General features: G+C 42.9%; 7 protein-coding genes and 2 non-coding genes across 16 annotated transcripts; 3 read left to right on the forward strand and 6 right to left on the reverse strand.

Annotated features, from left to right (window-relative positions):
• The first annotated feature begins 711 nt into the window (after positions 1 to 711).
• On the forward strand, positions 712 to 4,797 carry rnf224 (ring finger protein 224). The gene is made up of 3 exons (XM_020465211.2): positions 712 to 1,007; positions 1,666 to 1,942; positions 3,963 to 4,797. Exons 2-3 carry the CDS (start codon positions 1,667 to 1,669, stop codon positions 4,260 to 4,262), a joined length of 576 nt encoding a protein of 191 aa, XP_020320800.1. The 5' UTR covers positions 712 to 1,007; position 1,666; the 3' UTR covers positions 4,263 to 4,797.
• prpf4 (pre-mRNA splicing tri-snRNP complex factor PRPF4) lies at positions 4,798 to 10,846 on the reverse strand. Of its 4 annotated transcripts, none has more exons than XM_020465843.2 (14): positions 10,418 to 10,846; positions 9,894 to 10,100; positions 9,621 to 9,807; positions 9,264 to 9,351; positions 9,078 to 9,157; positions 8,878 to 8,971; positions 8,701 to 8,795; positions 8,253 to 8,311; positions 7,997 to 8,120; positions 7,645 to 7,734; positions 7,322 to 7,444; positions 6,339 to 6,446; positions 6,035 to 6,153; positions 4,798 to 5,385 (listed from the first exon to the last, which is right to left on the reverse strand). In XM_020465843.2, the coding sequence occupies exons 2-14, from the start codon at positions 10,051 to 10,053 to the stop codon at positions 5,192 to 5,194; spliced, it is 1,521 nt and encodes a 506-aa protein (XP_020321432.1). In that variant the 5' UTR covers positions 10,054 to 10,100; positions 10,418 to 10,846; the 3' UTR covers positions 4,798 to 5,191. The 4 variants fall into 4 exon arrangements, with proteins under 4 accessions (XP_020321432.1, XP_020321434.1, XP_020321430.1 ...); XM_020465845.2 differs by having other exon boundaries at positions 10,503 to 10,844; XM_020465841.2 differs by having other exon boundaries at positions 10,427 to 10,844.
• Positions 5,509 to 5,642, reverse strand: LOC116358360 (small nucleolar RNA SNORA47). The gene has a single exon (XR_004206259.1). It is a non-coding gene; the product is annotated as a small nucleolar RNA SNORA47 (small nucleolar RNA).
• Positions 6,603 to 6,738, reverse strand: LOC116358361 (small nucleolar RNA SNORA47). The gene has a single exon (XR_004206260.1). It is a non-coding gene; the product is annotated as a small nucleolar RNA SNORA47 (small nucleolar RNA).
• A 6,657-nt stretch (positions 10,847 to 17,503) lies between the features above and the next one.
• cdc26 (cell division cycle 26 homolog) lies at positions 17,504 to 20,464 on the forward strand. The gene is made up of 3 exons (XM_020465998.2): positions 17,504 to 17,942; positions 18,420 to 18,520; positions 18,688 to 20,464. Exons 2-3 carry the CDS (start codon positions 18,440 to 18,442, stop codon positions 18,871 to 18,873), a joined length of 267 nt encoding a protein of 88 aa, XP_020321587.1. The 5' UTR covers positions 17,504 to 17,942; positions 18,420 to 18,439; the 3' UTR covers positions 18,874 to 20,464.
• On the reverse strand, positions 19,233 to 32,996 carry slc31a1 (solute carrier family 31 member 1). Of its 4 annotated transcripts, none has more exons than XM_020465997.2 (6): positions 32,733 to 32,937; positions 31,433 to 31,541; positions 22,601 to 22,727; positions 22,269 to 22,341; positions 21,953 to 22,121; positions 19,239 to 21,495 (listed from the first exon to the last, which is right to left on the reverse strand). In XM_020465997.2, exons 3-6 carry the CDS (start codon positions 22,712 to 22,714, stop codon positions 21,294 to 21,296), a joined length of 558 nt encoding a protein of 185 aa, XP_020321586.1. In that variant the 5' UTR covers positions 22,715 to 22,727; positions 31,433 to 31,541; positions 32,733 to 32,937; the 3' UTR covers positions 19,239 to 21,293. The 4 variants fall into 4 exon arrangements, with proteins under 4 accessions (XP_020321583.1, XP_020321586.1, XP_020321585.1 ...); XM_020465996.2 differs by lacking the exons at positions 31,433 to 31,541; positions 32,733 to 32,937 and adding exons at positions 28,223 to 28,296; positions 28,531 to 28,694; XM_020465994.2 differs by lacking the exons at positions 31,433 to 31,541; positions 32,733 to 32,937 and adding an exon at positions 28,531 to 28,709 and having other exon boundaries at positions 19,233 to 21,495.
• A 3,982-nt stretch (positions 32,997 to 36,978) lies between these two features.
• On the reverse strand, positions 36,979 to 47,182 carry atp6v1g1 (ATPase H+ transporting V1 subunit G1). Its single transcript, XM_020465847.2, has 3 exons — positions 46,968 to 47,182; positions 38,626 to 38,726; positions 36,979 to 37,753 (listed from the first exon to the last, which is right to left on the reverse strand). The coding sequence occupies exons 1-3, from the start codon at positions 47,047 to 47,049 to the stop codon at positions 37,580 to 37,582; spliced, it is 357 nt and encodes a 118-aa protein (XP_020321436.1). The 5' UTR covers positions 47,050 to 47,182; the 3' UTR covers positions 36,979 to 37,579.
• Positions 47,183 to 50,755: 3,573 nt separating this feature from the next.
• LOC109873783 (ceramide transfer protein-like) lies at positions 50,756 to 83,021 on the reverse strand. Of its 2 annotated transcripts, XM_020465492.2 has the most exons (16): positions 82,362 to 83,021; positions 78,559 to 78,693; positions 64,854 to 64,970; positions 62,119 to 62,196; positions 57,375 to 57,482; positions 57,154 to 57,289; positions 55,998 to 56,081; positions 55,514 to 55,764; positions 55,286 to 55,372; positions 55,071 to 55,163; positions 54,467 to 54,562; positions 54,151 to 54,283; positions 53,972 to 54,042; positions 53,714 to 53,842; positions 53,348 to 53,477; positions 50,756 to 52,905 (listed from the first exon to the last, which is right to left on the reverse strand). In XM_020465492.2, the coding sequence occupies exons 1-16, from the start codon at positions 82,476 to 82,478 to the stop codon at positions 52,778 to 52,780; spliced, it is 1,893 nt and encodes a 630-aa protein (XP_020321081.1). In that variant the 5' UTR covers positions 82,479 to 83,021; the 3' UTR covers positions 50,756 to 52,777. The 2 variants fall into 2 exon arrangements, with proteins under 2 accessions (XP_020321081.1, XP_020321082.1); XM_020465493.2 differs by lacking the exon at positions 62,119 to 62,196 and having other exon boundaries at positions 82,362 to 83,001.
• A 53,147-nt stretch (positions 83,022 to 136,168) lies between these two features.
• Positions 136,169 to 140,629, forward strand: LOC109874108 (nuclear factor 7, brain-like). The gene is made up of 2 exons (XM_020465884.2): positions 136,169 to 136,328; positions 136,627 to 140,629. The coding sequence occupies exon 2, from the start codon at positions 136,629 to 136,631 to the stop codon at positions 138,264 to 138,266; it is 1,638 nt and encodes a 545-aa protein (XP_020321473.1). The 5' UTR covers positions 136,169 to 136,328; positions 136,627 to 136,628; the 3' UTR covers positions 138,267 to 140,629.
• Positions 140,630 to 144,179: the final 3,550 nt, after the last annotated feature.

The following is a 144,179-nucleotide window of genomic DNA, read 5'->3' on the forward strand; positions in this document are numbered from 1 at the left end:
CGCCATATAATTGCTTTCGCTTATCCAGTCTCTTCAGAACTGAATGTGGCTTGCTGGGAGGACAGGCTAATGGTGGCTAGGGTCATTTTCAGCCTGGACAAGGCAACGTCACATTGTAAAGGTTACTTTAGGATACCTGCAGTATTTTTGCTTTATGGCCCTGGGTGACTGGTTCTTATGGACTCAGCTGACCAACCCACTGTGCTGGCAACTGGCTCCTGTGAGTGCTGGTGGATCGAGAGTGTAGGGTTCCTGCTGGTCTATTGTTGCCAGTGTAAGCTGATCTGCTGCCTGCTCCCTCCATACAGGAATGTGAGCCTGGCTCGCCTTTCAGCTGGTCAGACTGTTGGGATACTCACAACAAGAAGTAGGAGGTGGAAAAGGGGGGAATGGAGTTGTGACACAACCAGCTCAGTGTGTGTGTATGCGTGCGTGCGCACGTGTCAGCGCGTGCACATGTTAGCGCACCTGTGTTCTCATGCTCACCTGTGCCAATGTGCGCTTGATTGCATACATGCTAGGGCAGAGAAGCAGAGGGGCCATCCCATCGGAGCCGCTCTCCCCCTGGAGAACCCCATTGTTCTCTGTGGCCTCTATAATACGTAACACGCTCCATTGACAGGCCTACGAGTGGGTGTTCACATGGAAGGGCGGCCTGAAATATTAAAGGGCCTGATGACCTGCTGCAGGCTCACATTGTTTGCCCTTCATTAGAGAGGAGAGCAGTTTCTGTGGAAGAGCAGAGCAGCAGGGGGAGATGAAGGGAGGACGTACCCCCCAGCGGGCTGTGCTCGGGATCCACGGGGACTAGGTAATAAAGGTTCTCTCTCTACTATCTGATCCTATAATGTACATCAGTAGTGCAGCATTAGTTTGTCATAGTGGGAAAGAGTAAAGGAATACTACACTGGACTAGTCCTGGGAAGGTTGCTTTGAAAACAGAAGCCATGGCAGGACTCCAGAGAACTACCAAGGACCTTCCGGGGGTTTGGAGGACAAACTAGAAGGTATGTAATGGTTTGTTATGTTACCCATGCTTTTGGGTTGAGGCCAGTTTTCTATCAGCGGGTAGTGAAGAAGATCTGAGTGAGACTGACACATTCGATGTTCCTGACACATTTTTTCCCCTCACTGAGTCGATGTCCAGATGTATTGAATACACTTCCAACAGATTGTTAGCTAGGAGTTTAAAAAATACTTGAAATAGTATGGACCATTTCAATGGAGTATTCGGTGCAGACACGGCAGAAAGGGAGAACCACCGAGCACATCAGGATAACCATCTCCCCTATTCGGTGACATAGTTTCAGCCAGTGAATAGATATCTGTGTCTCTGCTTACAACCAGCCTGTTGTGTCGTATCGTCCCACAACTGACTGAACGGACAGAGAATGTTGGAATGGGAAGTTAACAGCAAACATCTGGGTCTCAAATCCTTTCCTTGAGTCTAAATTTACTAGCAATTCAATTCCTCTGTTTTTGTATTGATCAACCGTTTACTTCAGTAATTTGGTTGCGTGTGTGTTTGATTATCTGAAATGTTAACTGTAAAGTAGTAGTAATGTCACTAAAGGGCCCTGAGTTTTTCTTGAGAATCTAACCTAACAAGGACAAACTCTGGGCCATAGCAATAAGCACCCATTCATAATCTGTTCTCCTGTACAGGATGGATGAGGAGGAAGCCCCAGTTCCTGATGCCCCAGACTTTCCTGTCCCAGAGGACCCAGCAGAGGCCCCTTACCTAGGGGCCCCAGAAGATCCCCCAGTAGAGGGTGGTGTGGAGGCCGGAGGAGTTCAGCCATCCAGAGACAGCCGTAAACTGGACTGTATCATCTGCTACTGTGCCTTCAACCTGACTGAGAGGCTGCCACGCAAGCTCTACTGCAGCCACACCTTCTGCCAGGCCTGCCTGAGACGCCTCGACACCATCCTCAATGAACAGGTGGGTCTGACTGACTGTCACGACACCGGTCCCACCATAGATCCCGCCTCTGTGTGAGTCTATCTCAATGGACTAGGCTACGCTAGTTAAACTGTAAAAGATGTTTGATAGATATTCACTATTTTTGGACCAGTTCCAGACTAGTTCAAACAGACTGGGCCTTTTCCCCAAAACACGCAGTAATTTGTCAAACTATAGCTCACCTGTTCTCTTCATGAAAAGGAACACAAATTTGTTGAAGATCAGCCAACACGCATAATCTCAAACTAATTTGAAGATGACCAAAGCTGCAGAGCAATGGATTGCATCAAGATGCAGTTGAAGTCGGAAGTTTACATACACTTAGGTTGGAGTCATTAAAACTCATTTTTCAACCACCACAAAGTTCTTGTTAACAAACTATCGTTTTGGCAAGTCTACTTTGTGTATGACACAAGTCATTTTTCCAAAGTGATCGGTTTACAGACAGGTTATTTCTCTTATCACAATTCCAGTGGGTCAGAAGTTTACATACACTAAGTTGACTGTGCCTTAAACAGCTTGGAAAATTCCAGAAAATGATGTCACGGCTTTAGAAGCTTCTGATAGGCTAATTGACATAATTTGAGTCAATTGGAGGTGTACCTGTGGATGTATTTCAAGGCCTACCTTCAAACTCAGTGCCTCTTTGCTTGACATCATGGGAAAATCTAAAGAAATCTGCCAAGACCTCAGAAAAAAATAGTAGACCTCCACAAGTCTGGTTCATCCTTGGGAGCAATTTCCAAACACCTGAAGGTACCACGTTCATCTGTACAAACAATAGTACGCAAGTATAAACACCATGGGACCACACAGCCGTCATACAGCTCAGGAAGGAGACGTGTTCTGTCTCCTAGAGATTAATGTACTTTGGTGCGAAAAGTGCAGATCAATCCCAGAACAACAGCAAAGGACCTTGTGAAGATGCTGGAGGAAACAGGTACATAAGTATCTACATCCACAGTAAAACGAGTCCTATATTGACACAACTTGAAAGGCCGATCAGCAAGGAAGAAGCCACTGCTCCAAAACAGTCATAAAAAGGCCAGACTACGGTTTTCAACTGCACATGGGGACAAAGATTCTACTTTTTGGAGAAATGTTCTCTGGTCTGATGAAACAAAAATAGAACTGTTTGGCCATAATGACCATTATGTTTGGAGGAAAAAGGGGGAGGCTTGCAAGCCGAAGAACACCATCTCAACCATGAAGCACGGGGGTGGCAGCATCATGTGGACTGGTGCACTTCACAAAATAGGTGGCATCATAAGGAGGGAAAATTTTTGATATATTGAAGCAACATCTCAAGACATCAGTTAAAGCTTGGTTTCAAATGGGTCTTCCAAATGGACAATGACCCCAAGCATACTTCCAAAGTTGTGGCAAAATAGCTTAAGGACAACAAAGTCAAGCTATTGGAGTGGCCATCACAAAGCCCTGATCTCAATCCTATAACAAATGTGTGGGCAGAACTGAAAAAGCGTGTGCGAGCAAGGAGGCCTACAAACCTGACTCCGTTACACCAGCTCTGTCAGGAGGAATGGGCCAAAATTCGCCCAACTTATTGTGGGAAGCTTGTGGAAGGCTACCTGAAACATATGACTCAAGTTGAACAATATAAAGGCAATGCTTCCAAATACTAATTGAGTGTATGTAAACTTCTGACCCCCTTGGAATGTGATGAAAGAAATAAAAGCTGAACTCACTATCCACTATTATTCTGACATTTCACATTCTTAAAATAAAGTGGTGATCCTAACTGACCTAAAACAGGGATTTTTTTTACTAGGATTAAATGTCAGGATGTGTGAAAAACTGAGTTTAAATATATTTGGCTACGGTGTATGTAAACTTCCGACTTCAACTGTACTTTTCTAAGGAGAGACCTTATTGAGCACAACAGTCAGACCACTTAGAAAACCAAAGAGTTATGTTCAGTTTGACACTGACATATCCCAAGTAACAACCCTTACCCTGCCCTCTCTTCTACTCTCAGCAGATGTGGATCCCCTGTCCACAGTGTCGGCAGAACACACCCCTCCCACGCGGGGGCGCTACAGCCCTGGACCTGGACCTAGTAGCCTTCTTGGGGGTCAAGGCAGAGATGGAAAACCAGAGGTCCTGCTCACGGCAGGAAAGAAGAGAGCTAGGCACCCAGCTGGAGCACAAGCCCTCTTTTGGGAAGCAGTCCATCATAGAGCAGCCTCAGGCCACCTGGAACCATGGTGGATTGGCTGAGCCTCGCTTCCATAGGAGCCCCTGCTGTAGGTGCTTCTTCTGCTGCTGGTGGTGCTGCTAGGTTGCTCAGGCCTGTATGAATGACAGGAGTTGGTTAAAGCATCTGGCCAAGAGTTCCCATTACAGTACCTCCTGCAGCTGATTATAGACACCTGGGCTTCCAAGGCTACAAAGTGGAAAATACCTAACACCTGTCTGCCTTGACCTGACCAGGACAGACACCAGGCCCTAGTTGTGTGTGATTACACTACTGAGAAAAACAGTGGTCAGGAGACAAAGTTGTGCAGGGGGACAACATCAAGTCTATCGTTTTACAAAGATACTTTGATTTGAAGACTCATAGAAAAATGTTTCAGCGCTCAAAAAGGGATGCTTGATAAGGACCTCAGTTTTGAGCTTGCCTACAACCCCCCAAAATCCTCTGCTGCCTCTTTTCAAATAGGCAACAGGACATATGGGCTATTGGTACCTTGTGGGACAGTCAACTGTTTAATCATTATATGCACACCTTGTTGAGTTATAGTACCATTTGTAAGTGTGTTGAATGAATATATATAACCATTTTGTAATGTGCAAGTGTAAAATAATGAAAGATATTATGGAGTTTGTTTTTATTTAAAAAAGCAAAAAAAGCAATTGGATCAACTTCTGACACCAAATGACTCGTGTTTAAAATCACCTAAAACAATGTTATTAACAGACAAAAATATCTGGGAGAAAGGACAGAAAGTATACACACAGCTTCAAAGTTATAGACATTAATAGCCTCAAATGTTGTTCAATAATAAATCAAACAATCTACTAAGTGTCAATAAGACAAATTACTAATATTTAGGATGTTCAGATTAATCCATCAATCGAGAAGTTAACATTTAGCAGATCTTGGTTCCACATTCTTCTACTTGAATGGAATGACAGTCAGGTATTGCCATAGAAATAGAATGTAACAGAATGTCATTCTATTTCTACGGGTTGTCCTCCCTCCCCTCCTCATTCTGACATCCAGAGCTTGAAGGTGCGGTCGTAAGAGCAGGTGGCGATGAGCTGTCCGTCAGGGGACATGTCCACGCCCATCACCTTTCCCTCGTGGCCCGCCAGGGTCTTCAGGGGGGACCAGCCCGGGTGGGTCCACACCTTGGCTGTGTTGTCATAGGCCCCAGTCAGGAGGAAGTGACCGTTATTGGCTAAGAGAGGGAGATTGATGGAGGGAAACGTAAGCACAGAAATATTGCAACAAACCGTTTATTTTTATAAATCCAGTTAGACTTTTTTTTAAAGGTTCAAAACAGTGGTATTACTAGTCCAAAATTATGTTCACAAACACAACATCAGTTCTTAAGTGTCTCAGAGCCGGTTGTTGCATTCGCCTTATTTTCCATTTAGGAGGTTATAACCAGTTATAACAGCACAGAACAAGCTGCTAAACCTTCTCAGTCCTCCAAAAGTGTATAAGATAGACTGAGCTGATTACAGGGGTTAACCCCACCCCCCCAAAAAAAAATCCCATGACAAACTAAAGTCCATTTCAAAAGTTTTTGGCTTGAGGACCACATTTGGGATTTCACAATTCAACATAGGGCAGCACAGATGTTTTCATGTCCGATTTATTGGACAAAATTGGATTTGCGGGCCAGAAAAACGGCAGCTATTTGAAAATATTTAGGTCCATTCTCATTTCCTCATACTTTCTAACCAGTTGTAGGCGTTTTAAACCTGACGGGTCATTCACATGGCAGAAATCTGTCACAGTGACTGACAACTGTGAATCCTGTGATTACTCAATTGCTTGATTAAATATTAAAAAGGAGGTCGCTGGGGCCTGGAGAAACTCACGCTGGAATTTGACAGAGGACACCAGGTTCTGATGGGAGGGGATGGTGTAGATGCACTTCCTGCGGCGCAGGTCCCACACCTTACAGGTGTTATCCCCACTTCCTGTTGCTGCGTGGTAGCTAAACGGAGATGGTTTCATTAGTGGACCTATAAACACACTCCGGCTTATCATCATCAATAAGTAGGGCCAGGAGTTTTTCCTGACCATTGAATAACTCCAGGCTGTAGTTCTAGATCATACCTTGAGGAATATCTGGCCCTATCCATAAGATATGAATAACACAGTATCTTCCATGTCATTTACCCGTTGGGAGAGAAGTCGATGCTGTAGATCTCTTTGAGGTGGCCCTCCAGGAACATCACACAGCGCCCGGTCCGAAGGTCCCAAATACGGCCAAATGAATCCAGACCCCTGAGAAAGAGATGAATACTGTGTACTGAGGCAAACTAGGATTCAGCCAACAGCACTGCTGATGAGGGGTAAGTAGGGATCTGTAATTCTTTCTACTGTAAATGATTCGGTTCTGAATTGCACCAGTCAAGATGCTTTACAACAAACAATAAGATGGATCTGTACACAAACACAACGCCAGCTCTAATGTGTCACATGTAGCCGGTTTGTCGCATCTGACTTATGTTCATTTAGGAGGTTATAACCAGTTATAACAGCACAGAACAAGCTGCTAAACCTTCTCAGTCCTCCAAATTGTTCAGAAAAAATATGCACTGAAAGAGTAGTGTGTGTGTGGGTGTAAAGAAGCATGTTATCATTAGGGAACATGAAGGGAACATCCCTGTATGTTTCAGACCAAGCCAGCCGCAGAGGCTCTTGTTCTGCCAAACCTTTAATTGAGGTAACTGGGTGGACATCTACTGGCCTTCATTAAAACAGACTACTGAATCCAACCATTGTTTTACTATAGCAACCATCCCCTTTAATAGGCTAATCTAGATCTGCTCTTTGACATGACAGCACTTAAATTACGGGGTTGATCTTTCTTTTGGCAGTTTTCTAGATATTATTTTCGTTTCGGGGAGGACACTGAGATCCCGGTTATCTGAAGCCAGGATTTGTTGTAGAAATAACAGGGTAATACTCTACAACAGTGCTAGATTTACTGGAAACATACATTGCAACAGAATGTTTAGAGACAAGCAAAATATAACAGAAATGAATGCGATGAAAAAAATAAAAAAAATCTTCAACAGTCTCTCCAATAATGATGTAGTGTGAACAAATATTGACAACCGACATTGACTTTCATAGCATATCCCGTGAGATCTTACCCAGTAGCTGCCAGAGATCCATCAGGGTGGAATTGCATGTCATGGACTCCTTTACTGTGTCCCTCTTGGTGCAGGATCTCCTCCTGGGCTTCCAGGTCCCACAGCCTCCACGAATTATCATAGCTGCCAGGGAGAGAGGATTAAGCCTCACTTTAGATTCAATTTGAACAATGCCAGTCTGGCCAGAGTACAATTTATCTACGGTGGAGGCAAGTGACCATGTTTGTTTTTATTTTATTGCCTGGATGGGCCGTTCTAAAAACGATAGAAGTTCTCAACTGGCGTTGCCGGGTTAAATAATACTAAGGATTAAATTCACCCACCAGGTGGTGCCCAGGAACCTTCCAGAGGGATGCCAGGCTACTCTCGCCACCCTCATAGAGTGGCCCTCGATGTCAGCGACAGGCACGTCGCTGTAAAGAGAAGGGTTACCACGGTTACAACACATCAACATGCTTTCCCCCCTTCTTTTTTTAAATGGCCACATGTCAGCAGCGCACTCCACAACCTCAGCTACTGTTTATGATGATACCCGAGGAACATTTGCGAAAAAAGCTACACTGCTCTTGGTCGACCCCTCACCCCTTTTTTGCCTGAATAATATTTGGTAGCCTCCCTTATTTGACAGACGGCAATAAAGACAGAAACACAGCAACGACAGCAATCGGAGCAGACCTGTCCAGACTCCAGAGTTTGACGGAGCCGTCGGCAGCACAGGAGGCCATGTTAACATCAGAGTCCTCCAGAGTCAGAGTGGCCTGAGGATGAAAACAGATGGCCCCCACGTGGGTATTGTGGCCTGTGAGAAGGGAAAGAGAATGATAAGGAAGTATTGGGGTTGGAAATACTTACAATTATTATGACTACAGTAGCCCAAGCAAAGAGTAATTGCAAAGGGATCAGAAAGGGGAAAATAAGAGATTGTTCTTACCTCGAAGGGTACGGACAAGGGTACAGTCAGGAACATTCCACAGTTTACACAGGCCACTCCTAGAGAAAAGTCAGGAAGAGAATCGGAAGTGTCACAAATACCTTTATTGACAGCAACATTTTAAATACAAAAACACCAAGTCAAACGGTACATTTACATGCAATTTGATATGAAACGGTTTTCTGAACTATCTTTAGAATTATTTGGACATGTGCACAGCTTTGATAAAATCAGCTGTCCAACGGAGTATCTGATCTGTGCCTGCACCGGTAGCGCAAGCCTCCCTCTTGTGCGCGAGTTACAGTGAGTTTGGAGAAGTACGTAAACATTTCAAACAAACAGTTATATTAATCTGACTATCCACAATAATCGTATTATTGTGTGCATGTAATCATGCTCACTGCTGCCTGTGCGGTGCACTGAGAGAGGAGTGAGAGAAGGGACTCACCAAGATGCAGTCACCAGCATTTTGGAGTTGGGGCTGAACTGGCAAAAGGATATAGGCCTGTCGTCACCGATCTGACTGCAGAAGTTATTCAGGTTCTGGATAGACAGAGAAAATGTCGTTCTACAACTGTTTTTCACAAACAAGACAAATGCTTTTGGAGACTGATGGAGGACGTACCCTGAGCGTCTTGTGAAGTTCTTGCGTCCTGACTGTCCGTGTAGATTCTGGGATCTCCCTGTGAGCTCTGGCATCTTCTAACCTTTTCACAGCCCTGTTGAGACAACGTGCACGTTTTTTATTACTATGATTTTGCTGCAAAACAACCTTTGAAACTATCATTGTCATCATGGTAACTATGGTCCACCGTCACGCTGTACCTGGGCAGAGAGTATCTGGCCAACCAAAGCCTTGCCTCCTTAAGAGTGGTCGGCCCTTCATGGTACCATGTCTGCTGACACTGAAAGAGGGGAACAGGAGAAGACCTCAAACTCGTGTCTCCATATTGAATGAATATGGACTGTAGTAGTGAGAGAAAGATATGAGAGTGAAGCCACATATCACACCTCCTCTTGGGAGCGTTTGGATTTCTCATCGTCCTTCTTCGATTTCTTCAATGCATCTGGACCCACTACAGAGAGGATATTCCTTAGCCTAGAAAAGAGAGCAAGTAAAAATTGAGCGGGAGAGGGGAAGAGAGATTATGAGCAAAGATTAAAAAGGTGGACATAATGCAAGTGAAATATAACTAGCGATAGTGTGTTAAAGCATTAAGGCAATTCCTCAAAACGGCTGTTTTAATTGGCGAGTTAACATGTTGTAAAAGCATCAAAGGGTCACAGACGTGTGGATTGTTATCTAATTGTTGATTCACACATTCAAATATTAGAAGGGGTTGACAGAGCCATGCTTGTGTCCCTCACCTCTCTCGTCTCTCAGCAGGCCCCTCCCCAAACAGTGTGATTGGTTCCCTGAGTGCCCGTAAGCAGGCTTTGACCTCTGCATCGTCTGTGGATACTGTGATTTGTCTCGCTCTCTTTCTGCGTTCAAAGTCAGCCAATACCTCAGACTGGCGCTCAGTCACACGTTCCTCAAGCTCAAGGGACTCGCCTTCAGGGGAGAGGAGAACTTAGATGATACCTCAACAAACTCTTCATAACTCTTTTCAAATACAGATTTGTGTTTGGTATACTAACCACTGGAGATGTTAATGTTGCCAGCCTCGATTCCTGCTTTGACAGAATCTTTGCCTGACCCAGAAGCCTCTCGTCCCAGCCTCTCCCTCTCCTTCTCCTCCAAACTGCCATAGAAGATCCTGGTCTTCTTCACCAGCGGAGCTTCTTCATCGTCGGACATCTCTGGTCCTTATGTATAGTCCCACTGTTTACCACAAAGATACTGGCCTGGAATAGACAAGACATGCGCAGATTAATGAATGAGAACTTGATCGCCAACCACCTCAATCGCTATAATTAATGAGGCAAGGTGTAAAACTATTATACCTAGCAATTTGCTGACCAACAATAGCCAAGTCCCTAATCAGTAAATCAAATGGATAAGATGCATTGACAAAATATTGGGAGTTCGCGCTGCCTTCCTACACAAGAGCACGTTGACATAGCCTAGCTAGCTACTCTGGCTAGCTAACGTTAGCAAACAGTACTCAAGAGTTTGCCAACAGCAAAAGCATCCCCCAACCAAACAAAATGCTCAACATTACGGGGATTACTTTAGCTGTATTTCATTCTTGGGTTTGAAATAACAAAGCAACTACAAAAGAAAAGTAACTAGCAAAATCAAATTACAAAAGTGGTCGCCGCGTTGTATCTCGGTCTGGGAACAGGAAGTTGTTTATCGAAAAAGTTGGTTAGAAATTTCACAGCGACATCTAGTGTAAAGGAGTCAAACCAAATTTCTTCCTCTGGGTCAAATCAATGGGCGTGTTCGAGAGCATCCAAACCGTGACATTAAATTCTGACTGACTGATCTAGAAACAATATTGGGCGCGTTCGAGCAGATCACGTTTGTCAAGACGTTGACCAACGTTGGGCACCGCCTTTCAAAGTGTGTTGCATTATGGGTATAGGTCAGATTTGCGATGACATGTCGACTGCATGACCTTTACAACAACCATGTGATCAAAGGTAATTAACGCTTGACTGCAGTCAACTGGAAATTTCTGCATTTGCCCCTCACCAACTGCAACATGAAGTCGAAACTAAAGCATTGTGGGAGACAGGCTTCTGTTTTTTGGAAGGATAGGGCACTACATGCTCATAAATGGTTGATGTCACATTCTATAATTGGTTATTATCAGTGAATGTTTACTGTTTTGGATGGATGATTATTTAGAGCTTAAATAAATCTTTATCCATACAATCAATTTTTTAAACATTTGATTTATTTCACCTTTATTTAACCAGGTAGGCCAGTTGAGAACAAGTTCTCATTTACAACTGCAACCTGGCCAAGATAAAGCAAAGCAGTGCGACAAAAACAATAACACAGAGTTACACATCAACAAACGTACAGCCAATAACACAAAACAAACATCTATGTACAGTGTGTGCAAATGTAGAAGAGTAGGGAGGTAAGGCAATAAATAGGCCATAGTGGTGAAATAATTACAATTTAGCATTAACACTGGAGGGATGGATGTGCAGATGATGATGTGCAAGTAGAGATACTGGGGTGCAAAAGAGCAATAACAAAAAATAACAATATGGGGATGAGGTAGTTGGGTGGGCTATTTACAGATGGGCTGTGTACAGGTACAGTGATCGGTAAGCTGCTCTGACAGCTGATGCTTAAAGTTAATGAGGGAGATATAAGTCTCCAGCTTCAGTGATTTTTGCAATTAGTTCCAGTCATTGGCAGCAGAGAACTGGAAGGAAAGGAGGCCAAAGGAGATGGCTTTGGAGATGACAAGTGAAATATACCTGCTGGAACGCGTGCTACAGGTGGGTGTTGCTATGGAGACCAGTGAGCTGAGATAAGGCGGGGATTTACCTAGCAAAGACTTATAGATGACCAGGAGCCAGTGGGTTTGGTGATGAATATGTAGTGAGGGTCAGCCAACGAGAGCATGCAGGTCGCGGTGGTGGGTAGTATATGGGGCTTTGGTGACAAAACAGATGGAACTGTGATAGACTACATCCAGTTTGCTGAGTAGAGAGTGTTGGAGGCTATTTTGTAAATGACATCGCCGAAGTCAAGGATCGGTAGGATAGTCAGTTTTACGAGGGCATGTTTGGCAGCATGAGTGAAGGATGCTTTGTTGCGAAATAGGATGCCAATTCTAGATTTAATTTTGGATTGGAGATGCTTAATGTGAGCCTGGGAGGAGAGTTTATAGTCTAACCAGACACCTAGGTATTTGTAGTTGTCCACATATTCTAAGTCAGAACCGTCCAGAGTAGTGATGCTAGGCGGGTGGGCAGGTGCATGCAGCAATCGGTTGAAGAGAATGCATTTAGTTTTACTAGCATTTAAGAGCAGTTGGAGGCCACGGAAGGAGTGTTGTATGGCATTGAAGCTCATTTGGTGGTTTGTTACCACAGTGTCCAAGAAAGGGCCAGATGTATACAGAATGGTGTCATCTGCGTAGAGGTGGATCAAATCAAATCAATTTATATAGCCCTTCGTACATCCGCTGATATCTCAAAGTGCTGTACAGAAACCCAGCCTAAAACCCCAAACAGCAAGCAATGCAGGTGTAGAAGCACAGTGGCTAGGAAAAACTCCCTAGAAAGGCCAAAACCTAGGAAGAAACCTAGAGAGGAACCAGGCTATGTGGGGTGGCCAGTCCTCTTCTGGCTGTGACGGGTGGAGATTATAACAGAACATGGCCAAGATGTTCAAATGTTTATAAATGACCAACATGGTCCAATAATAATAAGGCAGAACAGTTGAAACTGGAGCAGCAGCACGGCCAGGTGGACAGGGGACAGCAAGGAGTCATCATGTCAGGTAGTCCTGAGGCATGGTCCTAGGGCTCAGGTCCTCAGAGAGAGAGAGAGAAAGAAAGAGAGAATTAGAGAGAGCACACTTAAAATTCACACAGGACACCGAATAGGACAGGAGAAGTACTCCAGATATAACAAACTGACCCTAGCCCCCCGAAACAAACTACTGCAGCATAAATACTGGAGGCTGAGACAGGAGGGGTCAGGAGACACTGTGGCCCCATCCGAGGACACCCCCGGTCAGAGAATCACCAGCAGCAAGAGCGACATAATTGATATATTCAGAGAAAAGAGTAGGCCCGAGAATTGAACCCATAGAGACTGCTAGAGGTCCGGACAACAGGCACTCCGATTTGACACACTGAACTCTATCTGAGAAGTAGTTGGTAAACCAGGCGAGGCAGTCATTTGAGAAACCAAGGCTATTGAGTCTGCCGAAAAGAATGCAGTAATTGACAGAGTCGAAAGCCTTGGCCAGGTCGATGAAAACAGCTGCACAGTACCGTCTTTTATCTATGGCGGTTATGATATCGTTTAGGACCTTGAGTGTAGCTGAGGTGCACCCATGAGCAGCTCGTAAACCAGATTGCATAGTGAAGAAGGTACGGTGGGATTCGAAATGGTCGGTGATCTGTTTGTTAACTTGGCTTTCGAAGACTTTAGAAAGGCAGGGCAGGATGGATATAGGTCTGTAACAGTTTGGGTCTAGAGTGTCTCCACCTTTTAAGAGGGGGATGACAGTGGAAGCTTTCCAATCTTTGGGGATCTCAGAAGATCCGAAAGACAGGTTGAAAAGGCTAGTAATAGGGGCTGCAACAATTTCAGCGGGTAATTTTTGAAAGATAGGGTCCATATTGTCTAGCCCAGCTGATTTGTAGGGATCCAGATTTTGAAGCTTTCAGAACATCAGCTATCTGGATTTGGGTGAAGGGTAGCCAGGTGGAAAGCATGGCCAGCCATAGAAAAATGCTTATTGAAATTCTCGATTATCGTAGATTTATCGGTGGTGACAGTATTTCTTAGCCTCGGTGCAGTGGACAGCTGGGAGGAGGTGCTCTTATTCTCCATGGACTTTACTGTGTCCCAAAACTTTTTGGAATTAGTGTTACAGGATGCAAATTTCTATTTGAACTGACTATGTATATTTGTGCCTGACTTCCCTGAAAAGTTGCATATCGTGGGGGCTAGTCGATGCTAATGCAGTACGCCACAGGATGTTTTTGTGCTGGTCAAGGGCAGTCAAGTCTGGAGTGAACCAAGGGCTATATCTGTTCTTAATTCTACATAAAAAAAAAATTGGGCATGATGGTGAGGAAAGCACTTTTAAAGAACAACCAGGCATCCTCTACTGACGGGATGTGGTCAATATCCTTCCAGGATACCCGGGCCAGGTCGATTAGAAAGGCCTGCTCGCTGAAGTGTTTTAGGGAGCATTTGACAGTGATGAGGGGTGGTTGTTTGACCGCGGGCCCCTTAAGGACGCAGGCAATGATTGCTGAGATCCTGGTTGAAAACAGCAGCGGTGTATTTAGAGGGCAAATTTGTCAGGATGATATCTATGAGGGTGCCCATGTTTACTGATTTAGGGTTGTACCTGGTAGGTTCCTTGATAATTTGTGTGAGATTGAGGGCATCTAGCTTAGATTGTAGGACGCCTGGGGTGCTAAACATATCCCAGTTTAGGTCACCTAACAGTACGAACTCTGAAGATAGATGGGGGGCAATCAATTCACATATGGTGTCCAGGGCACAGCTGGGGGCTGAGGGGGGTCTATAACAAGCGGCAACAGTGAGAGAATTATTTCTGGAAAGGTGGATTTTTAAAAGTAGAAGCTCAAACTGTTTGGGCACAGACCTGGATAGTATGACAGAACTCTGCAGGCTATCTCTGCAGTAGATTGCAACTCCGTCCCTTTTGGCAGTTCTATCTTGACGGAAAATGTTGTAGTTGGGGATGGAAATTTCAGAATTTTTGGTGGCCTTCCTAAGCCAGATTTCAGACACGGCTAGGACGTCAGGGTTGGCGGAGTGTGCTAAAGCAGTGAATAAATCACATTTAGGGAGGAGGCTTCTGATGTTAACACTCATGAAACCAAGGCTTTTACAGTTACAGAAGTCAACAAATGAGAGGGCCTGGGGAATAGGTGTGATGCTGGGGGCTACAGGGCCAGGATTAACCTCTACATCACCAGAGGAACAGAGAAGGAGTAGGATAAGGGTACGGCTAAAGAACTGGTCGTCTAGTGCATTGGGAACAGAGAATAAAAGGGGCAGTTTTCTGGGCGTGGTAGAATAGATTCAGGGCATAATGTACAGACAAGGGTATGGTAGGATGTGAGTACAGTGGGGATAAACCTAGGCATTGAGTGACTATGATAGAGCTTGCATCTCTGGAGACACCAGCTAAGCCAGGTGAGGTCTCCCCATGTGTGGGGTGTGTGACAAAAGAGCAATCTAAGGCATGTTGAGCTGGACTAGGGGCTCTACAGTGAAATAAAACAATAACTAACTGAAACAGCAGAAGACAAGGCATATTGACATTAGAGAGAGGCATGTGTAGCCGAGTGATCATAGGGTTCAATGAGCAGCAATAGATGAGTCCGGGAGCCGTTCAGTAGTCGCTACTATACTAGGCGAGCGGGAGGCACGCCGTTCAGAAAGCTAGCGGGCCGGGGTTAGCAGAAGGGTCTTCGGTGACAAAGCAACGGTAAAGCCTGTTGAAACCACATCGGATGATTACATTGGCAGACCAGTCATGATGGATCGACGGGGAACCGTGCAGGCAATAAAGGGGTCCAGGCCAATTGGCAAAAGAGGTATTGCCGCCCATGAATTAGCGGGTATACCTCTTCGGCTAGCCGGGAATTGGGCAGAGCTCAAGGCTAACTGGTGCTTGCTTCCGGACAGAGGCGTTAGCCAGCGGTAGCCACTCGTTTGCCTCTAGCTAGCTGCGATGATCCGGTGTAATGGCTCAGAGCTTGCGGCAGGAATCCGATGACGTGGTGGAGAAAAGCAGTCCGATATCGCGCTGTGCAGACTTGCAGGTATTGACCGAGCTAAAGATGAAGTCCGCTAGCAGGGCTAACAGTGACTATTAGCTAGTAGCTAGTTAGCTGGTTAGGTTCTGATAGAGGTTCCAGTTATAACGTATAAAAATAGCAGATCCGTACCACATTGGATGGGGCGGGTTGCAAGGAAGTATATTTAGCTACTAGGTGGAAAGTAAGATTAAAATATAAAAAATATATACGAAGAAAAAAAAAACAGACCGACTATTTACTTGGGTCAATATCAACACGCATGTCCGACTGCTACGCCATCTTGGATTCACTAATTACATAGGCCTACATGTGATCCACATTTCTAACATAAATAAATGAAATATCTTACTTGTGACAATTTAGCTAATGTATTTATCTAGATGTTACTGTAATGTTGTGTCCAATGTTACAGCCTACAATTGTCGTCTGTAATATTGTTGTCACCAAACAAATTCTAAGTGGTTGATTGTCTATTAAGTGTGAATAAAATTGAATATATATTGTAGGCTACACATGGGTTATTGTCAAACATTTCTACACTGGCAATCTGTGAAACCGGCCCTAAATGAGCAAGAACCCCAGACAACAGTCGTGGGGTCAATACCAAGTGCATTTGACTGCTTGGCATTTGTTTACTCAGTAACTTATATGAACTGATCGTATTCGTATTGTTTACCCAGTATGTGAACTGTTGTACATTAATAGTCTAATACTTTTCTCTACAGTGAGTGTTTTGTCTTTCATGTGATTGAATCAAATTCTGTTCTTTACACGCTTACTGACAAAAACAACATAAAGGTTGAGTATTAAAGAAATACACTGCATGCTGTAGTGATGCTGACATGCAACAATTACCATACAGTAAGAATCTTGATGTTGCACAATCACAAATAATGAGAAAGGTACAAGGGCATGAAGTAATGGCAAACAACAGAGCATATCCTATATGCTGCAAAAACACCTCTCATTCTAGTAGCCTATGCACTCACTACCTGGTCTTGTAAATGTTAGAAAGAGCTTGGGCTGGAATCTAATTTCTTTATCAGGATATTCATTCATTCATTCATGTTGATTATGTTAAGCCTTGTGTAGGAGAAGTGGAATTTTGACAGCATCCACTTCATCGGCAATAACAAAGGCAAATGCCATGTCTGCCATTGTCACGTTTCCTAGAAACAGGTGAAGTTGTCAGACTTGCAGTTGGTTCATTCATATACTTCTGTCTACAGTCATCTACTTTCACACGCCCATTGAGTAGTTTATAAGCAGTGGTGGAAAAAGTACTCAATTGTCATACTTGAGGAAAAGTAAAGATACCTTAATAGAAAATGACTCAAGTAAAAGTCATCCACTTAAATACTACTTGGGTGAAGGTCTAAACGTTTTTGGTTTTAAATATACTTAAAAATTGAAAGTAAAAGTATAAATAATTTCAAATTCCTTATATTAAGGAAACCAGACGGCACAATGTTCTTGTTTTTTAAATTTATGGATAGCCAGAGGCATACTTCAACACAAAGCATTTGTGTTTAGTGAGTCCATCAGATCAGAGGCAGTAGAGGTGCCAGAGATGTTCTCTTGAGAACAGCGTGAATTGGACCATCTTCCTGTCCTGCTAAGCATTCAACATGTAACTAGTACTTTTGGGTGTCAGGGAAAATGTATGGAGTAAAAAGTACATTATTTCCTTTAGGCATGTAGTGAAGTAAAAGTCACAGTTGTCAAAAATATGAATAGTAAAGTACTAATTAAGTACTTCACACCACTGGTTATAAGGTGATTTGTAAACCAGTCAGTCTTGACACACCTTTAAAGTCGGCTGCAATAGAGCTCGCCAGTTTGTAATCCGAAAATCCGAAAATTAGTTACATATGGTTCGTTCAGCCATTCAAATGACAAAAATGTATGGGGAAAGAATTCATAAAAGGTCATGTTAACTGACTGATATTAAGCCTGTGTTAACCGCAGACATTATTTTCGGCATTTATCCCAAAACCCAATTCTTTCCTATTCATTTTCGCCATATGAATGGCTGAACGAACCAGAGGTAACTCATTTCTGGGTTTTAGGAACACAAGATGGCGTTCTCTATGTCGAACAAGCCGACTGACTAATCAAGGGTCAAACACGCCGAAGCAAAGCACTGCTGAAAAACTACTTTACCCAGAAGCACTTTGTCAATTTATGGCGGAATCTACAGAGCGTGGCTAGCTACTATCCAAATAAACAACAACAAAATGTAAGTAAATATGAACGATTTGCCTGTTTCATTGGGTCTCAGAGACAAACTATTTACGTGGGAAACTCGCTATTTTGGTCTCCTTTGACAAATTTGGTCCGTCACTGCAGTCTTAGCTCTAGTTAGCCAGCTTGCTGTTTAGCTAGCTAGGAGTAGGACGTTGCAGAGATATGGGCGCAATTTAATTTATTTGGCAGCCTAAATCAAATCAAATGTTATTTGTCACAGGCTTCGTAATCGACAGGTCTAGACTAACAGTGACATTCATACTTACGTGTCCTTTTTCAACCATGCAGAGTTAACAATTACTCATTGTCATTTCATATACAGTACTATAAGTGATTTAATGCTAACGTTACCTATTGCACTCAGCACTTGACTTATCACCTTTATCTTTAGCCAACTATAATAGTACAACAGATTCCTATGGCACTTGTGTGAATAAGTAGTCATTGATACGGCACATCTGCTTCCCAGCTAACGTTAGTGGGTAGAAGATGCTGCGCAGAAAGCCCACCCGTCTGGAGCTGAAGTTGGATGACACCGAGGAGTTTGAGAGTGTCAAGAAAGAGCTTGAGGTGAGTAGCCGCAACATCATGAATAATCTCTTTGGTATTTGCAGGTATAAAATACTATCTTGTTAGTGTATGAACAATGCAGTCCCTATTATCTTTGCAAGAAAAGCTTGATGATTAGTAGAACTTTCATGTGTCTAACTACCACCCACACTGGTTTCCTCTTTCAGAGTCGGAAGAAACAGCGAGATGAAGTGGATGTTGTTGGCGTGGCGATGTCGAGTGACATGGTGGGGGCCGGTAGTGGAACAGGGGATGGGAAGACACGGGAACAGATGATCAATGAGAGAATAGGCTACAAGCCCCATCCTAAACCCAACACCTTGCCATCGCTCTTTGGAAACCTGCAATTTTAGGTTCCTAACGGACACAGAGACCGCTAAAATGGTTGGCCCCTCCAGCATTGGTGTGTGTGGTTGGCACCGTGACTGTGCTCTTGAAATGGTCAGGGGTATTTGTTTACCTGAGAAGTGTATCCCTACAAAAAAAAGTGTACTTTGAGGATCATATTGCATTCATAAGTCTAAAGTAATGTTGCTGCATTTACCTGAAAAGTTAGGACTTGCGATGCAAAGGGTGGCCTTTTGTACAATGTAATGTTTGATGAGAGGGGTCATGTACAGTGGTTTCCCTCCTTTATTACAAACATCCATACTTGGTAGCATCTGTGGAAAGATGGATTAACTGAATGGACTTGAACTAAATCAGTCATTACTTACAATGGTTTGCTTGTCCTTTTATTTGCCTTCGATGCTGCATTATGTCAAGGACAGGAGGCTGCAACAGAATCTAACAAATACACTTCTTGAATGATACAATTTATTACTTGTTTTCTCTAAAAAGATTACAACACTATAAATATGTAGAACTATACAGACATGTTCACACCGATGCTGGGCTGGAGTGGTGGTCAGATTCCCACTTGTTTTTGGCCAATTTACTTCAACACTCCATTTGTACAGTAGACTAATATATCCTCTTTATACATTGATCCCACATGGTAAAGCAGAAACAGTTATGTTCAAGTATATACTAATGTCCCTGGCTTTATTGTAATGTAATGAGAACACGTGGCTGTTAAATCCAGTTATAGCAACTAGGAATTTGATCCCCAAGCCAGGCACAACACAATGTCACTCAGGCAACTGATAAACATTTACTACAGTCATTTATCTAAAAAAAAGTAAACCATTAACAAACTAAAAAGACATACCTAAAAGGGAAATATTTTCTCTTTTAGGTTCTACTTCATAGAAATCACCCTTCTGTCTGTAGTGTGTGGCCTAAGCACCGATGGGTCACAGAGTAGTGCAGAAATCATGTGTTACTAGGCCAGTCTGAGAAAGCACTGGATCCAGCCTCTTACTTTCCCAGAGTTATCTGCTTGTCCTTGGGACCTGAGCACTTGCTCCAATAAGGACACTAGTATCCATGTTGTGTTGACATGTGCGACTTTAAGCCTATTGAATAAACACACCAAAAGTTACTCCCAAATTATAGTGGGGAATCCCACTTCATGAAGTGATAAAGTTAACCCTTTTTAGGTTGAGGTTTTTAGGGACCTCCTTATGTACTCAGATTAGACCCAGTAATCTGTTCAACATTAATTCGTTTCTTGAAACAAGCAAATTAAAGATTTGGCCAGCAACAATTTATGATAGTGAAGATTTAGAAAGGCAGACACTTTAATTTAGATGTAAAATAATCTTCGTTGGAGGTGATACTAGCAGTAGGTGATACTAGCAGTAGGTGATACTAGCAGTAGGTGATACTAGCAGTAGGTTTGTTTGACTTGTACATATATTTCTATTTACATTGGCTTCTTAATGTGCAAGAGCCAATTGTTATTGTACATTTATGGGTTAGATCAAGCCTACTCTTAAGTGAAGAGTTATTTGTAAATACTGAGTTTTTTAAATTAATAATCCAAAATTGAACATTGCATAGCAGTGTGTATCATGATGGTTTTAAGGGTTGTCATATAATCACGTGATTATATGACAATGATCACGGGACAAACTTCTTTAAAACACTTATCAGTAGACTATGGGTCCTGTCTACAGTTGGCCTAGGCTGTCACATGTTTTCCTCCTTTAAGGCAAAGGGTTTACTAAGGCTCAGTTATACAGCCAATCTCAAGTATGACCTTTGACACCCGATGTGAGACACTGATTATGTATGACCCCCATCGGACAGTCAGATGAAATGCAGAGGACTTGGCTTCAGAATGCTTCAACTAGGGCCCAGCATTGTTCCCTGGTCAGGAGATACTATAGGCCCTATTCATATAACTACTCCCTGCTTGTACCAGCACACTGTTCTTCAAGGAGAAAGTGGTTGTAAATGTCGCAAATGATAAAAATACTGATTGAGAATGGCACGACTGGGGGAAGAGTGAATACTGATTGAGAATGGCACGACTGGGGGAAGAGTGAATACTGATTGAGAATGGCACGACTGGGGGAAGAGTGAACGTTCAGCTCTTTTGACAGAGACGTGGAGATTGAGACAGGAGGCGTAAGAATGTGGAATTACAAACATTGCGTTACGGTGACATGGGTAGTCTTAGCGCTACCAATAGGACAGACGGTCACAAATGTAAAAGCTCATGGTCATAATTCAGATTTACCATCAAGCTTTAGTGTGACAAAGTGAACTGTCCAAATGTGATACATGCAACAAACAAAAAAACGATGCATGATGATGGGGATTGAAAGGAGAATGCCTGTGTGTGTGTTTTACGTGTGTGGTAGGATGAATAGACCAGATGGGGGTGTCAGTGACAGTGTTCGGTAATGTCAACAACCACAGCCTTTTTCCAGCTGAATAAGAAGTATCCCACCCCGGCCCCCGCTGCCACGGCGATACACAGGTAAGCGTTGTAGGTCATGAAGACCAACATAAGGAAGTAGCTGACCATCACCTGGATGATGTGTAACACCGTCTGCAGCAAGTGGGACAGACTCAGCATCCGCTGGCTGCAGGGGAGAGAGAGAAGTTAACAGGAATATTAAGAGAGTCATGTTTTCAATCAATTCATTCACAGCACTCTGCAAGTCGGGTGTTAGTGGCTACTTAGGCATTTTTAAATTCCTGTTATGGCTACAACGTTCCCCACAAACAGTAAGGCAGGGCAGCAGGTAGCCTAGTGGTTCGAGCATTGAGCCAGTCTACAAGTGTGTCTCAGGGAGAGTTGGGATATGCAAAAAAAAACACATTTACAATTCACACATGCGTATTAATACACACGTGTACATGTGTGAAATGGGACAAATAAGCTTCAAAATGTCCTACTAAAAGTTAACGTGGAGCCAGTAGCCCTTTTTGGCTGCCACGTCTAGAAGTCTCACATTTGGGGTATAAATCGGAACACTTCACTGCAATACTGTGTGTCCGTTTAGTGAGGAGGCCTGTTGCATATTTGGTCTCACTCACCCTACAGTCTTGTGGGTCTCCATGAGCATGGTACCGTCTGCTCCTGGGACAGGCATGGAGTTATAGCGCACGTTGACCTGGTTCCTCCTCAACAGGAACTCCCTGCCGATCTTCAGCCCCTCGTAGAGCACAGCCAGCAGGAAACAACCAATGCAGGCCCCTGCCATCTCTGAGAGGAGACATGATTGAGATGTTAATGTTGGTTAGATATAAACTTATTTTTGGGGATAATAATGAACCGGTAATGGCCATAAAATACTTTTTGCACTACATTTCAAGTCAACAAATGCATCCTGGAAAACACACACACTCTTACCTCCAGGTGTGTTGATGACAAGACCGGCAAACAGCAGCTCCACGTTTGTGTAGCCAAAGTAGAAGGTCATTTGCTTCAGAAGAGGAATAGAAAACAAATTGTGTCACACACCTACAGAGCCAAGGGGTTTAGTGATTCAGCTCACACACAGCAGAGAGAAATGTCAAGCAGGCCGTTTGAATTAAGAGAGTTTAAAACCATTCATCTTAAATCAGATTAGCAACTTTGGTGGTGGAAAGTGCAGTGACAGGGTGCCAAGCCTAAGTAAATCCCACACTGTAACAGAGAGAAATTAGTGTGTGATATATATTTTGAGTGCCAGGCCCACTCACCATCATCATCATTCCTCCTGCACTGTGTACTGCTCCATCCCCATGGGAGTCTGTCCCCGTGGGAGGAGCCATGGTGCCGTGGTCGTGGTGATCATGGTGCATGTCCATGTTCATCTGTACTGTAGGACTGCAAGAACCAGGAAATACAGAGACAAAATACACATCAGTCACACACACACACAATTATTTGTCCACGTTAGGTGGCTTTTGTGGTAGGTATTTGGCAGTGCCAAAGGTGTTCAGAAAATTATTGTGAAGCCAAGACGGAAAAAGACATCAAGCCAAAAATAAACAAACAAACCCCACCCCAAAATGTTCACTAAAAATAAATTAGGCACTGAGCATATTTAAGGTCTGCTGAGCCCAAACTTGAACGTAGTGAAAATTCTGTGCAACTTCCATCACACGTATACTGTGAACACGGAGGCTGTACCTGCTTTAAGTTACAGTTTTAACAAGTGGCCAAGTAGGCTACTGTGGCTATTTGATCATAATGTAGACCTACCAGAGTGGCCTACCATCAAAATAATGGAGAAAATGCATCCCATAACATTTTAACATGGAAATAGCTGTTCTATCATCCAGCCTACAGTAGCAGCCAATGTGTGTTCAATGTAAGCCTATATTCCTTGAGATGTATGTAAAAAAAAACATGCAAGGCTTGACATTAACCTGTTTATCCACTTGTCCAATAGACAAGGAGGTGACTGAAAATGTGTTGTTTGACACAAGAAAGCACTTTACAAAATAAAATGCATTATTATGCCCATTCCATTATTACAGAGAATCAGACAAATTATGCTACCTGCTGCCTATAGAGTACCAGAGCAGAAGTCATAATACCCATAAAACCATGCAGTCAAATAAGGAAATGGGTCTAATCTTTTTTCCAACATTCATTTTTCCTATAGGGGATTTTTAGAAACACTTAAAATAAGGGCTGCGTTTCGTGTAGGTTTACCCTAGCGTGATGTTTTGATAACCATGTAAATCTCTCTAGGACAAGGTGATTTATATCAACATAGTTCCCTGTATTTATCCCCCAAAATTGAAATGCTAATAAGCTGCTAATGTGGCTATAATAAAGAACTACAAATGCCATGATCTGGATGCGACAGCCTGATTTGAGGCAAAGGTAAGAATCTCTGGATTAACTATGTAAAGTTAGCTACATTTTGTAATTAATAAATTGGCTACATTTCTTTAACAGTACAATTCTGTGAACTGTCTTGTGTACGTTTTAAATTGACACAATACCTGTTAGCAAAGGTGTCAGCTAGAGATGACATGCAGGAGCTTGTAGGGATTTGTAGTCTTGTAATGATGTCTACTTTGATGCCAATTAGCATTTTCGGAAGTAAATATAGACGAATATATTGATAAAAGTCCACCATGTCCAAGGGAGATTTACATGTTATCAAAACATCATGCCAGGGTAAGCCTACAGGAAACACAGCCCTTATTTCAAGTCAAGTTCAATCTCGTGCTTCTCTCTGTGGGCTGATATTTCCTCTGCACAGCAGTCCCGGGGAGCTGCGCAGCACCCAAACACACACACAGCTTAGAGGGAACACTGCCCCACCCTTATCAGCACAGTGTAGGACTCATGCTTATTATTGTCCAAGAAAAATGCATAGTGTGCAGGTGTAGGCCTGCACGTCGAATTTAGGTCCTCTCAAACCAAATTTTCCAGATTTGTAAGGACACCGGTCCGTGTTTGACTCTGTGAGCTTAAAGAGGGATGAAGTGGGTAATCACTCAGAATTGGAGTAGCCTGGTTCTTGGCTTGGCACCATGCCACTAGCCTGAGGACAAGCCCCAGATCCTCTCTAATGCTCCTTGGTTAGCACCGATTAACAAGTTAGGCCCATAATTAAAACGAGTCAGTCAAAGACTCCAACGTACCCAGTGTTATTGCTATGGAGAGACGGTGATGGCGTGACTCAGCTGAGAGGTGTTTTAACCATGAACCTCAACCTACTGTACTGAACCCACTGGTGGCCGGGGTCTATTGTAAACGCTGATTGAAACAGTTTTCTTGGACATCAAGTACGTGCAAAAGGAAGCACAGTACCCAGACCATAAACGTTTATAGGTCAAGAGGACGATTACAGCGTTGCCATTTTGTAATCGAGTTATTGATAATGCAATTACAATAGTTAGGCTAATTATAGTTGCGTTTGTTGGATCTGAAGCCTAAATTGAGGAAAAAACAGACACGCATTAGGCTACAGATAGAACTGTGAAGCCAGTTCGGACCAGTGTGTGCCAAGGCTATTTCATACACGGCTTCAGGTTACATCTAAATCTAGTAGACAGGTCACCTTGAAAATCACCTTCACTCCCTACTTAAGAAAGAGAGCAATCATTCGAAGAGGAAGAATTAGCCACTTGAGTCGAGAGCACCATCAGGACCCTTACTAATCTAATGTCTAAACAACCCAAGGCCACATCCGTAAAAACTGCTTTTATAACACAATAAATGCCCACTTAAAATGGACAATGTCAATTAGAGAAACACAAGATATATGAAAAAGGTCTGGAACACCCAGAGGGGGAAACCAATGACATCAGCGGACAAGGAAAAACAGACATCGAGAATCTAAATGAAGACAAAAACCACATCTTTTAAACTGCTGGTTTCCAGTCAAAACATCTGTTGCCTCATATTGTTCTGCTCTGCTAGACTCAGTTACTACCACAGCGAGAAGTTAGCCATTACACAAACATACAGGGCCTTCGGAAAGTATTCAGACCCCCTGACTTTTCCACATTTTGTTACGTTACGTTAAAATTTATTTAAAAAATTTAAAAAAGATTCTCAGCAATCTACACATAATACCCCATAATGACAAAGCGTAAAAATGTTTGCAGAAATGTTTGCAAATTTATTTTAAAAAACAGAAATACCTTATTTACATACACTACCGTTCAAAAGTTTGGGGGTCATTTAGAAATACTTTTGATTTTGAAAGAAAAGCATTTTTTTTGTCCATTAAAATAACATGAAATTGATCAGAAATACAGTATAGACAATATTAATGTTGTAAATTACTATTGTAACTGGGAACGGCTGATTTTTTATGGAATATCTACATAGGCGTACAGAGGCCCATTATCAGTAACCATCACTCCTGTGTTCCAATGGCACATTGTGTTAGCTTATCCAAGTTGATCATTTTAAAAGGCTAATTGATCATTAGAAAACCCTTTTGCAATTATGTTAGCACAGCTGAAAACTGTTGTGCTAATTAAAGAAGCAATAAAACTGGCCTTCTTTAGACTAGTTGAGTATCTGGAGCATCAGCATTTGTGGGTTCGATTACAGGCTCAAAATGGCCAGAAACAAAGGAATTTCTTCTGAAACTCATCAGTCTATTCTTGTTCTGAGAAATGAAGGCTATTCCATGCGAGAAATTGCCAAGAAACTGAAGATCTTGTACAACGCGGTGTACTACTCCCTTCACAGAACAGGGCAAACTTTCTTTAACCAGAATAGAAAGAGGAGTGGGAGACCCCGGTGCACAATTGAGCAAGAGGACAAGTACATTACAGTGTCTAATTTGAGAAACAGACGCCTCACAAGTCCTCAACTGGAAGCTTCATTAAATAGTACCCGCAAAACACCAGTCTCAACGTCAACAGTGAATAGGCAACTCTGGGATGCTGGCCTTCTAGGCAGAATTCCTCTGTCCAGTGTGTGTTTTTTGCCCATCTTAATCTTTTCTTTTTATTGGCCAGTCTGAGATATGGCTTTTTCTTTGCAACTCTGCTTCTCAAACTAGACACTAATGTACTTGTCCTCGTGCTCAGTTGTGCACCTCCCACTCCTAGGCAATTAAGGTCACAGTTATGAAAACCTAGGACCCTAAAGAGGCCTTTCAACTGACTCTGGAAAAACACCAAAAGAAAGATGCCCAGGGTCCCTGCTCTTTTGCGTGAACATGCCGGAGGCATGAGGACTGCAGATGTGGCAGACCACATGTAACAACACCTGCACAGGATCGGTACATCTGAACATCACACCTGCGGGACAGGTACAGGATGGCAACAATAACTGCCCGAGTTACACCAGGCACGCACAATCCCTCCATCAGTGCTCAGACTGTCCGTAATAGGCTGAGAGAGGCTAGATTGAGGGTTTGTAGGCCTGTTGTAAGGCAGGTCCTCACCAGACATCACCGGCAACAACGTTGCCTATGGGCACAAACCCACCGTCGTTAGACCAGACAAGACTGGCAAAAAGTTATCTTCACTGACAAGTCGCAGTTTTGTCTCACCAGAGGTGACTGTCGGATTTGAGTTTATCGTCAAAGGAATGAGCGTTACACCGAGGCCTGTAATCTGGAGCGCGATCGATTTTGAGTTGGAGGGTCCGTCATGGTCTGGGGCGGTGTGTCGCAGCATCATCGCACTGGGCTTGTCATTGCAGGCAATCTCAATGCTGTGCGTTACAGGGAAGACATCCTCCTTCCTCATGTGGCACCCTTCCTGCAGGCTCATCCTGACATGACCCTCCAGCATGACAATGCCACCAGCCATACTGCTCGATCTGTGCATGATTTCCTGCAAGACAGGAATGTCAGTGTTCTGCCATGGCCAGCGAAGAGCCAGGATCTCAACCCCATTGAGCATGTCTGGGAACTTGCAGGTGCCTTGGTGGAAGAGTCGGGTAACATCTCACAGCAAGAACTGGCAAATCTGGTGGTCCATGAGGAGGAGATGAACTGCAGTACTTAATGCAGCTGGTGGCCACACCTGAAAGTGACTGTTACTTTTGATTTTGACCCTCCCTTTGTTAATAAGGGACACATTATTCCATTTCTGTTAGTCACATGTCTGTGGAACTTGTTCAGTTTATGTCTCAGTTGTTAAATCTTATGTTCATACAAACATTTACACATGTGAAGTTTGCTGAAAATAAACGCAGTTGACAGTGAGAGGACATTTCTTTTTTGCTGAGTTTATATGGAGGATACAACCATCCCAGCTCTGCAGATTTTGCTGCAAAGAGAATCATTAGATCATTTATTTTGGTACTGCCCATATGTAGCTTGTTTTTGGTTGCAGGTTCAGGAATGGCTGAAGAAGAAAAAAAATCACAACATTTACTTAAATCTATCTTTGCAAATAGCACTGCTGGGTGACTTGAAAAGCCATGGTTAGTCGATCAATAATATAATAGTGCTTTTAGTAAAGGTGTTCATCTTTCATTTAGAATCTGTGGAAATTTGAGAATATAAAGGTTCAGAACTTATGTGAAACAGCACAGCAGAAATAAGTCAAGACTGGATCGTTTTTAGGGGTTGAGGGTGGCTGAAGGATGAAAAAATAATTAAGTGAACCAATATAAAAATGTACCGTGTCCGTAAAATGGATTTAGTATGTATAAGCTGGAAGTAGATGCCTAAGTATAGTTGTCCTTGGATTACTCCAATTGGGGGAGGGGAGGGTTAGGTAAAATAAATAAAAAATATATAAATGTTTAAAAAATATTTTTGGGGGATTGGAAATTATGCCAAAAATGACATTGATAGAACCCAGTATCTATCTGCAAAATTAAAGCTGATCTAGCCCCTTCAATAAAAAAAACAACGTGATCACCATATAGATGTGACTCACATTAGAAACGACTGCTCTCAAAGTACTGTGGACAAAAGCCTAAACCCCGCATATATTCGCCTAATCGGGTTGACCTACACATAAAAACAGGAAACATATAATTAACAGAGTCCATGCTTTTCCCCCCAGAACAGTCAGACTGTAGAAGTAAAACAGCTGGAATCCATTTCATAACAAGGAACATGTATATCATTAAACGGTAGCCTAAACATTCTTGATTCGGCCATTTATATGAAATAGTTTCATTCCAGATAAAATTGGGTGAGATTATAAAACTTACCCAAATGTCTCACCACATTACAACTTACCCAAATGTCTCTGTTACAGCCAAATCAATGACAAGATACTTGTCAATATGTGTGTGTTCATGCAACCTATCAATGCGTACAGGTGTGTAGTCTGATCCTGTGTGTGCTCTCCTGCTTGAGTCTGGGAAAGTGACTGCGTGTTGTGCAATAAGCTGCTCTCTCTCATGACTGCCCTCCTCATGTGACTGTTCATCTGCCTCTCATTTCCTCTGATCCAGCCAATCACATGGGTTTGCACCCCCCCCCCACCCAAATGAGGAAAAGAGACATTTCAAAAGCAAATACTTTAAACACATCCAAAACATACCCTACAAGTGCTGGACAAAACATAACATTAGCTGACGAAATAATGGGACGTCCACTCACTTATTTGTTTGCTGCTCAGACAATCTTTTATACTTCATAAAACTGTCCTTTGACCAGACAAACAGTCAGGACCAAACAGTGTTCATCCGTGTTTGGTAAAACCCACATAAGCTAGCCGATACAGTAACACAAGAACACTTTCCTGATCAAAATAATTGATCATAAACTGAATGCTGATGCACAGACCACAACTAATGATGCCATTTCCTGTGCTTGGGTCCATGTACAGGGAATTGTTAATCATTAGACTTTATGGCGACCAATCGGAGACAAAGATCAAGGAAAATGGATACAGGGAAGAATACAATGCCTTTAGAAAGTATACACACCCCTTGACTTTTTCCTGATTTTGTTGTTTTACAAAGTGGGAATAAAATGTATTTAATAGAAATTTTTGGTCAACGATCTACATAAAATACTCTGTAATGTCAAAGTGGAAGAAAAATGCGAGGCATTGGAAAAACCTCCATGGTCTTTGTGGTTGAATCTGTGCTAGAAATTCACTTGTCGATTGCGGGGCCTTACAGATAATTGTATGTGAGACAGATGGGGTATCGTTCAAAAACCACATTAACCACTATTACTGAACACCGAATGAGTCCATGCAACTTATGTGATTTGTTAACCAAATGTTTTACTCCTGAACTCCTGACAATATGGGGTATTGTGTGTAGATCAGTAACACCTCAACTTTAAGCAATGTAACAACAAAATGTGGGAAAAGTACGTTTTTCTATTTGACCTTTATTTAACAAGGCAAGTCAGTTAAGAATAAATTCTTATTTTCAAAGATGCCCTAGGAACAGTGGGTTAACTGCCATGTTCAGGGGCAGAATGACAGATTTTTACCTTGTCAGCTCGGAGATTTGATCTTGCAACCTTTCGCTTACTAGTCCAACGCTCTAACCACTAGGCTACCTGCAGCCAAATTGTTTCTGAAGGCACTGTACATGTAATGCACTTGCACCTTTAGTCTAAAAGGAGTTAGTGTGACTGTGATAGAACAGTCCGACCTCCAGCTTTGTGGAACATGACGTAAAAGTGCATGTCAAGTCAAGGCCGATGTAGGCCTATTATATGAAAGCCAAAGGCGCTGATAAAACGTACTCATAATCATCATCCCCAACGATTAAAGTGACTGAAGCAATGATGAAATATTCAGTAAATAGCACAATGTACAACATTACGGAACGGAAAATAGCATCAACAACCACTGACCAACAAAACATTCCATGATTGTGCAACTCAAACACTGTGATTAGAGGTCAGAGGTGATGATTACTCAGTGAAGCCTACTATTTACTCAACAGTTTGTGTGTGTTTGTGTGTGTGTGTGTGTGTGTGTGTGTGTGTGTGTGTGTGTGTGTGTGTGTGTGTGTGTGTGTGTGTGTGTGTGTGTGTGTGTGTGTGTGTGTGTGTGTGTGTGTGTGTGTGTGTGTGTGTGTGTGTGTGTACTGTAGCTTTGTTCAGAGAGCGAGATTAACTTTCTTCAGCTCTTGCCTTTAGTAAAAGCTGCATCCTCAAGTTCAGTACCTTGATGGAACAAAGACAAGCTGAGTAGAGAAGACAATGTTCAAAACCATTCTGTGCCTGCGTCTGTCAATGTGGCAACATGCCATTTGGAAAGGTCTGCCTAACTCACTAATCACTTCAGTGGACAGTAAAGATAACCCTTGACCTGCAATTTGAAAGTGTGCAATTAATCAGTCTTATCTAAATAAATACTGTACCATATCACCATCAATGACCCTAACTGGCCTCACCTGATCATATAGACCTAAGCCTAATCAGTTCACATTTAAAAGTACACCACCGACCTAATTTGCTACATAATTGCCAGACTTTAAAACATTCCTAATGAATGCACAAGACCTGTAGTACCTGATGCAAATACAGTACAATAAAGGGTACACAGGCTAGCTAAGAGTGTACAATGGCAAAGTTAGCCTACTTTCCACCTTTTAAAACAAGGTACAATTGTTGAGGTACAATAACCAAAAGGTTTTCAATTCAAACTTCAAACTTGAATTTCTCCATTAGATTCAGATCACACTCTCATCAATCCATCTTTGATTTACAGGTGTTGTTTAAGCCTTGTTTTATTTTACCCGTCATGTCTGTGTTATCAATCCACTGCTTTCCATTCATGGAATGTTGTATGTGACTAGGGATTGGGCGGTCACCAGATTTGCATACCGTTCCTGTAGCATCCCGGGGTATACTGTATTACTGGCAGTGGACACAAGGGGCGCTATTACTTTTCAAGTGAAAAAAAAAACGAATTTAGGCTGCAGGCATCTTGACCCAGGAGGGGATTGATTTTCTCTACTGTAACTATGACGCCATTTCAATCAATAACAAAGATCAAAACAATTACTAACAATCCACTTCAATTTTTAAGGTGGTCAGTTAAGCTTGGCAGAGGTCAGACAAGTTGTATTCAAATACACTTGGTCCCTGCTGCCTCCATCATCAACTAGCCTAAGTATAAGTCTGTCTGTAAAGTAAACCGGTTGTTGAGAATGAAAACCCTTACCAGGCAAACAAGGTTCAGTCATGTAGGAGTGATGCCAAAGGGAAGGAGGGCCAACTATAGCAGCATAGCTGGAGGACAGCCTGGCCCATTGGATACTGTCACTGTCCTCCTGATACATAAAGACAATTGGGCACTGTTTCACTCAGACCCACTCATAAACATTCCTCCCATTCACATATCTGAGAGTAAATTAAAATATAACAAAGTCAGTTAACTATGAGTGACCCTGTTATTCCCCGAGCAGTTGAACTGAAAGCGAAATCCAAAATATGGGTAAAGCAGATCTTTAAAACAGCATCTAAGTCACATAGATTTTTGTGCATTGGGGTTCAAGTCTTGTGGCAGAGTTTGCCGTGGCTGTTGAGTGCCACTCAATAGCAGACTTCCCACAATAAGATCAGTGAGCACCGACCATTTGAGAGACAAAAGTTCCATACATTTCTTGTGGTTGACCAGCCTCTACCATTTTTTTATGCACTTTTGGATCGACATAAATAATGATCACCAGGTCATGGAACTTTCTGGCTCTAAAAAAATCTGTTATAAAGGGGATAACTGTGACAGGTAATGTGTTCCAAGCTGTAATTAGCTGTGAAAAGAGTATAAAAGGACTGAGGTACAATTGGTTCTGTTTCAGCATCATCATCAATGCTCAACACAATGCTCAAAAATGCACAAAAGGCTGCAATTGAAATAGCTTGAAAAAAACTATTATTTTGCATAATTTGTAGCTTAATTTCTAGTTGTGGAATAGGTATGACATTGGAATAGGGAATATTGCATGTTTGTGCTTTATGACAAGTTAATGAGCATGACAATGTGATAGATATTGATAGCTTACTTGTTTCGCAATATGAGAGTACGATGCAAAAGAGCAAAGTAAAACCTTGAGGTAGTGGAGAGAGACTAAGATCAATGAGTCTTTGGCAACAAAGTAGAATTTTGTGTACTGTAGCAAATACAAAAGCCAAGTGTTTCTCGACAATAACTGACCGTCTGAATAGTATAATTATAGTCAAAGGCTATAATAAAACTAGCTGTATGGGGTTGTCTTTAAAAAAAAAGTATATATATATATATAAATAAATAAATAAAAATGGGATCTCGAACATATGCACATTTGTTTGAAATTATGAGATGGCTCAAGTTGCATAATACCAAAAAAACGACATTTGCTAACTAATGAACTAGAAAGTCGAGGTACTTGCTAGCCAACTAGCTTATCTAGTAGCTAGAGGTCAAACAAGTCCAAAAGAACGATACAGTTTAACTTAGTCTAGGAAAGCACGCACACGCTTACCTCACAATATAGATAACACGGTGGCAGCAACGTCGACAGTACAGTACGTTTAGAAACGCTGTGGTTCTAGCGTGATTTTCTTGGGCCAAGATAACTCACAACCTAATCATTAACTATGAGCTTTCAAATGAACTTTCAGACTCCCGTTTATTCTACTGGCAAAACGCCGAAAGCACAGCAAGCCTGACATTTGACAATGCAGGAAAATGTTGACGTAGCACGGATGTTTTCATGTAGTAGCTCATCAGGCGACCCGTTCAGGGTAGGCACTTCCGCCGCCACATGGCAGCCCGTAAGCCTACATAACGCCTTATAACATCCCTGTGTGTATTTTACATTTACTGTTGCCCTCAAAATAACACCGAATTTAATTTTTTATTCACAGATATTCTCAGAAAATGTATGTATTTTCGTGGTGGTCTCTTCACTGGCTGGGTTGGATGGCAACCTGGTCTCAGAGTATTTCGTATTATTCTGTATGTAAATCTGAGACACTCCATTTAGTCTGATGTGTTACGTTTCATATGGCATGTATTAATTTGTCGAAGTTTCAAATTCTAGCTGTCTGGCTAACGTTAGGTTAAGGGTTAGCTAACATAATACGTAGGTGCAAAGTAGGTAAGTGGTTGAAAATCTGCTAATTAGCTAAAAAGCTTAAATTGTCCAGAAAGAGATACGAATTTACAATCGTTGGGTTGCTATTCGTTTGCATTGTACACCCACTCAGTTTTTTCCTCACGTAACCATCTGTTTTATGAAACGCAACATATTATACTATTTTACAAATCCGGATTTCCTTTTACTATGTTACGTCTAGTCTAGAGACCAGGCTGCGTCACTCCACATTTTAAATTACCTCATTTTAACAAATATATATGATGAGAATAATTTCAAGTACTAATATTAGTACCGCTGGCCTACTGTTTGATGAAACAAGCGTTCTTAAACCAGAGACATAACATTGTGAGACTTCCGGGAATGCCTGCGAAACAGACCAAGCAGACAGATCAGGCCTGGGATTGAGAAGTAAATGTGCGCGTTTTTCGTGATAAACCGACTGTAGACGTAAATCAACGAGTAAAGTCAGGGAGGTACATATTTATGCACTGACAGTTTGCTATCTGACAACTTCTGTTTTTTTCTTCTATGAAACGTTAAATGTCAGACATGGAATTCGCCGTTGTTATTGCCGATGAAGTGGATGCCATCGAAATTCCACTTCTCCTACACGAAGCTGAACATGAACAACCATGTCCAAGGCATGAATATCTTAACAAGGAAATTAGATACCAGTCCAAACTCTAACATTCACACGAGTTGTTTTGTATGTTTGTGATGAGAGGTGTTTTTGCAGGATATGGGATTGTTTACCATTACTTCATGCCCTTGTACTTTCCTTATTATTTGTGATTGTGCAACATGGAATTGTAACCGTCCACAAATATTCTTACTGTAGGTAATTGATCGCATTTCAGCATCACTACAGCCGGCAGTAATTGTTTACCTTTATCTAGCTTTTGTCAGTAACCATGTAAAGAACAGAATTAGATTAAATCACAAGTACAAAACACTCACTGTACAGAAAAGGATTAGACTATACATGTACATTTGGTCACATAAATTACTGGTTAAACAATATGAAAAGGATTAGACTACTATATGTCAGTTGTAAACAATATGCCAAGCAGTCAAATGCACTTGGCATTTTTTTTAATTTTATTTTACTAGGCAAGTCAACTGACTTGAACAAATTCTTATTTTCAATGATGGCCTAGGAACAGTCGTTCCTGTTCAGGGGCAGAACGACAGATTTTGTACCTTGTCAGCTCGGGGATTTAAACTTACAACCTTTCAGTTACTAGTCCAATGCTCTAACCACTAGGCTACCCTGCCATATTGACCCCACGACTGGTGTCTGGGGTACTTGCTCATTAAGGGCCGGTTTCCCAGACACAGATTAAGCCCCTAAAATAAAGCCTTCAAAATATCGTGCAGTGGTACAAATGGAAGTACACAGAGACTCCAATTAGCTAGGGTTTAGCTAGTTGAAAAGCGAAACACATGTGTGTCAAGTATGAAAAATGCAGGCTAAACATCCAGCAAAACGCATATGCATCGACCCCGATGACGTTTCTGTGGCTTAGCTAGCCAACTCTGCCATGACATCACCTACAAGCATTATTGGAGATTTCTATTGAAGCAGTTTCTTTGATTCAATTTGTACTTGATTTCTGCCTGTCTTCATCCTGTACTGTCTTTGTTAGAACTACATATTGGGCCAAACGCTACGCCACAACCACAGACATTATAGATTCTTCTCCGTGTTTGAGTCTGGATCGGAGTACCTCCCCAAGAATGCAAACACATTCTAACCGTTCTGATTGGTCCCTGAAACCAATGTTCTTGTCCAGAACACATGTGGGTAAAGCAGAGTTTTGAAAATGTGTCATTGGCTTTGATACTCTGATTGATTAGAGATGATCCAATCGCTGGTTACTTTGTTTTGTACAACACCCCCCTTTTTGACATCACCACAAATGACTTAAATAATGTCAGTCTCATTGACATATGTAACAAACAGAGCAGTAGAAGAATTTAGTTTGAGTCGTCAGGCAAGTTGTAGTGACCTCTGGAGGAACAATTTGGGTACTTGAATAGTTGAGAACAACAGTGACATGTAAACCTCAGCAGGGGCAGATATTGAGTTTGCCTAGATGTACATAACACATTGTCTTATCTATAAGAAGTCACAGACATGGCTGCAGGTGTTCTGCTTTCTTTGGTCCGTTCCAGTATTGGGCTGCTGAACAATAGCCTGGAGGAAGCAGCCTTATCACTGCATTCACCATTCTATTTCAGTGAACACAGCAATCAGAGGTACGAAGCAAGCTAGATCTAGGGTTTCAGCTAGATCTCAGGGTTTTCTAAAGCTAACCAGCTTCAGATTCCAGCTCAGGCTTCTTTCGTACTACGACGGTTGATATTGCTAATCCACCTGCCGCTAACTCTACCAGGCTTGTAACTGCACGTGCATGTCACGTGGCTAGTCGAAAGCCAAGGCATTTTCATTGAGACAATGGTGAAACATCAATCCATGGGCGATGAAGCACCACATTTTAATTTGTGCCAAAATAAACATTTGAGCTTTTTCAAATGAAATGAGGCTATGGTGTGAAATAGGCTTTTACAAGTGCTGTCTTTATTTTATCGTTAATGCTGCCTTTGCACAAGCACATTTCTCAACCCTATAGATTGTTTTAATTAAATCATACAAGTGTTACATTGCGTGAAGTTTAAGATGCATTCTGTCACTATTTACCAAAAAAACATTTGATTGTTTAAATCTGTAGTCCTCAAATGAAGAGGATGAAGAAAATCTTTGCAAGAGGCAGGGAATAGTCAAACTTGTGGCTCAGTCATTTAATTCAAGGTAAGTGGAGTTGGTCAATACCTGATTGAAGTTGACATTTCAAATGGTTAAGGATTAAGGTAAGGATGTCCAAAGTATTCTGGATAACACTGACCAAGTGGAGCAGGTTAGTTATGAAATTTACCTGGCTAAAAGGTGAGTCACTTTCGTATTACCGGCTATCCCGAGTTGACGAAAATGACCTCGCTAACGCCTCAAACAAGCTTCATAGGCGACCCCTCTGGCTGGTTACACAACAAGGAACTTGAGGGAGAAATCTCACAACCTTAAGCTAATTCTACATTAGCTGTAACCTAGGAAACAAATAGCCTTAAGCTAATTCTACATTAGCTGTAACCTAGGAAACAAATAGCCCGTAAGGTAGCCTGGGGAAATATACTGAGCAAAGATATAAATACAACATGTAAAGTGTTGGTCCCATGTTTCATGAGCTGAAATAAGATGTATGCCTGATGAAGCCCTAGGGGTGGAAACGTTATCACCTGGGAGCATCAGCAGCATTTTCTAATTCCATGAAATAAAAGATCCCAGAAATGTGCCATATGCACAAAAAGCTTATTTCTCTGACAGGTGGCATGTGAAGCTGAAACAGCATAATCATTACACAGGTGCACCTTGTGCTGGGTACAAAAGGCCACTAAAATCTGCAGTTGTCACAAGTTGGCAAGCATACAATTGGCATGCTGACTGCAGGAATGTCTCAGAGCTATTGCCTGAGAATTGAATGTTCATTTCGTCATTTTAGAGAATTTGGTTGTTGAAATGTTTGCGTTTATATTTTTGTTGAGTATAAATTAAGAAAACCACATATGGACATTTTAGCAATTGAGATGAAAGTCACCAGAAGACTTTATTAAAGTTTCATAATGTCACGATGTCTAAACAGAAGAATGTCCACTATACACACAACCTTATTTTCATAGCAGGAAAACATTTAAAACAAAACAGATTGATTTTCAAAAAAGATTATTTTTGGGCTAAAATTCTATTAATTGGAATAAGTACTTTATTGGTCTCCACAAATAAGTCCATATAAATAAACAAATATCACACTGCGACACATATACACTAACCATCACAGAAAGACATTGATACAGGACGCCAATAAGACAGAACCCACAGAGACATTGCACTGCATCAGACCAAAATAACCTCTGCCTGTTTCGATTAATCAATTGAGTCAAAATGCTTTATATTGGACTAGATAAATGTATAGCCTACCTATGTGAATCTTATACCCATCTGATGATTCAATTTCTGGAGAAATTAGACTTATGAATAGAGCATTCAAGTGAGCTGGCAGAGAAAGGAGTTTGCTCCATGGGTGTAGCAGATGTATCAATGAAGCATGTAAACTGATGGCAGTGCAATGGGAGGGTGTCACTGCTTCCTTAGTTTAAGGGATGGGGGGGGGGTCCTAACCAGCAAAACGGTAATTGGCATGGATCTCTGGCTTGATGTCACACACCATCTTCAGCAGATTGCCCAGCACCCCTTCGCGGTTCCGCTGGTAGCTAGTCTGGATGCTGCCCATCTTGCCCACCGTCTCTTTGTCTACCTCCACAGCAGAGTTACCATGAGATCCAAGAGCCTAATGGAGGAATGAGAGTGATTAAGGCCACCTTACAAGACAAACCACTTCACAAACATACAGTGAGTATAAAGTAGGGCTGTGGCGGTCATGAAAGTCAACAGGTAACTCAGGCAAATGACTGCCAGTATAATGTTAATTGACCATAAATTTACACACTTTTAGCATCTCCAGGCTTCTATGCATACAAGCTGCTGGTGCACACATTTGGAACATATCCATTTAATATATACGATCACAAATTTTTTAAATTTTTTTTTATGAATTTGAAACAGGTCTTATAGTCTTACACTTAAATCAGAGTTAATTGGTAACTTTAGTTGTGATTGAATGTTTTAGAAATCAAAACATGGGCTGCATGATGCTACGCAATATTAATGAATTGGAAGAAGTTGCAAAAGGTCATGTGCTCTGATCCTGGCTCTTCCCACAGAGAATTGCATGGCTGCTATGCTTGTGTAGCAAGCAAGTCAGGAGATTTCTAATCAATGGAAAATGAGAACGAAAGTACCCGTCAAGACAGGTATTATGTAATTGCATGGGATGATAAATAGCTTGCAAGAAGTTTGTCTATTAGCAAAAGTTATTTAATTAATTGGTTGCTTTCCCTCTTCCTCCGTGCCGGCTCCGGTGATCTGAACCTCCTGCATCTTACACATTCAAACCTCTTCCCCTGCTCCCTAGTAGCCACAGCTGCTCACTCTGTGCCTCCTCCCCCTTTCTCCATAACTCTGGTTAATAAAGTAGCAAAAACAATTGGCTTATCTGCTACTTCCCCTCACTCTGATCGCTACCAATTACCTCTCCTTGACTAGGAAAGCATATGCCTCGTTTCTCCTTTGCCAATTCAAACAGTCTCTCCAGTGACTCACCGCAGCCTCCTTGGTCTTAAACTCCTTCTCCCTCTGCATACGGTACTGCTCAATCTCTGCCTGGGCTTCCTCCTTGGCCTGCTTCAGCCGACGGTTCTTACCTGATCAAAACACAAACAAATCTGCACTTAGTCTTAGTAAGTCAAATGCATTGGAGCAGACACTGAATTGCCAGTCCCATTAAGTCAACCATAACTATGCAGTTGGTTGTGTGCTTCCTGGCAACAGAGGAAGTGGGAAATGAGACCTAAACTGTGGTCGAATACCCACACTACAAGTTCATGTTAGTATACTGTAACCAAACTGTCCTTTCAGTTGAGCATACAAACGCTTCGCCTGTCTACCAGAAGATGATGCTGTTGCTATGCAATATCTTGCTAGCATAACTAATGACTAGCTAGACATTTTACAACTTTGCGTGTGCCAGAGTGCGCTCTGGGTGTTTATAAATTCAGAGCATTGTCAGATTGGCCGTTTGCAAATTTGCTTTATCCTTGGTTTGGGTAGCGTGACGCATTATGTTATAGCCACAGACACGATTTAACCAGTTTTAGAGACTTCAGAGTGTTTTCTATACACACACACATATCATATGCATATACTATATTCCTGGCATGAGTAGCAGGACGCTGAAATGTTGCGCGATTTTTAACAAAAAGCTGCGAAAATTCGCATCATCCCAAAGAGGTTAAGGCGTTTCACTCTCGGAGCGCACACTGGATGCTCTGGCTGAGGAGTAGGGTTGATTCGAGCGTTCTGTCCTAACTACTACTTCCAGACACAAATGAGAGAACACCTCACTGACTATTTTACTTGCCCTAGCAGAGCTGGTTAAGCTGTTATGTTATCCAGAGGGTTGGTGACTAACTGTGCTGCTGGCAACAATTTAATTACTCATTTTTTTGCCGACACTGGCCACATTCAGCGGGTGTTGAGCGTTTGTAAATTCAGTTATTCTGCGCTCTGGTACAGTCAGACAAGACTGCTTTGACATCAGAGCAGATAGCCAGAGCGAATTTACGAAAGCACCCAAATGTCCATTGAGAACACAACAACTTTGCTAAACTAAGAACGACATGAATTATCAAGTCAAACGTTGGGTAGTTAGATCGCATACAGTTCATATACTGGCAAGTTTGCAATAGTAGCCAAATAACGTTAGGTAGCGAGCTAACCTACCGCCACATACTGCTTGTAATGATATGCTATGTGGTTCGTACGGATAGCGTAGCTAACAAATTGTCAGCCAACACAATGTGTAAGGTAACTTATTAGAAAAGTCATTACATTGCGCAACATGTCATAATTAGTTAAAGCAATGAATTGGTATCCGCTCTCGGACATCGGCTGCATATTTTCCGCCATTTCTTTCAAATCTGAAAACAATGCGAAGCCATGCCCATTTTCTGCATTAAGGACCCTAAAAGCACAGAAAGTGTCCACTGCTTGTACACTTCGTATTTTGGCGAATGTAGTACAACATCCGGGAACTTTTGGCATCTTTTTCTTATTAACAACAAATCAATACAAAAAGTACATGGAAAGCATAATATATAAAAGAATATACAAAGGACATTTGGACTAGGGAGTAAAATATCACATTACACCATACACACATAGAATGGATTATTTTTCTTAAAATAGTTCGATTTCTTTTTGCAAGGTAACAAAATGTGTTCGGTTTGTACATTTATATTTGTGAATATGACATTTGGCCTAAAGAATAGTGAAATTACATCAAATTGTTCCAACTTAATTTCTATCAGAAGTCTTTTTTAAATCCAAGCAGCACATCTCTCCATAATAATGTAAAATCTTCATAAATGTGTTCAATTATAAATCTACTGATGTCTAGCCACAGATTCCTTACATTGTACAAAAATAAAAAAAGATACAACACTGTTTCTGGGTGGTCATTACAAAAGGTACAATTTGAATTCATGTTATTTTTACTACTTCATATAGTGGTTGGCAGGATATTATTTATGAAGAACTTTAAAAAGAAACTTCCTTAAATTTTGTTAAGTAGGTATGTGTGTGGCAATATCCAATTCCCCCCCAACAGATATCAATAAAACCATTCCAATAAGGCATGACATAAGGTATAAACACAACATCCTGCTGAAATGAGGCTAGTATAGCTCTGTTGATTGGACTAAAATAAAATAAAAATCTGATGAGTCAACAGGGTTAATGTTCTACGGGTCAGGTCTTGACACGTTCCTGAACAATAAAGCAACACCTGAGGGAATGGCATCCAAATCAACTGCAAGATCTTTGGGATCTTGTAAAATAATAAGAATGACTTATAATTAAGTAAAAGACACCAATATTCTAAAAACAAAGTACTTAAACAACATGTCCAGTGTATTCCATATAAACTCAGCAAAAAAAGAAACGTCCTCTCACTGTCAACTGTGTTTATTTTCAAAACTTAACATGTGTAAATATCTGTATGAACATAAACAAGTTCCACAGACATGTGACTAACAAATGGAATAGTGTGTCCCTGAACAAAAGGGGGGGGATCAAAATCAAAAGTCAGTATCTAATGTGGCCACCAGCTGCATTATGTACTGCAGTGCATCTCCTCATGCACTGCATCAGATTTGCCAGTTCTTGCTGTGAGATGTTACCCCACTCTTCCACCAAGGCACCTGCAAGTTCCCAGATATTTCTGGGGTGGGGGGGGGGGGGGCCTAGCCCTCACCCTACAATCTAACAAGTCCGAGACGTGCTCAATGGGATTGAGATCCGGGTCCGTCGCTGGCCATGGCAGAACACTGACATTCCTGTCTTGCAGGAAATCACGCACAGAACGAGGCTGGCTGGTGGCATTGTCATGCTGGAGGGTCATGTTAGGATGAAAACCGCGACTCGTCAGTGAAGAGCAATTTTTGCTAGTCCTGCGACAGTGGGTTTGTGCCCATAGGCAACAATGTTGCCGGTGAGGACCTGCATTACAACAGGCCTACAAGCCCTCATTCCATCCCCTCTCAGCCTATTGCGGACAGTCTGAGCACTGATGGAAGGATTGTGCGTTCCTGGTGTAACTCGGGCAGTTGTTGCCTTCCTGTACCTGTCCCACGGGTGTGATGTTCCGATGTACCGATTGTGTGCAGGGGTTGTTACGTGGTCTGCCACTGCGAGAACGATCAGCTGTCCGTCCTGTCTCCCTGTAGTGCCGTCTTAGGTGTCTCACAGTATGGACATGCCAATTTATTGCCCTGGCCACATCTGCAGTCCTCATGCCTCCTTGCAGCATGCCTAATACCCTGACTACACCGCTTGCTGGCGCGAGCGTTGTAAAATAATTTTTTAAATCTATGTTATTCAATTATTGCACGCGTCTGCATTGCCAAGGGCTAAAATAGAAGTCCTTTCTATTCCTGACGCAGATCGCACTGCAAGTCCTGCCTCTCCCATCTCCTCATTGGTTTATAGAAGCAGGCACCCATGTACCATCTGTTCATTGGTTATAACCACATAGGTGATTGAAAGACGAACTGTTTCCCCGGTTGTCGTGGTAATACTATGAAAGTTTAGATGCCAATCACCATATAAGTTCAAAGATGAAAAAGCCTGGGAGGAGAGATGACTAGAAACAATTCGGGTTGACTGTTTTATGTGGATTAATTGTCGGAGTAGAGGACCTTGTGCATTTCACGTAAAATAACAACCTAATGTTTATATACCAGGACAAATTAACTAGCAACAGCACGCTAGCTAAATAGGACAAATTAGCTAGCAAGTGCAAGCTAACTAGCTAAATTGCCATAAATATTTAATGCTTTTCAACCTGTCCCCAAATTACTGTCATTGGTTCAGAGTTTGTTTTAATATTTTAACCTGCGTGTCGTAATCGCGTTTGGTGTAGGGGGACAAAATACATTTATGCCTAATGGTGCTCGCGCGCAGCCAGTTTGGGTTCCGTGTAAGGCTCGTTCACGCAGATGAGCAGGGACCCTGGGCTTCTTTTTAGAAAGGCCTCTTCAGTGTCCTAAGTTTTCATAACTGTGACCTTAATTGCCTAAGATCTGTAAGCTGTTTGTGTCTTAACAACCATTCCACAGGTGCATGTTCATTAACTGTTTATGGTTCATTGAACAAGCATGGGAAACAGTGTTTAAAAGCCTCTACAATGAAGATGTGGAGTTTTGGAATTTTACTAATTATCTGTCGGTCCTGAAAAAGGGACGTTAATCTTTATAATATCTGTGTGGAGAAAATTATGCTTATAAATTAAGGACCATAACAAGAACACCTGCTGATGAAAAGCAGAGTTCCCAAAGTAAAACGGGCTATTTTGTCAGGACAAGATGCTAGAATATGCATATAATTGACAGTTTAGGATAGAAAACTCTAAAGTTTCCAAAACTGCAAAAATATTGTCTGTGAGTATAACAGAACTGATATTGCAGGCGAAAGCCTGAGAAAAATCCAATCAGGAAGTGACTCTCATTTAGAAACCTCTGCGTTCCTATGCATCCTTATTGAGCAGTGAATGAGATATCAACCAGATTCCTTTTTCTATGGCTTCCCTAATGTGTCTAGTGTTACAATACATAGTTTCAGGCTTTTATTTTGAAAAATTAGCCTGAACGTCAACATTGCGTCAGTGGTCAGCTGGAGTCTGAGTGTTTTGTGCGTAAAGGACAAATGCGGCCATTGTTTCTCTCTTTCCTACTAAGAAGCCACCTGTCCCGGTTGATATATTATCGAATAGATATTTGAAAAACACCTTGAGGACTGATTATAAACAACGTTTGCCATGTTTCAGTCGATATTATGGAGCTAATTTGGAATATTTTTTCGGCGTTGCCGTGACCGCAATTTCTGGTCGCTTTCTCAGCCAAATGTGAAGGGAGCTACTTGTTCAGAAAATAAGTTGTACAATTCTGCCGTAATTCCATCAACATCTGGGGATTTACTGTTCTTTAGATGTTTGATAGACTCGATAATCTCTTCAACTATGATGGGTTAATCTCACAGTTTAGATTCTGAATCACTGAGAGTTAACATTATTCAGGGAGACAAAAAACATCTGGATTCCTGACAGTACATAGAGCTATACAATTTTCAGTAAAAATTGCTACAGTAGTTAACGATTAATTTTTGGTCATCTGTAATAAAATGCTTAAATTATGGATAGTGTTATTTGTAGAGTGACATTTCTCATGTCTTAAGAAATAGGATGAATTCTTTCTCCCTCAAGCCATTTTTCCCTAGATCTAATAAAAGGCTTCTTCTGCTTTTAATATATAAATAAAATCCAGTTTATTTTGTAACTCAGTTCCATGTCCTCTTCCCGACAGGCTGGCTGGGGACCTCTGAGAAAAGGGAAGTTAAATGATCACCTTTTCCTTCTCAGCCTTTCTGGTCTTAGCAAGATTACTACCATATTTTCTAAGGTATTTGGTCATTTCAAATTTAAAGAGCTCCCAGTTCGTGCAAGATCTCGCCACAAGCTCTCTCCCAAAAGTGTGAGAGCAGATCTTTAACCTCAAACTTAACTATATCATTATTTAATAAGGAGCTATTTAGCTTCCAGTAGGATGCTCTACCAAGTGTAGTATCAGGGGTAATATTTTGACATCAATATAAAATGTCCCTATGGTCTGAGTAGTACAAATATGTGTATCAAAACACTCACCATCAATCCATTTCCACAGAAGACAAATCTATTCTGGACTGTGTGGAACCTGTTTTGTTACTCCAAGTGAATGATCTGTCAGCCAGAAACCTCTCTCTCCATATATCAGTAAGATTAAACCTTCCCATAAAAAGTATTAAACCCAAATTCTGATTGGTTGGCCTACTTGAATTATCTATTGTAATATTAAAGTCCTCTCCTATCAACGATAACAAATTGGGTAATTTAGATAAACCAATTCAGTTTGTTTCTCTAAAGATTCAAGGAACTCATCATTCTCATGTTTGGTGTTGTACCTGTAGAAGTTGACAGTAATGAGCATAATGTCATTGTAACTGATCACTAGACAAATAGTGACCAAAGGGGTCACAGTCCAAGTGTAGAATATTACCAAAAGTATTTTTCATTGTAATGACCCCAGTGGAGCGTTCAGAGCCACGAGAAAGCCAAATATCGTTGCCCCAATGTGACTTCCAGAAGTTGACATCAGCCAAAATTGAGTGAGACTCTTGGGGGGAAAAACACATAAAATCTGTTCAACAGAAAATTGTTCAAAACCGAACAAAGTGTTTTCTGCAGTAAGAGAGAATAAAAACCCTCTTTAGTGTCATCACAGACAATTATGATAAATAAAAATGTACACTGTTCAAAAGTTTGGGGACATTTAGAAAAGTATTTTTTGGAAAAGCAAATTTGTCCATTAAAATAACATCAAATTGATCAGAAATACAGTGTAGACGTTAATGTAGTAAATGACTATTGTAGCTGGAAACGGCTGTTATTTTTGATTTTTTTCATGGAATGTCTACACAGGCCCATTATCAGCAACCATCACTCCTGTGTTCCAATGGCACGTTGTGTTAGTTTATCATTTTAAAAGGCTAATTGATCATTAGAAAACCCTTTTGCATAGCTGAAAACGCTTGTTCTGATTAAAAAAGTAATACAACTGGCCTTCTTTAGATTAGTTGAGGAACTGGAGCATCAGCATTTGTGGGTTCAATTACAGGCTCAAAATGGCCAGAAACAAATAACTTGCTTCTGAAACTCGTCAGTCTATTCTTGTTCTGAGAAATGAAGGCTATTCCATGCGAGAAATTGCCAAGAAACTGAAGATCTTGTACAACGCGGTGTACTACTCCCTTCACAGAACAGTGCAGACGGGCTCTAACCAGAATAGAAAAAGTGGGAGGCCCAGGTGCACAACTGAGCAAGAGGACAAGTACATTAGTGTCTAGTTTGACAAACAGACACCTCACAAGTCCTCAACTGGCAGCTTCATTACATAGTACCTGCAAAACACCAGTCTCAATGTCAACAGTAAAGAGGCGACTCCAGGATGCTGGCCTTCTGGGGACCCATGCCAAATCTTTTCAGTCTCCCGAGGGGGAATAGGCTTTGTCGTGCCCTCTTCATGACTCTTGGTGTGTTTGGACCATGATAGTTTGTTATTGATGTGGACACCAAGGAACTTGAAGCTCTCGATCCGCTCCACTACAGCCCTGTCGATGTTAATGGTTAACGTGCACATCTATCACTCCTGTGTTTAATTGCTAAATTGTAATTATTTCACCACTATGGCCTATTTAATCGCCTTACCTCCCTAATCTTACCTCATTTGCACACAGTTTATAGACTTTTCTATTGTGTTATTGACTGTATGTTTGTTTATTCCATGTGTAACTCGATGTTGTTTGTGTCGCACTGCTTTGCTTTATCTTGGCCAGGTCGCAGTTGTAAATGAGAACTTGTTCTCAACTGGCCTACCCGGTTAAATAAACGTGAAAAAATGGGGGTCTGTTCACCCCACCTTTTCCTATAGTCCACGATCCGGTATACAAAAATGCAATGACGCTGTCGGTGTGATCGAAGCGTTAGGTCTGACAGGCCTCTTGCCGTGTTCTTGAGAGCTAGGCCTATGGTAAGTGTGAGATCAGATGATATCTACGAATCTGTGTATACCAAAATGCAATGACGCTGTCGGTGTGATCGAAGCGTTAGGTCTGACAGGCCTCTTGCCGTGTTCTTGAGAGCTAGGCATATGGTAAGTGCGAGATCAGATGATATCTACGAATCTGTGTCTTTCCCAAGATAATTTACTAAGGGGACAGTATAGGTGAGTTACCCTACACACCGATTGCTGTCGCTTAATTGCCACCACTATGGAACATTTCACATCTTACTAGCTCAGTTGTGTATGATATGGAACAGCCAGCCAATGCCAATTGTAAAAAAAAAAAAAAACACAGCAGTAGGCCAATTTGGTTGGCATCCATCATGTGCACGACACCCGAGTATAGACATTTACTAGAAATAACAGTAGCTAACAGTTACTACAGGTGGCAATAATTAGCTACAAAACTAACCAGAGACCTTGACAATAAGCCAGTTAGTATGTTTTTGTTTTACCTGCTGGTAGCTAACTTAGCCATCAGATGTTGCTAGCTAGTTAGCTTGGATTGAATAAGGCTTTGTATTGCCTTGCCATCTCCACATTCTGCCGTTACCCAATCAATGAATGTATTCCTATCTGGGGTATATTCGAGTAGTTATCGATTGATCAAATGTTGGTTGTGCCATTAGCTAGTTAATGTTACCTTCCAGCAAAATGTTAGCCAATCAAGCTAAAGTCAGATAGTTAACTGCTATCTAGCTAACACAAACCGTTGAATATCAGATTTTAACTTACGTTTACGGGCTTCTGCTACCTTTTCTGCTGCTCGTTTTTCAGCTTGCAGTAGCTGCTGGATACCTTGGGACTGGCTAGCCATTATTCGGTTAGGAGAGAGAGGTCTAGATGGAAAAGAAGATGGGGTTTCAGCTGCTCGTCTGTGTTTGCAGAGGTCGGTGAATTTACTGCAGTCAGCTGACAACGCATCATACCTTTGTCATGCTCAAACCACGTGACTGAGAGTGCGGTCGATTTGCCTCGCGGCGTATCCGAGAAGCACCCCGCAGCAGCCTGTGACTAAATCTAGCCTTGTCACTAAAACCAATACTATAACCATATACTGACAATGGTTAAACCCTACCACATTCATGTGAACACTACCTTTTCTTTCCTAGATTCCTTTCCTCACATAGCTTCCTTTCAGGGCTCCCTTTCCTAGCTTCCTTTCAGGGCTCCCTTTCCTTTCCTAGCTTCCTTTCAGGGCTCCCTTTCCTTTCCTAGCTTCCTTTCCTCTCTCCTGGCTATGGTTAATCCCTACAACATACATGTGAACTCTTACTTTACTAGATTCCTTTCCTCCTTTCCTAACTCCCTTTCTTTTCCTTCTTTCTAGCTCAATTTCTTAACTTCCTTTCCTTCTTACTTTCCTCTCTACTACCTGTGGTTAATCCTAGGAAAGGGGGAAAAGAAAGGGCGCAAGGAAAGGAGGAAAAGGAGCAAGTAAAGGGAGCTAGGAAAGGAGATAAAAGAAGATAGGAGGTGTGAAAGGGAGGTAGGGAAGGAAAGGAAGATGGGGAAGGAGAGGAAATTGAGGTAGGGAAGGAAGCTATGAAAGGAGGATAGGAAAGGGAGAGATGAAAGGAGTAAAATGAAGGCATCTGCAGAGCTGCAGAGATGGTTGTCCTTCTGGAAGGTTCTCCCATTTTCACAGAAGTCCTCTAGAGCTCTGTCAGAGTGACCATCAGGTCCTTGGTTACATCCCTGACAGTTTGGCTGGGCGGCCAGCTCTAGGAAGAGTCTTGGTGGTTCCAAACTTCTTCCATTTAAGAATGATGGAGGCCACTGTGTTCTTGGGGACCTTCAATGCTGCAGAAATGTTTTGGTACCCTTCCCCAGATCTGTGCCTCGACACAATCCTGTCTCGGAGCTCTACGGACAATTCCTTTAGTCATGGCTTGGTTTTTGCTCTGACATGCATTGTCAACTGTGGGATCTTATATAGGACAGGCGTGTGCATTTCCAAATCATGTCCAATCAATTGAATTTACCAAAGGTGGACTCCAATCAAGTTGTAGAAAGAGCTCAAGGATGATCAATGGCTCAATTTGGAGTCTCATAGCAAAGGGGCTGAATACTTATGTAAATGTAGAGTCTCATAGCAAAGGGGCTGAATACTGATGTAAATGTAGAGTCTCATAGCAAAGGGGCTGAATACTGATGTAAATGTAGAGTCTCATAGCAAAGGGGCTGAATACTGATGTAAATGTAGAGTCTCATAGCAAAGGGGCTGAATACTGATGTAAATGTAGAGTCTCATAGCAAAGGGGCTGAATACTGATGTAAATGTAGAGTCTCATAGCAAAGGGGCTGAATACTGATGTAAATGTAGAGTCTCATAGCAAAGGGGCTGAATACTGATGTAAATGTAGAGTCTCATAGCAAAGGGGCTGAATACTGATGTAAATGTAGAGTCTCATAGCAAAGGGGCTGAATACTGATGTAAATGTAGAGTCTCATAGCAAAGGGGCTGAATACTGATGTAAATGTAGAGTCTCATAGCAAAGGGGCTGAATACTGATGTAAATGTAGAGTCTCATAGCAAAGGGGCTGAATACTGATGTAAATAAGGGATTTCTGCTTTTTTGATTTATTATACATTTGCAAACATTTCTAAAAACCTGTTTTTGCTTTGTCATTATAGCATATTATGTGTAGATTGATGAGGAAAACAATTCATTTTAGTATGTTGTAACATAAAATGTGGAAGAAGGGGTCTGAATACTTTCCGAATGCACTGTACATGGGCAGAGAATCACGGGACAGTCATCTTTCCAAGGAAAAGTCCGACCTAAATAGGCCTATGATTAGGCTATAGTTTACTACATTGCCTAGAAATAGGCCTAAATATTGGTCACCTATATTTCTGTCTGAAAATCTTCCACTCCTAAAAGGTAGGTTATAAAAATAGCTCAAGAGAAAGGGCAAGTCTCTCCAACTCTGCTCTCTTCAAACTACATCTAGCAGATTGGCTGATATTGCCCAGTAATACAATGTAAGGGCCATGTGAGAATCTCTGGTAATCAAACCTATTCAAGTTATTTTTGCACATTTGATATTGCTTATAGGGCACAACATTGCTGGGACCATGGCTGGCAAGTGAGCTGTGTCAAATACGCCTAAAATAACATTGCTGAACAACAGTTGGGACCAGTTCTTGCAGAAGCGAGTGGGAGTTGGACAGAAAGCTAGCGGGTGCGGGCAGGATGAAGAAATCTTCCTGCACAGACTTTTACTGTGCACCATGACAGTGAAGCCTGTAATGTTAGAGGTGTTTATTACTGTGTCACTGTGAAAAGTAGGGAATTAGCTAGGGAAACTGACAGATCAGTAACGTTACATTGGCATACTGAGTAACACAACTCACACTGCACTGAAAAAACATCAGAATATCAAATCTTCAATCGAATGGCTGATGGTTACATCGTTTGATTCAGGTCTAGTTTGATTGAGGCAAAAATAATAGCAAATGTAAGCCAACTTTTGGCCAGCTTTCTCCAACAGTACATCAACTGGTGAAAGCTTGCCAAGTTTATTTACTTCTGAAACGTGACAACAAAAAAGCTACAAAATGTCCATACAAACAACGGCTGATAGACAGCAATAATCACCATCTGACAGATAAGAGGCTAGAGCTGACCTGGCTGTGGTAGCTTCTCACTAGCGTAGCTTATTCCTTCACCTCAGTCAAGAGTGGAAGAAACATTAGCTAAAGTTACATGTCAGTTACAATACTAGCTCAGCACTGCAAACACTAGTTTAGTTATTTTCTTCTGTTAAGTTAAACAGCAGTTACCTTGCCAGCTACATCAGTCAACTACAGAGTAGCATGTTTCTGTTCTTTTTACATCTCGTGAAAGAGTGCAGTGCTCTCCCATTCTGGTCCAGCCAGCCTTCCAGAAGCTTTGCCTTGTTTTGGATCACATTCCAATGATAGAACTGGGGGAGACAAAAATGCAATTTCAGAACGTGTGTGTGTGTGGGGGGGGGGGGGGGGGCATGTCCCCAGTGAGTTGCCACCCTGGCTGTAAAAACCATGAGCTCACACACGTCACCTGATGTGTGTGTACCACCACCATTTATTTGCACCTAGTTGTCTGTAGTGTAATTGCCTGAATATTACCAGACTATAAGATACACCCAAATTGGCTCCAACAATAGACATTTACTTTATTTATTGGAAAATTACAAGGTTTCATGTTTGCAATAAAATAAATTACAAAGTAGCTCGCTAGTGGCCTATCGATTGTTGGGACGCTTGCCCTTACGGCTTGTGTTGGAGTCCATGTCACTGTCAACTGGTTTTCTACTCAAAATGTATTTAGTCACAAAAACAAACACTAATGCAATATGTTTCCAAATAAAACCTTGACTGTTTGGCATTCTGCATAATTAGTGAAATCCTGCGTTTTGAGAACCTGAGCGAAGAGGGAAAACAATGATTCAAAGCATACCAGACTGGAGAAATGTCAAACTTTTCTTTCTAAACAGGACTAAATAAAGTGCCAGAATTTCACAGTACAGTTAAGTCAATCCCAACAGCTTTAGTGTGAACACTTTTATTTACACGATTTTACAAACATTTTACATTCAGTGCAAATGTATCTTCATTCGTAGGAGAGGGACAACTTATTGGGACAGTTTGCGAGACCCACATTATGCTGATTCCAGGACTAAATTGTATGTAGAACATGTTTTTAGTCCAGAAGTCGGCTCAATCTGAGTCTGGGAAACCAGCCTTTAAAATGTCTTTCTAACCAGGTATTTCTCCACGTGGCTTTAAACATTAGTCTAGAAATAATTTATTGGACTTCTTCACAAAGGGGTGAACATAATTTAAAATCACGTGACCAAATCAAGGATCAGTTCGAATGAAAGCCAGCACACAGGCCACACCATCATCCTCTAAGGATTTGAACCAATCTCTCCATTGGACAGAAAAGTTGATTGGCATATAGCTCCTCCAATGACCTGGCCTTTCGGTGAACATCAGTTTCTGCTGATTGTTGAACTTAAAGGGGGTATGAAATGAATTAGTCATCGTATTAACCCCTTAGTTTCATATAAATAGGTAGTCTATCTGAAATTAAAGACAAGTCTTCACTATGTGGAGACCATCATTGTTTTCACTGAAGTACCCAGCAGGCGACAAAGCATCAGTCTGCTGTAAAATGTAGAAACTGTCTAAACAGAGGGCAGAGTGTCTGGGTTTTTTCGCTCCTCCCTTGATTGATTAATTAAGGTCACTAATTAGTAAAGAACTCCTCTAGGTCTTATTCGAAAGGAAAAATCAAAAACCTGCAGACACTAGGCCCTCCATGGAATGAGTTTGCTACCCATGCCTTGCTTAAAAAGGACCTCCTTACTTCCTCCCTTCCTACTAATAACTGCCCTGACATCATCCTGATTGGATAAGTAAGGGTCAAGTTTAAGTTTCCCACTCAGTCATATCAGGGATCGTCAGGAGAGAAAGGGACAATAATCAGGTATTGGAACTAGGCCCTTGGCACGTCTCTAGTGATTTCATATGGGTGTACTGTCTATCAGCACCCTCTCCCCTACCCAAAACGTATTGTATTATCTCCCCCAGTCTAAGGCATAGAGTCAATTCAGTCACAAAAAGCATTTGCAAACATTTTTACAGCTGGCTGTGAAGCAGAAATGGTTGTTGACATTATATACAGTTATAATCCAGATATCTAAAATCCCAAATCAAAATTGTGTTATAGTATAACATTGAAACCCAAGTACAACCCCAAAATAAAGAAATGTGAAGATTTAATACATTTTCAACATTTGAAAATAAAATACGTTTTAGCCTCGTCCCTCCATCAGCACCAGCAAAGTAGTGTTTTCACCAGAGAGACAGAAGAAAATGTCATAGGGATCATAGTTCAATGACAGCCCTCTGGAATTTTGTCGTTTTTTTGTTTCTTACAAACAAGACGATCATTCTGGAAAAAAGGCGATTTGATTTAGTTGTACTAAGAAAATTAGCAGCATGAGAATAAGCTGTAAAACCACTGATTATTATAAAAAGCTAAATCAACAGAAAATAGGAACAAACTCCATCTCTTAAAAAAGGACTACAAAAAAGCAGGACTAAAAGAGTAATGTTTTGTCTTCCAGTCTTAAACTGCTTTCTTAGAAATTTCTTACGTACATTTATATATTAATATATCTCACAATTGACATTTTCTTATAGGTCTTTCTGCATTAGCTAATGAAACTAGCATGGGAGCTAGCATAAGAACTAGCATGAGAATTATCAAAGGACCTAGCATAAGACCTGGCCTAGGAAACTAGCATGACAGCTAGTATAGGAAGCTAGCATGAGGTATAGAATGGGAAACTAGCATTGAAGCTAGCATGAGGCCTTATATTGAAGCTAGCTGAAGACCTAGCAAGAGAGCTCGCATGGAAGCTAGTCTGAAAAGGCCTAGCTGTACCCTAGCACTTAGCATGATGGCTAGCTAGAGTTGGGTTGAAATGGTACACAATGTTCAGAACAGTCTGTTGTGTGGACAGGGGTGCTGCGAGTCCTGTGAGACTCAGAAGAGGATAGGTTTCCCGGCTGTCTTCTCCTGGACATAGCTGGTGAAGCGTTTGAGGAACTTGGGGTACTCCCTCTTGGCCACAGCCCTCAGAACTGAGGCAGGAGCCCAGCCTCCTGGGTTCACTGTGACAGACAGGAAGAGAAAATGCACGTTACACAGGATATCACAGAGAACAGTTTAATTCACAACACCTTCATATTTAATTAGGGCTGTCAAATGATAAAGAATAGAGTTAGTCACCTGGTTTTCTGTGGTTAACTACTCGCCGCAGTACAAATATCTCCTATAGTCACCCCTGGTGGAGTGGGTGCGTACACCGCCACCGCGGGGAGGCAGGAATAGCTAGTAGTAGGCTAGCTTGCCTCTGCACTTGCTGGCTTGCCTAACATTCACTAACCTCGGACCCTAACCTTATTATTCCGAAAAGGAAGTCACTCAAATCCTAATTGAAGAATACGTAGTTACTGGCAATGTACTACATGGCCATTGTAATACTGCTTATTTTGTCCGTTCTAGCATGGCCATCTCTAGTGCCCATTAGAGCGGTTAAAGAGATGAGCTCACCATTGGCGACGTAGGTGATTTTACAGGTAAGGTTGTCTCTGCTGATCTCTCGGTCGCCCTCTGGTGGGCTAACCAGGGTCTGGCATATCATGGCAATGTTGATTTTGGCACGAACACACCTGTTGGTGGGCTGCAGGGCGACAATGACATGGAGGAAGATCAATTACAAGCATAGGAGTTTCTTACCAAGTTGAATATTTTAATTAACCATCATTTTGTTATCATTATTTGGGTTGTCTCACCGAGACACAAATATTTATTGCCAGAGAGACCTGGTCAAAGACGGACCTGAATAAGTGTTTAACTAATCAATACAACACCCCAAAAATCTTGGAGCTCATAAGTGGTAGGATGGGGTCAAATGACCTGGGCGTTGTCGTGGTCCACAGAGAAGTTGCAGACCAGCCAGGTGTCTGGGTCGTTCTCGTTGTTAGCCAGGATCTTCCTCATAGCAGACAAGTACAGCACGTCTCTCTGGGATGCTGGCCACACCCTCTGCAATACAGTTCACATGTATGCTGCTTTACATCACAAGTCTTCAGGTTTTGGCTTTGTCTCCTTCCTTTAAAAACCCAATCTTTTCTCAGAGCCCATAGATTGTGTGTTTTACACGTTCCCTCTTACCTTGTGTGTCTGATAGACGATTACAGCGTTGTCCGATAACATCTCCACAACGTTGAAGTTCTCAATGGTGGCTGAATGAATGAAAAGAGAGACAGAGAAACAGATTAGAACATGTCCACTAAAAATAAGGAACAAGAAATGACAGAATTTAATGTTTACAATGTTCAGATGAGACTTACTCTCCCAGTCGTTGCGTACGTTCGTGTCCCAGAAGTAGTGACACAACTCATGTCCCGTGACTCCCTTCACAGAATGGGTGGCCTTCAGGGGGTCCAGGACAATACCATTCTCCTCTACCTCCCTCCTGTACACCTACACAAAACAGAGAGGGGTACCGTGGTTACTACTTTACTTCAACTATGGGATTGAAGACAGAATGGCTTAGTTGAAGTGCTGGCAACACAAAGGTTCTTTCTTTCACATAAGGCACATGCATAAATCAAATCACTCCTCTCTCTCTCTCTCTCTCTCTCTCTCTCTCTCCTTTCCCCCTACCTTCATCTCCCCCTCCTCCACCACCAGCTGCCAGTTGGCGTCCCCGCCCATATCCTGCAGCGAGTAGGTCATGTGATTCTGCACCATCTCCTCCACCTATTAAAAGCAACCAGGAAGAGGAACACGAGGGACAGATGGGGTTAAATGTCAGATGGAAATAACAGCTCACTGACAAACACAAATGTGTTAAAGGAAAGACAAACCACTGATTGTACTGTGGTGAGGTAACAGCTATGACATGCAAACTGCAAAGGCCAGTCAATCTCTGTACTAGCAGACAAAGACAAAAGCATGCTAGCTAAATATAGTGTAGTGACTCAGGGTGGCAACCAATAATATAATGCAGGGGTGGGCAATTCCAGTCCTCGAGGATTGGTGTCACTGATTTGGGGGGGGGGGGGTGACTATGGGGCTACAGGGAGGATGAGAAGAGAGGGATGAGGAAGGAAAACAAGAGAACACGACCAAACAAAAAGAGAACGAGGTAACGGGAAGAGTGAGATAAGGAAGGAGAAAAAGATGAGGGGGAAAAGAGAGAGAGAGAGAGCATAGCGTGAGGGTGACTGTTAAAGTGATGTGTTCTGGACTAAATGAGGCGAATGACCTTGTCAGCGAATCTGTGTGATCCTATGGTGGAGTAGACATCTCCCGGGGGAACTGGACTGGATCTCTGTATCCGTGACTTCTCGGTGTGAGACTAGAGACACACGCGGCCAGGATGAAACACTCAATTTAATATGAAGATTGATCATTATCATCATAGAATTGGATTGAATCTCTATCAATAGAGGCGGAGGGGTTTTGCCCTGGCTCCTGTACCTGTTCCTCCATCTTGTCTTGTCTGTCAAGAGCGGCTTCAACGGCATCGAAAAACTCATCCTCATTGATCAGGCTGTTAGGCCCCTCCTGGAGGAAGAGGGTGGAGGAAAAGAAGGATAAGAAAAGGGAAGAGCAACACGGGCGCTCATTACCTACTGAGAACGGGAATGACGGGTGTCTTTTCCCACCTGGCTCAAAACCATCATAGAACCGACCCAGTCGTCTCACCTCGTAATCAGGCCCTCCAAAGTGAGACTTCTTCTTGAGCTCAGAGAGAGCGGAATGGTAGCCCTCTTCTATCCTCCTCCTCTTTTCCGTCTCCTTGTCCAGTCGCTTCTGCCAGCTGTCCTCTCTCTTCACCATCAGGTCGATGCAGTGGGACAGGGTGGACAAAATCCCAGCTGTGGTGGCCTTAAACGTGATCGCCTCGCCCTTAAAGTCTATTCCATTGATGCCCTTAGGGCTCAGAGATCGGAACACTGAACAGAGAAGAATGTGCGTGTAAAAACACACGTTTAAACATAGCTAGGTGTTTTGAAACATTTATATCAGGACACTAATCGTATTTCATGTTTACTACATGCATACACACATGGACTACAAATAGTTTTTCATTTTCAACAAATAGTTTTCAAAAGCACTAATAGCCTCAAAAAAGGTTGAACCTGCAAGCTATGTAACCTTACGATAGAAGTGATTTTGCTGTACTCACGCTTTTCCTTGCTGCCGTTGTTGTTGTGGATGAACTCTCCGTCTGACCGAGTGTTGGGGAAATCATCCTCATCATCCTCAACAACTAGACAGAGAAGGAGGGAGAGAAAAAGAGGGAACGAGAGCGCAAAAGAGAGATAGAAATCAGTCAAACAGTAGTACACCAGTCCCTATAAAGCCCCTGCAAAGAGTCATCAATAGAGCCAGAGTAGTGCCAAGAGTTGCCTATGCAGCCACCCAGCACGGCACGCTAACAGAACTCTACTGTCCTCAGAACAACAATGGCCTGGCCTCTTATTCAGGAGTAAGGGATGGATGGACTGAGGGGGCATGAGAGGAGGGAACGAGGAAGGGATTTGATGGGTAACAAAGGAACGGTTTGATTGTTCGTGGTCATTCAGAGCCATCGTTCGGCACGGTGACAAAGCGCAAACTCCACCATGAGCAAATGTTCTGGCTGCAGACAGAGGGGGAGAGAGAGAGGGAGAGACAGAAAGAGAGGGGGAGAGAGAGACAGAAAGAGAGAGAGAGGGGGAGAGAGAGGGAGGGAGAGAGACAGAAAGAGAGAGTGAGAGAGGGGGAGAGAGAGAGGGAGGGTGAGAGACAGGAAGAGAGAGAGTGAGAGAGGGAGAGAGAGAGAGAGGGAAGGTGAGAGACAGGAAGAGAGAGTGAGAGAGGGAGAGAGAGAGAGGGAGGGTGAGAGAGAGAGAGAGAGAGGGAGGGTGAGAGACAGGAAGAGAGAGTGAGAGAGAGGGAGAGAGGGAGAGAGGGACAGAGAAATGACTGCATCTCAACGAGGGGGTTGACTGAACACATTCCGTTGAAGATTCTGCAAATGTTTCCCCAAAGCTCTGAATATTTTCATGATCCACACACACACACACTTAGCATTTCTGCTGAGTGTGTTTAGAGACATTTTAGAGATATTTTTGTGGCACTTTGCCATTGTTTTTTGGAGGTAGCTGTTGCTATGTTTTCTGTTCATTTGCAAGTTAAGCAATAAGTAGAAAGGAACGTATTGGTTTTGCTGTCAGAGTGCATGTGGAAGTATCTTCCTCCACAGTTACACAAAGGATCGTAGACCTGTGGCTGTCCAGCACTTAGGAATTTATTGTCTGACATAAGCATGTGATTGACAGGTTCATTCATCGTCTTACCTTTGTCTCTCTGCAGCTCATCCTTGGAGACGGCGTCGGAGCATCCGTCAAAGTACTTCTGCAGCGTGTCCACTTGTCTGCACAGGATGTCTCTGAACGTCTCCATTTCCGCCAGCTTCTCTCTCAGGCTATGACCCTTTCGGGTCCAAACAGAGGAGCGGCACGGTCAGCAAACACTCTGTGTGTGTGTGTGTGTGTGTGTGTGTGTGTTTAGGTCTCACCTTGAAGGAGGATGTGGATGTGGCAGAGTAGCCGCTGGTAGCAGACGTGAGAGACAGCATGGAGCCATGTCTCCTCAGACTGGGTTCTGACCCATACCCAGACTCCGCCTAGACACAGGGAGGGAAGAGAGTGACGATAACATTAAGTATATATCCACATCGCTATCAACTTAACACATTAGCCAAAACATGGTGTCCTAAGCGCTTCGTCAGCAGCAGCAAGGGGAGGTGACATACAAGTCACAGGCAGACCCACGGTGTGTTCAGTCAACACCCTGTCACATAGTCACAGACAGACCCACGGTGTGTTCAGTCAACACCCTGTCACACAGTCACAGACAGACCCACGGTGTGTTCAGTCAACACCCTGTCACACAGTCACAGACAGACCCACGGTGTGTTCAGTCAAACACTCCCGACAGTTAACTTCCTGATCCCCAAGCACCTTCACCGCTACTTGTCACACTGGGACAGAGTATGAGGTGAACGTTGAACACTCTCCGACCCCATTTCTTTTCTCCGTGTGTCCCATCTCTAGCTCTGTCCTCCCCTCCCAATCACTACCTGTGTTTCTGACAAGTCATGCTGACACATTTTCACATGACTCTTTCCTCTGTGTACATGTTATTCACGTGTCTTTTCATATGACCACAGTTCTACGGTTGTGGTAAACAAGGTTTAGCCAGTACATCTTGTATGAGGGGATGTGTTATAACGCATATTTTTTTAACTTAAAAACAACGTCTTAACTTAAATGAGATTCACATCCTCTCTCACCATTACACAAGTACCCCTGTGTGTTTCAGGAGTGTGTGCAACATCACCCTGACCACACAGTTCTCTCTATGAGCCTGACACAGCAACACAGTGGGACCGTAGCAACAGTGACCACGGAACACTGTCACAGAATGGAGTATTGGGTGACTTCCTCTAACAGAGGATAGACGAAGATGAAGACGGCGTGTGCTTCCATTCCTCACCACCAGGTGGCAGACTGTTCCCATGGCCGCTGCCTGGCCCTGCATCACCCACCCAGAGCTTACTATCGGTCAATGACCAGGAGTAACCATTTTCCTGCCTCCACCAGGGCTTTCAATACTACTGTCGCCCTCTCAGCTATACCAATTTCAACAATGACCATTCAATACAGCCGCTATCTGCCAAATCACAGAGCTGTAATGAATATAATGCAGTTTCTTATCTGGCTGGTTGATAAAGACAAAATTGGCCACAAGATCAAAGAAGCAGTGTGTTTGCTATCAGTCTATACAAACACATTCACCAGAAATTGTATTTTCATTTTTTTATTTAACTAGACAAGTCAGGTGTTATTTTACAATGACCGCCTACACCGGCCAAACCCTCCCCTAACCCGGACGATGCTGGGCCAATTGTGCGCCACCCTAAGGGACTCCCGATCACAGCCAGGGGAGATACAGCCCGGGATCGAACCCGGGTCTGTAGTGACGCCTCTAGCATCTTCGTTTAACTAGGCTACACGCTCAGTTCCACTTGAACCCTTAACCCTGTGTTATGGCCCCACACAGTGTCTGTACTGTTTTCTGAGTGCTAATTCACACTGGGTGAATCACTATGTCCTCTCCAGACAGATCTTCCCTCTTTTCCCACCTCGCTCGCTCTCTCTATTTTAAGTGTCAGGGTTCGGTAAGAAGTCAAGGATTCTATCCTCTGTTAGAGGAAGTCACCCAATACTCCATTCTGTGACAGTGTTCCATGGTCGCCGTGGTCACTGTTGCTACGGTCCCACTGTGTTGCTGTGTCAGGCTCATAGAGAGAACTGTGTGGTCAGGGTGATGTTGCACACACTCCTGAAACACACAGGGGTACTTGTGTAATTGTGAGAGAGGATGTGACCGCTGCGCCACTCAAGGACCGAGAAAGATGGGGAAGGGAGAGATGGAGGAGGAGAGAGAGAGAGAGAAAGAGTAAATATGCAATGCCCCAGTCTGAATATAACTTAAACATAGCTACAGTACTAAAACGTCTGTGTCAGAGTGAGTGAGAGACGGAGAGAGATGGACTGATTATATGAAACCAGCTGTCTATCTAGGTGTACTAACAGATAAGAATATTTTACCAGACAGACGTGGAACTTTCCATACAATCACACACAGACCATGTTTACTCAAGTAGCAAAGAGCAACACAAAATATTATTTACTATATAAAAGAATTTACGAACATTTTAGCCCTGACCAGATTGTTTTTCTCTAGTGAAAGTTGACACTTTGCTGTGAGTCTGAAGAGCGATCAGAGGGAGACAAGAGACTGCGAGGGGGAGAGAAGGGCCTTCTCACAGGCCGAGAGTTTGACTGTTGACTCACTGTGGGGAGAAGGCGTAGTGTGTGTGTGTGTGTGACTCATTCCTTCCTGCTCTGGCTGAATCAGAGGGTCACCCTGGGGCTGGGAGGAACAAGAGGAAGGGGGAAGAGTGTGACACGGAGGGGTTTCCCAAAACCCACTGCCAGGAATGACTAACATGTGTCAGGAGAGAGCGAGGAAAGGAGGGAGGGAGAGGAGAAAGCCTTCCGCATGCGTCGGTTCAGCTGGCGTCCATCCTAGGCGAACCCAACGAGTGTGCTCGCATACTCCCTTCAGACCTTCGCTTGAAAAATGAGAAGAAAAGCTGAAAAAAAGTTTTGTTTTTCCATCTTGAGATGTTGTAGCCAGTATACACTTCCTTAAAATAGTCTGAATTAATCAAAGATAACTCAAGAAATCTGTCATACATTTTTGCGCAACTTTACATGCAGATGTTTGGTGCAGTATTTCTCAAGGGGAAAAATGTGCATGAAAGCATTTGTCTCTAATTGAATGTAACACTTAATTGAAGAATCCCTATGGTTGACGAAGGGGCATGGTCTTCGGCTACCGACTTCGGCATGCCTCGAGACAAAATGTGTGCACGAACAGCCGGGGAAAAAACCCCTTGAAGACCAAAACTTCACAAAATGTCATAATACACACGCAACCTGTTTCAGGTGGGAAGCATGGGGATGCCTTAAAGGGATACTCCGGGATTTTGACCTTTTCTCTTCTTCCCCAGTCAGACGAACTTGGCGAATACCATTTGTATGTCTCTGCGTGCAGCTGGAAGGAAGTTGCTAGCCAGCACTAGTGCAACCGATATACTACCTCCAACTTCCTTTATACTGGACTCATTGTCAAAATCCCCAAGTATCCCTTTAAGGGTGGGGCGGTTACTCTGCCTTCAAGGACAAATTCATCATTATGTTCTGAAGCGTTAGTGTCTGACACCACATACAAACACAATGTTCACTATATTTAAACATGTTAATTACATGCTCATAGGACAAGGTCTACCATTTGTTCTGCTGTGTTCTGGGCTCTCACAGACACCCTTTCCTTCACACCATCTGCAACCTCACAACTAGGCTTGGGCGGTATACCGCATATCGGGGTATTTAGAAAAAGCCACGGGATGGTCCAAACTATGTTTTTCCAATAAAATGTGAATATATGTATAATATTTTTTTTTTAAGCAGTCAACAATACGTTAGGAAATAAAACCTATTGCTTTCTTCATGTCGCTGGTCACATTATGAAGCTTGCCGTAGTTCCCCAGAACAGTTGAGCCAGTCACGTGTTTGTTTGTAAATCGCACAACTGCGGGAGCTGGTGAGTCCGTAGTGTTCTATCTAATCGGCGAGTTGAGCGGTGCACATGAGGTGAGGTTACGCTTGTATGCATTTCACTAGTAAAATGTTTGCCATCAGATATCTTAGAATGGCTTTTTGCCAAAGAGCTCTGAATGAGTTGTCTGTACAGTTGCCATTTTCCCCTGTGCTTCCTACTAGCGTTTTTCCCCCTCCTTCGTTCTTCTCACCCTCTGCTTCATGTACACATGCTGCTCGTCCTTCAGAAAAGCATCACAACTTTGTGCTTGTGAACAATCTCATGTTCACTTCCGCTTGTAAATGTCCACACTCTCCGAAAATGACATTTGGTAGCTACTAGCTAAGCTTGTATAACTTTATGAGCTGAATTTACCTGTCTTTGGAATTAGTTTGTTTGTTTTCACTTGTTAGCATTTAGCTAACAGTGTATGTGATTTCACTATTAGTTTGTGCTCATTTTGTTAGCATTCTGGTAATCGAGGTCCAATGGGCTTTCATTGCATTTTTTAGCACCCCCTTGTGTGCTATGCCAGTAATACCGTAAATCCCACCAAAGCCTTCTCACAACCCATTACCATTGCGTAAGCATATCCCTCCCTAGAAAATAGCCTCAGACTGTCAGAGTGAAGAATCCCTTCTGTCTATCATGGTCCTCCCACTCGTACACTCCTCCTCCCTCCACATCTTGCCTCTCCCCCACTCCTCCTCTCTATCCTAAACTCTACGCTAATCCATCCACAACTCCCTCTTCCGCCCTCCCTCTCTCCCCCCTCCCTCTGATGAGTAACAGGACCTAATTCCAGAAGGATCAGAGCGTCTGTGGAAACAATTATAAACTGGATCAGTGATGCAGAGCCCTGTACAAGCTATTACTGCGTGTGTGTCAGTGAGAACCCCTCCCTGGGAACTTTATCCTTTAACACCGGAGTGTAAACAATAGGTGCCACTCATTATCTGACCTGCTTTCAATGGTGAGAACAGAAAATGACAAGTCTGGATAAAGCACACAAACACACACTGGATTAAGGGCACTGTGCTAAATGGTAGTAGAACACACAGTAGCTGGTTTAGTATAGGTAGACTTGCCATTAAACACACTGCTGCTGGAGGGACTAGTGATGTCCTCTGGATGACTCCACTGTCTATCCTCCCCTCTCTTAGACTCTGATAGAAACACACACACGTAAAACACACACACACACAACTGTAACAGGGAGTGAGTGCCTGGTTGATACGAAATGAATGAAACAACTCAACCATCTACACTGAACCAAAATATAAACGCAACATGTAAAGTGTTGGTCTCATGTTTCATGAGCTGAACTAAAAAGTTTTCCATATGCACAAAAAGCTTCTCATTGCTCTAAAATGTGTACATCCCTGTTAGTGAGCATTTCTCCCTTGCCAAGATAATCCATCCACCTGACAGGTGTGGCATATCAAGAAGCTGATTAAATAGCATGATCATTACACAGGTGCATTTTGTGCTGGGGACAATAAAGGGCCACACAACATTGCCAAAGAGGTCTCATGTTTTGAAGGGGCATGCAATTGGCTGAATGCAGGGATGTCCACCAGAGCGGTTGCCAGATAATTGAATGTTCATCTCTCTACCATAAGCCGACTCCAATGTCGTTTTAGAGAATTTGGCAGTACTTCCAACCGGCCTCACATCCGCAGACTACGTATATGGAGACGTGTGGGTGAGCGGTCTGCTGATGTCAACGTTGTGAACATAGTGCCCCATGGTGGCAGTGGGGTTATGGTGTAGGCAGGCATAAATTACGGACAACGAACACAATTGCATTTTATCGATGGCAATTTGAATGCACAGAAATACCGTGACGAGATCCTGAGGCCCATTGTCGTGCCATTCAACTGCTGCCATCTCATGTTTTAGCACGACAATGCACAGCCCCAGACCTGCCAACCCTGTCCAACTTTTTAGAATACCAGACGTGTGTGGCAAATTGGAGATTCATGTGCTTAGACAAACATTATGGGTCACGCGTGGTTCAGTTCAGTTCTCTGAAAAAGGTATTTACAAAACAGAAATAAGATTCATACTGCTAAGTACAGAACATATAAAATAAATATATGTTCTGTGGAATTAGCGCAGATTGTCTGCATGTTTATTCCATTACATGTACAGTGTAGAATGGAGATAATTGTCTATAACGTTTTTCTTAGCATATGCCCCCAAGTTTAGTCTCTGTAGTAGAGGAATGCTTGTCACCTCTCAAACAGGGACAGCTCACAAGTATTGGCTTTTTAGACACGGTTCCTAATCAACACTAAGAGCAAATCATTTTGAAAACATAAAAACAAATGATCGCAAACTGGCTACACAAAGCTTAAGTAGGCTACCGCAAAAGGGAATCTGAACGCGGTTTGCTAGAAAAGTCCGCTGCTTCAGCCTATGTAAAAAGGTGCCTATTGGATTTCTTTGCAGCGCATACATCATTTCAGATAGTCGAAATTGGAAAAATATCAAATCTGGTGTAAAGGCATTTTAGAAGCATTGCCGCTATAGCTAATAGCGGACATTCATTCAATCTTCATCGTGCACTCTTCTAAACTCCAGAATTCCATTTAATGCCAAGATGTTTAGATTATGCTTTTTGTGACATGGCTCATAATTAGTTAGTCTATTAGGTTGCGTGATCCTCGTAATGTTAAGTGGAAAAGACAACTAATGGGACGCAGAATTAAATATATCTCACTGCACAAATGCGACCAGTTCATTTTCGTATTTGCATTTAATTTCTTTCACTAGCAAACTGAGTGAACTGCTGGCCCTTTAGAGCCCACTGAATGTCCATCTAATGTTCTCTAACGTTAGCTTCTCTAACGTTGACCTTTCCACAACACACGGAGCCGATAAGGGATTTGTCCATGTGTTTACGTACAGACGACAGTCGGCAAACTCAGCAACACAACAAACAGGAAGAAAAGCAGACACGGGGCAGCTACGTTGAATAATGATGTATTCATCTCCATGTCGGGTTGGCACAAACTCCGTACATCTGCATATGGCAGCTCGAGAATCGGATGTCAGATTTACTCAGTGGATTTATTTTTCATTCAAATGTTTAAAATAAAAATCAGGCCCTATTCATTTCTGCGTACTTTTAACTCGGACATGTACAGAGAATTGCGTAGTTGGTAAGCAAAATGCGTGCATGTTGTCAGGTCTGCAGCCCCATGACAAGGATCTGTACACAATTCCTGGAAGCTGAAAATGTCCCAGTTCTTCCATAGCCTGCATACTCACCACCAGACCATGTCTCCCATTAATAATGTTTGGGATGCTCTGGATCGACGTGTACGACAGCGTGTTCCAGTTTCCGCAAATATCCAGCTATTCACACAGCCATTGAAGAGGAATGGAACAACATTCCACAATCAGCAGCCTGATCAACTCTATGCAAAGGAGATGTGTTGCGCTGCATGAGGTAAATGGTGGTCACACCAGATACAGACCGCCCCCCCCCCAAATGTATTTAAGGTATCTGTGACCAGATGCATGTCTGTATCCCCAGTCATGTGAAATCCATAGATTAGGGCCTAATGAATTTATTTCAATTAACTGATTTCCTTATATGAACTCTAACTCAGTAAAATCAATGAAATATTGTTGCGGTTATATTTTGGTTCAGTATATGTACCACATCCCTGATCGGACTGTGTGCAACCATGACCTACATGATATCGTATTACCTGGCACTCGTAGGTAGACATAAGATGTGACGATAAGAAACATGCAGCCAAGGTAAAAGACATATTGAACACTCCAGTGTGTGTATTATTATAAGTCTTACCCTGTGTAGTTCGATGGAGTTGATCCATTGGTGTCTGTGTTCTGGGTCTGTGGCCCTCAGGTACCACACGCTGTCGTTAACACTGACATCCAGCCTGCACTCGTCAAACTCATGGGGCTGAGAGAGAGAGAGAGAGAGAGAGAGAGACGAAGAGAGGAAAGAGAAAGGGAGGAAAAACTGTCAAATGTACAGCAACAAAACACTTAAATATTGCACAGGCCATAGTACTGGGAGTAACATAAGACAGCAAGAATACTTCTTTGCGATTCACACAGACAGTGAAGCAGTACGGGTTTGTAGCTTATATAGCAGGCCATTGAAAGAAAGAGGGAAAAAGGCAGAGAGAAATCAGAGTTCAAAATCAGAACATCCTCCATTTTATGAGGCAGGCGAGAGACAAATGGGCTTTTGAAGTAGCCGATCAGCAGAAGTGAAAAGACTAGAGGTCGACCGATTAAATCAGGGCCAATTTCAAGCTTTCATAACAATCGGAAATTGGTATTTTTGGCCTCCGATTTTTTTTAATTATATACCTTTATTTAAAATAGGCAAGTCAGTTAAGAACATTCTTATTTTCAATGGCGGCTTAGGAACAGTGGGTTAACTGCCTTGTTCAGGGGCAGAACGACAGATTTTCACCTTGTCAGCTCGGGGGATCCAATCTTGCAACCCTACAGTTAACTAGTCCAACGCTCTAACCACCTGCTTCTCGTTGCACTCCACGAGGAGCCTGCCTGTTACGCAAATGCAGTATAAGCCAAGGTAAGTTGCTTGCTAGCATTAAACTTCTTATAAAAAAAACAATCACTAGTTATCTACACATGGTTGATGATATTACTAGTTTATCTAGCGTGTCCTGCGTTGCATATAATCGATGCAACGCTGGGGGATGATTTAACAAAAGCGCATTAGCGAAAAAAGCTCAATCGTTGGACAACTCTACCTAACCATAAACACCAATGCCAATGTACATAACCAGGTAGGTTATGTACATTTCGAGCCCAGGTAGGGGCGAGGAGAGGGACAGAAGCTATACTGTTACACTGACAATACTATAGTGCCTATAAGAACATCCAACAGTCAAAGGTATATGAAATACAAATGGTAGAGAGAAATAGTCCTATAAATACTATATTTACTACAACCTAAAACCTCTTACCTTGGAATATTGAAGCCTCATGTTAAAAGGAACCAACTTTCATATGTTCTCATGTTCTGAGCAAGGAACTCAAACGTTTGCTTTTTTACATGGCACATATTGCACTTTTACTTCTCCAACACTTTGTTTTTGCATTATTTAAACCAAATTAGGCAGGTTTCATTATTTATTTCAGACTAAATAAATTTTTATTGAAGTATTATATTAAGTTAAAATAAGTGCTCTCTGTGTGTGTGTGTGTGTGTGTGTGTGTGTGTGTGTGTGTGTGTGTGTGTGTGTGTGTGTGAGAGAGAGAGAGTCTAGGAGCCAAGTCACAAACCAGGGCTAATCACAGCCAGAGGACTGGGTGTGTGTGGTTTGGTCAAGGGCAGTTTAGGACAGCGAGCGATAGAGAGCAAGGTAAATGTCCAGATCCAAGCTACAACATGATGGCTCCTTCATTTACCACCAAAACCTGTCCAAATTCTGAACATCAGACATTAGGCTAATTAAGTGGTTTTATAATCCTGTTCTGGAATTCATTCATTAGTAGAAATCTGCATGCCTCAATCCCACATAAATTGTAAAGACTGACAGTAGGCTCAGACCTTCTTGGAGAGCTATGGCAAAATACATTTATTTGGGGGTGAACTAATGTTAAGCCCCTCCAGACTAGTACCTCGTAAGATGGTCAATTTATTTTACAACACCCCACTTCCAATACCAAACCTCACACTGGCAGATCTAATGGAATGAGAGAGTGTGTATGCATCACAGCAGAACGGGACTATTTGTGAGTTGGCAGAGTCATTCTAGCCCAGCCAGCCAGCCAGCATCAGCTCTATAGAATGGGGGGCTCAGTGGAAGAGTCTAATTTAGCTGTGCTGAAACCTGGACGGGAGAGAGGACAGGACCAGATGCTCAGTTTGGGTGAGAAATAACAATAGTAAATGGCATACAAAACACACGTTCAAACGTTGCTGTCCATTACTGAAGTTAACTTCTGAAGAACGTCAATCTCCAGTCTTCGTGTTACTCAGTAGCTCCAGCCCCACACCAACTGACACTCAGTGACTGATTGACTATTAGCCAAAACCTCGTCTGTGAGCAATTTCAGACTTTCAGCATGCTTATAGAGAAGGGCACTCAACGTGTACTGCACTGACAAATGACTGATGATTGGCTGAAAGAAATTGATAAGATTGTGGGAGCTGTAATGGTAGCCTTTGATATTATTGACCGTAGTCTGTTATTGGAAAAACTTAAGTGTTATGGCCTTACATCCTCTACCATATCATGGGTTGAGAGCCATCTCTAGAACAGAGGGTCTTCTTTAATGGAAGATTCACTAATGTAAAACATGTCAAGTGTGGTATTCTGCAAGGCAGCAGTCTTGGTCCTTTATTGTTCTCTATTTTTACTAATCTACCACTAGCCTTAAAGAAAGCCTGTGTGTTTGAGGGGAGAGAAGGAGTCTCAAGGCTAGGGCGGTATCCAGATTTTCATATCATAATACCGTCTTTCTCTCATCCCGGGATTTATGGTATTACCATGTGTTTAGCACACATGAGGCCTCAAAAGTCAAAAAAGCCCATTGTCCATCTATTACCAGAATGTTAACGAAATTAGCACAAGTAATAATGAATTTCCACGGAGGCTGCTAGCTAAATATGCTAACGAGCGCAAATGAAAATAAACAAATTGCAAAGACCGGCAATCCAGCTCATAAAATTATACATCAAAGTGTATTTGTCACGTGCGTCAAATACAACAGGAGTAAGACCTTACAGTGAAATGCTTACCTACAGGCTCTAACCAATAGCGCAAAAAAAGGTATTAGGTGAACAAGAGGCAAGTAAAGAAATAAAACAGTAAAAAGACAGGCTATATACAGTAGCGAGGCTATATACAGACAACGGTTAGTCAGGCTGATAGAGGTAGTATGTACATGTGGTTAAAGTGACTATGTACGTACACAGAAGAGCTACCGAATGTTAATTTTGGTGAGTTTGGACATTTACAAGTGAATGTGAACGAGAGACATTGTGTTTATCTGAAGGAAGAAGAGTACTGGAGTCTGGACTCGCTAGGGCAACCTTTATTTAGCTAGGCAAGTCAGTTAAGAACAAATTCTTATTTTACAATGACGGCCTACACCGGCCAAACACTAACCAGGACAACCCTGGGACAATTGTGCGCCGCCCTATGGGACTCCCGATCACAGCCAGGTTGTGATCAAGCCCGGGATCGAACCAGGGTCTGTAGTGACGCTTCTAGGAGCGCGATGCAGTGCCTTAGACACTCAGGAGCCAGTCTGCTGCTCAGGGAAGACGGGGGAGGAGCGTAAGGAAATCTAAAATATAGCAGTGGCAGCTGTACAGATAACTCATCCAAAAGGGCTTTGACTTCTCAAACATGGCAGAAAGCTAACACATTATGATGCCCAATCACCTTATTAACTCCGATATTTACTTAGATAACGCGACCCCTAAGATTAAACTTGCTAGTAAACGCAGAATTTGTTTTTTCACACGGGAAGAAAAAAGGTTAAAAAAAGCATAAGAAATATCTTGCTGCGTTCTGTAAACAAAGATCTATAATGCTTCTTATTGTAATTTCTGCTCGGCATCAGACTGATGTAATGCTTCTTATTGTAATTTCTGCTCGGCATCAGACTGATGTAATGCTTCTTATTGTAATTTCTGCTCGGCATCAGACTGATGTAATGCTTCTTATTGTAATTTCTGCTCGGCATCAGACTGATGTAATGCTTCTTATTGGAATTTCTGCTCGGCATCGGACTGATGTAATGCTTCTTATTGGAATTTCTGCTCGGCATCAGACTGATGTAATGCTTCTTATTGTAATTTCTGCTCGGCATCAGACTGATGTAATGCTTCTTATTGTAATTTCTGCTCGGCATCGGACTGTTGTGCCTCAGTTCTCCACTCAGATGAGAATTCACGAACGGGCAGATCAGCAGACAGCGCTCTGACTGATGCAAGATTAACTCATTATTTTTACGATAAACATTAGAAATATGATGGCCATGCATCGGTTAAAAAAGTAAATAGACCCTACCTTTTCAATTGTAAGCTCATTTACTCGTGTGGCTGCCAGCCAAATGTGTTCCACTAATGTATTTTCTGTGAAGGAAAACTACAGTTGTACTTCCCTGATCACTCTATTGAAGAAAAACACTTGACTGTCAATATAAAACACAACCCCTGTAAATACACAAATGGACTCATCTGATCCAGCTTCCTCCAGTTGTGCTATTTACAAACAAACACGACTGGCTCAACTGTTCTGGGGAACTACGGTAAGCTTCATAATGTAAACTAATGCGACATGTGAAATGAAGAACGCAATCTCCTTACATATTTCACAAGTTGACTGCAAGTATTTACTTAAAAAGTAGTTACAAACATGAAAATGTACTGAAAAACATCAACGAAATAGTTAACAGTATTGACGGTATTAAAAAAACATCCCGTAGCTATTTTCAAATATCCCGAAAGACGATATTCCGCCCAAGCCTACTCTAGGGTGCTAGGAATGGGAGACGATGGTGAGAGGGCTCCTTGGAATGGGCTGCCGGGCGTGGGTAAACTGGGAGGGTATACTGGGAAGCAGGGTTCAAATAAACACTCATTCCTCTGGAAGAGGCAAAGAGTGGATCTCTCAGCTGACGGACATATACACGCAAGTGAATACTTAGGTACCCTCTCCTCCAACATTCTCTTTAAAGTTCTGTCTGAAGCATGCAGGGAGGAGTCCTGAAACTTCTAAAGGACAGATTTAAGGCCGAGGCCGCTTTCACGCCTCTCTTTCCAAAGACAAACTCCCCATTGTGCTGTTGAAGCGGCCGGCCCAACCTGTTTTTAACATGCGATTGCATTTAGAATTGTTGCACAATGACTGGGCTTCAAATAAGAACACTTTTCACTCCAGCAGCATCCAGCTGTTTGAGAGCTGCACTGTCCGACAAGTGATATTATTCAGCTACTAGGTTCTGTAACACATGCTGTGCGAATGTCATAAATAATTTACACGATTAACTAACAAGACACGCATCAATTTAATTCCACTCAATTATGCAAATTATCCTATAGACCAATAAGCATGACGCTCAAATGTATTTTCGGCATCTAACCAATTAACAGTAAACCGTTAACATCCCTAAGAGAAACCAATCTAAACAATTGCAGCCCACCACATATCTACATATATAAACAAGACTTCCAGCATTTCACAGACAGTATTACTGCGGTGTATACAACAACACTGAGCATAAATCTGTGTTCTGGTACAAAAACTCGAACCCTAAAAGGGTAGATGGGTGGCGTCACTAGGGCAAAGAAGACTAACGAGAGAGGGCAGGATAGGGCGGGACGAGAGAGGGCAGGACAGGGCGGGACGAGAGAGGGCAGGACGAGAGAGGGCGGGACGAGAGAGGGCGGGACGAGAGAGGGCAGGATAGGGCAGGATAGGGCGGGACGAGAGACCTTTTCGATTGTATTATTGACTGCATGTTTGTTTATTCCATGTGTAAATCTGTGTTGTTGTTTATGTCGCACTGCTTGATTTTTCTTGGCCAGGTTGCAGTTGTAAATGAGAACTTGTTCTCAACTAGCCTACCTGGTTAAATAAAGGTGTTCAACTAGCCTACCTGGTTAAATAAAGGTGAAATACATGTTTAAAAATAGGACAGTGGGCCAGAGACGACTCGTCTCCTGTGATATCAGCCCACAGGATGTCATGAGAACCAGACCGGAGGAAGAGACCCATTTCCTGTTTCAACTAACACTTTCTAACACTTTCAACACCTCCCCCATAGCCCGTCTTTCATTCCGGCTCTCTGTTGGTCTCCATCTCGCCCTCTTTTCTTCCATACTACCCTCCAATCTCTTAGTAAACCCTTGAAAATCAACCCTGATTGCCCCTGCCCCTTCTATTCCTCCCCAATCACCCTAAAACTCCAATATTAGTGAATAAAACAGATTCAGATTTATTGGACAGATTTATTGGACAGATTAAACCCATGGAAGAGCTTTCTTCTGCAATAGCAACATAAATAGGCTGAAAGGTTTGAGGTAGGCAGAGAGAAGACTTCATTTACACACATTGACATTTGTCAATTCTCTTGACCTCTGCTTTGCCATCCTTCCTCAGACTATCACTGCCAATGGCCTTGGTTTTTATCAAATATGCATTGAGTCAGAAGGAGAGATGGATGTATAGAGAGGGGGAAGGAGAAAAGGTAGAGTGCAAAGCAGAACAAGAGCGAGAAAGAAAAAAACGAGAACGAGAGAAAAAAAGAAAAAAAAAGGGGATGTAGAGGTAGAACGAGTGAAAGGAAGTACACGAGAAAAAGAATGTCCGAAAAAAGAAGATAGCGAAAGAGAGAAGGAAAGAAAGAAGATAGCGAAAGAGAGAAGGAAAGAAAGAACGAGAGAGGAAGGAATACGAGCGAGGGAACGAGAGAGAAAGAGAGATTGAACCAAATCAACAGACCCTCCCCGTTGTGTGGTCTGTCTCCAAGCCCCAGAGGGGAGCAGAGAGGAGAGCTGAAGCTAAATCTGGAGCTAATAATGGATGCTAGTGGCTTTCTGAGTGGCGAGGCTAAAGGCCAGGTCTACTACTTTAGGGCTCTAGGCTACTCGCCAGCCTTTTGAACTGAGGAATTGATCCTTAAAAGGGAGAGGGGGATACCTAGTCAGTTGGATAAGTGAATTCCTTCAACTGAAATGTGTCTTCCGCATTTAACCCTCTGAATCAGAGGTGCGGGGGGCAACCTCGTCTTCGGCGCCTGGGGAACAGTGGGTTAACTGCCTTGCTCAGAGGTAGAATGACATTTTTACCTTGTCAGCTCGGGGATTCGATCCAGCAACCTTTCGGTTACTGGCCCAACGCTACAAGCAAGGCTACCTAGTGTCCTTTTGTTGTCATCTTATGCAGGATAAACTAACTCCTAAAACACAAACATTTTATTCCCCATTGTCCTGGGGAAAAAAACTACTGGACCACTCAAATACACTGCTCAAAAAAATAAAGGGAACACTTAAACACAACGTAACTCCAAGTCAATCACACTTCTGTGAAATCAAACTGTCCACTTAGGAAGCAACACTGATTGACAATACATTTCACATGCGGTTGTGCAAATGGAAGAGACAACAGGTGGAAATTATAGGCAATTAGCAAGACACCCCCAATAAAAGAGTGGTTCTGCAGGTGGTGACCACAGACCACTTCTCAGTTCCTATGCTTCCAGGCTGATGTTTTGGTCACTTTTGAATGCTGGAGGTGCTTTCACTCTAGTGGTAGCATGAGATGGAGTCTACAACCCACACAAGTGGCTCAGGTAGTGCAGCTCATCCAGGATGACACATCAATGCGAGCTGTGGCAAGAAGGTTTGCTGTGTCTGTCAGCGTAGTGTCCAGAGCATGGAGGCGCTACCAGGAGACAGGCCAGTACATCAGGAGACGTAGAGGAGGCCGTAGGAGGGCAACAACCCAGCAGCAGGACTGCTACCGCTGCCTTTGTGCAAGGAGGAGCAGGAGGAGCACTGCCAGAGCCCTGCAAAATGACCTCCAGCAGGCCACAAATGTGCATGTGTCTGTTCAAACTGTCAGAAACAGACTCCATGAGGGTGGTATGAGGGCCCGACGTCTACAGGTGGGGGTTGTGCTTACAGCCCAACACCGTGCAGGACGTTTGGCATTTGCCAGAGAACACCAAGATTGGCAAATTCGCCACTGGCGCCCTGTGCTCTTCACAGATGAAAGCAGGTTCACACTGAGCACATGTGACAGACGTGACAGTCTGGAGACGCCGTGGAGAACGTTCTGCTGCCTGCAACATCCTCCAGCATGACCGGTTTGGCGGTGGGTCAGTCACAGTGTGGGGTGGCATTTCTTTGGGGGGGCCGCACAGCCCTCCGTGTGCTCGCCAGAGGTAGCCTGACTGCCATTAGGTACCGAGATGAGATCCTCAGACCCCTTGTGAGACCATATGCTGGTGCAGTTGGCTCTGGGTTCCTCCTAATGCAAGACAATGCTAGACCTCATGTGGCTGGAGTGTGTCAGCAGTTCCTGCAAGAGGAAGGCATTGATGCTATGGACTGGCCCGCCCGTTCCCCAGACCTGAATCCAATTGAGCACATCTGGGATATCATGTCTCGCTCCATCCACCAACGCCACGTTGCACCACAGACTGTCCAGGTGTTGGCGGATGCTTTAGTCCAGGTCTGGGAGGAGATCCCCTCAGGAGACCATCCGCCACCTCATCAGGAGCATGCCCAGGCGTTGTAGGGAGGTCATACAGGCACGTGGAGGCCACACACACACACACACACACACACACACACTACTGAGCCTCATTTTGACTTGTTTTAAGGACATTACATCAAAGTTCGATCAGCCTGTAGTGTGGTTTTCCACTTAAAATTTTGAGTGTGACTCCAAATCCAGACCTCCATGGGTTGATAAATTTCATTTCCATTGATAATTTGTGTGATTTTGTTGTCAGCACATTCAACTATGTAAAGAAAAAAAGTATTTAATAAGAATATTTCATTAATTAATTAATATTTCATTAATTCAGATCTAGGATGTGTTATTTTAGTGTTCCTCCAGAGAGGAATGAGTAAGGTCTATCATGACCTGAACATGCGCATTCACGTGAGAGCGAGCTCTGTTCCATTGCACTTCTGAAGACACAGGAATACTCCGGTTGGAACATTATTGAAGAATTATGTTAAAAACATCCTAAAGATTGATTCAATACTTCGTTTGTCATGTTTTTACGGACTGTAATATAACTTTAACTTTCCGTCAGTACTTTCCACTGGACCTGCTGGCGCGTCGTGAGTTTGGAAAGTGTGCTGAACGCTAGAACAACAAGGAGGAATTTGGACATAAATGGACATTATCGGAAAAAAACTAACATTGTGGAACTAGGATTCCTGGGAGTGCATTCTGATGAAGATCAAAGGTAAGTGAATGTTTATAATGGTTACTTCTGCCTTCTGTTGCCTGCATAATATGGCGGCTATTTTGTGTCTTGATTGGGCTCTGAGCGTGAAGTGCATCTAAAATTCAATGCATAACAGTTGTATCTTTTAGCAATGTTTATTATGAGTATTCCTGTAAATTGATGTGGCTCTGCAAAATCAAAGGATGTTTTGTGACTTCTGAACGTAAGGCGCCAATGTAAACTCAGATCTTTGAATATAAATATGAACTTTACCGAACAAAACATAGATGTATTGTGTAACATGAAGTCCTATGAGTGTCACCTGATGAAGATCAAAGGTTAGTGATTAATTTGATCTATATTTCTGCTTTTTGTGAATCGTCTCTTTGGCTGGAAAAATGGCTGTGTTATTCTGTAGGCACTCACCTAACATAATCGTTTGGTTTGCTTTCGTCCTAAAGCCTTTTTGAAAATCGGGCACTGTGGCTGGATTTGTGTCTTTAAAATGGTGTAAAATACATGTATGTTTGAGGAATTTTAATTATGGGATTTCTGTTGTTTTGAACTTGGCGCCCTGCAGTTTCACTGGCTGTTGAAGAGGTGGAACGCTACAGTCTCACGTACCCTAGAGAGGTTAATTGTCAGAGTAGAGGACCTTGTGCATTTCAGGTAAAATAACAACCCAATGTTTATATCCCAAGACAAATTAGCTAGCAACAGCAAGCTAGCTAGATAAAATTGCCATACATGTTTAATTCTTTTCAATCTGTCCCCAAATTAATATTGTTGGTTCAGAGTTCATTTTGATATTTCAACCTGCATGTCCTGATCACGTCTGGTGGGGGTGGACAAAATCAACATGCTCGCGATGACGCGCGAGTGGTCTGGTCAGCATGTAAGATGTGATACTGAAATTATCTAATATTATTTTATAACTAAAATGATTTCTCCTGCATTTTTTTAAATGTATTTAACCTTTAACAAGGCAAGTCAGTTAATAAGAAATTCTTATTTACAATGACAGCCTACACCGGTCAAACCCGAACGACGCTGGGCCCATTGTGTGCCGTCCTAAGGGACTCCCAATCACGGCCGGTTGTGATACAGCCTGGATTCGAACCAAGGTGTCTGTAGTGACGGCTTTGGCACTAAGATGCAGTGCCTTAGACCTCTGCGTCCATGTGTTAACTATTTAACTGTACTAGAATGCTTAAAAGGCTGCAAAAAAGGGCCTCCCGGGTGGCGCAGTGGTCTAGTTACTGCAATGCTAGCTGTGCCACCAGAGACTCTGGGTTCACGCCCAGGTTCTGGGTTCGCGCCCAGGCTCTTTCACACATCTGACGTCCCCTTTCCCTCCTAAGCAACCAGTAAACATTTGCCCGCTTTCAGTTTCTTTTTCAAGTCCTCTACATCCATTTTGCTGTCACTTGTTACTGTGTTCGGAGTTTGGTTATAACCAATTTATTGATGTGATTATGATAGGCTATAGGTCAAGGCCCTATTGGTCACATGCATGCAATGCATACATATCACATGAAGAGAGCAAGGGTTGAGGGAATGGTTTTCCTAAACAAATGATGGATTTTGGTAACATAACCTTTCAGTCAGAAACAAGTAAGAAACTAAATGGCTGAAATGTTGAGCTTCAGCACAAACACTTGCTGTGGTGCTTTTTCAATGCAGTAGGGAGGAGAGTGAGACAACGTGCGCCAGCCACACAGGCACTCACTGTAAAACATTTTTTAACAGTGTGACTATCGGGCTGGTTCTTGAGTCATTTGTGCATCTTAGTTATTTAGTATATCAGTATGCTTAAAGCATCAGACAAGCTCAGTGCATACATATGTAGTTGATTTTATTCAAACACATTGAGTGTGTCTGTCTATATGGGAAAAATAAGGTTAAACATTTTTTTTTGTCAGGGACAGCCCTACTGGCGAGTGTCTCTCTCACACAACAACATTTTAGTTTGTTTCAATTGTTGATTTCTTATGATCAAATGGAAGCTTCCGTTATGGAAAGTTTGCTCCCCAGGTCTGGAACATAGACTAAATTACACACACAGTGGAAGTTAATATTTACAGTGGTAGAGAATGGGTGAAGCTGAATAAATACAGACTGAATGGATTGACCACTCTGACCAGTCCGGGAACAGTCACTCATTCATCCTGCTGTGTGTGTGTGTGTGTACACACGGTGGTGGGATATGATAATGTGCTTGGCAAACCGCTGAGCTGCCAGTTACAGGACAGTGATGGTTCACAGGGTTCAAAGCCCTGAGGAATCAGTCTTCAACGTTCATCGGTTACCATGACAACCTGACCTTTGAACCCATTCTTTTTTTCCATTCGTGTCATCATCCTGCTATGGTCAGTGGATGACATGACTAGATTGGTAAAAGCTATGATAAGTTTTCCCCCTTGCCTTGATCAAATAGTGTTAGGGCTAGATCTACGCTAGACGACACCCGCAGAGTGGTTGTTTTGTCGGTGTCGGAACTGCGTTAGAGCTGTCAAATCCACAAGTGGCTCCCGGTGTTATACCTAAAATGGACATTGCCATTGGCTGCACGGGGTTGCATTAAGAGAAATCCCATTTCCCCTCATTTACGAGGTCAGAACACGGGAATGTGAGATGTAATCTACACCTCAATTAGGCTGATAGAAATCCTCATTATTTCGCTTAACGATTTTCCATTTTCGCATCATTATTTCTATAGGCCTATAGTTGTCACTTTCTCATTCTTAACTTTGAGGCGAGTGGGACGGGTGTAGCTTCATGACAATCACAAGAGCAGCTGCTCATCAATTTGACAGCGCCAACACAGTTAAACCACCAACACTGCCAAAACATCAGCTATGCTTGTGTTGGCTATTGCCGGTTAACGCTCGATCTGATTGAATCTAGGCCTTAGATCAGTGATTACTTCAAGGAAGGGAGGAAGGAAGGACGCATTGTGAAAGGATCTGAGTAGGTCTCAGTAGGGCTTAAGTTTATCCCAGCTCAGAGTGGTGTGTTGAAACCAGCAGTCACCTGATGAGCTACTAACCCTCCAGCACTAAGTCGCAATCATGAGTTGTGTTGTTTTTGGTTTTTAAATGAAAACAGTTTCTTCTGCTCAGTCATACACTCAGCTTTAGCTCTGGGCCCAGTTCCCCAAGGGCATCTTAAGTTGAAGTTAATCTTTAGAACCATATGATTCTAACGATGAACTTGAGCCATAAGATGCTTTTGGTAGCTAGTTTTTCCTCAGTTGATTAGGAGGGCACATTTAGGATCCAATGCACATTTCAGAGTGCGTGTAAAATGTATGTCGTTGTCAATAGCTGATCCCTCACTAGCTTGTTACGCTGTCCATAAAATACCACTTCCAGATCATTCACATACCCACTAATTCAACTGGAGCTCAGAAGTATGTGCTGAATTGTGATCTTGGCACAGCGCCATACATGTCATTCTCTGACCCAAACGCACTTCCACACGCTGTGCCCTGCTGTGTGTGTGTTGACTTGGCAGGCAGCTTGAGTCAGGAGATACCACTGTGCCCCTAATCTTTGCTCGGCCGGCTCCATCTCTACTAGAGGTCGACTGATTAATCGGAATGTCCGATTAATTAGGGCCGATTTCAAGTTTGCATAACAATCAGAAATCGGTATTTTTGGGCGCCGATTTGCCGTTTAATTTTTATACCTTTATTTAACTAGGCAAGTCAATTAAGAACACATTCTTATTTTCAATAACGGCCTAGGAACAGTGGGTTAACTGCCTTGTTCAGGGGCAGAACGACAGATTTTCACCTTGTCAGCTCGGGGGATCCAATCTTGCAACCTTACAGTTAACTAGTCCAACGCAATAACGACCTGCCTCTCGTTGCACTCCACAAGGAGACTGTCTGTTACGCCAATGCAGTAAGCCAAGGTAAGTTGCTAGCTAGCATTAAAATAATCTTATAAAAAACAATCAATCATAATCACGAGTTAACTACACATGGTTGATGATATTACTAGACTGACTGAGCATACAAGCATCTAAGTATCTGACTGAGCCAGACCCCCCCTCCATCATTGGGGAACATCCCACCAGCCAACAAAGCTAATTTCACACATTTTGGAATTTCTTGGGTGTGTTCATGTGACTCAAACATTACAACAGAAGCAAATGGGCTAAAAACCCTAGGTTAAAAACATTAGCTGACATGTATAAATGTCCAGATCAAATAGCTCTCTAAGGTCTGCAATGACTGACATGACAAGAGGAAAGCTGCTGATGCACTACCATTTCTCCCCCCCCCCCCCCCCCCCCACACACACACACAGTACGACCATTTTATTAGCATATGCGCCTAAATATTTTGCTGTGTGACCTGGAATTTTTATTTATGCGCAACCAATTATTACCTCAAATATTTTTCATTGTGCTCCTAAATTTCTTTACGCGCGCCTACATTTTTCAACTTAAACGCACACCTTGTAGTAAAAAATGTCCCCCCCCCCCCCCCTCTTTTTTAAAGGTCAGGGTAGAACCCTGCTAGGGGGCCCGCCTCAGTTTGGGAACCACTGGTCTATAGAACAGGGTAGCATACTCACAGTGATGACAGCCTTGCTGAGACACAGGGACCCTCTGCAGCCGAACTCTCTCTCGTCCTGAGACTTGTAGTAGCTCAGAGTGTTGTTCTTCAGGACCACCCAGCGATCCTGCCAGCCGTGGATGTAGTTAGTCCACTGAAGGGAGAGAACGTACAATTTAAAAAAAAAAGTTACCTCACTATGAGGGAGGAATTTACAAAGTGATAATGTTATAATGAGGATGCGCACGATAGTCTGGGACACATTAGTTGGCTACAACAGAAACACTGACAATTCAAGCAATATGAGACCCCCCCATTAAATGAGACATTTGAATTGGATGAAAACAACCATTCCAAAAATCACACAACGGGTAGTAGGTGATGAAACACTAGGAAGGGAGAGTCGTGATTAGGATAGCCAGTGGAACACAAACCATAAACTTACTGTGCTTTGAGCTCATTGGCTAAGTCTATAACATCCACATTCATATCCGATTCTTAACTAAATGTTTTGATGCAATCTTCTACTGTGGCAACAATCTGAGGTTACAATCTGTGGCAAGCACTCACACAATCTCTTTCTCTCTCACACACACACACACACACACACACACACACACACACACACACCACACGTATAAAAACAAGAGAATATAAGGAATGTAATGTTCATCCATCTAAAACTCATGTATCATGTGTAAGGGGCTCACTATGACCGTGCAAGTGAGTTTAGAATGACGATGTGCAATAATCTCCCAAGCCATAGAAATAGAATGGTTATCCCCATTCAACTCAATGATGGCATAATGGGAGTACTGACGGCCATTGTTATGTGCACCCATACTAGGTTAGGTCTAAAATACACGAGTTAAGACAAAGTAATAATTCCATTTTGCAGTGTTAGAAAATACATTTATTGGACCTTTATTGATAACTACTAGCACCGCTGCTAACTAGCAACACTGGTCCCAGTTTTGCAGAGTTAAGGTATATTAGAATCCCATTGTCATCTTTCAACTAGCCCATAGGAGCAAAGCAGGAAGTAAAAGCAGAAGGCGCACCAATCAATCTACGCTGTGATTTGTTGAAGCAACACAAATTACATAACATGCACTATACAAAAATACAACTTCAAAGATTTTACAGTTTATAAGGGAACAATTACAACAAAATAAAAACAAAATATTGGATTTCAGATATGCATCTGTTGGTCATACATACAGTGCCTTGCGAAAGTATTCGGCCCCCTTGAACTTTGCGACCTTTTGCCACATTTCAGGCTTCAAACATAAAGATATAAAACTGTATTTTTTTGTGAAGAATCAACAACAAGTGGGACACAATCATGAAGTGGAACGACATTTATTGGATATTTCAAACTTTTAACAAATCAAAAACTGAAAAATTGGGCGTGCAAAATTATTCAGCCCCTTTACTTTCAGTGCAGCAAACTCTCTCCAGAAGTTCAGTGAGGATCTCTGAATGATCCAATGTTGACCTAAATGACTAATGATGATAAATACAATCCACCTGTGTGTAATCAAGTCTCTGTATAAATGCACCTGCACTGTGATAGTCTCAGAGGTCCGTTAAAAGCGCAGAGAGCATCATGAAGAACAAGGAACACACCAGGCAGGTCCGAGATACTGTTGTGAAGAAGTTTAAAGCCGGATTTGGATACAAAAAGATTTCCCAAGCTTTAAACATCCCAAGGAGCACTGTGCAAGCGATAATATTGAAATGGAAGGAGTATCAGACCACTGCAAATCTACCAAGACCTGGCCTTCCCGCTAAACTTTCAGCTCATACAAGGAGAAGACTGATCAGAGATGCAGCCAAGAGGCCCATGATCACTCTGGATGAACGGCAGAGATCTACAGCTGAGGTGGGAGACTCTGTCCATAGGACAACAATCAGTCGTATATTGCACAAATCTGGCCTTTATGGAAGAGTGGCAAGAAGAAAGCCATTTCTTAAAGATATCCATAAAAAGTGTCGTTTAAAGTTTGCCACAAGCCACCTGGGAGACACACCAAACATGTGGAAGAAGGTGCTCTGGTCAGATGAAACCAAAATTGAACTTTTTGGCAACAATGCAAAACGTTATGTTTGGCGTAAAAGCAACACAGCTCATCACCCTGAACACACCATCCCCACTGTCAAACATGGTGGTGGCAGCATCATGGTTTGGGCCTGCTTTTCTTCAGCAGGGACAGTGAAGAAGATGGTTAAAATTGATGGGAAGATGGATGGAGCCAAATACAGGACCATTCTGGAAGAACCTGATGGAGTCCAGAGCATCCCAAACATGCTCCATGGGTGACAGGTCTGGTGAGTATGCAGGCTATGGAAGAACCGTGGCGATTTTCAGCTTCCAGGAATTGTGTACATATCCTTGCGACATGGGCCGTGCATTATCACGCTGAAACGAGGTGATGTAGCGGATTAATGGGCCTCAGGATCTCGTCACAGTATCTCTGTGCATTCAAATTGCCATCGATAAAATTCAATTGTTTTCCTTGTGCGTAGCTTATGCCTGTCCATACCATAACCCCAGCATAGGGCATTCTGTTCACAATGTTGACATCAGCAAACCGCTCGCCCACACGCTGTCTGCCATCTGCCTGGTACAGTTGAAACTGGGATTCATCAGTGAAGAGCACACTTCTCCAGCGGCCAACGAAGGTGAGCATTTACCCTCTGAAGTCAGTTACGATGCTGAACTGCAGTCAGGTCAAGACCCTGGTGAGGACGACGAGAACCAGATGAACTTCCCTGAGACTGTGTCTGACAGTTTGTGCATTAATTCTGTGTTTGTGCAAATCCACATATATATTAGCTGTCTGGGTGGCTGGTCTCAGACGATCCCGCAAGTGAAGGTCTTGGGCTGGCTACGTTATACATGGTCTGTAGTTGTGAGGCCGGTTGGATGTACTGCCAAATTCTCTAAAACGACATTGGAGGCAGCTTATGGTTGAGAAATTAACTTTCAATTCTCTGGCAACATATCTGGTGGACATTCCTGGAGTCAGCATACCAATTGTACACTCCCTGAAAACATGAGACATCTTGTGGTATTATGTTGTGACAAAACTGTACATTTTAGAGTGGCCTTTTATTGTCCCCAGCACAAGGTGCACCTGTGTTGATCATGCCATTAAATCAGCTTATCGCCATACCACACCTGTCAGGTGAATGGATTATCTTGGCAAAGGAGAAATGAGAGAAAGAGAAAGCTCAGAGAAATAAGCTTTTTGTGCTTATGGAACTTTTCTGGGATCTTTTATTTCAACTCATGAAACCAACACTTTACATGCTACGTTTATATTTTGGTTCAGTATACATTCCATTGCATGAGCCACATTAGTTAGCATAATTTGAATGAACATTCTACATTACCATGGAAATACCAGGCAGCCATTGCAAGTGTACCCATGAGTTTACCAGTCAAATTGTCAGGGTTAGAGATTCCAAACCCGTTGTATTAATTACATGATTCTGCTCTCAACATGCTCGGGTTAGCAGGTCAGGCATACAATCTCTTTAGAATGACAACCCCACACAGTTTTCAATTAGATCAATCAGGTAATACCTGATTCTATAAGGCTTAGTTTGCTATTAAAAACATTTCATGTGACGCCTTTCAGCGGTTACATTCGACCACAGTTGGCTCTATGCGAGCAGAGGGGGAAACCAACACTGCTTCGTGAAACTAGCCCACATCCGTACTGGCGAAGTACCCTCAAATCATCAACCTGTTTAATTTTCGTATCTTATGAAGAGGGGGAGTGAGCCTAAAACCAGCTTAGACGTTAAAGTTACCTTGCTGATGATTCCACCGAGCTCGGCGACACCAACAACTGGCTGCCCGACTCCCGATTCCGACGTCTCCACGTCTTCTTCGGAACCCGAAGAATTCCAGCTCTGGTTATCCGACATTGTTGTTTAACTAGCTATCTTGCTAACAAGCTAATGTTATCCAACAGCCAATGGAATAAATACAGATATAAACAATTTAAAAAGTCAAATAATGACAGCGCAATATCACCCGCGTGACACCTCGGTGTTAGGAAAGACACATATAGCTATAAAAATGCCCTAAATAATTATTTAATCGCTAGTGTTCGTCCAAATGAGCTCTTCACCTGGCAGGCTCAGTGACAGTATGTCTCACCAGACTGTAACCTCAGATTAGCTGAGGTGTTGCACAGGACTGGAGCCAGTAATGAATCGCACCCGCCCCTTTTATGTTGCTTCTTCTAGCGGCAAGCGGACCCGTTTGAAATACTCAAAACACGAGTAGCTCGTTTAAATAAAAAATGTCGATCTTCGAACTGATTTGGTAATGTAATCCCTACTTTACTGCGACAAAAAAAAACGCTCTATACCAGTAGATATGTATTTCTATTGCGGCTGACAGCTCTACCAGGCACCATGTACACGCCTGTAGAACCCGAGTGGAGAGCGTGTTAGGGCTTGGGTGGAAGGGGCGCTGGCTGCTGGGGTGACGTCACTTAAACTATTCCCGAAAAATAAAGCAAACCCTCCTTCGTGTACTACATACAGTAATTATTATTATTATAATTTGTTTTATTTATTCACATTTACTTAACCAGGTAGGCCAGTTGAGAACAAGTTCTCATTTACAACTGCGACCTGGCCAAGATAAAGCAAAGCAGTGCGACAAAAAAACAACAACACAGAGTTACACATGGAATAAACAAAAGTACAGTCAATAACACTATAGGAAAATCTACATATAGTGTGTGCAAATAGAGTAAGGAGGTAAGGCAATAAATAGGCCATAGTAGCGAAGTAATTACAATTTAGCTAATTAACACCAGAGTGATAGATGTGCAGATGATGATGTGCAAGTAGAAATACTGGTGTGCAAAAGAGCAACAAAGTAAATAAAAACAATATGGGGATGAGGTAGGTAGTTGGAAGGGCGATTTACAAATCAAATCACATTTTATTTGTCACATACACATGGTTAGCAGATGTTAATGCGAGTTTCGCGAAATGCTTGTGCTTCTAGTTCTGACCATGCAGTAATATCTAACAAGTAATCTAACCTAACAATTTCATACATACAAGTGTAAAGGAATGAATAAGAATATGTACATAAAAATATATGAATGAGTGATGGCTGAACGGCATAGGCAAGATGCAGTAGATGGTATAGAGTACAGTATATACATATGAGATGTGTAATGTAGGGTATGTAAACATTATATAGTGGCATTGTTTAAAGTGGCTATGATACATTTATTACATCAATTTTTCCATTATTAAAGTGGCTAGAGTTGAGTCAGTATGTCACTCAATGGGCTATGTACAGCTGCAGAGATCAATAGATATGGCCTAAATAGCATGGCATATCATGTCAATGACTACATATGCATTATTTCTCATTCACATTCCATGTTCCTTTGATCTTTATGTGTCTATTATAGGGCAGACAAACAAACATATCTGCCAAGAGGTCTGGATTTTCATGGCACAGGTGGGAGTGACTATCCCAGAGGGTCACCTGGTCAAGGGTCAAGCTCTAGTTAGCTATTTACTACAATCTCAATGAACAAACAGGTTAAAATGTCACTTGAGATCAGTATGACCCAGTATGAAGGGAACAGTACACCACTATTTGTTGATGACAGTAGATTAGTGTGTATGTGTTTCAGTAACAACCCATTAGAACAGACACACTGAGGAAACCTTCACCTACCTGTATAATACCTGTGTTGTCATATACGTGGGAAAGTAGTGATTTATGTGGGCCTAGTAATCAATCAACCAGTCACATGTATTTCTAAAGCTTCAGTAGATGTCACAAAGTGCTTATGCAGAAACCCAGCCTAAAACCCCAAACAGCAAGCAATGCAGATGTAGAAGCACACACACACACACAAATAGCCTACCCAACGACAACATCCCTTGCTCAATTCTTAAAGCCCTCCCTCTAACCGTCAATGACATCCCCAAAGCCCCAACTTCATTCATCTTCTTGTCGCACCCCCTCCATTTCTGTCCCTCCCTCACTCTACCAGTCATATTGGTAAGAACACATGAGCTGACTCAAAGGAGAGTTTTAATTATAAGTCACAGTCATGTGACAATCCATGCTCGCTCGGGCTGGGCTGCTCTCCCTGTCACACACACATAGTGATATACCTATCCTTATTCTCTCCTCCAGTCTGAGATGAGATGGCCTATGCTATGATTTCCAGAATGGCTCAGCTAGATGGGTCCCTCGGATTCTATTCTACATAGAACCATATGTATATCACAGTGGTATAGCACAGTGGTATGCAGCCAAGTGTGTGTACGTGTTTGTGTTTAAATTACCCATAAACACTGATCTAGGGTCCGTTTTGTGGACTTCAAACGGGCATCATTTAGAGAGGGTGAACTGATCCAAGTTCTGAGCCTGAGGGCATTCTCCTCTACTAGCAGGTCACCATGTAACTATGTCATGGGTTCCATGGCTCTGACTTGGAGCTCAGTGCGATCATGAGACCCGTGAGAGGAAACCACAAGACCTCCATTAGCTGAACACACACACACACACACACACACACACACACACACACACACACACACACACACACACACACACACACACACACCTCTGTTAGCCAAACAACAATACCATCCCTCTTCACAGAAAGCAGCAGATTACCTCCAGCTCTGTGGATTCCAGGCAAAACTCAAAATTATGCTTATGTGTATAACTCACGTCAGAGAGTTTGGTAAAATGCAAGCATAATCCCAGTGGTAGTAAAAGTACCCAATTGTCATACTTGAGTAAAAGTAAATATATGTTACAGTTTTTTCAATTGCTAAGATGCACTTCAAAACTGAAGTCACATTGTCAAAACTCTTTACACAGTCAGCGAAACAGAAGTGTATGTGGACCAAACTCTGAATCATTTTTCATTGCTTTCACACAAAATGCATCCAATGACCACATTCTCCAAAATCCATGAACTCTGTTCTCATTCAGACTCCACCACCTGCAAAATGATATACAGTATGTATTTGCAGCACATGTTTTCAAATGCTAACACACTGTTTCCAAAACTGTTAAAAACACATTCAAAACAGAATGATGGGAAATGTCGTGCATTTCTGCAGTAACCAGACAGAAACATATAGAAAATTTCAGCAGAATATTGAATCATTCCGAACAGCTGATTTCAGCTGAAAGCCGACCCATGTGTCCTGTTTTTAGTCTCGTTACCAAACAGACAAAAGAGGACGGCTTCGGAATGATTTAGCTTGGAAACATGGATCAAGGAAGACAGGTTTGTGGGGAAAGAAGAGTGGTAGGGAGACAGCGTGGAGGACAAAGGAGAGGAAGACCAAGAGCGGTGGTCACTGATGAGATAAGGGCCACAATTATTGACCATGTTGTAAACCATGGTCTCTCCTTGAGAGAGGCCGGTTTAAGGGTGCAACCAAATCTGCAGCGTTCAACAGTTGCATCAATAGTACACATTTTCTGTCAAAACAACAGCTGAGATGTGCATCCTTCAATGATACTTGAACTACATATTACAGTACAATACAGTATGTTCACATTTTCGGGACAGAGTGCTGACAGGCAGACAATATCACTGTTGGGAATGTGAATACGATCAGCACAACAACAATATCACTGTTGGGAATGTGAATACGGTCAGCACAATGACAATATCACTGTTGGGAATGTGAATACGGTCAGCACAACGACAATATCACTGTTGGGAATGTGAATACGGTCAGCACAACGACAATATCACTGTTGGGAATGTGAATACGGTCAGCACAAATACAATATCACTGTTGGGAATGTGAATACGGTCAGCACAACGACAATATCACTGTTGGGAATGTGAATACGGTCAGCACAACGACAATATCACTGTTGGGAATGTGAATACGGTCAGCACAACGACAATATCACTGTTGGGAATGTGAATACGGTCAGCACAATGACAATGGCCAGAGTCCTAGAGAAACATACAATAAGGAGGAAGCAGTTGTACACTGCACCCTTTGAGAGAAACGGTGAACGTGTGAAAGAACTCTGGTATCAATATGTCCAGCTAAGATGTCTGTTCAATAACCAAACAGGGCACAATACCCAGCTATGCATAATGTAAAGTCCTGTAAATCTGTGTATTTACTGTATGTTAGAGAGTAATGGAGATGACAGTATGTGCAGTTTGCCTGGCTTTCATCTTTGTGGATGAAGCTGGATTCAACCAGGCAAAAACACGCCGCAGGGTAAGAAATGTGATTGGACAGAGAGCAACCGTGGATGTCCCAGGCCAGAGAGGCGCTAACATCACCATGTGTGCAGCACTCTCTTTCAACCTCTCTTTCGTGTCGTCTGAGATTCCCAAAGATTGGAAAGCAGCTGCGGTCATCCCCCTCTTCAAAGGGGGGGACACTCTTGACCCAAACTGCTACAGACCTATATATATCCTACCCTGCCTTTCTAAGGTCTCTCGAAAGCCAAGTCAACAAACAGATTACCGACCATTTTGAATCTCACCATACCTTCTCTGCTATACAATCTGGTTTCAGAGCTGGTCATGGGTGCACCTCAGCCACGCTCAAGGTCCTAAACGATATCTTAAACGCCATCGATAAAAAACATTACTGTGCAGCCGTATTCATTGATCTGGCCAAGGCTTTCGACTCTGTCAATCACCATATCCTCATCGGCAGACTCGACAGCCTTGGTTTCTCAAATGATTGCCTCGCCTGGTTCACCAACTACTTCTCTGATAGAGTTCAGTGTGTCAAATCGGAGGGTCTGCTGTCCGGACCTCTGGCAGTCTCTATGGGGGTGCCACAGGGTTCAATTCTTGGACCGACTCTCTTCTCTGTATACATCAATAATGTCGCTCTTGCTGCTGGTGAGTCTCTGATCCACCTCTACCCAGACGACACCATTCTGTATCCTTCTGGCCCTTCTTTGGACACTGTGTTAACAACCCTCCAGGTAAGCTTCAATGCCATACAACTCTCCTTCCGTGGCCTCCAATTGCTCTTAGTAAATACAAGTAAAACTAAATGCATGCTCTTCAACCAATCTCTGCCTGCACCTGCCCGCCTGTCCAACATCACTACTCTGGACGACTCTGACTTAGAATACTTGGACAACTACAAATACCTAGGTGTCTGGTTAGACTGTAAACTCTCCTTCCAGACCCACATCAAACATCTCCAATCCAAAGTTAAATCTAGAATTGGCTTCCTATTTTGCATCAAAGCATCCTTCACTCATGCTGCCAAACATACCCGTGTAAATCTGACCATCCTACCAATCCTCGACTTCGGCGATGTCATTTACAAAATAGCCTCCAATACCCTACTCAACAAATTGGATGCAGTCTATCACAGTACAATCCGTTTTGTCACCAAAGCCCCATATACTACCCACCATTGCGACCTGTACGCTCTCGTTGGCTGACCCTCGCTTCATACTCGTCGCCAAACCCACTGGCTCCATGTCATCTACAAGACCCTGCTAGGTAAAGTCCCCCCTTATCTCAGCTCGCTGGTCACCATAGCATCACCCACCTGTAGCACGCGCTCCAGCAGGTATATCTCTCTGCTGCCAATGACTGGAACGAACTACAAAAATCTCTGAAACTGGAAACACTTATCTCCCTCACTAGCTTTAAGCACCAACTGTCAGAGCAGCTCACAGATTACTGCAGATGTACATAGCCCACCTATAATTTAGCCCACATATAATTTAGCCCAAACAACTACCTCTTTCCCTACTGTATTTATTTATTTATTTACTTTGCACCCCATTATTTTTATTTCTACTTTGCACATTCTTCCACTGCAAATCTACCATTCCAGTGTTTTACTTGCTATATTGTATTTACTTTGCCTTTACCTCCCTTATCTCACCTCATTTGCTCACATCGTACATAGACTTGTTTCTACTGTATTATTGACTGTATGTTTGTTGTACTCCATGTGTAACTCTGTGTTGTTAAATGTGTCGAACTGCTTTGCTTTATCTTGGCCAGGTCGCAGTTGTAAATGAGAACTTGTTCTCAACTTGCCTACCTGGTTAAATAAAGGTGAAATAAATAAATAAAAATAAAATCAACTGTCCAATGATTGTTTGCTGTTACAGAAACCCCTCATTGGCCCCTACAATACAGACAGGCTCTTTTCTTTTCTGGATGACCTGCATAATCAAATCAAATCAGATGTATTGATTTATATAGCCCTTCTTACATCAGCTGATATCTCAAAGTGCTGTACTGAAACCCAGCCTAAAACCTCAAACAGCAAGCAATGCAGGTGTAGTAGCACCTCATCGACTTGTGCCAGCTGAAGAGAGAGGGGCAAGAAACTCCCTTACCTTCGTTGTTGTGTGGGATAATGTGGCATTCCACCACTCTGCTGCAGTCACACACTGGCTTGCTGCACATCCCACACTCCCCTCTTCCTAAACCCCATAGAGGAGTGTTTCTCTGCGTGGAGGTGGAAGGTTTATGACCAACATCCACATGACCAGATGTCCTCACTGGACATGAATGCGGGGTGTGGGGACATTCCAGAAGATACTTTCCAAGATGCATCGCCAGAAACGACAAAAGATGTGATGTTGATGAGAACTTGTGGCCAAATGCAGGAGAGGGAGAACTAGAACCGTCACAGGACTGTACAGTATGAGTGATTATACATGTTGATGAGAACTAGAACCCTCACAGTACTGTACAGTATGAGTGATTATACTAGACATGTTGATGAGAACTAGAACCCTCACAGTACTGTACAGTATGAGTGATTATACTAGACATGTTGATGAGAACTAGAACCCTCACAGTACTGTACAGTATGAGTGATTATACATGTTGATGAGAACTAGAACCCTCACAGTACTGTACAGTATGAGTGATTATACATGTTGATGAGAACTAGAACCCTCACAGTACTGTACAGTATGAGTGATTATACGATACATGTTGATGAGAACTAGAACCCTCACAGTACTGTACAGTATGAGTGATTATACTAGACATGTTGATGAGAACTAGAACCCTCACAGTACTGTACAGTATGAGTGATTATACTATACATGTTGATGAGAACTAGAACCCTCACAGTACTGTACAGTATGAGTTATTATACATGTTGATGAGAACTAGAACCCTCACAGTACTGTACAGTATGAGTGATTATACTATACATGTTGATGAGAACTAGAACCCTCACAGTACTGTACAGTATGAGTGATTATACTATACATGTTGATGAGAACTAGAACCCTCACAGTACTGTACAGTATGAGTGATTATTTTAGACATGTTGATGAGAACTAGAACCTTCACAGTACTGTACAGTATGAGTGTTATATTATACATGTTGATGAGAACTAGAACCCTCACAGTACTGTACAGTATGAGTGATTATACTATACATGTTGATGAGAACTAGAACCCTCACAGTAATGTACAGTATGAGTGATTATATTAGACATGTTGATGAGAACTAGAACCCTCACAGTACTGTACAGTATGAGTGATTATACATGTTGATGAGAACCAGAACCCTCACAGTACTGTACAGTATGAGTGATTATACTATACATGTTGATGAGAACTAGAACCCTCACAGTACTGTACAGTATGAGTGATTATACATGTTGATGAGAACCAGAACCCTCACAGTACTGTACAGTATGAGTGATTATACTATACATGTTGATGAGAACTAGAACCCTCACAGTACTGTACAGTATGAGTGATTATACTATACATGTTGATGAGAACTAGAACCCTCACAGTACTGTACAGTATGAGTGATTATACTATACATGTTGATGAGAACTAGAACCCTCACAGTACTGTACAGTATGAGTGATTATACTAGACATGTTGATGAGAACTAGAACCCTCACAGTACTGTACAGTATGAGTGATTATACTACACATGTTGATGAGAACTAGAACCCTCACAGTACTGTACAGTATGAGTGATTATACTATACATGTTGATGAGAACTAGAACCCTCACAGTACTGTACAGTATGAGTGATTATACTATATATGTTGATGAGAACTAGAACCCTCACAGTACTGTACAGTATGAGTGATTATACTAGACATGTTGATGAGAACTAGAACCCTCACAGTACTGTACAGTATGAGTGATTATACTATACATGTTGATGAGAACTAGAACCCTCACAGTACTGTACAGTATGAGTGATTATACTAGACATGTTGATGAGAACTAGAACCCTCACAGTACTGTACAGTATGAGTGATTATACTAGACATGTTGATGAGAACTAGAACCCTCACAGTACTGTACAGTATGAGTGATTATACATGTTGATGAGAACTAGAACCCTCACAGTACTGTACAGTATGAGTGATTATACTAGACATGTTGATGAGAACTAGAACCCTCACAGTACTGTACAGTATGAGTGATTATACTAGACATGTTGATGAGAACTAGAACCCTCACAGTACTGTACAGTAATGGTGATTATACTATACATGTTGATGAGAACTAGAACCCTCACAGTACTGTACAGTATGAGTGATTATACTAGACATGTTGATGAGAACTAGAACCCTCACAGTACTGTACAGTATGAGTGATTATACTAGACATGTTGATGAGAACTAGAACCCTCACAGTACTGTACAGTATGAGTGATTATACTATACATGTTGATGAGAACTAGAACCCTCACAGTACTGTACAGTATGAGTGATTATACTAGACATGTTGATGAGAACTAGAACCCTCACAGTACTGTACAGTATGAGTGATTATACTATACATGTTGATGAGAACTAGAACCCTCACAGTACTGTACAGTAATGGTGATTATACTATACATGTTGATGAGAACTAGAACCCTCACAGTACTGTACAGTATGAGTGATTATACTAGACATGTTGATGAGAACTAGAACCCTCACAGTACTGTACAGTATGAGTGATTATACTATACATGTTGATGAGAACTAGAACCCTCACAGTACTGTACAGTAATGGTGATTATACTATACATGTTGATGAGAACTAGAACCCTCACAGTACTGTACAGTATGAGTGATTATACTATACATGTTGATGAGAACTAGAACCCTCACAGTACTGTACAGTATGAGTGATTATACTAGACATGTTGATGAGAACTAGAACCCTCACAGTACTGTACAGTATGAGTGATTATACTATACATGTTGATGAGAACTAGAACCCTCACAGTACTGTACAGTATGAGTGATTATACTATACATGTTGATGAGAACTAGAACCCTCACAGTACTGTACAGTATGAGTGATTATACTAGACATGTTGATGAGAACTAGAACCCTCACAATACTGTACAGTAATGGTGATTATACTATACATGTTGATGGGAACTAGAACCCTCACAGTACTGTACAGTATGAGTGATTATACTATACATGTTGATGAGAACTAGAACCCTCACAGTACTGTACAGTATGAGTGATTATACTATACATGTTGATGAGAACTAGAACCCTCACAGTACTGTACAGTATGAGTGATTATACTATACATGTTGATGAGAACCAGAACCCTCACAGTACTGTACAGTATGAGTGATTATACTATACATGTTGATGAGAACTAGAACCCTCACAGTACTGTACAGTATGAGTGATTATACTATACATGTTGATGAGAACTAGAACCCTCACAGTACTGTACAGTATGAGTGATTATACTATACATGTTGATGAGAACTAGAACCCTCACAGTACTGTACAGTATGAGTGATTATACTATACATGTTGATGAGAACTAGAACCCTCACAGTACTGTACAGTATGAGTGATTATACTATACATGTTGATGAGAACCAGAACCCTCACAGTACTGTACAGTATGAGTGATTATACTATACATGTTGATGAGAACTAGAACCCTCACAGTACTGTACAGTATGAGTGATTATACTATACATGTTGATGAGAACTAGAACCCTCACAGTACTGTACAGTATGAGTGATTATACTATACATGTTGATGAGAACTAGAACCCTCACAGTACTGTACAGTATGAGTGATTATACTATACATGTTGATGAGAACTAGAACCCTCACAGTACTGTACAGTATGAGTGATTATACTATACATGTTGATGAGAACTAGAACCCTCACAGTACTGTACAGTATGAGTGATTATACTATACATGTTGATGAGAACTAGAACCCTCACAGTACTGTACAGTATGAGTGATTATACTATACATGTTGATGAGAACTAGAACCCTCACAGTACTGTACAGTATGAGTGATTATACATGTTGATGAGAACTAGAACCCTCACAGTACTGTACAGTATGAGTGATTATACTATACATGTTGATGAGAACTAGAACCCTCACAGTACTGTACAGTATGAGTGATTATACATGTTGATGAGAACTAGAACCCTCACAGTACTGTACAGTATGAGTGATTATACTAGACATGTTGATGAGAACTAGAACCCTCACAGTACTGTACAGTATGAGTGATTATACTAGACATGTTGATGAGAACTAGAACCCTCACAGTACTGTACAGCATGAGTGATTATACTATACATGTTGATGAGAACTAGAACCCTCACAGTACTGTACAGTATGAGTGATTATACATGTTGATGAGAACTAGAACCCTCACAGTACTGTACAGTATGAGTGATTATACATGTTGATGAGAACCAGAACCCTCACAGTACTGTACAGTATGAGTGATTATACATGTTGATGAGAACCAGAACCCTCACAGTACTGTACAGTATGAGTGATTATACTATACATGTTGATGAGAACCAGAACCCTCACAGTACTGTACAGTATGAGTGACTATACATGTTGATGAGAACCAGAACCCTCACAGTACTGTACAGTATGAGTGATTATACATGTTGATGAGAACCAGAACCCTCACAGTACTGTACAGTATGAGTGATTATACTATACATGTTGATGAGAACCAGAACCCTCACAGTACTGTACAGTATGAGTGATTATACTATACATGTTGATGAGAACTAGAACCCTCACAGTACTGTACAGTATGAGTGATTATACTATACATGTTGATGAGAACCAGAACCCTCACAGTACTGTACAGTATGAGTGATTATACTATACATGTTGATGAGAACTAGAACCCTCACAGTACTGTACAGTATGAGTGATTATACTATACATGTTGATGAGAACCAGAACCCTCACAGTACTGTACAGTATGAGTGATTATACTATACATGTTGATGAGAACTAGAACCCTCACAGTACTGTACAGTATGAGTGATTATACTATACATGTTGATGAGAACTAGAACCCTCACAGTAATGTACAGTATGAGTGATTATACTATACATGTTGATGAGAACTAGAACCCTCACAGTACTGTACAGTATGAGTGATTATACTATACATGTTGATGAGAACTAGAACCCTCACAGTACTGTACAGTATGAGTGATTATACATGTTGATGAGAACTAGAACCCTCACAGTACTGTACAGTATGAGTGATTATACTATACATGTTGATGAGAACTAGAACCCTCACAGTACTGTACAGTATGAGTGATTATACATGTTGATGAGAACTAGAACCCTCACAGTACTGTACAGTATGAGTGATTATACATGTTGATGAGAACTAGAACCCTCACAGTACTGTACAGTATGAGTGATTATACTATACATGTTGATGAGAACCAGAACCCTCACAGTACTGTACAGTATGAGTGATTATATTATACATGTTGATGAGAACCAGAACCCTCACAGTACTGTACAGTATGAGTGATTATACTATACATGTTGATGAGAACCAGAACCCTCACAGTACTGTACAGTATGAGTGATTATATTATACATGTTGATGAGAACTAGAACCCTCACAGTACTGTACAGTATGAGTGATTATACATGTTGATGAGAACTAGAACCCTCACAGTACTGTACAGTATGAGTGATTATACATGTTGATGAGAACTAGAACCCTCACAGTACTGTACAGTATGAGTGATTATACTATACATGTTGATGAGAACTAGAACCCTCACAGTACTGTACAGTATGAGTGATTATACTAGACATGTTGATGAGAACTAGAACCCTCACAGTACTGTACAGTATGAGTGATTATACTATACATGTTGATGAGAACTAGAACCCTCACAGTACTGTACAGTATGAGTGATTATACATGTTGATGAGAACTAGAACCCTCACAGTACTGTACAGTATGAGTGATTATACTAGACATGTTGATGAGAACTAGAACCCTCACAGTACTGTACAGTATGAGTGATTATACTAGACATGTTGATGAGAACTAGAACCCTCACAGTACTGTACAGTATGAGTGATTATACTATACATGTTGATGAGAACTAGAACCCTCACAGTACTGTACAGTATGAGTGATTATACATGTTGATGAGAACTAGAACCCTCACAGTACTGTACAGTATGAGTGATTATACATGTTGATGAGAACCAGAACCCTCACAGTACTGTACAGTATGAGTGATTATACATGTTGATGAGAACCAGAACCCTCACAGTACTGTACAGTATGAGTGATTATACTATACATGTTGATGAGAACCAGAACCCTCACAGTACTGTACAGTATGAGTGACTATACATGTTGATGAGAACCAGAACCCTCACAGTACTGTACAGTATGAGTGATTATACATGTTGATGAGAACCAGAACCCTCACAGTACTGTACAGTATGAGTGATTATACTATACATGTTGATGAGAACCAGAACCCTCACAGTACTGTACAGTATGAGTGATTATACTATACATGTTGATGAGAACTAGAACCCTCACAGTACTGTACAGTATGAGTGATTATACTATACATGTTGATGAGAACCAGAACCCTCACAGTACTGTACAGTATGAGTGATTATACTATACATGTTGATGAGAACTAGAACCCTCACAGTACTGTACAGTATGAGTGATTATACTATACATGTTGATGAGAACCAGAACCCTCACAGTACTGTACAGTATGAGTGATTATACTATACATGTTGATGAGAACTAGAACCCTCACAGTACTGTACAGTATGAGTGATTATACTATACATGTTGATGAGAACTAGAACCCTCACAGTACTGTACAGTATGAGTGATTATACTATACATGTTGATGAGAACTAGAACCCTCACAGTACTGTACAGTATGAGTGATTATACTAGACATGTTGATGAGAACTAGAACCCTCACAGTACTGTACAGTATGAGTGATTATACTATACATGTTGATGAGAACTAGAACCCTCACAGTACTGTACAGTATGAGTGATTATACTAGACATGTTGATGAGAACTAGAACCCTCACAGTACTGTACAGTATGAGTGATTATACTAGACATGTTGATGAGAACTAGAACCCTCACAGTACTGTACAGTATGAGTGATTATACTAGACATGTTGATGAGAACTAGAACCCTCACAGTACTGTACAGTATGAGTGATTATACATGTTGATGAGAACTAGAACCCTCACAGTACTGTACACTATGAGTGATTATACTATACATGTTGATGAGAACTAGAACCCTCACAGTACTGTACAGTATGAGTGATTATACATGTTGATGAGAACTAGAACCCTCACAGTACTGTACAGTATGAGTGATTATACATGTTGATGAGAACTAGAACCCTCACAGTACTGTACAGTATGAGTGATTATACTATACATGTTGATGAGAACCAGAACCCTCACAGTACTGTACAGTATGAGTGATTATATTATACATGTTGATGAGAACCAGAACCCTCACAGTACTGTACAGTATGAGTGATTATACTATACATGTTGATGAGAACCAGAACCCTCACAGTACTGTACAGTATGAGTGATTATATTATACATGTTGATGAGAACTAGAACCCTCACAGTACTGTACAGTATGAGTGATTATACATGTTGATGAGAACTAGAACCCTCACAGTACTGTACAGTATGAGTGATTATACATGTTGATGAGAACTAGAACCCTCACAGTACTGTACAGTATGAGTGATTATACTATACATGTTGATGAGAACTAGAACCCTCACAGTACTGTACAGTATGAGTGATTATACTAGACATGTTGATGAGAACTAGAACCCTCACAGTACTGTACAGTATGAGTGATTATACTATACATGTTGATGAGAACTAGAACCCTCACAGTACTGTACAGTATGAGTGATTATACATGTTGATGAGAACTAGAACCCTCACAGTACTGTACAGTATGAGTGATTATACTATACATGTTGATGAGAACCAGAACCCTCACAGTACTGTACAGTATGAGTGATTATACTATACATGTTGATGAGAACTAGAACCCTCACAGTACTGTACAGTATGAGTGATTATACTATACATGTTGATGAGAACCAGAACCCTCACAGTACTGTACAGTATGAGTGATTATACTATACATGTTGATGAGAACTAGAACCCTCACAGTACTGTACAGTATGAGTGATTATACTATACATGTTGATGAGAACTAGAACCCTCACAGTACTGTACAGTATGAGTGATTATACTATACATGTTGATGAGAACTAGAACCCTCACAGTACTGTACAGTATGAGTGATTATACTAGACATGTTGATGAGAACTAGAACCCTCACAGTACTGTACAGTATGAGTGATTATACTATACATGTTGATGAGAACTAGAACCCTCACAGTACTGTACAGTATGAGTGATTATACTAGACATGTTGATGAGAACTAGAACCCTCACAGTACTGTACAGTATGAGTGATTATACTAGACATGTTGATGAGAACTAGAACCCTCACAGTACTGTACAGTATGAGTGATTATACTATACATGTTGATGAGAACTAGAACCCTCACAGTACTGTACAGTATGAGTGATTATACATGTTGATGAGAACTAGAACCCTCACAGTACTGTACAGTATGAGTGATTATACTATACATGTTGATGAGAACTAGAACCCTCACAGTACTGTACAGTATGAGTGATTATACATGTTGATGAGAACTAGAACCCTCACAGTACTGTACAGTATGAGTGATTATACATGTTGATGAGAACTAGAACCCTCACAGTACTGTACAGTATGAGTGATTATACTATACATGTTGATGAGAACCAGAACCCTCACAGTACTGTACAGTATGAGTGATTATATTATACATGTTGATGAGAACCAGAACCCTCACAGTACTGTACAGTATGAGTGATTATACTATACATGTTGATGAGAACCAGAACCCTCACAGTACTGTACAGTATGAGTGATTATATTATACATGTTGATGAGAACTAGAACCCTCACAGTACTGTACAGTATGAGTGATTATACATGTTGATGAGAACTAGAACCCTCACAGTACTGTACAGTATGAGTGATTATACATGTTGATGAGAACTAGAACCCTCACAGTACTGTACAGTATGAGTGATTATACTATACATGTTGATGAGAACTAGAACCCTCACAGTACTGTACAGTATGAGTGATTATACTAGACATGTTGATGAGAACTAGAACCCTCACAGTACTGTACAGTATGAGTGATTATACTATACATGTTGATGAGAACTAGAACCCTCACAGTACTGTACAGTATGAGTGATTATACATGTTGATGAGAACTAGAACCCTCACAGTACTGTACAGTATGAGTGATTATACTATACATGTTGATGAGAACTAGAACCCTCACAGTACTGTACAGTATGAGTGATTATATTATACATGTTGATGAGAACTAGAACCCTCACAGTACTGTACAGTATGAGTGATTATACATGTTGATGAGAACTAGAACCCTCACAGTACTGTACAGTATGAGTGATTATACATGTTGATGAGAACTAGAACCCTCACAGTACTGTACAGTATGAGTGATTATACTATACATGTTGATGAGAACTAGAACCCTCACAGTACTGTACAGTATGAGTGATTATACTAGACATGTTGATGAGAACTAGAACCCTCACAGTACTGTACAGTATGAGTGATTATACTATACATGTTGATGAGAACTAGAACCCTCACAGTACTGTACAGTATGAGTGATTATACATGTTGATGAGAACTAGAACCCTCACAGTACTGTACAGTATGAGTGATTATACTATACATGTTGATGAGAACTAGAACCCTCACAGTACTGTACAGTATGAGTGATTATACATGTTGATGAGAACCAGAACCCTCACAGTACTGTACAGTATGAGTGATTATACTATACATGTTGATGAGAACTAGAACCCTCACAGTACTGTACAGTATGAGTGATTATACTATACATGTTGATGAGAACTAGAACCCTCACAGTACTGTGCAGTATGAGTGATTATACTATACATGTTGATGAGAACTAGAACCCTCACAGTACTGTACAGTATGAGTGATTATACTATACATGTTGATGAGAACTAGAACCCTCACAGTACTGTACAGTATGAGTGATTATACATGTTGATGAGAACCAGAACCCTCACAGTACTGTACAGTATGAGTGATTATACATGTTGATGAGAACTAGAACCCTCACAGTACTGTACAGTATGAGTGATTATACATGTTGATGAGAACCAGAACCCTCACAGTACTGTACAGTATGAGTGATTATACTATACATGTTGATGAGAACTAGAACCCTCACAGTACTGTACAGTATGAGTGATTATACTAGACATGTTGATGAGAACTAGAACCCTCACAGTACTGTACAGTATGAGTGATTATACTAGACATGTTGATGAGAACCAGAACCCTCACAGTACTGTACAGTATGAGTGATTATACTATACATGTTGATGAGAACTAGAACCCTCACAGTACTGTACAGTATGAGTAATTATACTAGACATGTTGATGAGAACCAGAACCCTCACAGTACTGTACAGTATGAGTGATTATACTAGACATGTTGATGAGAACCAGAACCCTCACAGTACTGTACAGTATGAGTGATTATACTATACATGTTGATGAGAACTAGAACCCTCACAGTACTGTACAGTATGAGTGATTATACTAGACATGTTGATGAGAACCAGAACCCTCACAGTACTGTACAGTATGAGTGATTATACTATACATGTTGATGAGAACTAGAACCCTCACAGTACTGTACAGTATGAGTGATTATACTATACATGTTGATGAGAACTAGAACCCTCACAGTACTGTACAGTATGAGTGATTATACTAGACATGTTGATGAGAACCAGAACCCTCACAGTACTGTACAGTATGAGTGATTATACTATACATGTTGATGAGAACTAGAACCCTCACAGTACTGTACAGTATGAGTGATTATACTATACATGTTGATGAGAACTAGAACCCTCACAGTACTGTACAGTATGAGTGATTATACTATACATGTTGATGAGAACCAGAACCCTCACAGTACTGTACAGTATGAGTGATTATACTATACATGTTGATGAGAACCAGAACCCTCACAGTACTGTACAGTATGAGTGATTATACTATACATGTTGATGAGAACTAGAACCCTCACAGTACTGTACAGTATGAGTGATTATACTATACATGTTGATGAGAACCAGAACCCTCACAGTACTGTACAGTATGAGTGATTATACTATACATGTTGATGAGAACTAGAACCCTCACAGTACTGTACAGTATGAGTGATTATACTATACATGTTGATGAGAACCAGAACCCTCACAGTACTGTACAGTATGAGTGATTATACTATACATGTTGATGAGAACTAGAACCCTCACAGTACTGTACAGTATGAGTGATTATACTATACATGTTGATGAGAACTAGAACCCTCACAGTACTGTACAGTATGAGTGATTATACTATACATGTTGATGAGAACTAGAACCCTCACAGTACTGTACAGTATGAGTGATTATACTATACATGTTGATGAGAACTAGAACCCTCACAGTACTGTACAGTATGAGTGATTATACATGTTGATGAGAACTAGAACACTCACAGTACTGTACAGTATGAGTGATTATACTATACATGTTGATGAGAACTAGAACCCTCACAGTACTGTACAGTATGAGTGATTATACTATACATGTTGATGAGAACTAGAACCCTCACAGTACTGTACAGTATGAGTGATTATACTATACATGTTGATGAGAACTAGAACCCTCACAGTACTGTACAGTATGAGTGATTATACTATACATGTTGATGAGAACTAGAACCCTCACAGTACTGTACAGTATGAGTGATTATACTATACATGTTGATGAGAACTAGAACCCTCACAGTACTGTACAGTATGAGTGATTATACTATACATGTTGATGAGAACTAGAACCCTCACAGTACTGTACAGTATGAGTGATTATACTAGACATGTTGATGAGAACTAGAACCCTCACAGTACTGTACAGTATGAGTGATTATACTATACATGTTGATGAGAACTAGAACCCTCACAGTACTGTACAGTATGAGTGATTATACTATACATGTTGATGAGAACTAGAACCCTCACAGTACTGTACAGTATGAGTGATTATACTATACATGTTGATGAGAACTAGAACCCTCACAGTACTGTACAGTATGAGTGATTATACTATACATGTTGATGAGAACTAGAACCCTCACAGTACTGTACAGTATGAGTGATTATACTATACATGTTGATGAGAACTAGAACCCTCACAGTACTGTACAGTATGAGTGATTATACATGTTGATGAGAACTAGAACCCTCACAGTACTGTACAGTATGAGTGATTATACTATACATGTTGATGAGAACTAGAACCCTCACAGTACTGTACAGTATGAGTGATTATACTATACATGTTGATGAGAACTAGAACCCTCACAGTACTGTACAGTATGAGTGATTATACTATACATGTTGATGAGAACTAGAACCCTCACAGTACTGTACAGTATGAGTGATTATACATGTTGATGAGAACTAGAACCCTCACAGTACTGTACAGTATGAGTGATTATACTATACATGTTGATGAGAACTAGAACCCTCACAGTACTGTACAGTATGAGTGATTATACTATACATGTTGATGAGAACTAGAACCCTCACAGTACTGTACAGTATGAGTGATTATACTATACATGTTGATGAGAACTAGAACCCTCACAGTACTGTACAGTATGAGTGATTATACTATACATGTTGATGAGAACTAGAACCCTCACAGTACTGTACAGTATGAGTGATTATACTATACATGTTGATGAGAACTAGAACCCTCACAGTACTGTACAGTATGAGTGATTATACTAGACATGTTGATGAGAACTAGAACCCTCACAGTACTGTACAGTATGAGTGATTATACTATACATGTTGATGAGAACTAGAACCCTCACAGTACTGTACAGTATGAGTGATTATATTAGACATGTTGATGAGAACTAGAACCCTCACAGTACTGTACAGTATGAGTGATTATACTAGACATGTTGATGAGAACTAGAACCCTCACAGTACTGTACAGTATGAGTGATTATACTATACATGTTGATGAGAACTAGAACCCTCACAGTACTGTACAGTATGAGTGATTATATTAGACATGTTGATGAGAACTAGAACCCTCACAGTACTGTACAGTATGAGTGATTATATTAGACATGTTGATGAGAACTAGAACCCTCACAGTACTGTACAGTATGAGTGATTATACTAGACATGTTGATGAGAACTAGAACCCTCACAGTACTGTACAGTATGAGTGATTATACATGTTGATGAGAACTAGAACCCTCACAGTACTGTACAGTATGAGTGATTATACTAGACATGTTGATGAGAACTAGAACCCTCACAGTACTGTACAGTATGAGTGATTATACTAGACATGTTGATGAGAACTAGAACCCTCACAGTACTGTACAGTATGAGTGATTATACTAGACATGTTGATGAGAACTAGAACCCTCACAGTACTGTACAGTATGAGTGATTATACTAGACATGTTGATGAGAACTAGAACCCTCACAGTACTGTACAGTATGAGTGATTATACTATACATGTTGATGAGAACCAGAACCCTCACAGTACTGTACAGTATGAGTGATTATACTAGACATGTTGATGAGAACTAGAACCCTCACAGTACTGTACAGTATGAGTGATTATACTATACATGTTGATGAGAACCAGAACCCTCACAGTACTGTACAGTATGAGTGATTATACTAGACATGTTGATGAGAACTAGAACCCTCACAGTACTGTACAGTATGAGTGATTATACTAGACATGTTGATGAGAACTAGAACCCTCACAGTACTGTACAGTATGAGTGATTATACTATACATGTTGATGAGAACTAGAACCCTCACAGTACTGTACAGTATGAGTGATTATACATGTTGATGAGAACTAGAACCCTCACAGTACTGTACAGTATGAGTGATTATACTAGACATGTTGATGAGAACTAGAACCCTCACAGTACTGTACAGTATGAGTGATTATACTAGACATGTTGATGAGAACCAGAACCCTCACAGTACTGTACAGTATGAGTGATTATACTAGACATGTTGATGAGAACTAGAACCCTCACAGTACTGTACAGTATGAGTGATTATACTAGACATGTTGATGAGAACCAGAACCCTCACAGTACTGTACAGTATGAGTGATTATATTATACATGTTGATGAGAACTAGAACCCTCACAGTACTGTACAGTATGAGTGATTATACATGTTGATGAGAACTAGAACCCTCACAGTACTGTACAGTATGAGTGATTATATTATACATGTTGATGAGAACTAGAACCCTCACAGTACTGTACAGTATGAGTGATTATACATGTTGATGAGAACTAGAACCCTCACAGTACTGTACAGTATGAGTGATTATATTATACATGTTGATGAGAACTAGAACCCTCACAGTACTGTACAGTATGAGTGATTATACATGTTGATGAGAACCAGAACCCTCACAGTACTGTACAGTATGAGTGATTATACTAGACATGTTGATGAGAACTAGAACCCTCACAGTACTGTACAGTATGAGTGATTATACATGTTGATGAGAACCAGAACCCTCACAGTACTGTACAGTATGAGTGATTATACATGTTGATGAGAACCAGAACCCTCACAGTACTGTACAGTATGAGTGATTATACATGTTGATGAGAACTAGAACCCTCACAGTACTGTACAGTATGAGTGATTATACATGTTGATGAGAACCAGAACCCTCACAGTACTGTACAGTATGAGTGATTATACTAGACATGTTGATGAGAACTAGAACCCTCACAGTACTGTACAGTATGAGTGATTATATTAGACATGTTGATGAGAACTAGAACCCTCACAGTACTGTACAGTATGAGTGATTATACATGTTGATGAGAACTAGAACCCTCACAGTACTGTACAGTATGAGTGATTATACATGTTGATGGTTTTTTATTTTTTTATTATTATTGGATCCCTGTAATTTCATTTTTTAAATTTTTTACAAGTAAATTACTATTTGCAAAGATATAGAACAATTAAAGGCTATTGAAGCTAATTGCTGCATTCCTGATTGTCACGAATACCACCGAAGGTGGCTCCCCTTCCTGTTCGGGTGGTGCTCAGCGGTCGTCGTCGCCGGTCTACTAGCTGCCACTGAAGGTGGCTCCCCTTCCTGTTCGGGTGGTGCTCGGCGGTCGTCGTCACCGGTCTACTAACTGCCATCGATCCCTTTTTCCTTTTCGTTTTGTTTTTGTCTGATTGTTTTCACCTGTTCCTTGTTGGGTTTTTGGGATGGGTGTTATTTAAGTTCGTTTTGCCCGCTGGTGTTTGTGCTTGTTGTTATTGTTACGTTTGTGGTGTAGCGTTGTCTTTTGGGTTTTCGCTGTCCAGGTTTTGTAACTAAGGTTTTGGTTTGTTTGCGCCTGTGTTTAGGGCGTCACCCATGTTTGGACCTGTTACTTGGTAGAGGACATTAAAGCGTTTTCCCCCCGTTTACTTTTGCTCTCTGCGTCTGACTCCACACCCATCACTCACCCACCGTTACACTGATTCATTCTTGTTACATATACTTTAGTACAGTCAATAAAGTGAAATACTGATTTATGTGAAAAATCATTCAAACTTCAAAGAGAAGTTAGTGTTTTTTTAGGTTAGTGTGTTATGAGTGTTGCATGCTTTCTGAGTGAGAATTGTTGTCAGTGTTATGGTTGAACAAGCTTACTTTGAAACTTATATCAAGAGTTTTGGTGGTTTGAGGGAGTTTTGGATGCAGACTGGGACGAGTTTTGAAAAGTGGATTCAGTATTGACAGATGCTTGTTAGCAATTGAAAAAAACTGTAATAGAAAATAACTAACAGAAAATTATCAAGTGAAAGTCACCCAGTAAAATACAACTTGAGTAAACGTCTAAAAGTATTTTGTTTATATATACTTAATTATCAAAAGTAAAAGTATAATCATTTCAAATTCCTTATATTAAGCAAACCAGACGGCACCATTGACAAACCAAGCATTTGTGTAGTGAGTCTGCCAGATCAGAGGCAGAGGGATGACCAGGGATGTTCTCTGTGTAGTGAGTCCTCCAGATCAGAGGTAGAGGGATGACCAGGGATGTTCTCTGTGTAGTGAGTCCTCCAGATCAGAGGTAGAGGGATGACCAGGGATGTTCTCTGTGTAGTGAGTCTGCCAGATCAGAGGTAGAGGGATGACCAGGGATGTTCTCTGTGTAGTGAGTCTGCCAGATCAGAGGCAGTAGGGATGACCAGGGATGTCCTGCTAAGCATTCAATATGGAGTAAGGAGGTACATTATTTTCTTAGGAATGTAGTAAAGTAAAACAAATAAAATAGTAAAGTACAGATACCAAACAAAATGACTTTTTCAAGTAGTGCTTGAAATATTTCTACTTAAGTACTTTACACAACTGCTTAATCCTTTACTCAGGTATTACATGTTACAGGTCACGACATCCTAATCAGACGCTCAAAATGCACCTGTTTATATATTTTAGATAGGTGCCCCACTAGCGCCATCTCGGGGTTGGCATTATGCCTATTTATCTTAACATTTTCCTTTTCATGTATAATTAGCTCGAGCACTTCATACCATTTTAATGCCACAGTGAAAATACCTATTTACATTATCAACACTTAATTCAAACCAAAACATAAGACGTTTTTTTTTATTGTTCATCTCTTAAGGGACATAGTCCCCGTACCGCAGGGGCGGTCTTATGTTAGCCCTTGTCCTAGTGTGTTGCACTAGTAGCATATTGTGCACCTCTGGGATGTTGTGCACCTCTGGGATGTTGGGCACCTCTGGGATGTTGGGCACCTCTGGGATGTTGGGAACCTCTGGGATGTTGGGAACCTCTGGGATGTTGGGAACCTCTGGGATGTTGGGCACCTCTGGGATATTGGGCACCTCTGGGATATTGGGCACCTCTGGGATATTGGGCACCTCTGGGATATTGGGCACCTCTGGGATGTTGTGAACCTCTGGGATGTTGTGCACCTCTGGGATGTTGGGCACCTCTGGGATGTTGGACACCTCTGGGATGTTGGACACCTCTGGGATGTTGGGCACCTCTGGGATGTTGGGCACCTCTGGGAACCTTAGGGCCTCTCCTTCCTCTTCCACAGCCTCTTGAAATTGTGGAGGCACGGTCGGCAGAGAAGTGCCATCGTGACCAGTGAACTGAGATAAGGCGGAGCTTTACCTAGCATGGACTTGTAGATGACCTGGAGCCAGTGGGTCTGGCGACGAATATGTAGCGAGGGCCAGCTGACTAGAGCATACAGGTCGCAGTGGTGGGTGGTATAAGGTGCTTTAGTGACAAAACGGATGGCACTGTGATAAACTGCATCGAGTTTGCTGAGTAGAGTGTTGGAAGCAATTTTGTAGATGACATCGCCGAAGTCGAGGATCGGTAGGATAGTCAGTTTTACTAGGGTAAGTTTGGCGGCGTGAGTGAAGGAGGCTTTGTTGCGGAATAGAAAGCCGACTCTAGATTTGATTTTCGATTGGAGATGTTTGATATGAGTCTGGAAGGAGAGTTTACAGTCTAGCCAGACACCTAGGTACTTATAGATGTCCACATATTCAAGGTCGGAACCATCCAGGGTGGTGATGCTGGTCAGGCGTGCGAGTGCAGGCAGCGAACGGTTGAAAAGCATGCATTTGGTTTTACTAGCATTTAAGAGCAGTTGGAGGCCACGGAAGGAGTGTTGTATGGCATTGAAGCTCGTTTGGAGGTTAGATAGCACAGTGTCCAAGGACGGGACGGAAGTATATAGAATGGTGTCGTCTGCATAGAGGTGAATCAGGGAATCGCCCACAGCAAGAGCAACATCATTGATATATACAGAGAAAAGAGTCGGCCCGAGGATTGAACCCTGTGGCACCCCCATAGAGACTGCCAGAGGACCGGACAGCATGCCCTCCGATTTGACACACTGAACTCTGTCTGCAAAGTAGTTGGTTAACCAGGCAAGGCAGTCATCCGAAAAACCGAGGCTACTGAGTCTGCCGATAAGAATATGGTGATTGACAGAGTCGAAAGCCTTGGCAAGGTCGATGAAGACGGCTGCACAGTACTGTCTTTTATCGATGGCGGTTATGATATCGTTTAGTACCTTGAGCGTGGCTGAGGTGCACCCGTGACCGGCTCGGAAACCCGATTGCACAGCGGAGAAGGTACGGTGGGATTCGAGATGGTCAGTGACCTGTTTGTTGACTTGGCTTTCGAAGACCTTAGATAGGCAGGGCAGGATGGATATAGGTCTGTAACAGTTTGGGTCCACGGTGTCACCCCCTTTGAAGAGGGGGATGACTGCGGCAGCTTTCCAATCCTTGGGGATCTCAGACGATATGAAAGAGAGGTTGAACAGGCTGGTAATAGGGGTTGCGACAATGGCGGCGGATAGTTTCAGAAATAGAGGCTCCAGATTGTCAAGCCCAGCTGATTTGTACGGGTCCAGGTTTTGCAGCTCTTTCAGAACATCTGCTATCTGGATTTGGAACCTGGAGAGGCTTGGGCGAGTAGCTGCGGGGGGGGGGGGGGGCGGAGCTGTTGGCCGAGGTTGGAGTAGCCAGGCGGAAGGCATGGCCAGCCGTTGAGAAATGCTTCTTGAAGTTTTCGATAATCATGGATTTATCGGTGGTGACCGTGTTACCTAGCCTCAGTGCAGTGGGCAGCTGGGAGGAGCTGCTCTTGTTCTCCATGGACTTCACAGTATCCCAGAACGTTTTGCAGTTGGAGCTACAGGATGCACATTTCTGCCTGAAGAAGCTGGCCTTCTGCGTGTATTGGTTCCTGACTTCCCTGAACAGTTGCATATCGCGGGGACTATTCGATGCTATTGCAGTCCGCCACAGGATGTTTTTGTGCTGGTCAAGGGCAGTCAGGTCTGGAGTGAACCAAGGGCTATATCTGTTCTTAGTTCTGCATTTTTTGAACGGAGCATGCTTATCTAAAATGGTGAGGAAGTTACTTTTAAAGAATGACCAGGCATCCTCAACTGACGGGATGAGGTCAATGTCCTTCCAGGATACCCGGGCCAGGTCGATTAGAAAAGCCTGCTCGCAGAAGTGTTTTAGGGAGCGTTTGACAGTGATGAGGGGTGGTCGTTTGACTGCGGCTCCGTAGCGGATACAGGCAATGAGGCAGTGATCGCTGAGATCCTGGTTGAAGACAGCGGAGGTGTATTTGGAGGGCCAGTTGGTCAAGATGACGTCTATGAGGGTGCCCTTGTTTACAGATTTAGGGTTGTACCTGGTGGGTTCCTTGAGGATTTGTGTGAGATTGAGGGCATCTAGCTTAGATTGTAGGACTGCCGGGGTGTTAAGCATATCCCAGTTTAGGTCACCTAACAGAACAAACTCTGAAGCTAGATGGGGGGCGATCAATTCACAAATGGTGTCCAGGGCACAGCTGGGAGCTGAGGGGGGTCGGTAGCAGGCGGCAACAGTGAGAGACTTATTTCTGGAGAGAGTAATTTTCAAAATTAGTAGTTCGAACTGTTTGGGTATGGACCTGGAAAGTATGACACTACTTTGCAGGCTATCTCTGCAGTAGACTGCAACTCCTCCCCCTTTAACAGTTCTATCTTGACGGAAAATGTTATAGTTGGGTATGGAAATCTCAGAATTTTTGGTGGCCTTCCTGAGCCAGGATTCAGACATGGCAAGGACATCAGGTTTAGCAGAGTGTGCTAAAGCAGTGAGTAAAACAAACTTAGGGAGGAGGCTTCTGATGTTGACATGCATGAAACCAAGGCTTTTTCGATCACAGAAGTCAACAAATGAGGGTGCCTGGGGACATGCAGGGCCTGGGTTTAGCTCCATATCACCCGCGGAACAGAGGAGGAGTAGAATGAGGGTGCGGCTAAAGGCTATCAAAACTGGTCGCCTAGAGCGTTGGGGACAGAGAATAAAAGGAGCAGATTTCTGGGCATGGTAGAATTTATTCAGGGAATAATGCGCAGACAGGGGTATGGTGGGGTGCGGGTACAGCGGAGGTAAGCCCAGGCACTGGGTGATGATGAGAGAGGTTGTATCACTGGACATGCTGGTTGTAATGGGTGAGGTCACCGCATGTGTAGGAGGTGGGACAAAGGAGGTATCAGGGGTATGAAGAGTGGAACTAGGGGCTCCATTGTAAACTAAAACAATGATAACTAACCTGAACAACAGTATACAAGGCATATTGACATTTGAGAGAGACATACAGCGAGGCATACAGTAATCACAGGTGTTGAATTGATAGCTTGGCCTTGTTTTATTACAGGCAGATGTTTTGCATGCTGGCCATAAAAATGTTTTGACTTGGCCTGACGTGCACGTTTGTGGGCCTGAACATCCCTAATGACCTTTGGTGCGAGGAGCTTGGGAGTTGTTGGCGACAGAGAGCGAGTGCATCTAGACAGTAAGCGCTGTACTGGACTGCTGCTGAAGTCCTCTGTGGGAGTATTTCTCCATGCCAAAATGGCTTGCCACACATCTGTGCCTTCCTGCATAGCCTTTGTGACGACAGTCTTTGCTATTTTCACTGCTGACCTCCGCCTCACCATTACTACGACTGTGGTGTGGTGAAGAGGGCACATGATGGAACTCCCAGGCTTTTGCAAACAAAGCAAAGTCTTGACTTGTGAACTGGGGCCCATTATCCGTCACTATACCACTGTCAGGTATGCCATAACTGCTGCTAAACTGCTGCTTATAACAGTCGATGATGCAAGCGGCTGTTGTGTCAATCACTTTCTCCACCTCCCAAAAATCTGAATAGTTGTCCACCATAATCAGAAAAGGAACGTTCTTTACTGTGAACAGATCCATTCCCTCTTTAGGACGTGCTGGTACTGTGCGTCATGTGGCTGCAGCGTTTCCTTTTGCTGCTTTGGTTGATTAGCATTACATATGCTGCACACAGCCACAACAGGTTTAATTTCCTGGGTCATGTTGGGCCAGAATACTGAGTCTCTGTCTTTCCTGAGACTGGCTTCGACCCCTGAGTGCCCTGCATGGATACGAGACAGAATCATTGGGCGTGGAGTTTCTGGCACTACCACCCTGTTGCCTTTGTAGACGACCTCTTCCTGCGTTGTGAGTTCGTCTTAGTCCCTCACCAGGATGGGCGTACTCTTTCTTGTGTCCGGCCAGCCTCTTAGGATAAAAGACTGAAGCAATCGAGATGTCTTTGTCCTCTGCTGAATGAGCTTTGATAGCATCCCGTGTCTGCGGGGAGATGTTTTTATCAGTAGCATGGTTCACATCTTCAAACTCAGCTTATACAGCATATACCGTCTAATTTGTCCGATAGTTGGTAGTGCTGCTCTAGACAATAAATCTGCAATGTGAAGCTCTATTCCTTTCTTGCATACTACCTGTGGTCAATAATTCTGAAGCTTTAGCATCATCCTTTGAAGTCGCTTCAGGGTAGACAGAAGAGTTTTTTTGAAGATAAGTGGCTTGTGATCAGTGTGCACCGTGATAAAGTCCCTACCATGAAGGTATTGATCAAAACGCTCACAGGTTAACACGAGACACTCCTTTTCAATTTGTGCATATCCTTAAAGTGGCCAATGATATCAAGTCCATAGGTAGGCAGCCGCCTCTGTGCTAGTGGTGGCTGTTTAATAATCTGATGGCCTTGAGATAGAGATTGAAAAACAGGTTCTCTGTACCAGCTTTGATGCACCTGTACTGACATCGCCTTCTGGATGGAAGCGGGGTGATCAGGCAGTGGCTCGGGTACTGTTCTCTCCTTCTGGATGGAAGCGGGGTGATCAGGCAGTGGCTCGGGTACTGTTCTCTCCTTCTGGATGGAAGCGGGGTGATCAGGCAGTGGCTCGGGTACTGTTCTCTCCTTCTGGATGGAAGCGGGGTGATCAGGCAGTGGCTCGGGTACTGTTCTCTCCTTCTGGATGGAAGCGGGGTGATCAGGCAGTGGCTCGGGTACTGTTCTCTCCTTCTGGATGGAAGCGGGGTGATCAGGCAGTGGCTCGGGTACTGTTCTCTCCTTCTGGATGGAAGCGGGGTGATCAGGCAGTGGCTCGGGTACTGTTCTCTCCTTCTGGATGGAAGCGGGGTGATCAGGCAGTGGCTCGGGTACTGTTCTCTCCTTCTGGATGGAAGCGGGGTGATCAGGCAGTGGCTCGGGTACTGTTCTCTCCTTCTGGATGGAAGCGGGGTGATCAGGCAGTGGCTCGGGTACTGTTCTCTCCTTCTGGATGGAAGCGGGGTGATCAGGCAGTGGCTCGGGTACTGTTCTCTCCTTCTGGATGGAAGCGGGGTGATCAGGCAGTGGCTCGGGTACTGTTCTCTCCTTCTGGATGGAAGCGGGGTGATCAGGCAGTGGCTCGGGTACTGTTCTCTCCTTCTGGATGGAAGCGGGGTGATCAGGCAGTGGCTCGGGTACTGTTCTCTCCTTCTGGATGGAAGCGGGGTGATCAGGCAGTGGCTCGGGTACTGTTCTCTCCTTCTGGATGGAAGCGGGGTGATCAGGCAGTGGCTCGGGTACTGTTCTCTCCTTCTGGATGGAAGCGGGGTGATCAGGCAGTGGCTCGGGTACTGTTCTCTCCTTCTGGATGGAAGCGGGGTGATCAGGCAGTGGCTCGGGTACTGTTCTCTCCTTCTGGATGGAAGCGGGGTGATCAGGCAGTGGCTCGGGTACTGTTCTCTCCTTCTGGATGGAAGCGGGTTGATCAGGCAGTGGCTCGGGTACTGTTCTCTCCTTCTGGATGGAAGCGGGGTGATCAGGCAGTGGCTCGGGTACTGTTCTCTCCTTCTGGATGGAAGCGGGGTGATCAGGCAGTGGCTCGGGTACTGTTCTCTCCTTCTGGATGGAAGCGGGGTGATCAGGCAGTGGCTCGGGTACTATTCTCTCCTTCTGGATGGAAGCGGGGTGATCAGGCAGTGGCTCGGGTACTGTTCTCTCCTTCTGGATGATAGCGGGGTGATCAGGCAGTGGCTCGGGTACTGTTCTCTCCTTCTGGATGGAAGCGGGGTGATCAGGCAGTGGCTCGGGTACTGTTCTCTCCTTCTGGATGATAGCGGGGTGATCAGGCAGTGGCTCGGGTACTGTTCTCTCCTTCTGGATGGAAGCGGGGTGATCAGGCAGTGGCTCGGGTACTGTTCTCTCCTTCTGGATGATAGCGGGGTGATCAGGCAGTGGCTCGGGTACTGTTCTCTCCTTCTGGATGGAAGCGGGGTGATCAGGCAGTGGCTCGGGTACTGTTCTCTCCTTCTGGATGATAGCGGGGTGATCAGGAAGTGGCTCGGGTACTGTTCTCTCCTTCTGGATGATAGCGGGGTGATCAGGCAGTGGCTCGGGTACTGTTCTCTCCTTCTGGATGGAAGCGGGGTGATCAGGCAGTGGCTCGGGTACTGTTCTCTCCTTCTGGATGATAGCGGGGTGATCAGGCAGTGGCTCGGGTACTGTTCTCTCCTTCTGGATGATAGCGGGGTGATCAGGCAGTGGCTCGGGTACTGTTCTCTCCTTCTGGATGGAAGCGGGGTGATCAGGCAGTGGCTCGGGTACTGTTCTCTCCTTCTGGATGGAAGCGGGGTGATCAGGCAGTGGCTCGGGTACTGTTCTCTCCTTCTGGATGATAGCGGGGTGATCAGGCAGTGGCTCGGGTGGTTGCTGTCCTTGATTATATCTTTTTTTTGCCTTCCTGTGACAGGTGTGATCAGGTGTTGTAGGTGTCCTGGAGGGCAGGTAGTTTGCCCCCGGTGATGCGTTGTGCTGACTGCAACACCCTCTGGAGAGCCCTGCAGTTGTGGGCAGTGCAGTTGCCGTACCAGGTGGTGATACAGACCGACAGGATGCTCTCGATTGGGCACCTGTAAAAGTTATTTAAGCCCCACTGTCTGTGTGCGTGGACCATTTCAGTTTGTCGGTGATATGTACACAGAGGAACTTAAAACGTTCCACCTTTTCCACTGGTGTCCCGTCAATGTGGATAGAGGGGTGCTCCCTTTGCTGTTTCCTGAAGTCCACGATCATCTCTTTTGTTTTGCTGACATTGAGTGAGAGGTTGGGGCCCTCACCTCCTTCCTGTAGGCCGTCTCGTCGTTGTTGGTAATCAAGCCTACCACTGTCGTAGATTCATCTCCCTTTCTCTTTGTAAGAGCTGAGTCAGGTCGCGGTCATGTACCTGACATATACCAGGATGTCATCAGCTATGACAGCTATGACGCTATGACGCTATGACGCTTATTCCTGGCAGTCCCTGAAGTGCATCATCAAAACTATGAAATAACACATATGGAATCATGTAGCAACCAAATCAAACCCTGTGTTAAACAAATCAAACCCTGGAATGAGTAGGTGTGTCCAAACATTTGACTGGTACTGTATGTATATTATAGATTTGTTTTATTATAATTTTTGTATTTATATCACTTGGTCACCCGCTCAATGGTCATGCTTCTCCCCCTATGGTAATCTCCCCACCCCCAACAGTCTTTACTCTGCCTCCACCCCAATTGGCATGTACAGTGGGGCAAAAAAGTATTTAGCCGATTTTCCTCTGCAGCTGGTTTCACTCTTAACCTCTTCTACTGGTATCTACCACTGGGGATCCAAAATGTGGTGAGATAACTACTCTCTTCAACCGAAAGTACCTGCCAGTACCCATTTTTTGCATCTATAACCGAAAATATTTTTGCTTTTGCCATGCTTGGTAGGCATTTGGTAATGTGCCCTACATAAGGCTTTGTTCAGGGCACTCGGATCAAGGCAGACTCTTATTTTGCCAGGCTTTTCCACCACGACCATGCTGCTTATCCATTTAGTAGGTTTGGTGGAGCTCACCTGGCGCTAGGCATGTCCATGGCTCTAGGCACCGGAATTTGACTGAGACATTGCAGGCTCTTCGTCCTCGCTCATTTGTTCCACTTGTTTGCGATTATCCACATCAATCAATCAAATGTATTTATAAAGCTCTTCCTACATCAGCTGATGTCTCAAAGTGCTGTACAGAAACCCAGCCTAAAACCCCAAACAGCAAGCAATGCAGGTGTAGAAGCACGGTGGCTAGGAAAAACTCCCTAGAAAGGCCAGAACCTAGGAAGAAACCTAGGGAGGAACCAGGCTATGAGGAGTGGCCAGTCCTCTTCTGGCTGTGCCGGGTGGAGATTATAACAGAACATGGCCAAGATGTTCAAATGTTCATAGATGACCAACAGGGTCAAATAATAATAATCACAGTGGTTATCAAGGGTGCAACAGGTCATCACCTCAGGAGTAAATGTCAGTTGGCTTTTCATAGCCGATCATTCAGAGTATCTCTACCGCTCCTGCTGTCTCTAGAGAGTTGAAAACAGCAGGTCTGGGACAGGTAGCACGTCCAGTGAACAGGTCAGGGTTCCATAGCCGTAGGCAGAACAAGATCGAATCGTACTACACCGGCTCTGACTCTCGTCGGAGGTGGCAGGGCTTGCAAACCATTACAGACTACAAAGGGAAGCCCAGCCAAGAGCTGCCCAGTGACACGAGCCTACCAGATGAGATAAACTACTTCTATGCTCGCTTCGAGGCAAATAACACTGGAACATGCATGAGAGCATCAGCTGTTCCAGAAGACTGTGTGATCACGCTCTCCGTGATAAACAGGTCAACATTCAAAAGGCTGCAGGGCCAGACGGATTACCAGGAAGTGTACTCTGAGCATGCGCTGACCAGCTGGCAAGTGTCTTCACTGACATTTTCAACCTCTCCCTGTCCGAGTCTGTAATACCAACATCTTTCAAGCAGACCACCATAGTCCCTGTGCCCAAAAACACTGAGGTAACCTGCCTAAATGACTACCGACCCGTAGCACTCATGTCTGTAGCCATGAAGTGCTTTCAAAGGCTGGTCGTGGCTCACATCAACACCATTATCCCAGAAACCCTAGACCCACTCCAATTTGAATACCGCCCCAACAGATCCACAGATGACGCAATCTCTATTGCACTCCACACTGCCTTTTCCCACCTGGACAAAAGGAACACCTATGTGAGAATGCTATTCATTGACTACTGCTCAGCGTTCAACACCGTAGTGCCCACGAAGCTCATCAATAAGCTAAGGATCCTGGGACTAAACACCTCCGTCTGCAACTGGATCCTGGACTTCCCGGATAGACCGGACCGTGCAGGTGCACTGGAGCTCTTGAGCACCGAGCCTGCCCAACCTTACCCGGTTGAATGGTCCCGGTCGCCCTGCCAGTGTGGCGAGGTGGAATAGCCCGCACTGGGCTATGCAGGCGAACCGGGGACACCGTGCGCAAGGCTGGTGCCATGTAAGCCGGCCCAAGGAGACGCACTGGAGACCAGATGCGTAGAGCCGGCTTCATGGCACTTGACTCGATGCCCACTCTAGCCCGGCCGACACGCGGAGCTAGAATGTACCGCACCGGGCTATGCACCCACACCGGGGACACCGTGCGCTTCACAGCATAATACGGTGCCTGCCCGGTCTCTCCAGCCCCCCGGTAAGCACAGGAAGTTGGCGCAGGTCTCCTACCTGGCTTCGCCACACTTCCTGTGTGTCCCCCCAAGACATTTTTAGGGCTGACTCTCGGGCTTCCATCCACGCCGCCGTGCTGCCTCCTCATACCAGCGCCTCTCCGCTTGGTCCTGTTGTGGTGGGTGATTCTGTAATGGTTTTCTTTAGGTGAAGTAGAGGCGGACCAAAACGCAGCGTGGTTATATTGATTCATGTTTAATAAAAACAGATAAACACGAACACTACAAAACAATAAACGTGCGAAAACCTAAAACAGCCCTGTCTGGTGCAAAACACAGAGACAGGAACAATCACCCACAAACACACAGTGAAACCCAGGCTACCTAAATATGGTTCCCAATCAGAGACAATGACTAACACCTGCCTCTGATTGAGAACCATATCAGGCCAGACATAGAAATAGACAAACAAGACACCCAACATAGAATGCCCACTCAGATCACACCCTGACCAACCAAAACATAGAAACATACAAAGCAAACTATGGTCAGGGTGTGACACTGACTGGTTGCATCACTGTCTGGTTTGGCAACTGCTCGGCCTCCGACCGCAAGGTACTACAGAGGGTAGGTAGTGCGTATGGCCCAGTACATAACTGGGGCAAAGATTCCTGCCATCCAGGACCTCTATAGCAGGCGGTGTCAGAGGAAGGCCCTAAAAATTGTCAAAGTCTCCAGCCACCCTAGTCATAGACCGTTCTCTCTGCTACCGCACTGCAAGCGGTACCGGAGCACCAAGAGGCTTCTAAACAGCTTCTACCAAGCCGTAAGACTCCTGAACATCTAATCAAATGGCTACCAAAACTATTTGCAGTGCCTCCCCCCCTTTTACACCACTGCTAAGGAGGGCCTACAGCAGCACCGAGATCTTCTGCACAGATTCCGTCAGACCTGGGCCCTGACAGTAAATCTAAGTAAGACAAAGCTAATGCTGTTCCAAAAAAGGTCCAGTTGCCAGGACAACAAATACAAATTCCATCTAAACACTGTTACCCTAGAGCAAACATACTGTATCTCGGCCTAAACATCAGCGCCACAGGTAACTTCCACAAAGCTGTGAACGATCTGAGAGACAAGGTAAGAAGGTCCTTCTACGCCATCAAAAGGAACATAAAATTCATCCTGCCAATTAGGATCTGGCTAAAAATGATTGAATCAGTTATAGAACCTATTGCCCTTCATGTGTGTGAGGTCTGGGATCCAAATTGAGACTCTGCATGCAGAATTTTGCAAAAATATAATCTGTGTACAACGTAAAAGACCAATTAATGCATGCAGAGCAGAATTAGGACGATACCTGCTAATTATCCAGAAAAGAGCCGTTAAATTCTACAACCACCTAAAAGGAAGCGATCCCCAAACCTTCCATAACAAAGCCATCACCTACAGAGAGATGAACCTGGAGAAGAGTCCCCAAAACAAGATGGTGCTGGGGATCTATTCACAAACACAAAATGATCCCACAAAGTCCCAGGACAGCAACACAATTAGACCCAACCAAATAATGAGAAAACTACAATATAATTATTTGACACATTGGAAAGAAGTAACAAAAACTAGAATGCTATTTGGCCTAAACAGAGAGTATACAGTGGCAGAATACCTGACCACTGTGACTGACCCAAACTTAAGGAAAGCTTTGACTATGTACAGACTCAGTGAGCTTAGCCTTGCTATTGAGAGAGGCTGCCGTTGGCAGACTTAGCTCTCAAGAGAAGACAGGCTATGTGTACACCGCCTACAAAATGAGGTAGAAACTGAGCTGCACTCCCTAACCTCCTGCTAAATGTATGACCATATTAGAGACACATATTTCCCTCAGATTACACAGACCCAAAAAATAATTTGAAAACAAATCAAAATGTTGGAAAACTCAAATCTATTTGGTGAAATTCCAGTGTGCCATCACAGTGTGCCATCACAGCAGCAAGATGTGTGACCCGTTGCCACAAGAAAAGAGCAACCAGTGAAGAACAAACACCACGGTAAATACAACCCATATTTATGCTGATTTATTTTACCTTTTGTACTTCAAATCAAATTGAAATGAAAACTATTGGCACATCATTACAACACTGTATATCGCCATAATATGACATTTGAAATGTCTCTATTCCTTTGGAACTTTAGTGAGTGTAATGTTTACTGTGCATTCCTTTTTTTGTTTATTTCACTTTTGTTTATCTATTTCACTTGCTTCGGCAATGTAAACATAATGTATGTTTCCCATGCCAATAAAGCCCTTTGAATTGAATTGAGAGGGGGGAAGACCGAGAGAGCGAGAGCGAGACAGAAAGAAAGGAGCAGCGCAAGCCAGGGGGAATTTTTGAGTTCATGGTTTTTTGAGTTCATGGTTTTTTGAGTTCATGGTAGAAGAGCGAGACACATCACCTCTCCAAATTCTGAAGGTCAGCTCTAGTTTTTGTGACACTAAAAATCCTCCCAAAATCTAATAATACTGATAGTACTGATACTGATAGTATAGCCAACGGGAGCACTCGTAAATGACCTGCTGTGTAGAAGTAGAGTGGATGAGAGTAAGAATCTAAATCAATCACCATGAGTTGCAAATCAACCTGGACTCCCTGGCATTGTTATTCAGTTATGGGCTGTGAGTCAAAAGCTGGGAGCCAAGAGGCAGCAGGTTGATTCAATCACACCCCCACTCTTATTGCATATTCCTCATTTGCTGGCTGTTGGTCCCAGTGTGTGTGTGTGTGTGTTCACACACTCCTCCTGCTCAATGACTCACACCCAGCGGGTGTTTAAGGTTTTTAACCCTCCCTAAACAATCACAGCATGGAGGAGAACCTCACACCAACTCTCCTCAGACACTTCTTACTCCTAAAATATATTGTTTAGTTCTCACACTGATGGGATGATGCTGTTTTGTTGTTGATGTAATCATTGATAGTGAGTGAGTCTATATACCTTGAGCAGGAACGCGAGCGATACTGTCCATCTCCTCCATCGGTGTGAGATGTGTGCATTTGGTTATCAGTGCTTCGTTTTTCCTGTAGCCTATGACTAGTCAAAAGGGTGTGTGTTTGTTTGTGTGTGTATTTTTTGGATCTCAGCAAGTTACAACAGCTGTGGCAGTAATCCTGCAAAGGCACACTGACACGATGACATCACTGAGCTGACAGACTTGGCAAGACGGAGGGATGAAATAAAACCTTGTTGCACTGTGCGTGTGTGTGTGTGTTGTGTGCACGTGGCCTCATTGCCCAATATGAAGACACCTAATGTTACCCAGTCAGAATCACAGGTAGTGAGAGAAAACAGTTGGGATAATCTATGTCTGCATCACCACGGTGGATATGAGCACTTCAAATATGAAGACACCAAATGTTACCCAGTCAGAATCACAGGTAGTGAGAGAAAACAGTTGGGATAATCTATGTCTGCATCACCACGGTGGATATGAGCACTTCAAAGCGTTCCTCTCATTGTAACATCCTCATCATTATGTGATACTGCAACTGGATTAACACAATCCACAATCCAATCCTTCACCCCATTTTCTGTCTTTCTCCTGCACTTTTCAGCCCTGCGTTTATCACTCTCTCCCCCTCTCTCTCTCTCTGTTTACTGACGATGGCAAGGCTGTCTGTCGGCCTCATTCATCCCACACACACACACGCTTTATTTATCCTCTGCTGCCGTTGGCAACGGGCAGGCCGTTGCTAGTGCGACCAGCCAAACGGAGTGGCCGGTCGGTCAGACAGGGACAAGTATAGAATTTCCCGAGGGAGGGAGGTGAGCATGTAGGGACAGGTGTGTCAGTGTGAGGAGAGGGGCAGAGGCTGGGGATGGCTGTTATTGTGGCATAGGAAAGCCAATTCTGTACCCCAATTCTGAACAAACCATAATTTGCCTTCTGTCCACTCAGACTAGCCAATCAGATCCATTTCTGTGGACTCATACATTATGGATCCTTGATAGTAATTTCCACATCTCCATCATTGTTGAGAGGAATGTTTGGCCAATATTACTCCAATGTCTGACCAGGGCCAGTCTGGGCAGGGGACGCAAATCAATCCCTTTTTGTCCACCAGTCTACCTTGAGTATTACAGGCCTAAACCTGTCATTTTTCATTTAGGCCAAAAATGTCTTTGCTGTGTTGTCTTGCAGTATTACTTAATGTCCTCGATGCAAACATCATTTATTATTTGGAGCGGATTGTATTAACACAGGCCTCCTTTTCACTTTGTCATACAGACCAGTAGTGAGGAGTGAATGCAATGTTGTTGATCGTCTGTGGTTTCAAATATTGGTTGTGGCAGCATCATTTTCTGGGTATTCTTATCACCTGCAGACACCGGGGATGCATCAGGATCAAAATGAGGAGCAGGTGTAAAATTTGAGGAAAACCTGCCGTCGTCGTCTGAAAACCCTGGGATAGAATTACAATTTTCAGCAGGACAACTACGCAAATTTGAGTGCCAAAGACACACCAGAATGCTTTCCAATTGTCGTCGGATGTACCTGAATGTGCCCGTCACAGTCCTGACTTAAATCTGCTTGAAAATCAGAAACAAGGTTTGAATATCGCTGTCCATCAATGACTCCCAACCCAATTGACTAAACATGAGAAATTTTGACAAAGACAATGGATATATCCTCAGCAAAAAAAGAAACGTCCCTTTTTCAGGACTCTGATAATTCGTAAAAATCCAAATAACTTCACAGATCTTCATTGTAAAGGGTTTAAACACTGTTTTCCATGCTTGTTCAATGAACCATAAACAATTAATTAACATGCACCTATGGAACAGTCATTAAGACACTAACAGCTTACAGACGGTAGGCAATTAAGGTCACAGTTATTAAAATTTAGGACACTAAAGAGACCTTTCTACTGACTCTGAAAAACACCAAAAGAAAGATGCCCAGTGTCCTTGCTCATCTGCGTGAACGTGCCTTTGGCATGCTACAAGGAGACGTGAGGACTGCAGATGTGGCCAGGGCAATAAATTGCAATGTCTGTACTGTGAGACGCCTAAGACAGTGCTACAGGGAGATAGTGCTCATCCTCACAGCGGCAGACCACGTGTAACAACACCTGCACAGGATCGGTACATCCGAACATCACACCTGTGGGACAGGTACAGGATGGCAACAACAACTGGCCGAGTTACACCAGGAAGGCACAATCCCTCCATCAGTGCTCAGACTGTCCGCAATAGGCTGAGAGAGGCTGGACTGAGGGCTTGTAGGCCTGTTGTAAGGCAGGTCCTCACCAGACATCACCGGAAACAACGTCGCCTATGGGCACAAACCCACCGTCGCTGGACGAGACAGGACTGGCAAAAAGTGCTCTTCACTGACGAGTTGCAGTTTTGTCTCAAGGCAGGGGTGATGGTCGGATTTGACAATGCCACAAGCCATACTACTCGTTCTGTGCGTGATTCTCTTCCACTTTGATAATGTGGAGTAGGTTGTGTATATTAGTAGGAAAACAAAATCTAATTGAATCCCTTTAAAGATTTATTTTAAAGGCAGCAAAATGTGAAGACTGCGCAAGAGGTGGGTAGACTTTCACCAGCGACTATATGCATTCAGTGTTCCTGCAGTTTGTCATTATGGCTTCTCTGTGGTGATATATGACGTGTGTACGCACATCCACAGGACATACACACACACACAACGTCAGTACAAAGGTAAGACAATGGCCTTGGCCGCAGTGGGCCTGTTGTTTAGACGTCTTGTCGTTGATCCAGCATCTCTGGCAGCAGCAGCGAGCAGCTCAGCCCACAGGATTTCCATGGTGTCAACTGACTGTCACAGCACAGGGACCAGCAGCACACTAATACCCTGGCATAACATTACATTAGGTAATGTCCTAGCTAGTGGCCTCAGGAGACATTTACAGATCCAAATAGGTCCGTTTAACACATTCGTCAGGAAGGGGCCAGAGAACCCCCAGATAAAACACAGTAAGCCAATTCACCTTTATTTCGTTTCACTCATACAGATATGATGTATTTGTTTTGAAAACCTATACTGTGTGGCCAAATTAATATCTTGTCAATCAATGGCATTTTTTACAAAAGTTAAATCAACTGGTCTTGTTACACATTGAACAGTAGGAACCCAGTAAAGGTGTTGTAGTTATTACGGTCGTCATAGAGGACCCTGTTAGCCCAGAGCTGGATGCACACACCGTCTCCCACCTCCAGTTGCACTACCGCTGCGTTGCTAGCGCTTTCCTGGACATTCATACTGTCATCAGTGTTCCACGTAGTAACCAGCATCTCACCGTTCTTCATCAGAGACACGACAGAGTTGGGACGGCCAGAGTTGTTGCTGTACATGGAGTAGCGGAAGCAGTACATCCCTCTGACCATGGCTGTGAAGATGCTTATGAAGGAAGATAAATAACACTACCTGATAGATAGATGCCACTTTGAGGAAGAGTGGAGCCTTGCTCTTACCAGTTGATAAGCTCTTCTTCAAGGCTTTGAGTTCTTCCTCATTACAGTGTAGTAAAGGCTCAACAAATTATTATTATTATCATTTTTTTTTTAAATGGTACCTTTATTTAACTAGGCAAGTCAGTTAAGAACAAATTCTTATTTACAATGACGGCCTACACCGGCCAAACCCGGACGACGCTGGGCCAATTGTATGCAGCCCTATGGGAATCGTATTCCACATAGTCATCAATAAGACAAAGTTCAAATGAAGGAAAGAAGAATAAGTGTGTGCCGCTGTTTAACACAGAATGCTTTGCTTGTTACATCTCTGTGCTACTCACCTGTATTCACTTTCTTCAGCTCCTCCACCTCTCACTGCCCTGTAGCTTGGTCTCCACAGCTCCCATGGCCCCACAACTTTCCTTCAGGGCAGCCTGCGTCTGGTCCATGGTTCCTAGTCTCTCTTTCATGGCTGCAAGTTCCCTGAACAAGGCACAGGTGTCGGGCAGACAGACAGCTAGAATAGCCCCAGTCCCCAGGTACCCCTCACTGTCCCGATTACCCCCCAGTCCCCTGGACAGGCAGCAGCACAGAGACAGCAGTAGCAAGGCTAGGTCCCCAGGTACCCCTCACTGTCCCGATTACCCCCCAGTCCCCGGACAGGCAGCAGCACAGAGACAGCAGTAGCAAGGCTAGGTCCCCAGGTACCCCTCACTGTCCCGATTACCCCCCAGTCCCCTGGACAGGCAGCAGCACAGAGACAGCAGTAGCAAGGCTAGGTCCCCAGGTACCCATCACTGTCCCGATTACCCCCCAGTCCCCTGGACAGGCAGCAACACAGAGACAGCAGTAGCAAGGCTAGGTCCCCAGGTACCCCTCACTGTCCCGATTACCCCCCAGTCCCCTGGACAGGCAGCAGCACAGAGACAGCAGTAGCAAGGCTAGGTCCCCAGGTACCCATCACTGTCCCGATTATCGCCCAGTCCCCTGGACAGGCAGCAGCACAGAGACAGCAGTAGTAAGGCTAGAACTTCCTTCATTCTTATTATATATTCTGCAAAAGACTAGAATGTTCCGAATAGTCTTAAAGAACGGACTGTTCTGCGTTGCTCGAGTGCTCCTCTTTATACTGTACCCACACCCAGGGTTATAAAGGGGGCTGGCGACAGAGAGGACTATGTCACTCAAAGTTCTGTTGATAACTCTGTTGATGACATTGTATGTGTGTGCAGGGTTAAGAAACTAAAGTTCTGTTGATAACTCTGTTGATGACATTGTGTGTGCAGGGTTAAGAAACTAAAGTTCTGTTGATAACTCTGTTGATGACATTGTATGTGTGTGCAGGGTTAAGAAACTCTAGTCTACTTTACTGTTATTAAGTGTAATTCCTGAACATATGAGGCAGGAACAAAAACTCCCACATTTCCAAGCACACTTCTTGTGTTTATATATTGCCAACTTGTCAGGTTTGTGTCTGTGGAGGGTTGTGAAATTCTGGAAACTTTTACAACCCTTTTCGTGGAAATTCACATTTATTGTAGAACATTAGAAATATATATGTTTTACATTGTTTACATGTGCGATCATGGTTTCCACAAGATACTGGAAACGTTATTGGACCAAATGATTCCTGCACACAACCATTTTTGCTGTGCATGTTTCATTTGTCTGGAAAAAAAAGGTATATTCATCTGAAATGTCAACAAAACAAGTGTTATAACTGTAGTTTTGTTTGTGTGTGCGATGAGTGATGTGCAGAGTGTACATAACGTGTGTACAGAGGTATACACAAGTTATGTGCATGTGCTGTGTGTGTGTTTACTTCACTACTTTGATGGTGTGTATTTGTGCGGCAGAGGGGTGTGTCCTGTTGGTGTGTGTGTGTGGGGGAGGGGGCTCTGAATTGGAGGTGCTGATTAGCCAAACCTACCCACCACCACTTGACGGACAGCCAGTTGATTCAGAGAGAGCAAAGTCGATTCACAGATTCACTCCAGTTTATGCGTTCCTCATTTGCTGTCTGCAAGTAATGTAACACCACAGCCAGAACATACAATACAGTAATTTAAGACTTGTCATGAGCACATATGACCTCCTTATGTCATAGTATGATTTCATGGTAATCCTAAATTATCATCAACTATTTTTTCACCCTTTGGGGAATAACAGGGTGTCATGTAATTTGTGAGGCAGCCAGTGGCCTGAATGAATACCCGTACGCTGCTGTTCTAAATGGTTTTTTGTGTATACGAAAATAGAACAATCGATTATTCTTCAAATGCCAGGATGTCATTCCGGCTTTTCATCAAGTAGAATTCGCTGCACTCCTTCAAGGAAGAGGATCGTCTTTTCACACTCACGGGTTTGACAAAAATAAAATTGCGGGTAACAAGTGGGATTGTGCATGAGATGACACCTTCTCAGTATGAATGAGAAGTACGTTGATATTGTTGCTTAACGTTTTTAGTAAACAGTGCGTTCTAAATAGTATGTTAGTATGGCATTTTAGTAAGTAGTGGCAAGACAGATTTCGGACACAACCACTGACTCTTACCGGTCTGACAGTGGATGTGGCGCCACCTAGTGGGCAAGAGTCAGTAAAGCCAGTGTGTGAGGAGAAGATCTGTGTGCCAGTCGTAGTACACTTGCTGGAAGTGCCTTCCTCTCCTCATTCTCCCCCGCCTCAGAGCCGGTGGACATCACTATATGAGAGATGCAGGGCAGAAAGCAAAGGATTAAACAGTGATTAATAACATACCAATAATCACAATCAATAATATGTTTTCTAGGTTGTAGCAATAATCAGTTTTGTCCTCAGTCTGACGACAGAGTGGGCGCATCAAGGCGCATCTCCCACCCTATAACTCTCCTCTTCATCCCACGTCTTTAGTACCTTTCTAGCCAGGTTCTCCCTCTCAAAAAATCGTTTTTCAACATCAAGAGATTCTTGTGGTAAAAAAAAAAAAGGTGAAATCTGTAGAATAAATCAGTAGAGGGCTGAAATCACTGGTGCCCGTGGTGAGTGTCTGTGGTGAGTGTCCGTGGTGAGTGTCCGTGGTGAGTGTCCGTGGTGAGTGTCTGTGGTGAGTGTCCGTGGTGAGTGCCCGTGGTGAGTGTCTGTGGTGAGTGCCCGTGGTGAGTGTCGTGGTGAGTGCCCGTGGTGAGTGTCTGTGGTGAGTGTCTGTGGTGAGTGTCTGTGGTGAGTGTCTGTGGTGAGTGTCTGTTAATGCACAACTGACGACAAAAAAAAAGAAGGAAAATCAAACTGTAGTCTGTAATGATAGAGAATAAAAGAGTGCTGAGTGGGTGATTAATGAGGAGTTAATTAGAAGTAACGAGGAGCTGTCCAGCTAGATGAACCACAACCACACGGACTGTCCCCTCATGCTGCAGGGCTCCGCTGTCTGGGAGATGAGTGTGTACAGGAGGGTGTGTGTGTGTGTGTGTGTGTGTGTGAGAGAGAGAGAAAGAATTTTAGTGTGAGAGAATCTGTGCGTGTGACAGTGTGAGAGTGTATGCGTGTGGGCATGTGCATGACAGTGCAAGTCTGCGTGGGTGAGTATGAGTGTGTGAGTGTAAGAGTGTGTGTCTCCATTCTGTTCAGGCACAGTGGAGTGTTAGGCCAGTGAGCGGGTGTTGGTATGGAGTACAGAGGGGTGGTCACTGACAGGGAGCGCTGTGACCTTTCCCAACCAGGCCCAACCCACTCAGCACTTTGCCTCTCCCACTGAATTACACTCCCCATCCGCATGAGTGAGAACAGAACCCCTAACACACACACACCACTTAACCAGACCGCCTGTCTACATGCAAGCACACAGAGAGAGAGGGGGCCAATATGGTTTCACGTCTAACCATGAAAGAGAGTTGCTTAGCGACCATCAGAACAGTGGAAGGTGGAATGGAGCATAATGACTAAATGATAAGAGCTTGTGTTGTGCGCAAAAAAATGACTACTTCCTACTTTTCTCGAAGAACCCCAACTCTTAACTAATCTGTTTGTCATTGGACAAGTGAAGCCATGTCTCCACTTTATGTCACATGACTTTGGCACCATCGTCGGATACCGTGTCAGTTTGCCCAATTTCTGCCCTGGTCAAATGTAAGCGCTGTTATTGTGAAGTGGAAACGCCTAGGAGCCACAACGGCTCAGCCGAGAAATGGTAGGCCACATAGCAGAACGGGACCGCTGAGTTCCAGACTCGCAGAACGGGACCGCCGAGTTCCGAACTTCCTCTGGAACCAACATCAGCACCAGAACTGTTCGTTGGGAGCTTCATGAAATGGGTTTCTGTGGCCGAGCAGCCGCACGCAGCCGCACACAAGCTTAAGATCACTATGCGCAATGCCAATTGGACTCTGCCATCTGGCAGTCCGACTGACGAATCTGGGTTTTGCTGATGTCAGGAGAACGTTTTCTCCCAGAACTCGTAGTGTGTTAGTAATTGGATATGTAGACGGACGAGTCGGTCAAGGATCGATTCAGACAAGGTGGTAAATTGTATGACAAGCTACAGTTTATTCAGAGTGAAGATATCTAGAACAGCGTAATTACGGCTCTCCCGCTGGTTCGTACGGAAGCGCAGACGAAGAAGAGACCGATACAATCAGTACACCACTTATATATAGAACAGAAAGTAGGTTGATTCTGGAAGATCGGATCTTTGGATTGGTTCAGCTGGGGTGTAGTCTGTAGTCTTCCGCCATTGGCTCAGTTGTCTGTCCGTCATCGTAGAATCCTCTTCGGGTATTCAACGTTCAGCTACAACGGAGATCATGTGTGTGTGCGCTGGTTTTGGCCATTAGTGTAATGCGGGAGCTATCCTGTAGGGGACCCCACAGGCTCACCTCTGAGTGGTAGCCCTTTATCAACAATAGTTTGGTCACCTACATAAGAATTAGCATTTCTCTACAAAACCCTCTCTTCACGTCTCACCAGAGACGTGACACAACCTAACTGGATCCAGACACAAAGAGAAACTTCTCCCAATGGGACTATGAAATAAGGCACGGTTTTAAACAGAAATAGATATATATGTATTACATCATGTTCTCCATTCAATCCCACTATGTACTAAGTTGGCTACCAGCCACCTAGGAACTTACAACCCTCATTTTACAGAGCGGAGAACAACAGCTCAAAATAAAAGTAAATGCTTGTCTACATAAGCCAACTTTTTTCCCGCAGGAAAAAGTTGTAATTCCCTCTCTTCACATCTCCAAAGAGATGTGACTTAAACTAGGCAAGTCAGGCGGAATGATCCACTTGCATAACACATACATACCCATAAGGCAACAGCAGATATAATGTAAATCTAATAGGCACTCTCCTCCTCATCCTCGAATTCAAGTAGGTCTTTATCCAGCAGAGGAAACATCAAACGCACTCATCCAGGAGTCCCACATCGAGGTATCCATCCCAGAATGAGATTTCATTTTACCATTGAGCGTCCTCAAATCTTCTAGGGCCATGGTCAAGCTACCATCGGAGGCTGCGTTATTAGGGATGAAAGTGCAACACTGTTCACCACACATAGTACAAGCTCCACCTTTCTCCGCCAGTAGCATATCTACTGCAATGCGATTCTGGAATGTCATAAGAGAAGTTGCAGCCAGGCTCTCATGCTCCATACCGTTATCATGCACCTGGCTCCTGTTATCTAACAAAAAAAAAAACGCTTGTTCTCGCAACCCCACGCTCTGAATGTGCCCTCCCTTCTGTATTTTTTCAGCATGAAAGTCCCCTGGCCCTGACACTTTTAACAATGTTTCAAGTCAGCTATGTTGCATAACACTTGCATACATCAACACAAGCCAACAGCAGATAATATTCAATCATATATATGGTAATGGCTATAATGTAAAACACAGGAACCAATAATCCCTCTTTTTCACACCCCCCAGGGTGTGAACAAAAATTCAGCAATGAATCACATAACAGTCACAGAGTTTAAAATACCTTCATGTCAAAAGAGAACAGCTCATTCAAAAACAGAACATTAAAAGAAATTTGTGTGAAATTTAAGTCCCCCTTTTGACACCCACAAGGGTGTCACTTAGCAAAAACAGGATAACACTTTATTGTTTATTGACATGTAAGATACCGGATAAAACTTTGGTCATGGAAAACAGAGTAAAACAAAGCAAAGCATTATTATAAACCATCTGGTCCTCTCAGCTACTCCTATCCTGCACCAGTTGGGCTTCATGCCACCCAGGGACTCAAAACCTTCACAACAGGGAGAACAAACATACTGGAAAGAAAACCCATCATAAAGATGTATAACAAGGAACTGTGGTGGTGTAAGATTTATTCTACTACCTCGCCCACAGCATACCATGGGTCATCCTCAGTCAGTCTCATCCTCCCCTGAAAGCATGCTTCAGTATCAGCATCTCCAACTGGAGCATCAAGCAAAGGCATCATCATGCCTGAAGCCTTCACCACATCTGTAACAGACTTCTTGAAACACGGTATGATGCAAGCAGCACAACACGTCAAATAACAAAAATTAGGGTCAGAAATCCAGTAACCACCATTCTAGTTTACTTACCAAAACCAGGCTCCCACTCAAGAGAACAGGCCAGACTCCTCCACCCCCGCCATGGTCCTCATCTCAGCAGATAGTGCATCAAGCCCACTAAGGGCCTTAGATATACTACTATCTGGACTGGTGTTATTAGGAATATACGTGCAACATTGTTCACCGTACATCTTGCATACGCCCCCCTGACTGGCAAGAAGCATATCCAAAGCAAGTCTATTCTGTCTGGCAACCCTAGATGTGGCCTCAAACTGTTCAGACATACCAGTGAGTGCATCACGGGGGTAATTAACAAAACGCTGTTGATCATAGTAGATGTAATGAATCCATGCAGTCTGTCTTGCATCCACTATGGCTGGACCTATAATCCCTCATTCTTGCCCAAGGCCTGAAGCTCATGAGGAACCCCCACCGGCACTCCCAACAGGTTAGTGTGTATGTCAACTACATCCTCTGTCCATGGAGCACTACTTCTATGTCTCCCATGGGATGGAATGTTTTCAGGTCCCCTGGATACAGAACCCAACAGCTGTTCAGCAGTAACATCAACAATGGTCAGTGGAATTATCAAACTGGTCAGAGCACACGTACCTTGCCAGTCTCCTCTAAGAATGGGTCTCAGCACTCTTTTGGGTCCACAGATCCACCACACATCAGCCAGACCACTAGTTTGGTTTAGGCCTGTAACTGGCCAAGTGGAATTAATGGTTATGTTACTACTGCAATCAGCTTCAGGCAATCTCCCATAATCAATGCCATTACCTGTACCCGTGATGCAACTGTAATTGCCCCCATATGCCTCAACACCCCAAGGGGCCCGATGAGGAGGCACTGTAGGAAACACAAGGCTCAGAGGAACAGAGAGTTGAATTGGCCTCAACCAGGTAAAAACCTCTCAGAATACACAACCACCCCTCCTTTTCTCCTATAGCAAATGGGTGTGTAGCCAGAACAGGTCCATCATGACCAATGTTTCATGTAACTCATGTAGTCCTTTCTTTTCAGGGTCTTAACTGTACCTCATAAGAAAGCCACAAATTGTCCCTACCAATAACACCAGTCTCAGTGCCTAATTGATCAATAGCTGAATAGTCTAACATTAATTACCTGAATGGGATTTTTTAATACAGTGGTCGCAGGTTCGGTCCAGGGGTGGTAGAGGAGTGTGTCTGGCCCTGGTTCATCTGGGACCTCTGGTTTTGGCAGCACCTTAATAGAAAACACACCCATCGTGTCTGTCCCGGTCCTTTGTAGTCCGAGGGTGTAAGTGCCTGCATCAGAGAGCTTAATAGTTTTGATGGTTAGCAAGATTTCATCACCTTTACAAAGTTCAACAGTGCTCCCAGGTTTTCCCATATCATGAAAAGCCTATCCACCTTTGTGGGATCCCCTATGCTATAAGGATACCCTCTCTTCCAATCCCAGAACTGTCCCAAGTCGGTTATCCTGTAATCCCCATACGGACACCCTCCTAATTTAATATAATTTCATTTATAATTTTCGTCCACTTGTTCTGTAGACATACATTCAGCATTCCACGGGTCAGAACCTGGAATCCGCTGGTACATCACCATCTATTTCCATCGATTTCTCCAGAGTCCTGGAAATAAGGCCTCATAGACAGCAGCCCCATAAAACTAAAACAGTCACACAGGTGAATGTAGCCCATAGTACAGTGATCATAATATTTTCCCCATTTTCTAAACATACTATCAAAACCCAATTAATCAGAGAAGTATCCACCCCAGATTTCTGTCAACCCGTGAGCCAGGGTGGTCAAACCAGCTGAGGCTTCGGGCACTGATTCGTCCGGAGCTGTGTTATTTGGGATGTCACCCACGATAAGACCGCTCAGACAAACAGCTTCCATGTGAAGCCCCACCCTTTCCCCGAGAACACATCACTTAGCAAGAGCCAGACACATCTTCACTTCTATGAACAAAAACAGGGGTGACAGGACAGGGAGGATTTTCTTCATTCGAGAGATGGCCCCCGGAATTCTGTTAATTCCAGTTCTCCTCTCGAACACTGTTTATTGTTCGATAGTGTCAGTGTGTCTTACCCTCCCACCGTGCGATATGAATCCGGGTAGCTCTTTCAGCTAGCTGCCACCAGGAGACCTTGGTATGGTCCCCCCAACAAGCCTCTGGGACTGGATTGAGTGACTTCACCTGCAGTTCACCTATAATGCATAAAATGCTGGACATACAGGCTTGGTTAACAAACAGTTTCTCATGTTTGATCTGATTCTATCTTTAACTTCTATGCCCATTTGTTAACTACATTTAAAAAAAATATTAGTTTCTTATCCAATAGGCCCCATCCTATCCTAGACCACAATTTACCTATCCCCCTTTTGATACCTAGCTTTGCCCAGGTAACAACTTTACCTGCTCTAAATAATGACTTAGGTAAGATTAGTATATTATCCGTCTGTTCTGACATTATCATGTAGGAGCGCCCCTTTAATTTTCCACATGTCCAATTCTCCCTTTTGTCTCCACTCAGTGACTGTTATCTACACACTCCGTTATCCTTGCTCGTCCTGGCTCCCTTCTAAAACTTCTCCTCTCTGCTCTCCAACCGTCAAGGTCTCTGCAGTGCGGGGGAGGGCTCATCTGTCTGCCTTTTCCCATGTTTCCACATTTTAACTAAATGTCTCACTGTTTGGCTTTATCTAAACTCATGGATTTTTATTTTTTGAAAAACATGTCTATGGTGGCAATTACTAAAGTCTTTATATAGGTTAAGTAAACTCCACTATAATTAAGTTACCTTAAAAAATTAAATTTCAAAAAAAAAAATTATTTTTATAAAACAGTATTACCCATGACCACAAATGTATTATTCAAATGGCACCCCCTTGTGGCTGATCAGACCACCCGAGAGAGCCATGAAATCCGGTCACGGGTTACACCATCCCCCCACATTCGTGTTCCATACCATATTAGACATATTAAAGAACCCTTTATCCTTAAAATAAAATAAAAATCACTTGTGTAATTAAAACTCATAAAATAAAAAACTCATAAAGGTTCCATATGTGAGCGTGCCTCTTTAAAATATCATGTCTCTGGGAACATGGAAATCCCCTTAACCCAAACATTTACGACAAAAACAAAACCTAATAATTATGATAATCCCCTCAAACTCAAATAATTTGTCTCGATGTTTCATGTCTTATTCGTGTTTCTCCAAATTTACTCCCAAAAATACTTCTTAAATACCCAGCCATTAGACAGACACACACAACTGTGATAAATGTGCACTGTCCCTTTAACATAAAAACCTCAGCCTGCAATCCACTCTGCGGGCCTTTCATAGTTCTCCATAATGAAAACAGATTCTAATGTTAGTATACCTTGACCTCCTGTTTAATTTCAATGATGTTATCTGAACAATCAAACCAAAATCAATACCCGGGAAGTACTTGTGTAAATGAATTAAAATAACTAAATAATTTGGTTAGAACACCACTCCCGTCTTACATCGACCACACCCTTCGCCCCGTACCTAGTGTACAGCTTATCTATTACTCAGTGGCTCAATTAATGTTTAACGTAAGTATGTTCAGATGTTGATTATGTAATTCTACAACATTAGTATAGTTCAAACCTCATAATATAAATCCGCAAAAAGAATTTTGCGTTAATAGAGTTTAACACTCTTTCCAACAGTCATGCACCCCCCTCAATATTCTATGATATAACTCTCATCAGCAAGCCTGCGACTTTTTCAACATTCTCACCGGTTCCAGCTCCAACTGAAACACCTCATGTACCACACTCGCTTTGTCCCCGACCTCATTCATATCGATATTAGTCCCCGACTGAATATCAAGCGTGTTTCATGCACAGGATTTGATTCTTACAAATCTTCATTTACGCCAGTAAGCAGACCAGTGGGAGACGCAATGGCCCCGCCTTCTGTTCATTCTCTGTTTGGTCCCTTGGTTCTTAAATACATGGCTTTTATTTCTTTCAACTTCCTTGTCTCTGGCCTCCTGCTACGTCCCTCTCAACTCACATTCCATTGTTTTCAGCTGGGCCCCTGTTGGCGGCCACCCCCCTAGATAACCTGCTTGTGTCCATCTTAACTTCAATCCCTCCCAAACTTTCTTTATAGGCGTCCATTGTTCCTGTCCCCCTGATCTATATTACATTTTTTGTTCTAGGAACTCATTAAACCTCAGCTTTGGAGTATTGGGGTTCGCCATTGTGAATTTGCTTTAAACGTAATTTAATTTAATTCAATCGGAATTTAATCGTAGTTTTAATCGAAATTCTCTCCTTCTATCTGAATATAGTTAGCATATACTTCGCCCGACGTTGATTAATGCCCACGAGGTATTCGAAGAGACACTATTGCTCGTGCTCTGCCTTATCTCAGAGCTTCTCCTTCGTATATTCAGGTTGAGAAAAAACGCATGGGTTTGTATAGCATTATGGAGCGCACAACCAAGGGATCTATTCGACTATTTAGTCTCAATATTTACATATTATATTCAGATATTATTTCAATTATACATCAGTCATTTCATTCCTGATTATACATTTATACATGTACCTATTAACATAGGTACATACAATATAGAAGTTTCGGATTTATCCAATATCCCTTATTATAATTCTCTCTCTCTCCCTCTATCTAACCACCAACAATCTTAATGGAAACAATTACAACCACATTGCATTTTAACATAACATAACATAAACAGTTACAAATAGACAAAACAAGACAAAACAGCACGTTATATCTCTGACCCCTGAAAGCCGATCCTTATCAGTGAATTTCTATCAGACTGAGCCGTACCGGACCACAGGATAAAATTACAACTTATCCCCATCGGCGCCAGATTTGAAGAATAGTAATTAGCTATCCCCTACTGATCTCTATTCCTGATCCCTATCGAGCTGACCCCTATCAGAATTATTACACATGTCCGACCCCTATCGGTGAATCTCTATCAGACTGAGCCGTACCGGGTCACGGGATAAAATTACAATTTATCCCCTTCGGCGCCAGATTTGAAGAATAGTAATTAGCTATCCCCTACTGATCTCTATTCCCGACCCCTATCGGAACTAACACACATGTCCGACCCCTATCGGTGAATCTCTATCAGACTGAGCCGTACCGGGCCACAGGATAAAATTACAATTTATCCCCCTCGGTGCCAGATTTGAAGAATAGTAATTAGCTATCCCCTACTGATCTCTATTCCCGACCCCTATCGGAACTAACACACATGTCCGACCCCTATCGGTGAATCTCTATCAGACTGAGCCGTACCGGGCCACAGGATAAAATTACAATTTATCCCCCTCGGTGCCAGATTTGAAGAATAGTAATTAGCTATCCCCTACTGATCTCTATTCCCGACCCCTATCGGAACTAACAAAGACAAAACAGTGATCACTCATCATTGAAAGCTAGCAGACTGTGCTGACCGGACTGATATCTCATCAATGATTTAAATCACACCGGCCGTCGCCGGTTCGTTACTACATATGTTCACATACACTGTTATTTCGACTCGTCAGCAAATTATAAATTTACACAAGAATTCATACTTACTCGGAAAAACTGATAAAAATTTGGACAGACTATTCGACAATATGCAAAGTTTGATTTAACAGGCTTTTGCTTACCTTATTTTTTTTATGGTGCACCTTGAAATCAGTTTTCCGAGTTGAGCAGAATTGTTGCCCTCCCCCGAAAGTCTTCACCCGTCTTTCTTATTTATTTAATGAATCGTCCTTTCCCCAACTCGCCTTCTCCACACCCAAATCAACTCACTTCGACTGGATCGTTAGTAAACCATCCTCTGCTACCATTTCTGTTAGTAATTGGATATGTAGACGGACGAGTCGGTCAAGGATCGATTCAGACAAGGTGGTAAATTGTATGACAAGCTACAGTTTATTCAGAGTGAAGATATCTAGAACAGCGTAATTACGGCTCTCCCGCTGGTTCGTACGGAAGCGCAGACGAAGAAGAGACCGATACAATCAGTACACCACTTATATATAGAACAGAAAGTAGGTTGATTCTGGAAGATCGGATCTTTGGATTGGTTCAGCTGGGGTGTAGTCTGTAGTCTTCCGCCATTGGCTCAGTTGTCTGTCCGTCATCGTAGAATCCTCTTCGGGTATTCAACGTTCAGCTACAACGGAGATCATGTGTGTGTGCGCTGGTTTTGGCCATTAGTGTAATGCGGGAGCTATCCTGTAGGGGACCCCACAGGCTCACCTCTGAGTGGTAGCCCTTTATCAACAATAGTTTGGTCACCTACATAAGAATTAGCATTTCTCTACAAGTGCCAACTATAACGTTTGGTGGAGGAGGAATAATGGGGCTGTTTTTCATGGTTCGGGCCCCTTAGTCCCAGTGAAGGAAAATCTTAACACTTGTCACGTATACTCCCTCTCCGACCTCTAGGTTATCAGGCTGCTGATTATCCCGCACACCTGTCACCATCGTCAAGCACACCATCTCCTCATGACACTCACCTGGACTCCATCACCTCCTTGATTATCTTCCCTATATCTGTCACTCCCCTTGGTTCTTTCCTCAGGTGTTATTGACTCTGTTTCATGTCGGTACGTTGTTGGTGGTTTGTGAGTATTGTTTTGTTTATTTATTAAAACACTCACTGACCCTGTACTTGCTTCCCGAAGCATACATTCTAGACGATTCTGTGCTTCCATCTTTGTGGCAACAGTTTGAGGAAGGCACTTTGCTGTTTCAGCATGACAATGCCGCCATGCACAAAGTAAGGTTCATACAGAAATGTTTAGTTGAGATTGGTGTGTAAGAACTTGCCTGTACAGAGCCCTGGGATGTCCCTCCTACCATTTCATTCGCTCTTCCGACTGTCCATCAACTCCTGGCTGAACCCGAGATCGCAGACACTGACAAAGCACATGCCTGCAATCGTTACATCGTAGCTTAGCAGGGGAGAGTGGTTTCATCACGGTCGGACATTCAGAGATCGATGTATAGCCATTAATCTAAAATAATTTATAGATATTAAATTAAAAAACACTTTGTTTGTCATAAACAGACAATATTAATATAAGATGAAAGGTGAGTTCCTAACGAGTTCAGGAAGCCACGCTAGAGCTCTGTGACGTTCACAGCGATGGGGGCAGACGTTATCAAAAGGGACCTGTAGAAAATATGCAAATCTTCTAACACTAAACATACAAACAATATGTATTTTACAGTTATAAGGAAGGTGAAATATTATAGTAGTTTTATAATTTGATCATGCTATATTTATAAAGCATATGTCATGTCAAGCCAACATGACAACGTTTCAGCGATTTTATAACTATTTACACTAGAAACCTGAGATTTAAACCTTTCTTTGAGTTACTAGCATTACTAGTTCATGTTTATGGTCCTCTCATGATGAATAACTACTTTGGAGATGACTTGGATTGCATTTGATGACATTTAGTTACATTTAACTGGTTAAACTAGCTTGTCAAAGAGAGTCTAGCCATGTAAAGGGTTAAGTCTACCAGGAAGTGCAGAAAAACTGCTTGACAGTATCAGATAGGGAGGAGCATGTAAGTTTCACTGTGCTGAAGTGACATTTAAGAGACGGAGTGTGTATTGTACACGTAAGCCTTGCATTCTCTTCACAAATCTTTTTTTTGAATAACTGCATACAATCTCCAGGCCTTATTTGATACTAGAAACAGAAAGAGCTGAGAAAGCAGCCCCAGTTAAAGCAAGGTAAGTATTGCACGGACAGATGAAGAACTGGTTAACTAGTGTTTATGTCTTCACCTGTTTTCTTTGAGATGATTTCATGATTTTTCTTTGTGCAATATGGTAAAATATCTTTTAGAATTGGGAAGTTATTGTATCATAATGCCACCCTTGATGACTATAGAGTTGAAGCTCCATTGTATTTGTTTGTGCCTTTCAAAAGACACTTTACATACAATTATGCACTATGACCGACATAATGTCTTGTGAGTGGACTCATTCTATTACATGTCCCATGATTTCTCATTTGGTCTCTGTCTAGATATGGCATCCTCCAGCAGTCTCCTGTCCGAAGAGCAGTTCCTGTGCTCTATCTGTCTGGATGTGTTCACTGATCCTGTAGCCATTCCATGTGGACACAACTTCTGCAAGGCCTGTATCAGAAAGTACTGGGATACCATTGACCTGTGCCAGTGTCCAATGTGTAAAAAATCATTTGATAGGAGACCAGATCTCTTTGTCAATACTTTCATTTCTGAGATGGCTGCTCAGTTCAGGAAGTCAGTTCAAGTGAAAGCTACCAGAGGCCCAGACCATTGCCCTACTGAGCTTAGAGGAGTGGCCTGTGACGTCTGCACTGGGACGAAGCACAAGGCCCTAAAGTCTTGCCTGGTGTGTCTGGCCTCTTACTGTGAGACTCACCTGGAGGCTCATCAGATCGCCCCAGCCCTGAAGAAACACAAGCTGATCGACCCTGTGGAGAACCTGGAAGACAGGGTGTGTAAGGAGCATGACAAACTCCTGGAGATGTTCTGTAGGACTGACCAGACGTGTGTTTGTGTCTTCTGTATAAAAACAGACCACAAGACTCACTACACCGTCCCTCTAAAGGAAGAGTATGGAAAGAAGAAAGCCCAGCTGGGGAAGACAGAGGTAGAAGTGCAGCAGATGATCCAGAAGCAACTGCAGAAGGTTAAGGACATCAAATGCTCAATAGCTCTCTGCAAGATAGACGCAGAGAGCGAGATAGCAGGCAGCGTGCAGGTCTTCACTGCCCTGGTGCGCTCCATTGAGAGAAGCCAGGCTGATTTCATTGAGGTGGTCGAGGAGAAGCTGAAAGCAGCAGAGAAGCAGGCTGAAGGCCTCATTAAAGAGCTGGAGGAGGAAATCACTGAGCTACAGAGGAGATGCACTGAGCTGGAGCAGCTGTCACACACTGAGGACCACCTCCACCTCCTCCAGAGCTCCGCATCCCTCTTCAGCCTTCCTCCCACCAAGGACTGGTCTAAGATAAGTGTTCCCAGTGATCAGGGTGTGGGCACTCTGAGGAGAGCAGTGTCTCAGCTGGAGGAGATACTCATTAGTGAAGTGAAGAAGTTGTGTGATGCTGAGCTGAAAAGGATTCAGCTGTATGCAGTGGATGTGACTCTGGACCCTGATACAGCAAACCGGTATCTCATCTTGTCTAAGGACAGGAAACAAGTGAGACAGTCCAACACACCAAACAATCACAGTGACAACCCAAATAGGTTTTCCCAGTGTTCCAGTGTGCTGGGAAAGGAGGGCTTCTCCTTGGGGAGATTCTACTATGAGGTACAAGTGAAAGGGGATAGCTGGGATTTAGGAATGGCCGGAGAGTCCAGCAACAGGAAGGGGGACATTGTTCTGAGCCCTCTTGATTTATACTGGGCTGTTGTGCTGAGGAATGGGAACGAGTATGACGCTAATGAAGACTCTGCTGTCCACCTCTTCCTGAGAGAGAAGCCCCAGAAGGTGGGGGTGTTTGTGGATTATGAGGAGGGTCAGGTCTCTTTTTATGATGTGGAGGCCCGGTCTCATATCTACTCTTTCACTGGCTGCACCTTCACTGAGAAACTCTATCCATACTTCAGTCCTTATTTTTCCAAACGTGGTCAAAACTCTATCCCTCTGATCATATGTCCTGTCGAATACACAGACTGAGTTGCAACCTCCAAGTCTAACTTGGGGAATCCGATCTGTTGTCACAAAGGGACAATCAATATGTTTACCAATACTGTCACTGTGATATTTGATTTGTTTCCAACTTATTGTGAAAACAATGGCCTTACGATGTACTGTAGACATTTTAAAACATGCCGGAGCAGCTCTCACGTAGTGAGGTCCCCACCCACCTCCTCCAGAGCTTCCCATCCCTCTACAGTCTTTCTCCCATCAAGGACTGGTCTGAGATCAGGGTTCACAGCAGTCTGGGTGTGGGAAACCCGTCTTATAGTCTCCCTGACAAAGAGGTTTGACCCAGCTGCCTGTGTCCTGGGAAATAAGGACTTCTCCTCTGGTGAATGGGCTTAACTGGGATTTAGGAGTGGTCAGAGAGTCCACAAACAGGAAGGGATACCTAACAACAAGTCCTAAGGATGGATATTGGACCAAATATATTTATATAGCCCTTCGTACATCAGCTGATATCTCAAAGTGTTGTATAGAAACCCAGCCTAAAACCCCAAACAGCAAGAAATGCAGATGTAGAAGCACGGTGGCTAGGAAACACTCCCTAGAAAGGCCAAAACCTAGGAAGAAACCTAGAGAGGAACCAGGCTATGAGGGGTGGCCAGTCCTCTTCTGGCTGTGCCGGGTGGAGATTATAACAGAACATGGCCAAGATGTTCAAATGTTCATAAATTACCAGCAGAGTCAAATATTAATAATCACAGGCAGAACAGTTGAAACTGGAGCAGCAGCACGGCCAGGTGGACTGGGGACAGCAAGGAGTCATCATGCCAGGTAGTCCTGAGGCATGGTCCTGGGGCTCAGGTCCTCTGAGAGAGAGAAAGAAAGAGAGAGAGAATTAGAGAGAGCATACTTAAGTTCACACCGGATAGACAGGAGAAGTAATCCAGATATAACAAACTGACCCTAGCCCCCCGACACATAAACTACTGCAGCATAAATACTGGAGGCTGAGACAGGAGGGGTCAGGAGACACTATGGTCCCATCCGATGATACCCCCGGACAGGGCCAAACAGGAAGGATATAACCCCACCCACTTTGCCAAAGCACAGCCCCCACACCACTAGAGGGATATCTTCAACCACCAACTTACCATCCTGAGACAAGGCGGAGTATAGCCCACAAAGATCTCCGCCACGGCACAACCCAAGGGGGGGTGCCAACCCAGACAGGAAGATCACATCAGTGACTCAACCCACTCAAGTGACGCACCCCTCCTAGGGACAGCATGAAAGAGCACCAGTAAGCCAGTGACTCAGCCCCTGTAATAGGGTTAGAGGCAGAGAATCCCAGTGGAAAGAGGGAAACCGGCCAGGCAGAGACAGCGAGGGCGGTTCGTTGCTCCAGAGCCTTTCCGTTCACCTTCACACTCCTGGGCCAGACTACACTCAATCATATGACCCACTGAAGAGATGAGTCTTCAGTAAAGACTTAAAGGTTGAGACTGAGTTTGTGTCTCTCACATGGCTAGGCAGACCATTTCATAAAAATTGAGCTCTATAGGAGAAAGCCCTGCCTCCAGCTGTTTGCTTAGAAATTCTAGGGACAATTAGGAGGCCTGCGTCTTGTGACCGTAGCGTACGTGTGGGTATGTATGGCAGGACCAAATCAGAGAGATAGGTAGGTGCAAGCCCATGTAATGCTTTGTAGGTTAGCAGTAAAACCTTGAAATCAGCCCTTGCTTTGACAGGAAGCCAGTGTAGTGAGGCTAGCACTGGAGTAATATGATCAAATCTTTTGGTTCTAGTCAGGATTCTAGCAGCCGTATTTAGCACTAACTGAAGTTTATTTAGTGCTTCATCCGGGTAGCCGGAAAGTAGAGCATTGCAGTAGTCTAACCTAGACGTAACTAAAGCATGGATACAATTTTCTGCATCATTTTTGGACAGAAAGTTTCCGATTTTATTTTTCCTCCTCTGCCTGAGAGAGAGAAGCCCCAGAAGGTGGGAGTGTTTGTGGATTATGAGGAGGGTCAGGTCTCTATTTATGATGTGGAGGCCCGGTCTCATATCTACTCTTTCACTGGTTGCACCTTCACTGAGAAACTCGATCTAAATACGAGTAGTGGTAAAAAAAAACTGTACCTCTGATCATTTCTCCTGTCAATCACACAGACTGAGTTTCAACCTTAAATTCTAACTCGTGATATAAGCCAATGCTATCTGCTGTTGTCGCAAGGAAAACCAATATGTTCACCATTACTGTCGCTGTTTAAATCATGTAAAAAGTGATCATCTATCGGTCTATGTGCTTACTGAAGTGTATACAGTATACCATGTTCATGCAGCCACCCACTACAAGTGTTGGATATTAAAGTCAATTGTCTTCCCTTGAATGTGTTTCTCTGTCAGTGACAGTATCACAGTAAGACTTGTATCTCTACACCATACAGCATTGCAGGGACAGAGGTGAGAATACAAGCATCCATTTTTATTTTATCTATACCCTGCAGTATATCGGTGACAGTGACATATATTCCTAGTAACTTACAGCAGAGGTGCAAATGAATGAACAACCAGTAGGCTACACTGCTACACTGTCAACTCTCTCTCTTTTTCTTTTCCCTCTCTCGCTCATTCATTCATTTTCTCCCTCTCTTTTTTTTTTTTTTTTTAACCTTTATTTAACCAGGCAAGTCAGTTAAGAACATATTCTTATTTTCAATGACGGCCTGGGAACAGTGGGTTAACTGCCTGTTCAGGGGCAGAACGACAGATTTGTACCTTGTCAGCTCGGGGGTTTGAACTTGCAACCTTCCGGTTATTAGTCCAACGCTCTAACCACTAGGCTACGCTGCCGCCCCTCTCTGTTAAAACTCTGCTGGTATTTCCAGGTTTTCTTCTAGTTTCTAACCTCTGACTGACAACAGAAAAACAGTTCAGCCATGTAAAGAGTTAAGTCTTACTGCAAGTGGAGAAAATTGCATGACAGTATTAGATGGGGAGGAGTTTCACTTTGCTGAAGTGAAACCTAAGTCGAGCGACTTTATGCGTATTGTGCTCAGAAAGAAAACATATGTATGTTTTTGAACAAATACACAGTCCCTACACAGGAAGCGGCCAGAAAGCCAACAGATAAAACACAGTAAGCCAATTAACTGTTATTTAGTTTCACTCTTATACAGTTCTGATATATTTACAGTATGGCCAAAATAATGTCTTGTAAATAAATTCAAATCTTTACAAAATCTCAGTTAAATGAACTGGCCTTGTTACACGGTGAACAGTAGAAACCCAGTTAGTGTTATAGTTATTACTGTCAAGACTTCCAGCGAAGTCTGTCCCTCTCCTTGTTCGGGCGGTGTTCGGCGGTCGATGTCACCGGCCTTCTAGCCATCACTGATCCATTTTTCATTTTCCATTGGTTTTGTCTTGTCTTCCTTCACACCTGGTTCCAATCCCATCAATTACATGTTGTGTATTTAACCCTCTGTTTCCCCTCATGTCCTTGTCGGAGATTGTTTGATTGTATGTGATGGTTTTGTACCCACTTTTGTTATTTTGTACATTTTGGTTTTATCAGCATTTATTAAACAACTCAGTTTTTACCAAGTTCATTCTCCTGACTTCCCCTGACTTCCCTGCCACCAACACGCACACCTTACAGAATCTCCGACCACAACTATGGAGTCAGCAGGAGAAGATACCCCGGCCATTGAGGTGGAGGAGCGCGTCCAGGAGCATGCAGCTTTGCTTCACCATCTTGGCGTCACCATGGATCGCGTTGTCCAGACAATGGACCCCTGGGAGAGACAGGGAGTTTTTCCAGCGCCTCCACCAGCACAACTGGGGTTTCCCCTTTCCCGCCTGAACTGGGATCCGTCTCTCCTTGCCACAGGAGTACGACAGGAGTGCTGCCAACTGCCAGGGTTTCCTCCTCCAACTAAACCTCTATCTGGCCACGGTCCACCCAGCTCCATCAGACCATGAGAGGGTGTCCGCCCTCGTCTCGTGCCTCACCAGGAAAGCCCTGGAGTGGGCCAACGCCGTATGGAGAGAGGGAGATGCGGCGTTTGGACCAGTTTGGGGAGTTCACCCGCCGTTTCCGGGCAGTCTTCGACCACCCACCCGAGGGTGAGCGCCTCTACCATTTGAGGCAGGAGACGAGGAGAGCCCAGGAGTTCACCCTGGAGTTTAGGACCCTGGCAGCCAGCGCGGGATGGAACAGCAGGGCCCTGATTGATCATTACCGCTGCAGTCTACGCGAGGACGTCTGTCGGGAGCTGGCTTGCAGAGACACCACCCTCTTGTTTGACCAGCATTATATGAGGCTGCGTATTTTTGCAGACATTCATGGATAAGTCATACAAATAAGCATTGGATAATAAATGCTCCAGGAATCCATTTAAAAAAAAAACATTTTTAGTATTGTGTACATGCTAGGCAGAGATGGTAGGGGGACTCACAACTCATAAACGCATCATATTTTGTCCATGTAGAGTAAGATGATTGCAAGGGTCTTCAACTAGTAGGCATATACCACCTGAATATTGAGACATTCATGAGATTGTTCTTGAAGGATGGGTGCTTTTGAGAAATGAATTGTTATAACAAGAACATGTTCAAACAGCACTTCAGGTGAGGCCTCCTGAGAGCAGGGTTTTCTTCCATCCCCATTTTAAAGAGATAGGTCACCCAAATGACAAAATGTTTGTGTCCTTAACTTGAAAGCGGTCTATGGATGTCACGTTCGTTGGACTGAATATCGGACCAAGGTGCAGCGGGATGTTGAGTTCCACATAATCTATTAAAGAAAGTGAAATTTAGCAAAGACAAATAAACAATAACGAACCACGACTACAGAGAATGCTACGTGCACTAACTCAAAACAATATCCCATAACCCACAGGTGGGAAAAATGCTACTTAAGACAATGATAGCCAGCTGCCTCTAATTGGGAATCATACCAAAACACCAACATAGAAAAAACAAACTAGAACCCCACATAGATAATATAAACTAGACTAAACCCCTAGTCCTACTCTACCATAGAAAATAAAGGCTTTCTATGGTCAGGGCATGACAATGGATAAGGAGACTGCAATCTACGATTTGGTTATCCACTGCCATCGACCATTAATATAAAAATGTGACTTTAAATTTCATCCCCCCAAAAATGTCAAAGTAACAAAGTCATCTAATTTTGAGTGATAATTGAATGGTCAAAGCAGCCTGAATTCACCTGACCTGTGGATTTGATTTTTTACATTTTACACCCTGGTCATATGACGAAGTGTAATCAAAATAAGTAGAATTTCAGGAAATTTCAGGAAATCTCCAAGCTTTCTTCAAAAATGGGCAGCCCTGGCTATGTGAAATTTGACAACATGTTTTTGACAACAGTTGATAATCTGAATAGGGGATACGCTCTACAAAAACAAACGCATGATGGGGAAGAAGCGGGATTATGTATTAGATGACGCCTTCTCAGTATGAATGAGAAGTATGTTTTGTTGCTTAATGCATGTGTTTTTACTAATGCATACATTTTTAGTAAACAGTCTAAATAGTATGTAGTACTATTAGTACACAGTATGTAGTTTTAGTAAGTAGTGGCAAGACAGATTTCGTACCCAACCAGACTCTTACATGTCTGACAGTGAATGTGGTGCCACCTAGTGGGCGAGAGCTGGTAAAGCCAGTGTTTGTGGAAAAGATCAGAAGTAGTACATAATAATGTCTGGAACGGAGCAAATGGAATGGCCTGAAACACGCGGAAACCATGGAAACCATGTGTTTGATGTATTTTACAACATTCCACTGATTCCGCTCCAGCCATTACCACGAGCCCGTCCCCCCCCCAATTAAAGTGCTACCAACCTTCTGTGTAGTACACCTGCAAATCAACTAATAAACAAACATGTCTCTTTTTTGTTTTCTTGAGTA

This window comes from Oncorhynchus kisutch, linkage group LG29 (genome assembly GCF_002021735.2).
Source record: "Oncorhynchus kisutch isolate 150728-3 linkage group LG29, Okis_V2, whole genome shotgun sequence".
Taxonomy (NCBI): Eukaryota; Metazoa; Chordata; class Actinopteri; order Salmoniformes; family Salmonidae; genus Oncorhynchus; species Oncorhynchus kisutch.

What these genes read in the sequence shown, in the direction of transcription:
- rnf224 (XM_020465211.2), top strand. Translation starts at nt 1,667, where the DNA reads ATGGATGAGGAGGAAGCCCCAGTTCCTGATGCCCCAGACTTTCCTGTC. An exon ending in ACACCATCCTCAATGAACAG is followed by an intron (nt 1,943 to 3,962) that starts GTGGGTCTGACT and finishes TACTCTCAGCAG; the next exon opens with ATGTGGATCCCCTGTCCACA.
- prpf4 (XM_020465843.2), bottom strand. Translation starts at nt 10,053, where the DNA reads ATGTCCGACGATGAAGAAGCTCCGCTGGTGAAGAAGACCAGGATCTTC. An exon ending in CCTGCTGAGAGACGAGAGAG is followed by an intron (nt 9,352 to 9,620) that starts GTGAGGGACACA and finishes TCTCTTTTCTAG; the next exon opens with GCTAAGGAATATCCTCTCTG. An exon ending in ATGCTGGTGACTGCATCTTG is followed by an intron (nt 8,312 to 8,700) that starts GTGAGTCCCTTC and finishes ACTTTTCTCTAG; the next exon opens with GAGTGGCCTGTGTAAACTGT.
- cdc26 (XM_020465998.2), top strand. Translation starts at nt 18,440, where the DNA reads ATGCTGCGCAGAAAGCCCACCCGTCTGGAGCTGAAGTTGGATGACACC. An exon ending in GTGTCAAGAAAGAGCTTGAG is followed by an intron (nt 18,521 to 18,687) that starts GTGAGTAGCCGC and finishes TTCCTCTTTCAG; the next exon opens with AGTCGGAAGAAACAGCGAGA.
- slc31a1 (XM_020465994.2), bottom strand. Translation starts at nt 22,714, where the DNA reads ATGAACATGGACATGCACCATGATCACCACGACCACGGCACCATGGCT. An exon ending in TGTCATCAACACACCTGGAG is followed by an intron (nt 22,122 to 22,268) that starts GTAAGAGTGTGT and finishes GTCTCCTCTCAG; the next exon opens with AGATGGCAGGGGCCTGCATT. An exon ending in GAGACCCACAAGACTGTAGG is followed by an intron (nt 21,496 to 21,952) that starts GTGAGTGAGACC and finishes TCTCCCCTGCAG; the next exon opens with CCAGCGGATGCTGAGTCTGT.
- atp6v1g1 (XM_020465847.2), bottom strand. Translation starts at nt 47,049, where the DNA reads ATGGCTAGCCAGTCCCAAGGTATCCAGCAGCTACTGCAAGCTGAAAAA. An exon ending in GGTAGCAGAAGCCCGTAAAC is followed by an intron (nt 38,727 to 46,967) that starts GTAAGTTAAAAT and finishes TGTTTTGATCAG; the next exon opens with GTAAGAACCGTCGGCTGAAG. An exon ending in TTAAGACCAAGGAGGCTGCG is followed by an intron (nt 37,754 to 38,625) that starts GTGAGTCACTGG and finishes TTCCTCCATTAG; the next exon opens with GCTCTTGGATCTCATGGTAA.
- LOC109873783 (XM_020465492.2), bottom strand. Translation starts at nt 82,478, where the DNA reads ATGTCGGATAACCAGAGCTGGAATTCTTCGGGTTCCGAAGAAGACGTG. An exon ending in ACTCCATCGAACTACACAGG is followed by an intron (nt 62,197 to 64,853) that starts GTAAGACTTATA and finishes TGTTTCTATCAG; the next exon opens with AGTCTAAGAGAGGGGAGGAT. An exon ending in TGGAGGAGGGGGAGATGAAG is followed by an intron (nt 54,284 to 54,466) that starts GTAGGGGGAAAG and finishes TGTTTTGTGTAG; the next exon opens with GTGTACAGGAGGGAGGTAGA.
- LOC109874108 (XM_020465884.2), top strand. Translation starts at nt 136,629, where the DNA reads ATGGCATCCTCCAGCAGTCTCCTGTCCGAAGAGCAGTTCCTGTGCTCT.